The sequence below is a fragment of the Nipponia nippon genome, unplaced genomic scaffold, assembly GCF_047370975.1.
Source record: "Nipponia nippon isolate SJK-2023a ecotype South Korea unplaced genomic scaffold, ASM4737097v1 scaffold_5, whole genome shotgun sequence".
Lineage (NCBI taxonomy): Eukaryota > Metazoa > Chordata > Aves > Pelecaniformes > Threskiornithidae > Nipponia > Nipponia nippon.
In genome coordinates this window covers 48152689-48274584 of record NW_028262369.1, presented here as the reverse complement: position 1 = coordinate 48274584, position 121896 = coordinate 48152689, and the positions used below count along the sequence as shown (strand labels likewise).

Here is a 121896-nt window from a genome sequence, read left to right as displayed (position 1 = left end):
GGGGTGGGGGATCCCCATCGCCCGTCTGGGACCCAGTGCAGCTGCTGGTGAGGCCCTTGGCACAAACCCAGCTCTCGTTGCAAGCATTGTTTACCATCATTAATTAACGAGCTTAATATGCCAGCCTTTTTGCTAGCCTGTAGCAATCTCCTGCAGCAGGGAGTTTCCCTGATGGACCCCGACTGCCTGACCAACCTAGTGGCCTTCTATGATGGAGTAACTACATCAGTGGACGAGGGAAGAGCTACGGATGTCATCTATCTGGACTTCTGTAAGGCCTTTGACATCGTCCCCCACAATATCCTCCTCTCTAAATTGGAAGGATATGGATTTGATGGGTGGACTGTTTGGTGGATAAGGAATTGCCTGGATGGTTGCATCCAGAGGATAGTGGTCAACAGCACAATGTCTAGATGGAGAACAGTGACAAGTGGTGGCCCTCAGGGGTCCATTCTGGGGCCAGTGCTGTTCAATATCTTCATAAATGACACAGAGAGCGGGATCGAGTGCACCCTCAGCAAGCTTGCAGATGACACCAAGCTGAGTGGTGCAGTTGACACGCCTGAGGGATGGGATGCCATCCAGAGGGACCTGGACAGGCTGGAGAAGTGGGTCTGTGTGAGCCTCATGAGGGTCAACAAGGACAAGTGCAGAGTCCTGCACTTGGGTTGGGGCAATCCACGGTATCAGTACAGGCTGGGGGATGAAGGGATTGAGAGCAGCCCTGTGGAGAAGGACTTGGGGGTGCTGGTGGATGAAAAGCTGGATGTGAGCCAGCAATGTGCGCTTGCAGCCCAGAGGGCCAGCCGTATCCTGGGTCACATCAAGAGAAGCGTGGCCAGCAGGTTGAGGGAGGTGATTCTGCCCCTCTGCTCTCTCTGAGTGAGACCCCACCTGGAGTGCTGCGTCCAGCTCTGGGGTCCTCAGCACAGGAGGGACACGGACCTGTTGGAGCGGGTCCAGAGGAGGGCCACAAAAATGGGCTGGAACACCTCTGCTACGAGGAAAGGCTGAGAGCTGGGGTTGTTCAGCCTGGAGAAGAGAAGGCTGTGGGAATGACCTTATTGCAGCTTTTCAATATTTAAAGGGGTCTTATAAGAAAGATGGGGACAGACTTTTTGCAGGGCCAGTAGCGATAGGACAAGGGGTAATGGTTTTAAACTAAAAGAGGGCAGATTCAGACTGGATATAAGGAAGAAATTTTCTACGATGAGGGTGGTGAAACACTGGAAGAGGTTGCCCAGAGAGGTGGTAGATGTCCTATCCCTGGGAACATTCAAGGCCAGGCTGGATGGGGCTCTGAGCAACCTAATCTAGTTGTAGATGTCCCTGCTCATTGCAGGGGGGCTGGACTAGATGGTCTTTAAAGGTCCCTTCCATCCCAAACCATTCTATGATTCTATGACTGCACAGCCCGATTTTCCTCCCCCCCCACCCCACCTGCAGCTCAGCGGGGGTTTGCCCTCCCCAGCACCCACCTGGCCCCATGCTGTGCACCCAGCCTGGCCAGCAGCCCTAACAGCATCCTCACTGTGGGCTCTGGCCCTGGCCTCTCGATGCCGGGCCACGCAGCAGGCTCCCTCCCCAGCGCCTCCGGGAAGGATGCTCGCTGCAGCGGGAAGCCAGGCACACCCGGGGCCTTACCTGAGACCGAGAGCATGGCCAGGGTGGGATGGGAAGGATCTGATGCAGGACTGCTGGGACTAGTTAAGCCAGTGGTCTTGAGATAGGGAGGAAGGCGGTTTGGGGTGGCAGGGATGGGAGGGGATGCCCCAATGACTGGTACCTGGGTTGGTTCTGGGTGTGAAGGGATATAAGGCAGGGCATGTACAGCATCCTGGCTGCTGCCCGCTTCCAGGCGGCAGCCATCAAACACAGGATTTTATTTTGTTTTGGGGCTGGCTTTTTTTTTTTTCTTCTTTCTTTTTTTGCTTACATTTTCTTTTCCCCATGAGAGTTTTATTGGGGAATGCAATGAAATTAAAAATAGACAAAATTCAGCTCCGCTGCGCAAGGCGGTGCTGGGAAGCCTGCATCCGTCACAGCTTCCTGCTACCCCAAAGGGCACAACCCGGCTGCTCAGGATCTAGGTGGGTAATGTCTCTTTACTGTCCCTCCACCCTGATGTGGCAGGGGGGCTGGACACCCCTCGTGGCCCCCAGGTACAGCGGGTACCCGCAGGGTGGATGTTAAGATCAGGAAGCTGAAGGATGTAGCGGGGCTTTGGGATCCCACGTGGGGTTATCTGGGTGTGCACCGAGAGGTTAGGGCTGTCCCTGCACTGCCGGGTCGGTGTGGGGACCGGGGCACTGACACAGCAGAGTGGCACTTTGCTTGAGCAGAGAAGGCAGCTCTGGCCTCTAATCCTTGGTGCATTTTTTGTATTTATTTTTGGGAGGCCTATGGGAGCTGAAAATGCTCCTTTACTTGAGGCTTGGAAAACATCCTTCCCCTCAGGGATGTCAAATATTTTATTTTTTTTCAACTCGGGTTTGATAGTGGGATAAAAAAGTTGGAGGGCTTTGGTGATTACAGACATGGTCTCCAGGGTACAGAGGAAAATAGAGAACAAAGTAGATGCAGCTTTGCTTGGAAATCCCCCAAGCCCTGTGAACTTGTCCTGGGCAATTACCCTTGCCAGCTCCCAGCTTTCCTGGCAGCCAGCGGAGCTCAGCGGGGAGTTGTGCCTTGCAGCTCCTCGCTGGGCACAGGGCAGGCATCCCACCAGCTGCCATGGCGCACCGGTGGTCAACCTGTTTTGAGGACAGTCTGGGTGATGAGTGCCAGCCCGGGTATCCCCGAGCTGCGGGAGGAGCAGGGTTGTCACCTAGTGGTGTTTCTCAACAGAAGGCTGAGGGTGCCCATGCCACGAGAAACGGGGCTGCATCGCTCACGCTGTGGGCAGTGACCCAGAAAAGGGACTGGTGAGTGTACACAGGCTGGTCCCAGAGGGGCACAGCAGGCTGCACACATGGAAAACACCAGGGAGGGACTTGGTGGGGGTAGGAATGACGAGGGCAGCCCTGTGCTACAACATCTGAGCTAGTCCGTGCAGCGATGGGAGATGCAACCATTGCGGTGTGGAGGGGCTCCCAAAATGCGGGGAGATGGCAGGAGAGCACGGCTGTGGCTGGCAGCACGGCTCTGCCATGGCAGGGGCTGGAGCAGCACAGCTGGGCGGTGAAGCAGGACAGAGTTAAAGCATTTGCTGGGAAGTCAATAAATAGGAGCCAAAAGGGACGAAGTGCTGGAAGATGTGATTTAAGAAGGGGTATTAAAAGCAACCCAGTAAGCACAGCTTGCTTCCATGAGGGCCAAGAACTGGCTCCGATACTTCCTGAAGTCAGTGGTGTGGCTCTCCCTGGCTTGGACAGGCTTTGGCTCAGCCCCAGGGGGAGGTTAAAGTACTGCCTGTAAATACTGGAGAGGGTGTAGGAGAGCAGGCAGGGATGAAGAAGGAGGAACAGCGTGAAACCAAGGAGAGGAGGATTTGGGCTGTAAATCCCCCTGCCAGTGCAGTGCACTGGGCTGTGACGCAGGGAGAGCTGCTGGTGCAGGCTCCGGCCATGGCACTGCCGAGGAAGGTGCTGGCTCCGTCCCTCAGCGGTTTGGTGCTGCCTGGGGGCATCCACAAGGGAGTTTCCCCCCAGGATGCAGGCTGGGCCCTGCAGCAGCCTTTCTATCACCAGCCAGTTTCCCAGTGGGGTGAGCAGCCGGGGGACCACCCTGGGGCTCGGGGGGGCTCCTGGAGTGCTCTGGGGCTGCTTGCTGGGGGAGGAATAGCTGTGCTGGTGGGATGGAGGCATGCACACTGCTAATGGCTGTGCCAGCCTGTGGCTTCTCTTGCTCTGTCCTGACCCTCCGTCTTACTTGGGAAAGGCAGAGTGGAGCAGCTATATCCCTCTCCCCTCCCTGTGCCACCACCATGGCGTGACCATGCCGAGCAGAGTGCTGACAGAGAGAGCAAACACCTCTGCCCCCCTTCACCTCACCTCCAGTGAATTTTTAACCAGGAATAAAAGGTTTGGCATCAACAGCCTGGACCCAGCCCAGGCAAACGGTGCCACCAGGCGAGTGCCCCACACCAGGGCAGGGATGGGGAGGTGGTCCCTGGCGTTGGTCCCCTGCGAGCAGCCTTTGAGCTGTGTCCACGCTCCCCGCCAGCCCCCAGCATGGATCTGCATCTCTCTGGCAGGCAGAGGCGATGCCTCACGGGTGTTGGGCAGCTTCCCAAAGCAGCGGGCGTTGCTTCCTCGATGATCCTGGCTGGATTTGATAGCCACAACAGAAACAGCCGGAGCTGTGCCAGGAAAATGCACCAAACCCAACCCTGGCAGGATGTAGCCAGGAGGTTTCCTTGGGCTGCTACTAATGGAAAGCTTGCAGAAAAGAGCAGATGGTAGTGGAGACTTTGGCCAGACTGTACTCAGGGAGACTGAGGGAATGGTGTCTGGATGAAATCAGAGGAGATTTTCCATGTAGCTCGGACTTGGAGGGGTTGGAGAGGCGGGTGAGAGCTACTGCACTCTTCTGTCCCACAGATGGAAATCCCAGCTGCATCCCCGGCGTGGCCCTGTGCAGGCAGCCCCACGCTCTCCTGGCAGCAGGGCTCAGCCCGTGCCCACCGAGTCCCTGTGCCACGCGGCAGCGCCTCGCCGGGCCGGGAGCTGCCCCAGGGCTCCCGTGTTTATTATTGTTCACGCAGTGTAATATTAACTGCGTGATAATCATTCACACCCTGGCTCTTGAGGTTGACAAGTGACTGCTGTGGGCAGCCAGCTGCCTTAACCGGGCTGGAAATGTTTTTACAGTTTCTGCAAAACAGCCACGCGATTGCCCGTGCTCACGGCAGAACGGACTCTGCACCACGTCCAGGAGGACAGCGAGCACAGATTTCGGCACGGCAGTGAGTGTGTTTCACAGGCTCAAACCCTTTGGGGTTTTACAGCACCAGCAGCAGCGTGCCGGTGAGTGTGCTGGGCTGTCCTGCCAGCGTCCTCCAGGGTGGCCCTTTTGAGCCCCTTCCCCAAGCCCCAGCTCCTGCACTGCCTTTCCCGCTGCTGTCCTGTTCCCAATTACGCCCAGCCATTGGCCGCCTGTCAGCTTTATGAAGACGTACCCCAGAGTTTTTCCTTAGGGTGTAATTTGCCCTGACAGCTGTCTTCGTGCTGTTGTTTTCCCGGCCGGCGGTAATGGGATTAGCCACGTGCAAATCCGGAGGTGACTGAAGGCAAGTGGGTGGCGGGGCACGCCGGCCCCCTGCCGCGGGGTACCCTGTGCTGCTTCGCAGGGCTGCGGCGCCAGCATCTTGCGGGCCTTTTGATGGGATCATGTGTCTGGCAGCTCCCCCCAGCCTCTGCTGGGCTTTTTTCGAGCCACCCTATAATTTTCTTGTCTAATTAGAGCCCCGTGCTGGGCTGGGTAGAGCATATTTTACAACAAATTGTCTTGGCTGAGCAGGCCCTTGACTTGCACAAGTGTGGGCTGAAATACAGCCAGGGAGGGAGATTTTGCAGGATTTGCAGTTGTGTGAGCACTGGGAAAACACCGGCTGTGGCTCCAGCCGCTTCTGCCCCATGTGCCCCACCAGCACATCACCCTGCTGCCGCGCCGGGATTTTCCTTAGTCACATTTTCCACAGTGGGCGACCCAGCTCGGGAGGATCCAGAGCTGGGGAAGAAATTAGATGAGGTGTTCTAACCCTAGGACTGGGGTGCTGCCTGCCTCTGAGTTGCGCCTTCACTGGTGCATCAGCTCCCCCCCGTGCAAGCGTGCTTGGGGGGCCGTGATGTGAGAAGCGTGGGAGCCCCTGCCCCGCTCCAGTGAGAGCTGGGACCTGCCACCCTGGCAGATGGGCTGGTTTCCTACACGGAAATAGCTGTTTTTTCTTGCTATGTTAGCAAAACAGATCAGCTTATGTTACCTGCCCTGCCTGCTAAAATGCCGGTCATTGCTCCAGTAACCACCAGGGGCCAAGTTGCTCGAGGGGGATATTTGGGCAGGCAGCGTGTGCCCACAGCTCCGGCGTGCCCGGGCACTCTCGCCTTGCAACCCTGCCCTAAGAGCTCGGGAAAGTCTTGGGGGGCCCTTGAGGGCCGTGAGGATCTTGCACCAAATGTGCTGCAGATGGACCTGGGGAGCTGGTGCTCGCTCTTGCTGGTGCTCGCTAAGGGACCAGGGAGGGGAGCCTGGCCATAACAACGCCACCCAAACAAACAAATGGGACAGCCTGGGTTTTTCCGAGGGCTGTTGCTATGCCATTGCGGCGTGCTGGCGCCTGATGCTCCGGGATGGAGCCTCACCCACAGATTCCTATCAGAGGGCACAGACAGCTGAGGCGTGCTCTGCTCTAATGGTTAAATTAGCTGAAACAAGGTCTACAGATAAGATAATGCTGTGGTTTGCTGAGGCGGCTGTTCGCCATTGGCATTGGCTGGGTTGTTTCCCTGGCAGGCTGTGAACCTTGCTTTGAAGCGGTGCTTGGGCTGGGACCTGGCTTTGCTTTGACACCACCCCTGCCCCTCTCCTGCTGCTCCCTGGAGCCGTCTCTGCCCAGCACCAGAGCTTGCCTGCTGTCCGCCCTTGCCTGTGTCGTTGGGCATGGCACCGTGGGCAGCGTCCTGCTGCAGAGGGACGAGCTGGCCGCTGCTCACTGCCTCTCCGAAACAGTTTGCAGACAGTCATGGCATGGTTTTGGCTCCCAGGGGGACCCTGGATATCAGAAGGAGTGGTGACCCCAAGCGTTGGGCTGCCACAGCATTTCCAGCCAGCTCCCTCCAGCACGGGCTGGTGGGGACTCGGTTTACCATTTCCCCCCCATGGCCTGCTGATGGGTTTCACACACCAGCATTAGGAGTGTTTATGGACTCACTCCCTGTAAAACGAAAAAGAGGCTGCATCCCACAGGCTCCCGAGGTGCTGCCGTGCTCCGGGAGTGCCTGCAGCCCTTCCTCCCTCCCCTCCGGGGGCCCTCCGCTGACGGCTCTGCTGTGCTGCCCTGCTGCCATGCATGCCCACTGATTGATGGGATGAGAGCAGGGCAGTGGTGATGAGTGGGATACATGCACAGCCCTGGCGGGGGCATAGAAACTGGGGCTACTGACCCATGGCAACCTTCACCCCAATATTGGCTTGCTGTAATTCCCATAGGTTTGCACAGCGCACCATGCGCTGACACCATGCTTCGGCTCACCCCTTCGGGAAGCAGGCTGGGGGTAGCCCAAGGTGTGCACATCCCCGCAGCAGGGCTGGCCAGGCTAAACCAGGGGGGCCAGGGGGTGGCTGCCAGGCGTAAAGCCCCGTGCGGGCAGGCCTGGCAGAGAGCAGCGTGCGGCTCGGCGGCGCCCGCTTTGTGAGAGCTGCCGCCGGTTTTGTGCCTGCTCCGTTGTGCGAACAGTCTCCAGTAAGTGTGTGGAGGAACCGAGGGGAGGGGACAGCTGGGCTCTGCTTCAGCCGGGTCAGTCGGTGTGCAGTGCCATGCGGGAGCATGGGCTGCTGTGGCTGGGAAAGGAGTGTTCCTGCTGCAGGCTGAGCGGTCCATGGGGACCGGCTGCAGCGCTGGCCCAGCAAGAGGAGACCTGCGAGAGCCCAGTTTTCAGCTGCCTGCTGGCACAAAACCTGCCTTAAAAGGGAGCACAGCTGAAGACGGCTGTCCTAGCCGGGCAGTGGCCTCAAAGCAGCCTGGCACCATGTGGGAGGGGAAGCAGGGCCACCGGAGAGGGGAGAGGACGTGCCCTGTCCCCTGTATTTCATCATGGTGCCAGCTGCACCCTGAGTGCTGCAGGGAGGGGTCCTGGCCCGGGCAGCGCAGCTGGGTCCTCACAGGGTGCTGCGGCTTGGTGCAGGGGGACGTGGATGAAATGCAGTGCTTGCATGTGCGTGGTGCCTTGAGGTGGGAAGGATGAAGAGGCAGGGTGGAGGCAGCAGCCCTTGCAGGACATCTCTCTCCTCCCATACTGTAAGACACTGTCTCAGCATGACTCATGACTTAGCTGGGAGCGGGCTTCCCAGCGATGTCCCTGCCAGTGCGGGCTGCTGACCACCCTGCTGAGCCCAGCGGTGCCCTCGCAGCAGCGTGCCGGAGGGGCTCCCCAGCCTGCCATGGGGCTGCCAGCAGGTGGGGCGAGCCAGGGACCAAGGGCAGCAGCGGGGAGTGCCAGCGGGGATGAGGGCTCCCGCTGGGAATGGAGGCTGGAGCCAGGCTGGATCATATAGCAATCCCAGCTGCGCCTCCAGGCACAGCTCGCCACCTCTCCTCCTGCACCCAGGGGTGGGCTCTGGTGTCAACAGGGCCCTGTTTGTGCTGGCGGGAGGGCGAGGGGTGCCCTGCATTTCGGGAGGCAGACACTAGGCATCCTGGCGCTGGGTTTCACAAGCCCTCGTGACCTTTGCAGCACAGCAACGTGCCCTGGGGAGGATTGTTTCATACAAAACAGACCTTTGGATAGGCTTTTCATTTCCTTTGCAGCCAAGCACAAAGGAACAGCAAGTCCTCACTCCTAATAAAATGACAACAGTCAGCGACGCAGATGGGCTGGCTCTCCTCAGTGAGCAGAGCCATGTCCTGCACCCACACCATTCCCAAGGTCCTGCACGAGACGGGTTACAGCCCTACAGCTCCCTCCTGCTTCATCTCGTACCCCAAACTTCCCCACGGGCAGGAGACGCTGCCCGAGGGTCAACTTTTACGCTTCCTTGGCAGAAACAGATCTGTGCTCAGAGGGGGTGAGCCCTGGTGGTCAGCGCCCCATGAATCTTTATCTGGGAGCGTGGTTAATTGACAGATGCCAATCACACCTCCAGCCCCACTCAGAAAGGGGCTCTTGGCCACTTGAACAGCACAAGCGCGGGCAGGGAGGAGGCAGGGAGCCAGGGTGCAGCAGCTCGGGGTGCAGAGGGGGCAGGGCTGCAGAGTGTGGGGTGCAGTGGATGCAGGGGTGCAAGGGGTACAGGGTGCAAGCGTGCAACTGGTGTAGGGCTGCAGGATGCAAAGGGTGAAAGGGGTGCAGGGGGAGCAGATGGAGGGATTGCAGGGGGCAAAGGGTGCAGGGGGATAGGGCTGCAAGGGGTGCAGGATGCAAGGGTGCAGGGCCCCGCCCTGGGAGCCCCTGCAGGGCTGTGCCCCGGGCTGCTGCCTCCAGCTGCGGGCGGGGCCGCACATCTGGGCGGGGCGGGGCGGGGCGGCCGCGCAGTGACTCCGGCGGGGCGGGCGCGGAGCATCCCACAGCCGGTGCGAGCGGCGACCCGAGGCCAGGCGAGGCGAGCCGACAGCATGCCCAAGTGCCCCCGCTGCCAGAAGGAGGTCTACTTCGGTAAGGGCTTCCTGCTCCCTCCCCGGCCGCCTCCACCCCGCGGGGACCGCAGGGCTGTCGGGCTGCTTAAGCCGGGGTCTCCCGATGCTGCACCCCGCCGGGCTTCGGGTCCCCGGGGTGTCCCGGTGCTGCATACCCCGATGCTGTGGGTCCCCGGGGCACCCTGGTGCTTACAGGTCCCTGTGCACCCCAGCGCTGCGGGTCCTGGGCGCCCCAATGTTGTTCGTCCCAGCATTGCAAATTCTTGGGGTGCCCCAAAGTTACGTACCCCTGCCGCTGTGGGCCCCCGGGGATCCCCAGGTGGGTGGCCCTGCAAATCCACCCAAGGAGGAGGTGCCTCGTTGCACGGTGTGGGGTGCAGTGGGTACCCCCAGCCTGCAGACGGGGCTGCGGCACGGCATGGGAGCTCAGCCCTGTTTCCTTCCCAGCATCGCCCGCAGCCCCGTGCTGAGGCAGGCAGCTGGGCCAGCCCTGAAGACTGCTCAGTTTGGAGCCCAAAGGCCCAGCTGGCGCAGCCCCCTGCTCTGAAAGCCTGGGCAGGTGAGCCAGCACCTGCCCAAGGGCAAATCCTGCCCTCGGGCACGTTCCTGGGTCAGTGGGTTGCCCACATGTTGTCCTGTGTGGTTTATCAGAGCGAGATGAGAGCCCTGGGGTGTTATTTTTAAGCCACTGTTGCAGGCTAGCCGCGAGCCTTGTTGGGCTTCTGCCTGCTGTTGGGCTTCAGGCAGATGTCCTCCCTCCAAACTGGAGCCCCAAAGCTCCACGCTGCTGCCCCTTCTGGTGCCATGGTCCTGCTGTCTTGCCCAAGGATATTTGGGGTGTTTGAGCCTCTCGCCCTGCTGGCGGCAGCTGCTGGAACAGGCAGGCTCTGTCTGCCAGACCTCCCCTCTTCCCTGGTTTGGCTGAACTTGAGGGGGTTTGCTGGGAGCAGCTTGTACACACTCCCTGCTTTCTAATTTACTAGAGATGAGGGATCTGTGATCCGAGTGCCGTCCCCGACTTCTGCTCTCTCTGCCTTATTTCTGCTCTGCGTGTTCATGGGCCCCATCTTCCACTTCTGCTCTGCCAAAGAATTTGGAGGCTCAAACACAGGGGCTGCTCTCCCTGCCAAACAGCCCTGTCCATCAGTGATGCCCACCCTGGCGCTTGTGCCGGGGCTGGCGTGGGCGCTGCCTGGAGGGCTGCTGGCGACGTGGCTCCCGTGGTCGGGGAACAGCTCTGCCTAAACTGGAACTCACCCCTTGCAGCCAGGCTTTGAGGTTGGGTTTCAGCAGGGTACAGTTCATGGCTCCCTCCCACGACCAAGGGGCCTGGGGCACCTCATTTACCCACGTGGCTTGATGACAGGAGCTACCAAGGTGCTGGTGTCAGTGTCTGCCTTTCCCGTGTCCCTGTGGATCTGCTTTGATCCCAGTCCAGGAGAACTGGGTTTGCCGCGCCTGCAGGTGCGGCCACGGAGGTGCCAGGATGGGGCTGTTTGACCAAGGAGGGGTTTGGCCCCGCACTTATCAGGCTGCTCTTACAAAACTATCTCTCTTGACGCAGAGGCTGAGAAGGGTTCAAAAGTGGCTGGAGAACTGAGCTTGCCGCCTGATTTCTGTGCCTGCAGATAAGGAGTGCTGGTAGAGGAGGCAGAGCAAGCCCTGCTCCGGGGTACCCTGGGGCATGCCTTGGACTGCGTTTGGACAAATTGTGTCTGTAGAGAAGAGGGATGAGGGGGAGATGATGCTGAGAAGACTGGGGATGGGGTTTGCAGGGCCACCACCAGCTTTCCAGGGGAATCTTGCCTGCATGGCTGAGAGCCGAGGGGGAGCCCGCTGCAGCGAGCCTTGGCAGAGCTCCTGCCTGAGCATTGGTGCAAATGCTTGTGTGAGAGATGGGGAGGCTGAGCTCCGTCCAGAAACGCTGTGATGGGAGAGCCCTGCCTTGGGCCAGGCTCGGGCTCCTGGGGCTGCCAGAGGGAGAATGCTGCGGCCCCCGCCGGGCTGCGGGCACAGGAGGCTCTTTGTGCTGCTGGGGGATGGCAGCAGGGCTGCCTCGTGATATTTGGGCACTGCCTCCGCTCCCACCTCTGCAGCCGCCAGCTTGGTCCTTGTGTAAGTTGTTGTGGGCATATTTGGACTCCAAAGAAGAGGTGCTTCAGGCTGCTGAGGGACCCCCAGGGCGCTTGCGGCCATCAGCGGCTTGATCCCATTGCTCGACTTCCTTTTGCAGGCATGGGGAGAGTGCTCGGACCTGGCTCTGACGGGGTTCCTGTGTAAAGCTCTGCTTTATTGCTTAATAAATCCCCAGGAGCACAGCTGGCAATAGGATGAGCACATGTGTCTGCAGAAAATACCCTCCTCCCCTGCTGTGCCACAATTAAAAGCCACCCTGTGTTCCCTGCTCTCTCCATAAATGCGCCTGGCCCCAGCAAACAGCACGTTGTCCCCCCCGCAGCCACCTGACCCTCGGCCAAGCTCCAGCCCCGCTCTGGTTTGCCACAGTGTGTTCAAAATCAGAGCTGTGGCCAGAGCGCCAGCGGCTGGAGGGGACTGGTTTGTGTCAGGGCAGGGCATGGCGATGGCTTTGCCTCCCTGATCCTCGTCAGCATCCCCGCTTCGCCCCTGCCAACTCTCGTGATTGCTTGGGCTCCAGCTGGCTGGGGAGAAATTCGTCCCCTTGCAGGCTGATGTTGGAAGGTGGGAGGTCCCCAAATCTTTGGAAGATAGATGGAAGTTGGTCTGTCCACATAGATGCGGTGGCATTCACCCTGGGCACGGCACTGCGGTTTCGGATCTGGACGCCTGGATGTGCACGGTGATGTACGTGCACAGCGAGCACTTGGGTTTGAAACATGGTGCCCTCTGTCTTGGACAGATAGACTTGAGAAAATGCCCAAAAATGTCCTCCCTAGGGTTGGTGGCAGGGAGGCCAACCTGCCAAAACTGATCAGTGCCTCAACTAACCCATCTCCTTTCCGTGGCAGCCGAGAAGGTGACTTCTCTGGGGAAGGACTGGCACCGGCCCTGCTTGAGATGCGAGAAGTGTAACAAGACCCTGACATCTGGAGGCCATGCAGAGGTGAGGAGCAGCCCAGGAGGTCCCTGTCCCCCGCAGCTAGGGGCTGCAGGAGGGGTGGGGTGGGCAGAGATGGAGCTGAAGGGCGGTCGGGGCTGATGCTCTTTCTCTCTCCCTGCAGCATGATGGCAAGCCGTACTGCAACCACCCCTGCTATGCTGCCTTGTTCGGGCCCAAAGGTAGGGTCGCTGTGGCTGGGGCTGTGGGAGGGAGGGGAAGGGGGCTCAGGGCTTCCGTCTCTTGGTGAGGTGCATCCCTCGGTGCGCTCGCTGTCCCGTGGCGAGGCTGACCCTGCTCTGGCTCTCTTCCAGGGTTCGGCCGGGGAGGAGCCGAGAGCCACACGTTCAAGTAAACTTCAGGTTGGTGACTCCCCTTGGAGCTCCTCTCCTGCCTCTGGCTGGGCGGGCTGGCCGGGGCTGTCCCCCTCCCAGGCAAGCGGGGAAGGCAGGCACGCCGCGGCATCTCTCTGGGCTGGCTGTGACTCCCAGCCTTTGCGCCGGTGCTCGTGAGCAACCTACTGGGTGCCAGCCTCTCCTCTCCGCCAGCCCCAAGTGACTGTCGGCACCCGCTTAGCTCTGGCAGTGGACACCAAAGGCTTTTGCTTTGTGGCCTGTCGGCAAAGCTGGGGTCTGTCCTGGAGCACCGTTGTCCCTGGGATGTCTCTGCTCCCAGCCCAGCCTGACTTCATCCGCCGCTCTCTTCCATCCCTCTCCAGGTCTGACGGCCAGGGTTCCCAGCGCAGCCCGAAGACAGCACAAATGCACCGCGACAGACATGCATTTTTGTTTTTAATTCACTTTTTACTAGACTAGCATGTTAAAAGCAATAAGTAACCAAGGCTGGGGCTGGTGCGGAGAGGGGCTCCCCTCCAGATGGAGTGCTGCCGGGGTGGGGGCGTTGGGACGCCCTGCTGGATAGGAAATTTGGCCGGTATTGCTGAAGGCTGCCTGGAGAGGAGACCGCACCCTTCCAGCCAAAACCCAGCCCTGCTTCTGGCACCCAGCTTTCATGGCTGGGCCCACAGTTGTATTCTCAGTCTTTAATAAACCCAGACCGAAAGATGCTTCCCCCATGTAGCAGCTGTGCTCTCTGTAACGGGGGGGGTCCCATGGGACTCGCTTGCGAGGCGCTTGCTGCTTGCTTAAGGATCCCATGTAGCCTCTGGATCGAGCCGCACGCCGTGTGGTTGTTCCATGTGCTTTTGCTCCTGGTGTGCTTGGGGTCCTGCCCTTGGCTGCCCACCCCAGGCCTCAGCCTTGGGGGTGAAAGCAGCCCCTGGGAGGGCTGGTGGTGGGTGTCGTGCCAGTGCTTGTCTGCGGTTGGGATCTCCCTGGGCTCAGGGCAAAGGTCCTACCCCACCCATGGCCTCACTGAGTCTGTGGGGTGACATTTGCAGAAGTCCAAAGCGTGGTGGCTCCCGCCGTGAGCCACCTCTTGCTGCCTGTGGCTGTCACGGGGTTATAGCAGAGGTACACGGTGCTGCTGGACGGGGGCCTGAGACTGCTGACCCAGGGTCTCTCTGTCACTCAGCAGCCTCCTGGCCATGTCCCAGCCCCTGGCAGTGCCCGCTGGAAAGCCATGCCCGTGGGCAGACCCCTTTGCTCCTGGATCTGAGATGGCACTTTGCAGCCCTCAGTTGGGGCAGGGAAGTGTCTTGCTGGGAGGTGCTTAACTCAGGCAACATCAGGCAAACCTGGTGTTTGCTGCTTTTGCTCTGAGCAGCCGTACGAAAAGGCCACGTGAGGCAGGAGGTTACCTGCGAGGCAGAGCCAGCCTCCCTCGGTAGGGAAAGCAAAGGTGCAGTATTACAAAGGGAGAGCTGGCTTGCAAGTGCTTTGCTCTTTTGTGTTTCAACCTCTTTGCCCTGCTGGAAGAACAACACTGACAGATGTAAAAGATGTCGACTTGAAGGATGTTTCTAAAATGGTTTATTTCCCTAACCTGAACCACTCCATTTACATATTCACAGATACTTGACAACACACTGGGATATTTTTGTCTATGGTTTATGCATGCATTTCCTTAGAGACTGCTTTGCGTCTTACCGTCACGCTGGCCTTACTGGGACTTGGCCAAAAGCCTCAGGGGTCAGAGGTACATGTCTAGTGTCAAAAGCAGCCTGATCTGATAAGTATCTTAAAACTTGCCATGTGCTTGATGCCAAAAGACTCTGCACCCACTAGGCACACTTCAGCGGGACAAACTTGACCAGCCGGCGCTGCCTTGCCTCCCACCCAGTCAGCACAACAAACGCAGGCGTCTGTGTCAAAGGCAAACCCCGGCTATCGCTGTGTGGCCACCACCGCGCCTCCCAGCCAGCCAGGTCTCATAGGGCCCCCTGCCCTCCTGCTCCCACCGCTGCCCTCGCCAGCAGCCTCCTGGGGCTGCCAGCACCCACAGCTCCCGGCAAGTGAGACACGGTCCTGCTCTGCACCTCCGCTGGCACCCAGCCTGCCCCTGCGGCACTGGGGAGATGGCTTTCCTCTGCAAACAGGACTTCAAAGCAAATTAGTGATATAATCTCAGCAGCTTTGAGCATGCCAGTGAGATCGTGTTTACCCTCAGCATTAAAAATAATGGGAAACACAAGCCCTGTCATCCTCTGGGCTTGCATAAGTGTGTCCAGCTGGGAAAGGGACCTGTGAATTGGGCTCCTGGTCTTTCCCAACAGGGCCTGGCACCAAAACTTTTCAGGAGCAGGTAATTCCAGGTGCAAGGGGCCAAGCTAGAAAGGACAAGCAGAGAACCAGCAAGAGAGAGGGAAGAGCAAGCACTGCTTGGGGAGAGGCTGGGGTGATCCAGCACCTCAGCTGGAAGCCCTTTCTGGGCAGTGGCCGCAGCTGGGGCAGGAGGCAGTGTGTTGCCATTTGCAGTGTGCTGCCTGGGGCTGCTGTTTGCTTCGGCCCCTGCCACTGATGTGCAGTGTAGGGGTGGTGGCTGGGGGTGGCTTTTCCCGCCTTGGGTGCGTGGAGGGATGTAGGAACTGTGCAAGGTCTGTGCAGCCTCAGGAAACCTGCAAAGAAGCTAAACCCGATCCTGCAGCCGCCTCTCTGGAGGCGGGGGGGGGGGGGGGGGGAAGAAGAGGCAAAAACTGGGGGTCCCTCCAGCAGGCTCTGGGAATAAGCCCTTGGGTATCGATTCCCAGTGCAAAAAGCTCCTTCAGGCTGTCCTATTTCTTTGCCCACCCTGCAACAGGCACTCCCACTGAGATGGCATTTAGCCCCAGGACTTGCTGTCAGGATACTCCCCTGCCAGTGCTGTGCTTGTACAAGTCACGCTCTCTGCCTGCTCCAGCCTTGATGCCATGAGGTTGGGCAGTTCAAGAGCGGGTCACATTTGCAAGGAGCCTTGGTCAAAGAAAATACATGATAAACTGATTTTTTAAAACTCGCTTCAGTCTTTGGAGAGGAAGCAGAAACAGCTGTATCACATTTGGATAGGAAATCTGCGCCCGAGCCAGGTGCTCCCCTCCGATGCGCAGTGAGGCTCGGCAGCGGCTGGCGCGCCAGGGAGGTGGGCTGTCAGTAGACACAATCTTTTCTCCATTGAACAGTAAATCTCTGTGGCCTGGAGCATGAGCTGTGCAGACAGGCAGCAGCGTGGCTTCCAGCACAGCTTGTCTGTGATGCTGTCGGCTCTGAGCCCCGGCAGGGGCAGGCAGGGATGGTCCCTTTGCTCCCAGTGTGGCAATGCCCTGGCTGTGCTGCTCCTGCAACAGGGGAGATGGTGAGAGCAGGATGCTCAGGGCAAATCCCAGCTTTTTTGGGGGGGAGCAGCCAAGGGATGCTGGCTCGGTGTGCCCTACCAGCTGCTCCCACTGCTCGAGGCAGAGAGGAGACCTTCAGGAGGTGGCTGACAGCCCCCACGTCCCGCCTGATCACCAGCCAGCAGCCACGGGGATATCGCTGCCATTGCAGGTGGGGTCAGGGCACAGCCCCAGCCCCAGGGTGCCCATCTGGGACACCAAAAGGTGTCAGATGATTTCCAGCACGGTGATGCCCAGCACAAAGGTTCCTTCCTTCGGTGACTTGAAACACCACCGTTGCTGACCCCAGAGGAAGGGGCTGTGCTTCCTCTGCCATTATTTCGGAAGCTTGGACTGAGATCAGTGAAGTTTGTGGTTTGCTGAGCCTTGGTTGCTATAAACACTTCATCGCTGTGACAAAGAAAACAAACATTGCCCATTCCTCTTACAGCTGGGTGCGGGCGAGCCCCAACGCCCTGGATAGGGAAGTAGAAGAGGTTTTGGCAAAGGAGAGGAAACAGGATGGGTTCAGAAACTAAACTGCTGCTGTTCCCCGCCCCGGCTCTGCGGCTTTCTGTACAGAAGAAAAAAGGAGAGGAGGGCAGAAAGGGGGCTGGGGGGTCCTTTAGCTGATCTATAAGAGATGAGGGTGTTGCTTCAGCCCCCGGTGGAGCCAGAGTGCAGGCAGGAGGGGCTGGTGTGGGTTGCCTGGCCCTGCATCTTCCTTCCAGTGCAGATGGGACAGACCTGAATCCGAAGCAGGAGACAGATGTGTCCTTGAGCCCACAGCTGGTAAGGGGGACAGCTTAGGCTGGAAGCCTTACAGCAGGGCGCTGCCCTCAGCATTGCTCCCTAGGGCTGTCCTTAGCGAAAGCAGCAGCCTGGGGACAGGGCCGTGTCCTGCCAGTGGGGCCATGGGACTGGGCTACAGCTCACATCTGGGCTAACACATGCTGGGGAGCCGGGGAGTCTGGTTCAACGCTGCCCCGCTGAGATACCAGTGGGGCCACCGAGCCTCCCCTGCCAGCTCTGATGGGCACACTGATGTGACACCTCTGGCACTTCCCTTGTGGTGATTTTGCGTCTCCTCCGTGCAGGCTCTGGCACCTCGGGGCCAGGGCAGCCCTTGCACCTGCCATGGGGCGAGCAGTTTGTTTCCCTGCCAGTGTGTTTCTGCAAATAAAGTTGTGTCCCCTTCAGGGACAGGCAGAGTGCAGGCAGGGTGCAGGCAGGGCTGGGGGAGTGTGGCATGGGGGCTGCGGCTGCAGGGGTTCCTGCTCTTTTCTGCATGGGGCTCATGGGGACAAAGCTGGTCTGCAACTGGGTGGTACCCAGCTCACCACCGCTTTGGGTATTTATAAGGCTGATTTGTGTTAAGTTCAAAAAGCTCTGATATCTTGTGTGAGAGCAGTCGAGAAAATGTCTGCCCATCTCCTAATGCCTCAGAAATCTTTCTTCTTATCTGGGCAATGGTAAGAGGGACCGTGCAGCTGATGTCAGGCAGCAGGAGCTCTGCAAGCTCACAGGGTGAGCTGGGACTTCCCAGCCCAGCTCTGCAAAGCAACGGGTTGGGGAAGCCCCGTCACACTAGCAGAAACAGCTTTGCAGAGGTGGCAAAGAGGGGATCAAACCTCGTTCCTGATGGGCAACAACATCCCCAGCAAATAATGAAGCAGCTGAAGATACTGAAGGCAGAGGGTCTCTGGGTAGGGGAGACAGACGGCCAGGGGTGTAACGAGAGGCGGACGAGACCCTGAATCGTGGTACTGGAGACTGAGGTCTAATCAGGGAGCAAGGAGAGGAGGGCACGGGCTGTTCCTCTATCACCCCATCCCTGGTGCTGATGATCCAGTGTTAGAGAGGAGCTGGGTGCGAAGAGCACTGGGGACGTTTGCCAGGTCCTGGGTGGCTTTCCCCAGCAAGGAGCCCGAGAAAAGTTGGCATCAGGCACTAGAGCTGTGTTTTACTTTCACACACCTCTTGTGTTATTTTCAAGGAAACAGGGAGAGTTTCCAAGGGGGAAGGTACAAGCTTCACGGCAAAGCCTCTGTCTTTCTTTGGTGAGTCTTGGGTTAAAGGCCCAGGGGAAAGAAGGCAGAGGGAGTTTCCCTCCATGCAGAGGAATGTCAGTTTGGCTATCTAAGTAAAAAGGAAAGGGTGAAACTCCTGAGAACAGAGAATTGCGAGATCTCAGATCTTTTTTTTTTCTAATCCTTCCCAATTCACTCATTGTACTGAAAGTGCAGACCCTGCATCAAAGGGCCTGAAACGCCAACGCCTACAGTAAGCACCCAACTGCTGGGAGCTGACCTTGAATTTTGGCCCCACAGCCCACCCACACGCCTGTTGCAGACTGATTCACTGTGTCCAGGAAAACCTGCACTAGAGTGTTTGTGTAGCTGTTACGGTCCCTCGTGGGGACCCACTGATCTGTAACTGTTACGTGATGCGATTCAGCGTGCTAAATGTGTGCTGGCCAGCCCAGTAATATCGGCACCCCCTGCACCCACCAGCAAGGACGGTGCCAGGAGGCAGCTCATTGCTTTCTGGCAAGGAGACGTCTATTTGCAACCTGACGTGGCTGCTCTGAGCATGCTGACGGCTGGACTACAACAGCAGAGATCCCAAGGTGGCCGGTCTGGAAGGCACCATCCTCTCCCCTGCCAGGGAGGGCTGCTCGGCTGATGGAGACACGAGCCCACAAAGGATCAGCCGCAGCAGATGCTGGGGCTGCTCCACGCCCGGTGGGAGCTGTGATCCCTGAGCCTTCCCCAGGCAGTGTGGGGCCCAGCATCGCTGCAGGCCTGCCCCGCTACGCAGGCGCTCTGTGTTCACAGCCCCTGTGCTGCTCTGCTCCTTCCTGAGGGGATGATGTTCGCCCTGCTGCCAGGCTGTGACTTTTCCTGCTCGGGTTAACCCAGTGTCCCAGCGAGGGGAGAGAGTGCGTGTATAAAAGAGCCGGGAGGGCATTGGGAAGGAGCTGGAAACATTTGCAATAGGAAGCGGTGCAGCCTGCCTGATCTGCTCAGGGTGTGAAATGCTATGGCCACCCATAGCCTCCCTTGCATGGGCAGGGAGAGCAGCTGTGCTCTGCTCTGATGTCTGTTCAGCCGCTGCTGCTGCTGCGGGGAGGAGAGAGGAGAGGAGAGGAGTGAGGAGCTCTGGCTGTCCTGAGCTGGCGGTGGAGCATGGGAAGCATCGATGCATGGCTGGGGGCCTAGCCAGGAGACAGGCTGGCTCCTGCCTGCGCCTTCATGGGGATAAAAGCATTAAAAAAAATAATAAAAATAAAAAAGCAAAGGGGTTGTTTTCCCAGGAGGAGAGCTCACACCTTGCCCTTGGCAGGGCTGGGCTGAGGTGACACCAGGAAGCCGTGCTGCTGCTGGAGTGAGCAGAGATCGCCGTTATCGCATACAATCTGCATGAGGCAATGGGATGTGGCTGTCATCTCTGGCAACGGCTGCAAACAGTGGGGCCGTCTGCGGTGGTGGGTTGCCATGGCGCGGGTGCAAACAGGCACCCTCGGTCCTGGCTGAGTCACCCGAGGCGGAAATTACCCCAGCTGACACATCGCACCAAAAATGGCTGGCTGCATGGCTGTGCGGCTGCGCGGCACCACGTGAGCCCCGGGAACTGCGAGAGGGTGAGGCCCAGTGACCTCTCCCCAGGAGGAGCATCCCTGGCCTCTCAGTACGTGCCCAGGCCTTCCCTTCCCATTGTGGCCCCCACTGCCGTGCTTGCTGCTGGGGCAACCTGCAGCTCGGCTCCTCCCGAAACTGCCTTGGTGCCGGGGCAGAGCTGGGGGGCCTAGAGGAGCGGCTGGGCAGGTCGAGCCAATGAGCCAGCTCCGTCCTGCTTCCCCCTGCCATACAGAGGATCCTGGAGGCTTCCGCTGATCTCCTGTGACCTCACAGGTGCACACGGTGACATCAGAGTGGTGTGCTGACATCAGCCAGTCATTGCTCGTTTGCATCTGTCTGTCCCCGTGGGACTGGGGCTCAGGACAGGGGAGGTGAGGGTGGCCTGGATGCAGTGGGGCAGGGGCCCTGCTGCCGGTGGGGTGGCATCGCCGTCCCTGCTGGGACAGCACACCAGGGGCTGTCACACCGTCACCTCCTTCCTCTGTCCACAGCACAAGGTCCATCTCTGCAGCAGGAAACCATCGCCTTCCCATCGGCTTCTCCGACCCTGGGAAAACCGCCCAGGCAGCCGGCAGAGCAGACAAGTGGGGCCTCACGTGCCGGGACCAAACCCCCGCCGTGCCGTGCTGGAGAGGCTGGGATTTGCCTCCTGGTGTCCGACTCACCCATGGCCAGGTGCCAACCCTCCGCAGCGCCAGGCGTCTTGTGTCAGCTACGCCCACGCAGCTGCGTGCTGGGGGAGCCACGGGGCCGGGGACCAGGGGACATTGGCTGGGAGGGCAGCCAGCCTGGCTCCGGGGCGCCGCGGGGCTGGTCCAGCCAGTGGGATGGAAAGGCGGCACGGGATCTCTTGGCATGCCGGGATGGCGTGCATCCTAGCTGCCGCTCCTGTGCCGAGTGATGCTCACCGGCCGGGGGACTGGTGCGTTGGCTGGGGGACAGGAGCCCAGAGTGGGGGTGATGGGCAGGACCACCCACTGGTGCGTGCGCTGGGTGCTGCAGGAGAGCCCTTGTCTCGGCAGTGGCAAAGCAGGCAGCTGCCCCGGGGAGGAAAGGCCTAGACAGAGGAATGTGTGTGGGGACAGGGATGGCTTTGAGCAGGGTTTATGGAGTGGTCAAGAAAACACAGGAAATTGGCTCCAGCTGAAGGTCCTCCTGCCCGGAGACTGCAGCGGGGATGGGGAAATAGACAAGCGATGTGTCATGGAGGGACCAGACAGCACCCGATAGCAGCAAGGTATGGAAAGCCAAGAAGCATGCCAAAGACAGCAGAGGATTATCCAGGTCCGATAAGGCTCCGCGCAATAGAAAAGGACTTTATGGGCTGTTGGGAACCAAAGGCCAGGAACCGTATGGAAATGCCAAACCTGTTAGGAGGGAGAGCGAAGAAGTGGATAGAGATTGCTGAGCTAAAGCTGGACAAGGGATAAGGAAAATGCTTTCCAGGCCATTAGGAAAGAAGGAGGATGTGAGACAACAGCTGCTAGAGAAGATATTGTAAAAATCCTTAAGCCTGGATAACTCACACCCAAGGGTCCTTTCAGGGCCGGCTGGAGCAGCAGCCAGGATCCACAGAACTGGGACAGCACTAATGCGACATTCGGCGTCAGAAAGGGCTGTGCTCCCCGGCGCAGGGGTGGGAGGCAGGAGGGGCAGCGACCAGAGGGAAAGAGTGCAAACGCAGTTCATGTTAGCAAGCAGGCTTTGCTGAAGGTCTTGTCGGACCAATGCAATTTCTCTCCTCATTGCGAGCAGCCGTTTGGCTGCAAGAGGCCATTCCCTAGCTGGAAGGAATTTCACGTGTTATTTCATGGTGTTCAGATATTGGGAAAAAAACAAAGGAAAAGCATGGCGCTAGATCCGTAGATAGCACGTTAAATGGGTTATGAACTGGGTAATTGGCCAAGAAACCACCGGTGGGGGTTTCGAGCGGGTCTTACGCCTGGGCACGGGCAGGATCCCTGCCGTGCCGGTGGAGCAGACCGGTGTCCCTGGCACGCGCCCGCTGTGGTCCCCCTGTGAGGCCCGCAGCGGGAAGCCATCTCAGGGCCCGGTTTCGGCCATGTAAACCCCAGCCAAGAGGCGGGCTTTCCATCTCAGAGACTCGGGCTGTCTCCCAAACGGCAGGCCCGTTTCTCCCCACACCAAGGATTAATCCCGGGGATCGCTTCAGTTAAGAGCTTATACGCCCGGGGAGCCGCGCTGCCTGCGTCACACCCCGTTGAACTGAGAGGAAGGTGGGGGGCCGGGGAGCGGTGCCCAGCCCCTGCCGCCAAACCCGTGCGCTCTCCCATCGGCCGAGGAGCGCGTTCGTGGTCCGACAGCAGCGGAGTCGTATTTTTAGCAAAGCCGAAGCTGGGGGCCTGCGGTACCTCTCAGCCGGGAAGGGTGGGGGAAGCTCGCGGGGCTCGCTCGGGGTTTTTGGCGGGGCGGGCGAGGTGGCCGTGGCTGGGGGTGAGCCTGCCCTGCCTCGGGGGGGTGGCGAGAGGGGACCTGCACGTGCGCCGCCCCCCCGGGTGCTTCCCACTCAGGGCACCTCCCAGGGGAGGCGAGGAGCGAGGTCTCTGCCCTGAGGCACGAGCACAGGGAGCACCAATATCGGGAAGGCCGGCGGGCGACGAGAAGCCAGGGAGAAGCCCCGGGGCCGCCCAGCCCAGCCGGGCCGCGGCCCACGCGTGTCGCGGCCCACGCGTGTCGCCCGCCGGCGGCGCGGGGCGCGGCGGCGCAGCGCTCCTCCCAGCCGCCAGGGGGCGCCGCAGCGGGCGGGCTCAGCGGAAGGGAGGGGGCCGCCCCGCCGCGCTGCGCATGCGCCCGCCGCGCGCCGGCAGAGGGCGGGAAGCGGCGGCGGAGCGCGATGAGGCGGCGGCAGCGGGAGCAGCAGCCGCAGCAGCAGCGGCAGCAGCAGCGGCGGGGTCGGGCGCTGCCGGGCGCCGTCGGGGCGCTGTGCCGGGCCCTGCCGCCCAGTGCCCGGCCCGCCCCCGACACCCTCCGCCGCGCCAGGTTCGACCGGCCGCAGGCGGTGAGCGCGGGCCGCCCCGGGGCACCCTTCGCTGGCGGCTCCCGCTGTTGCCTACTGCCCCCCCCCCGCCCCCCAGGGGGGACAGGGACAGCCGCTCCGGGCGAGCCCCGGGTGGGGGACGTCTCTGGGGGGGACAGGGACAGCCGTATGGGGCCAGGGCCTGGATGGGGAGACTTCTGTGTGGGCCCCAGCCGGCACTGCGTTGTGCGACTCTGCAAACTCACTGCTCTTGAAAGGGTGTTATTTTCTGGTGGTTTTTAGCTTAAAGCTCGATATTTCACCGTGGTCTGTAACACCTTTTCTAGAGTCACCTGAGGTTTGCTTCCCTTTACTGTACACCGCCTTGGGTCTTTCTGCTTCAGGGGTTTACGTGACCCTCCACCTCACACGCAGGGTGCTCCACTTGCTTCGTTAGCTATTTTAAGCATTTCACGAGTGTTGACTGAAGTCCTAACTGTAAGAATCGCTGTTTCAGTTTGTCAGCGTGTTGTCCTTGTGTGGCCAAGAAATGACTTCCAGTTCCCACTCGTGTGCTGCCACTTGTTTGTGAGTTTTTAATACTATCACGGTCAGGTCTTTTTAGCATCTTCAGGTGCTTGTTTGACTACAGGCTAGTTGTGCCATATGCGGTTATATCAGAGCAGGTACTTTGGAAGCTGCACTCGTGTATGCCTGTGCCTGAAAGTAGAAGTGCTGGGTCTTGCTGTACAGTCAGTATTAGTAGCCCTTCTCTTTTTGAGTGCACCTTACTGTAGGTACTGTTCATAAGACAGCTAATACATGAACCTGCCTGATTCGGCAGTGTTGACAGAATGCAGGTGTGCTCTTCCATGTAACAACTGATGCTCAGATATGGGTTTAATTGCCTAATTAAGGCTAAATATGTGACAGATCTTTTGCCTGCTGATCTTCCCCCTACCCCTCTCTTTCTTTTGCAGAGCCTGGATTTCTGGAGGCTGCTCTATGCTCTTCTGAAACAAATCCACGGAGGCAAGTGGACCGAGTCTGATGCCATAGGTAACCTAGTCAGTCTGGCTGACTGTGCGATTTCTGTCTGTCCCAGGGAACTACTGGGACTGGCTTTGTAGCATCTTTTCTTTGGCTCATTGCTCCCTGTCAGAAATGCTCCATTTTGAATACCTTAGTTTATGCCACTGACTCTTACTGTTGCATTACGGGTGTGCAGGCAGGTTTACTCCTCTTTGGCTTGCTTTGCCCAGGAAACCGGGATGGTTTTGTGTCTGCTAGGCGCTCTTGCTTCCCTTGGGCGTTTCACTGCAGGTAAATCTCTGCGATGATCTTATGCATTCTCAGCATCTGCAGAGATAGCTACAGAAATAGATTTATTTTTCCTTTGATCCCTTCTTTCCCCATTCCAGATATGATGCGTGATTCTGTGGTTAATTTTCTTTCCTATGTCAGGGCCATGGATTATAGCATGTGACCCATAAAGGCAGTGTTTTGGATTGAAGTTCTAGACAAAACAAAGTGTGTGTGAATATTTTAGAGGGACCATGAATATCTCTATGGACAGGACCACTACTCCAGAGAGAAGCTGAATGCAGGCTGGCTTCTCACAATGACAGAGCACTATTTACTTCTTAAATGTATCTTATTCCAAGTACGATGCTACTCCCCAGACTTCTCTTGTGAAAGATGTCTGTGGTCAGAGGAAGTTTTGAGAATGGGATTGTCTGTGATGGACAGAGGTCTCCTCAAACTGAAACCACTTAAAATCCACTTTTGCCCTTGAAAGCAAAAAAAAAAAAACAAACCCTAAACAACATTGTTTAAGCCTCTGAAGAGCTGGGAGTCTGATGGCTCTGTAAATGGAGTTTAAAAAGGCTAAGCATTGTGGATGTTCTCTCTCAAGGAGTGTGGAGCAAAACCAGCATAGTTTTGCTTGTAGCTCAGCAGGAAATCAACATGGTTCTGTGTTACTCACAGGACTGCTATTTTTCATTTGGCTATTTTTGCTTTTCTACTCATCCACGATCTGCTGTGTATGGTAAGTCAATTTATTGGCTGTCTCCTGCAGCTTTGTGGAGGTGGTCCGACCCAAGTGCAGCCTCCTTGAATCCTAGCTGCTTCCATACTACTTGCTTGTAGCATTTAGAGATGGGATTTCCATGTGCATGTGGCAGGTTGTTGGTTCTAGAGAGAGCAAAGCCAGCCTCTGCTGGTAGATTGCAAGGTAGGAATGTGTGGTTCTGCTCAGAATTGCTGAGCTGACTTTTAAGAAACTTGTTTAGTCACAAATTGGTGATTAAAGCTGAAACTCAGGTTGGATAGCCATACTGTTTTTCAAATTACACTAATTACCTTTGTTTGGCCAAGTGAATGAGTTGTCTGCTGCGAACACAATCAATATTTTACTGCCTTTCTTCTCTGTCACTGCTCTGGAGCACTTGTGGCCTTTCATGTATTTATTTCAAGGAAATGAAGTGGAAGCCTTGGGCACAGGGACTAAATAACTTTCTCAGGTTTGCACAGGATCCTGTAGCACAACAAAGAATTGAAATGGATTCCTCTAATCCATGTCTAGTGCTTTAGTCCATGGATCAGGCATTCCTTTCTTTGCTGCTTTTGTAGAACCTCTTAATTATCTTGGCTAAAACAAGGAGAGCAGCAGTTGCCAGATCCCAGAGGAAGGCTCTGAAGTATGAGGGTGACTGTGTGCATGGGCATAGGAACAGCTTTCTGGAAAAGAGAAGCCATACTCCAATGGTCTTGTACCCTTTCCTTTTTTTAGGCTACAAGTTTTTTCCGAAGGAAACACTGAGCTTTGGCCTGTAGTCTGTGTGTATTGTTGGGGGTCACAGTGGTATTTCTCGCTACTCTGTAGAGCGAGACCTACATTTCAAAGACTGCATTCCAGATGTTGGGCCATTTGCAGTTGTGAGGTGCTAGAAGAAAGCAGTGCGTTGCAAGGACAGAATGTTCTTGCAGGTTTTGCCCATGGAAAAGGACAGATTTTTCCAGAAAATTTTTGCTTGTTCTGGGAATTCCTTTTTATCAAGTGACTTCTGAAGTGGCACCCCAGTGCGTATTTCTGTTTCAAGTTAGTAGGTTTCATTGGTCAGTTTTTGATCTGGTCCTGTCATGTAGGTGAATTTTAGAGGAGGTTAAAATTTGCTTTGAATAGAACAGCTACTAGCCATTCTCTTGTTATGGTTGTGATGTGAAATTGTTTAGAAAAACTTTCTGCGTCATGTTTTTAAATGGTTGATGTATTTTATAGCATAGCTAGGAGAAAATAAAATATTTCAAAAATCACATACAAAAAATCCACGCAGATTGGTGTTTTAAAATGTAGGAACTATTGCATTCTTGCAAAAAGAAATCAGAAACCCCACTGAAGCCTGCTAGTCAGTGGTTATAAAATTCTGCAAAGGTCTCTTGGTTTCCCATTTTGAAAAAAATTTTTTTTCTTCACACAGTAAAAAACACTTACTGGTAACTTTGGTGGGAAACCATTAATACGCTCTAGCCCCTTAAACATGTCAGAACAAGGGGCCTCTCGCCAGTGGAGTACGAGTCAAAGTAAGCTGTGTCATAGTACACTGGGCATAACCTTGCTGATGAAGTCATGATTAGCGGTTTCATGCTGCTCTTTCTTCACAGAGGCTGAGAGCTGACAGTCTTGGTTAACAACCACACTAGGTAGCAGTGCAATCTGTGTTTAGATAGAGGAAATGTTTCATTTCTCGAGTTGCAATTCATTTTTTTAATAGTATGGGAAAGAGGTCTGGAGCTGCAATATATTTTTCTTTGTTTGACAAATGAAGCAGAAAATGTTCTTCTGCAGCAGTAGTTTCCCATGATACCACTACCTATGCAGGTGTTTCTTGCCTGAGTGCATGAAGTAATGTATCTCTCTGTTCTTGTACTTGATTTAGTTCCTTTCCATCTTAGCCAGACTACCGCATAACCCTTATTTGAATATCATGTCGTAATTCACTGAAAATATTCTGCATGATTCATAAAGTGGAAGAGCATAGCTTGAGTATAGTTTTAAGAGAGCTGAACACTGAGGTTCATCCATAGCTTGATCTTACTGGCTGAACGTACTTTTATAAATAATGTGCATGTAGAAGGGGATTAGTTGGAAGGACTGTGCGGCTCTTTCTCTATAAATTGCCTAATCCTAATGAAATGCCGTAAGATGATGTTGTCAAAGAGGAGGAGTTTGAGTGATTGGTGTTATCTGCTATCTGAGTGATGTTTTTTTCTCTCTCTCTCGGCTGCACATTATGGAGGAATCTGTCGTGGTCTTGGGTACTTATATAGCCTCTACTGCCATTTATCTGAGCACCGTTTCCTTGTAAGCAGAGCACTGTAGAGATGAGGAAAACTAAGTGACTTCTTTAAGGTCATGGAAAGGCTCTTTCAGCCCCAGTCCCAGATCTATGCTTTGACCGCTCACCCACAGTTCCTGCCTGATGCACTAGTTGTACCCTCTCATGTGAGGGCAACGTTTTGCAGAGGGAGAGATGAAACAGGGGAAGATAAAGGACCAGAGAAACACAGAAATTCAGGTGGCGAATTACCTTGGTGAATCTGGTCCTGAGTGGTATATCAGAGCAGGGAAATGGTGATAAAGGAAAAAACCACCTGGCTTGCTCTCTATTCCTTCTCTTTCATATATGATTTCTTGGGCAGCTTCCTGAACTGCAGATGGCAGCATGTGATGCTTGTTTGCTTTGAAAAAGGAGGAAACTGTGTACTGATCTCCCTTTTGGAGTATTTCTGCCTTTACCTGTTATGGCAGTTCCTTTCTTGACAAATGCACAAAGAAAAGGAAAGGGCAATATGAAAACCTATCTCATGTGAGAATGTTCAAGAGTGATCAAAATAAAATCTAATATCTGAGTGCTCCCCCTGTGCGTGAGAGATTGGAGTGCCTATCTACAGCAAGATTTTTAGCAAACCATAGGCATTTCTGCCACCCTAGCATCGTGAAGGGAAGCTGCTTGTTTTTACATTCACAGGTTCTGTAAAAGGAGCAAACGGAGTGGTTTAGGTGCTTGGGTTTCCTTTTAGTGTCTGTAATGCAGAAACAAGCTAGGTTTAAAACCGATTGCCCAACTGTCATGTGTCCCTGTAGAAGCTCTGCTACGCAAAACACTAGTCCTGCAAAAAATTAGTAGCTCTGCACCACCGTGTCACCTGCTTAATCATGCTCCTCATCTTGTTTTTTTGTTCTTCAGTCATGGTTAATGTCTTTGTCAGGAATTCATTTGTAGCTTTCATGTGGCCAATCACGTATTCCCACTCCTACTGCTGAAGATGTGTAGTAAGTAATCTGTATAACAGTTACAGCTGTGTGTTTGGACTGAGGAGCACTCTGGAAGTAGACATCCCCTTAGGGATCTGCACTCTTGTTTCCCTAAATCTAAAGTTGCTCACAGTGCAAACAATATATCTTCTTCTGGTTTGTCAAGGCGCAAAGGGCTTGGTGGCTCTTTATGACTACCAGCTCCTTCCAGCCTCAGCAGAGCTGTAGCAATGTATTGCTCCTATAGGGTTACTATCATCGGTCAGCTTATAGCTCCTCCTTGTGTCTTGGCTTTGTATCTCTTTTGGTGGATAAGACTCCTTTAGCATTTTGCAAACCAAGATAAATCAACCACTCTTTACTGTGAGAGTCTCTTGTAATTAACAAGTTCCTTTTGAGAGCAACAGGATTTTTTTCTTGTTTTTTGTTTTGAAGTCGGTCATTATGTGGTTTTTGAGCTTCAGCAGTCGATGCCAGACAAAGAAAGATTACAATATGTGTCAACGCTAAGGGATGTTTTTACCACAAGTGGCAGGGAGCAGGCAAATGAATATGTAATGTGATGAATTGATGTGTTAATTAAGGACAGCAGTGACAATCCTTGATTGTGTAAGGTTTATACTTCCTGTTATTTTTGGGTGTGTGAGTGTGTACCTTTTTTATGAAACCCTACGGAGACACTGAAGCATTATACTGGAAAACGGGAGCAACTTTCTTCCTTGCTTCGTAAGAATGCCTAAACTGGATCAAACTGAAGGCTCCTCTAACTCCATGTAGCTGTGGCAGCCGTCAAAAGTGGATGCCCAGGGGAAAGAAAAGAGCAAATACAGAAGGATGCTTTCAAGGGGGGGGTATTCTTTCAGCCTCCAGTAATTTACATCTCAGACTTCCCAAACCAGAGAGGATATTTTTGTGTTTCATAAGCTTCCATGAACTCCTGTTCTGTAAATTCAGTTCCTCCTTGAGCCTGTGTAACTCTCAGTGTCCGTAGTGCCTCATGGCCAGGAATTTCCGAGCTTTGCTGTATGTGTGAAGGTCATCTCTTTAACTTGTTTTGACTCCCATGCTTTGGTGACTCACAGTTCTTGTATTGAATGTTGTGCAAACAAATTATTCCCTATCCACCCATTCCACAGCACTCACGGTTTTGAAGAGTTTTGTTGTATCCATTCTCAGTCATCTTCTTGGCTATGTCATCAGTTCTTACAATGAAGCTGTTCTGTACTTGTGATCGTACTTGTCCTTTCTCTTTGTTTTTTCCAAGTCTTCTGTAGCCTTTTCGGGACTGAAGAAATAAAATAACACTCTGAATTTGAGACGCGGAGTCATAGTGGGTATAGAGAACAATATAATGTTGTTCCCTGTGTTCTGTTTAGTTTCCTTTCTAGGTTTCTCACATTCAGTTTGCTTTTGGATGCATATGAGAACCAAGTGTGATATTGTAATGAAAAATCTTATCACCTAAGATTCTGTTCCTGAGTCCAGTGGTCAGCTCCAAGCCCGTTGCTATGTCAGTAAAGTTAGGATTGTTTTTTCCCTTGTGTGCATAATTTTTCATTTTTTCTAAAAAGAATTTGATCTGTCATTTTTAAGCTTGGGCTCATTAGGCTCTGCAATCCTTCACGATCTGCCTGCATTCCTTACTACTGAGTAATATCACATCAACACCAAACTTTGTCACTATCACATTGTCTGTGTGTCATTTTGAGTTGGTTGAACAGCAACTGTTTAGCACAGAGCTACCACTTGTTCCTGCCCTCTGGTTCTTGTCTGCTAGGCACTTGTCATTGATTCAAGGGCCTTCCCTCTCCCTCGACCACAGTGGCTTAGTTTCTTTGTGCTAGTTGAATCCCACTGGGAAGTCTAAATGTCCTGCATTCGTTGAATCTTCCTTAATTGCTTGCTTGTTGTTGCCTTTGGAGAACTCCAGTAGCTTTTTGAGCAGGACTTCCTTTTACAACAACTGTTGATTCTTCCCCAATATGTATTGTTTATCATTGTGCCCCCTAATTATGTTCTTTATTATAGTTTTATTTAGTACAGAGCTGAGGCTTACTGGTCAGAACCTTTTTTAATAATAATTTTCTCTGTTTCCTCCGTAGTTTACAGTTACGTAGTGCCTGTCTTGTAGCTGTTGGGTAACATTTGCTGGTGTGAAGGAATATGGATCAGAGCATTCCTGAGAATTAAATAGTGTATGTGGTTTGGCATGCTGTGTGGTGTGCTGCATTATCTCTGCCTGCTCACCGGTGCTCAGAGATTTGCTGTGAAACTCCTATCACTAAATTCCAGTTTTATTCAGGGGTAAATTGACTCAGAGTGTTTACTAATTCATAGCACGCTTGGTGGCTTGTAAAAAACGAATAGGTGAATTGGCGTCCTGTTATAGTGGGGATGGCTGTTTACCTTCTTGGTCTTTGTTAATCTCCAAGAGGCCATTACTGGCCTTGATCTCAACTTTGAATTTCTTCTTGTCCCTTAGCAGTAGTTCTGTAGATCGGAATGGGGCAGCATAAGAAATGCTTTTACCCTTTACCTCCTGTCCTTTATCAGTTGTTGGTAACGACTGTAGTCTCCACTGTCCTCCACTAATCTTAGGCTTGATTAAAAATCTTGGTCTCAGAGGCAGCAGCAGTTTCTGGAACTGAATGGGTAAATGCATTGAGTAGTGCAGTGTGTTATTCTTAATTGTTTTCTTCTTTTCAGATAACCAAATTAGGTTTGTAAAATCAGCGTTGTGGTACCACGGCTATGGCAGGCCAGAACTCTATCGGCTCCCCCCCGATGGCTCAGCGGGTAGTCGGGAGCTGCTGCTGGCATTTTCCTGGCTGCTGCACAGACTCAGCCTCTTGGAGCAGCTTTTGGCTCGGAACAGAGTAAAGACTGGGGATGAAACCTCTGTGTGCACGGTGAGCCTGTTTGTGTCCTTCCATCTTATCTGTCCATAAGTAATGTTCTGTGACAGCAGCCGTGTTATCACTAGTGTGTAATGTCTAGTATCTTGGTACCTTTACAAATAAATGCTTTACTCCAGCTTTAAAAAAAATTAAAGGGGCCAGCATCTGGAAGCTGTGTTCTTTCCCTTCTTTAAGCTTTCTGTGTACAGGTGGTCTGGGTTCCTTCTCTTTCTCAGACTCCCATCCCTGCTTGAATTCCCTGATTTTTGTTTCCAGAATAGGTGAGACCAGTGTGGAGGAGTGCAAGTAAGTGAATCATAGAATAGTTTGGGTTGGAAGGGACCTTTAAAGGCATTTAGTCCATCCCCCCTGCAATGAGCAGGGACATCTTCAACTAGATCAGGTTGCTCAGAGCCCCGTCCAACCTGACCTTGAATGTTTCCAGGGATGGGATCTACTACCTCTCTGGGCAACCTGTTCCAGTGTTTCACCACCCTCATCGTAGAAAATTTCCTCCTTATATCTAGTCTAGTCTAAATTTGCCCTCTTTTAGTTTAAAACCCCTTGTCCTATTGCAACAGGCCCTGCTAAAAAGTCTGTCCCCATCTTTCTTGTAGGCCCCCTTTAAGTATTGAAAGGCTGCAATAAGGTCTCCCCACAGCCTTCTCTTCTCCAGGCTGAACAACCCCAGCTCTCTCAGCCTTTCCTCATAGCAGAGGTGTTCCAGCCCTCTGATCATTTTTGTGGCCCTCCTCTGGACCCGCTCCAACAGGTCCCTGTCCTTCCTGTGCTGAGGGCCCCAGAGCTGGACGCAGCACTCCAGGTGGGGTCTCACCAGAGCAGAGCAGAGGGGCAGAATCACCTCCCTCGACCTGCTGGCCACGCTTCTCTTGATGCAGCCCAGGATACGGCTGGCCTTCTGGGCTGCGAGCGGACGTTGCTGGCTCATGTCCAGTTTTTCATCCACCAGCACCCCCAAGTCCTTCTCCATGGGGCTGCTCTCAATCCCTTCATCCCCCAGCCTGTACTGATACCAGGGGCTGCCCCGACCCAGGTGCAGGACCTTGCACTTGGCCTTGTTGAACCTCATGAGGTTCACATACACTCACTTCTCGAGCTTGTCCAGGTCCCTCTGAATGCCTTGAATGTCCCTCTGAAATGATCTCTGTGCTTCTGAGTTTTGTGCTTCCTGCCTGTAGCATCAGTGGTTCTACAGTGTAGGCAAACAGGTTAGCGATGAATGCTGGGTATGTTGGCATTGGGTAGAGCAAGTAATCCTAAGGCAAGTAGTACTTTTTAAAAACATCAAGATCTCAATGGCAGCTACTGCTCTTGGGATAACTAATGACCCTATAGCCTCCTTGAGACAACTGTGGGGTATATTGTGCTGTTTCCATCAACAAAAAGATGTTCAGACATAGAAAGCCTTCTCTGAAGTAAGCTAAGGATAGCTGTGTGTCTGCTTTAGCTGCAATATATGCAAGTGATCAAAAAAAGAAAGAAAGGCAAAAAAACCCCACGAAACCACAGTCTAATAATGTTTGGTAATACTGCTTTTAAAATCCATTCCTTGCGTTTAAGACCACATGCACTTGTTACTATATAGACAATTGCTCTGCTTGTTACTATATAGACAATTGCTCTGGAGCATAGAGTGAGAAGCTCAGGAGAGAAGATGATGTTTTTCTCATGCTTGTATCTAGTTTGCTGCAATTAAACTGGCCTTGCTCTTAACACAACAGATAACATAGGCTGAATTTAAACTGGTCAGTGCAATGGATTAGTGTGGCTGAAGTCTCTCTAGGTGGTTGTGAGTTTGTTCTAAGTCATCTTCATCTGGTCAGACATTAATTGCTGGTCGTCATGGTTCAAAATGACAGGCTCACAGAATTGTCTCGTGTTTTGGCAAAGGACACTGCTGATACCTTGTAATGTCTAAGACCTTGTGGTCTTCGTGATTCCATATACGTGCTCCCCTAGACTGTAGGCTGCCTGGTTTTCCAGCATCTTTTTAGGGGACAGCAAAGCGGGAAAGCAAGAGTTTGGAAAGCTATGATAGAGATACAGTGCCTTCAGAAGGAAAATGTTTGTAGAAACGGGAAACAGTTCAAAGGGAAGAGTCACCTTTGTAACAACATTATTAACAATATTTTGAGGAAACAGACGACTTGTGCTACACTACAATTGTTTGCTGCACAGAAGAGGGAGCACACGAAGCTGTGCTTGGTGCACTGGGTGTGAGTGGTGGTGCCCTCTGGTGATGTGTGCCGTGAGACTTTAGGGAAAACACACTTCTGGAGAACTTTTTTTACTTTAAACTTTTCTTATCTTTTTCTTGTTTTTCTTGTGTGGTAGCAGATTATTTTGTGTCCTTAATTTCTATTACAAAAGAGTGATGAGTGAAGTGTAGCAGCAACGTGAATTCAGGAAACGGGGCAGTGCCTATGTTATTTTCTCTGAAGGTCTTAAGTTTTGCATTTTCCAAAAAGACTTGCAAGAACTGTGGTAATACAATGTTATCTCTTACGGCCACACAGAGGCACACTGAGAAATTTATTGCTGTGCCTTTCACTGCAATTCTAACCTGCTCTACTTGTGTTTCTCAAAACACATGGAATACATATTTCATGTTTTTATCCAATAACTGTCTGAAACAGTGTTTGGAAAGGTTTACAGGTCTGGAAAGTTTTTTTCAACAGGCCAGACAAAAATTTTAGAGACTGGGAGTTGGAGTTAGCATGTGTATGTAAAGCGTGTTGTATTAATGGCAACATTTCTTGTATGGTGTTCATCTAGCAAGTTTTCATACTCCAATAAAAATAATATTCATAGGGGAAAAAATGATAGAATGTAGTTACAGTGGAGAATGTGTAAATAGTGTGTTTTGTGATTCTGCATCACAAGAAAGTTAAACAGAATTGTGAGGGACAGCTCTTATCTTTTATTTTATCAACGAGGCATTACAAAACCAATAAATTCAACCAGTAAGACCCAACCAAATTAAGATCTAGAAATGCACAGGTAAGGAGATAATGGTGAGTGTGAAGGAGAGGGTAGGTGGTTCACACCTCATTTTGATTAGTAAGTCAGTTTCTTGTAAACTACTCATGAAAGCCTGTTGTTTTTTGCATAGAAGTGTGATAGTTTTGTTATGGTTATATATTGTTATTTGATAGCTACTGTTATTTTATGGGGTACCTTCATGTGGCAAAGTACTCATCAGTCAGACGGTGTTCAACAATATAGGCTCTGAAATCATAGTAAAAAAGGAAAAAGGTGAGGTTGTCAGTTTTGATACCTGACATCTTGTGAGTTAAAGTACAACTTGAACAATTGAAGTGCTGGAATTTTGACGCTGGGAATGTTAAATACCCAGCATTTGTGATACTTAAGCGAAGTGTTGGAAGATGTGTAACAAATTGTGAAGGCGTTGCTAAACATGCCAGAGATGTAGTCTCTGCAGTTGTAACTCTCTTCTATTTAAGTAAATTGAAGGAAAAAGGTAAAAGAAGGGAAAAAAGCTTCACTAGAGAAAGATCTGTCTCAAAAAAGAAGAAAAGGAAATGCTCTTTAAAACAACTGAAATTCTCAGCTGAGAAAGAGCTTGAAAAATCTTCCACCGCATGGAGTCTTTTTTTAAAAATGATTATAAACAATTGAAAATATTTTCCTGAAATGAAAATGTTGCAAAACAAAAATCCATTAAATAGTATTTGGTTCGGTGCATTGCTGAGATCTCTGCCAAAATCAGCAAAGCATGAAAGCCAGTACTTACTGGCAAAGCACATCTGTTGGTCTACTAGTGAAAATAAACGTGGAGAAAATCCTTACCCTTTGTCTTAATCTAAAAAAATGGGAGTCTCAAGAACTGTAGGCATAGCTGTAGTTCAAACTGATATTCATGTGGTTTCCTTTTAAAATTTTGACTGAAAAGTGGACAGGATCTGTTGTGCGAAGAAGAGAGAATGCAGCTAATCCCTAAATTAAGGGTGCAGTTGTGTTCTGACTATTCTTTCAGCCTAAGTTTGAAACAAAGCCTACAGCCTGCTAAATTGCTGATAATATGCCAAATACCCAACATATCAAGAGCCAATTAAATTAATTCCTTTCATTTCATTTCAGATTACCACTCTCTGGCCTTTTCTTCTTTGCAGTTCCTTAGCAACACAGTTTTCTTCCCCTGCAAATTGAACACTTCCATCAGCTCTAAACGATTTCAGGTCGGTTATTTATAGAGGGACAAGGGTATTCATGACACATGATGGACATGGAGCTCAGCCGCTGCATAGAATTCATAATCTTAAGATCCTGAGCTGGGGAAGGCTTCCGCAAGCTTACTTTTACATTCAGTTACATCTTCAGAATCAAAGGTTAAGTTATTCCTAAAATTACAAACTAAACTATGGTGAAAGCATGATGAAAGGGTTAGGTTAAGGTGGCAGGAGGTAGTGCTTAATGTGGCTAATGTAATTAAAAATCTTGAGGTAGTTGTGGGTAAGGACAGGTATGGTTAGCAGCCTAGGATGATTGTATGGGTTGACTGCTTTTGTGTGTTAGGTAAGAAAATCCTTCAGGGCACCTTGTCTCACGCAGCCTCCAGCTCACATTTTTTGGAAGGGCAGCGCTGCAGTCTCTCCTGAGCCAGGGTACTGCCTGCCTGCTGCAGGATGCCTCAGTGAGCGGGACTGAAGGAGCCACTGCCCTCTCTAGCCATCCACCTGTGACTCTCTTCCAGTATGTGAAGTTTATAAACCGAGGGGGCTGACAGTTAAAAGAGCTGACTGGAGCCTGTGTGGCTGTGCAGGAGGAACAGGAGAGGGAAGAGGGGATCGGTGGTGCATGTCAGACTCTAGTACCTGGCTGCTCTAGCGCAAGTCTGTTCCCTGAATTTACTGTGCTGATCCGTCAGCAGGTTGGTGGCTCCAGAGGCAGTAAGTGAAAGTTCAAACCTTGCATTGGTCAACACCTTAAAAACAAACAAACAAACAAAAAAAACCCCAAAAACCCAAAACCCAACAAAATCACTAATTCTATTAGATCTATAAAGACTTAAGTACAATCTGAATTGGAGGTTCATATCGATTTACTGAAGTGTCTACTTGGGAATTCTCCCTGGTTGTTATTGCCTTAAAGCACTAGGCAATTAATTGATGGATGTTGTCTTCAAAGTCTTTTTACACCCCTTGTGGATTTCTGTCTCAAATATGCACTGCCGTGATGTCAGTCTTAACATCTTTTCTTGCTTTGGTGATCACATACATGCAGATTATTCTCAAGTGCCGTTCGTTGATTCCTATTTACACATGAAAATCTGAGAGTACAAAACACATCTGAAATCTGGTAGGTGAAACGCTGTCCTTCACTGAACCTGTAAGGCAGACCTGGGGAGTTTTCGTATTCTCTCTCTCTCTGAGAAGCAGATAATTGTTTGATATAAACCTGCCTTTTTAGCACATTCAGTATTTGACTAATTTTTTTTGCCTCACTTTTTAAATTCTAGTGATATCATCATAGCTTTCTCCAAATCTACGATGGTTCGTGAGATAATAGTGGTACTCTGTGAGCAGGTATTCCTTCTGTTTCCAGGGAGGAATACTGCCTGCACTGGTATTATTTCTACAGCTGAAATTAATCTGTGTGCCCCATAATTTATGCACGGAGGCTGTTGATTTTTTTTTTAGATGGGGTAATGATGTTATATCCCTCATTATCACCAGGATATGTTGTACAAACATAGGTTCTTGGTTCCACTAATTCCCTCTGCCTGCCTCTTGCCCTCGGAGTAAAATTGGATGCCCCTCCCCTTTTGTGAATTTATAGTAATCAACAAATAGAGCTATTATAGTTGGAATTCATGCGTGCGTCTCTAGCATGCCAAAGTGAACTCAGTTTAATTACTTCTGGTGGGGAAAAATGAAACTAAACATGCCTTGTGACTCTTAGGTTTGCAATTTGATTAATCTTTTGTTTGTCACGGTCTAGTTTGGCTCACCGGATATTTCCAATATAGTGTAAGGCTTATGCTTGGTCTAATCTTGTTGTTGAAATGCCTTTCTCTTATAGAAATCTTGACCGTCACTGCTGTTCCATAAACCATGTTATTAGAGGAAAGTGTTAACGTAGCAGCCAAGCTTGGTGTTCCCCTCAGCAGAAAACCAGAAAACCGTTGGCACTAGTGTCAGTAAATATAAATTTTCTGGTTTTTTTCCCCTCTTCACCTATTCCAGTGGGGACGGAGGAGGGAATTTTATTAACCTATTGATTCTGGCTCAGAAGCATAATTACTTTCCAGATCTTTATGGGCTATATTAGTCTGTCAGCTTTCATTTTTTGATTTCCCTCCCTTATTCCCTGTGCCTACACTTTATTCTCTTTGTCCTCCTGTCCTCCTAGTAACTCTTACCATGTATCTTTTTGCCCTTTTTTGTTACTATTGTTGCCGTATTCAGTAGCTGCTAAGGAACACTTTTTTAAAAGCCATCCCTGAAACCTAAACAGAGGGCACAGGATCCCTAAAGTTTCTCCTGCAGAATTTCCCTCACCTCACTTCTGCCAGGTAGCAGTGCTGCTTTGAATTTTGCTTTTCTGCCTTTTGTACTTTTTAAAGTCAGTTCCTGAATAGGTAACTATTGAACCCTGAAGTGCTAATTTTTATCTCCTTAGTTACTGATATTGCTTGTAGTCTGAAACATATTTTGTGGTCAGAGGTGATTAAATTAGGAATATGTTTTTGCCAATTGGAGCACATTTCAGTTTGAACTCTTGAAATGCACTTTTTTTGGTGTGTGTTAAAGCACAAGTTATAGGTGATAGCTGAAATTGTCTCCCTGTCATTCTGCATGTGCATATGTACATGCTGTTCCTTCTGATCTTTTGTGTTTTTTCAATTGCATGCTTCAGACTTGCCATGGAACCTTTTTCCCAGCGAAAAACAATTTCCTGTGATGCACTGGAAAATGCATGGTTAACAACATTTATTTTTGCCTGACACAGTGAATACGCTTTTAAGATTTTTTTTTTTTTTTTTTTATTTAGACAGCATGTCAAGGTAAAACACTCTAAAAGAGGAGTCTGAAATGATCAAAAAGGCTTATAATTTGTTGAATTTGCTGTTTCTCCGGGTAATGTCTGAATTTCAAATAAATGCAATATTTCTTGAACCTGACGTTACAGCTGATGTGTTCTGGATGGGGTTCTACCAGCAGGCACTGGAGTCACTTGCGCTTTCATGTGAGGAGAGGAAGATGAGGACTGGCGTGCTAATAGGAAGGCTTAGCATGCTCATACTGGTATTCCGTACTTCACTGAAATGCTGTGTACAGAGCGCCTTCCTTGCCTGTTGGAGAAGCCAAGTGATTTTAAGATGTTTTAGTGCCTCTCCTGCCCTCCAGTGGCGGGGAGCAGCCGGTCCTTTGGTACCTATCTGCTCTATGGCCTTTTGATTTAAATGGCAACATCCTTAGCTTTTGCTGTCCCACTTTTTAAGTGATCAGGGTTTAACTCTCATTGGAGGACCTTTTGAAATAAAGCACTTTTTCCTCAGGAGGACAAAAGGAACATGCAAAGAAGGGCATGGCAGGCCTTCTGTATACGGCAGAGCCCTGCCTCTCCTCTCCGGGAAGGCAGTTACTCTTTCTTCTCTTGTTGGCCTCTTGCGCCAGATTTACTGCTGATGTAGCATGCTGCATCTTTCTCCCTTCACTGGTTACCCCCTGTCCAGCAGCTTGCCACGGTGGAGCAAAACGGATGTGGGCAGGCAGCGCTGTGGCTGCCGGCAGAGGAAATGCAGTGCAAGGCGCATTATCTATATTGCATTTCCTGAGCCCTGCAAAGTGCGGTGAGTTAAGGTCTACCCTGCCATGTGTTTGTTTTAGTATATTTGGTTTCCATGTTTTGTCTGAACACATGTTGCAGGGAGCTTTGGGATTTAAATGTTATTTTAAAAGTAAGTGGTACCCTCGACCTTGCAGCTCCAAAGACTAGGCAATGCTGCTGTGCTCTGTTAAAGGCATAGTGCTTTTGCTCTGTTGCAGAGCTCTTAAGTAACCTCCTGAATGAGTGAGGAGGGATGGGATGAGGAACTGACTTGCTCCAGCGCCTCAGGCCTGTGGCTACTGCCAAACAGGCTTGTTTGAACACGGCAGGAATGGGTAGGAGCTGTGTTCACATCTTCTGTCTTCTCCCAGCACTTTCTCTTTTTCACTCTTTGCCATTCAGATACTAGCAGAGCTCTTAGGAGTGCTATTGTGAGTAGTAATTCTTACAAAAGGCATTGAAATTTACAAGCTAAAAAGCCTTATGTAAAATCCTGTGTTTCCACTATTTTTTTTTAATTGCTAAATACGCTATGAGCATAACTTCTGCATTGTGAGCACTTGGGTTTGTGGAAAACACTCTTCTGTGCAAATACCTGGATATTTAATTGGTATGTGCATTATGTGGGAGTGGGTTCTTACACCATCTATCATTCCATGCATACGTCTAATCTGGATCCTACTTGTCTAGGAGGAAATCCAATTAGTGTTGTTGATGGTGCTGTTAATGATGGTGTTGTCCCTTTCACGTTCATCTGTTCAAATTGTTCCTTTTCACATTTTCCCCTCCTGCAGATAGATATATAGCTGTATTAATTAGGAAAGCATGTCTGATACTGTTGTTTCTGGCTATGGTGTTTAATTTTTAAAAAAATTACATTCCGTTTAAAGATCTGTAATTACACAGGTTAACATATGTTATGCCACATCAAAACCGTTGTCTGAATTATGAGCAGTTCAGAATGAGCGCTCTGTAAAAGCTGCAGAAGCACTTTATTGGCTTGATTTATGTGCTTGCTTTGCCTTTCCCGAGTCCTGCAGCGAGGGATCTAGATACGCTCCTTCCCACCTTTGTGAAACCAGGCTGCATGCTTAGTGTAGTTAAGATCTGAGTAGTACCTGAGAGTAAAGTTTCTGTCTAGACCCAGATTAACTCAGGTGAAAGTGAGTCGTGGGGTGGGAGCATGGGTTAGTGGTTTTAACTGGCAGTTGCTTTATTTAGCTCTGTTCAAGGATTAATGTCAGGGAGTTGACTTAATGCATATATCCATGAGTTAAATACGTTATCCATGTCCCGGTAGGGCTGCTTCTCCACGGGAAAAACAGCAGGCTGTTTGCTGGCTGTCCAAATATGGAAGCAGAGAGCTGATCCTTGAAGGGATTTGGAAGATGTCCGGGGAAAAGCCACAGGACGCCGGGGATGAGCCGGTGGCGGCCGGGGCCCGTCCGTTACCGACAGGTGGCAGCTCGTAGTCAGAAAAGAGCATCTCTCGGGGAGCTAGCCCTGCCATAGCCTGGCTTTTACAGCAATGCAGGCAGCACAGGCCTTTTCATTTCCATTGTGTGTGCAGGGCATAGTAAATTTATTAAGGTAAGAACTTATAAGCATGAAGGTATCTCTATGAATTGGAAAAGTACAGAAAGTGTAGAAGTGTGATGAAGTTGCACGACAGAGGGTTTTCTTCGCAGTACTGCTTGTGGCCTATTGTAAGATCTCCACTGAATCTGCAAGGAATTTTGTCTTAAAACAATTTTTGGAGTTTGTTTAATTCGAAGTGTATGAACAGAGCAAGGTCAACCACATACCAGGTCACTAAAATGCTCAAATGGAGTGAGTAGTGCAAAAAATGCTCCCTTCTCACATGTCTACAAACACACTGATGCTTATATTCTTCTTTGATAAACTATTTCTATGATGAAGTACTTGTTTAATTTATCTCTATCCACTGTTAGTAGAACTGCTCCCCAGTTTCCAATACCATGGAATTGCTTTGTATTTCAAACCAAAAAGAAAAGCTTTATTTCTGCTACAAAAGCTGAAACTTCTTAATATTTAATTTCTTTGAAAGCAAGTTGCATACAAGTTTTTTGCTCAGATGTATGGAATGTGAATGAAAATTGATACATCCCCGTGTCTTTTTTTCACACCTTCCTTTCTCCCATGCGTTCTTCTTTTCATCTAAGTACTTTCATATCTGGTGGCTTTTTTAGTTCAGTGTGTTTTGTGAATCTGTCTTGACTGCTCAGAGCACTTGTGCCGTGAGGACTGTGTTGGCTGTTTTTGCACTTGCTGCATTGTCTAACGAGAAGTGCATTCACATGTTTTGAAGAATGATGTGGCATCTTTTTTTCATAACAATTGGACTTGAAATAGCCTGGGGAGGAATGTTTAGGGCAAAACTCATGTGGTGTTGGAGACTGAATTCTAGGCTGCTTTGCAAAAATTTTAAGTATATGCACTTAGGACATAAACCGCGTTTAGCTCTGACTAAGCCAGAGATGTATTTATGAGCTTAGGGTAGGTTTTGTAGTTTGTGAGCTACCTTAGTTGGGATGGTGATCCGTGGTGTCCTGGAATGTGTATTTCTTATGGGGCTTAGCTGGTTATTTGCCTGTATCTTTTACCACAGGAGAGCTGGGTTTAAGTTCTGCCTAAGTGTGGGCAGGGTGGTAGTTCAGGAGTTGGCTTGAAGAGAGTTCATGTAAATATACGCATGTCACCTTCATCAGGCTTGTGCTTGCTTTTCTGAGTCTTGCCAATAAATGGATATTGAAATCTTCTAACAGCAGTACCTTGAGCTGTTAGGACCAAAAAGCTTGTTTGGGGTGAGTTACAGTCGGAGTGGAATTGAGGGGCTTCATTCTAGCTTCTGCTTAAGTTACACTAATCACAGGTGCTCTGGCGAGTCCACATTGTCCAGTTTGACAAGACTAGCTCTGATATCACCAGCGTAATGGGAAAAGACTCTTGACGCTGCAATGAGGGTATCGATACGTGCTGATGTGGCTTTTGTACTGCAAGACTGTGGCACCATTCTGTAGCTGGAGTCCACGCGCTTCCCTTCTCTGAAACAGAATCAAAGAGAAATATTAACTGCAGCAAATAGTTTACAAGCAAAAAGCTTTTCTGGTAAGTGGCTATGAAATGATCTCTCCCAGAGCTGGTGTGGAGCATTCTAAGTGCAGGGAGGCCATTGAGAGCCCTGGGTAGTTGCCTTGGCTGCTCTCTTTATGACTTTGACTAAATAATATGCACTTCTGTATCTCAGAAGTGAATGTAGGTGTCTACCCGTATTGCTGCATAGATTAGATAAATTCACAGTGATATTTGAAGCAAAGGCTCTAGCTTGGGCTGGTATTTTAGTGATTTTTCTCCCACTGGGAGAGCAGTAAATAGTCTTAGATTGTAAAGATGGGACTAGAAATTGAGGTCACAGTATAATATGCAAGACCTTTTTTTTTTTTTACCTTGTTTACTTTATGCCAGGCTAAGTATTTCATAGCAAAAGTAAATTTTTTTGTGCAGTTTGTGAAATAAATAATAGAGAGATCCTGTTAAAAAATGCATTGGCTGGCTTCCTTATTTTAATATTAATAAGGCAGGTTGCTACAATAAAATTAGCTCTGCATGGTGTTTGTCACTGTACTCCCAAAGCAATCGAGTCTAATGCCATTCCTTCCTGAAATGAATCCCCAGGAGAGTGGTATTTGTGCTGTTCTGAAACCTCTAACCAGGGAATTTGGAGTTGAACTGTAAATTATGGAAAATGCGGATTTTAATCTGGGAATCCCAAGTCTGTCTTTGGCCTTGTGGCTTTCTGGCTGCTTATGTGAAGTGGTTTAATGTTGCTTGCACATGCGTTTTTTCTGCTGTAGTGACTAATATCTAATTGCTTGGCTCATCGTGTTTATGGACAACTTGGTAATCATATCTGTATGGTTTCATAGTCCAGAAACCTCTCCTGGTGGGGGCAAGACAACCTGAACCATGAAGGTACTTAGCTAGGACTGCAGTGCCCTAGGACACAGTGCCTTTTGATTTAGGGGCAAGGGGCTGAAGGCATCTGAGGAAAAAGAGTGACATTGCAGTTGGCACAAAGGAGATAGTCTTTTTTTTTTTTTTTTTTTTTTTTTTTTAAAGATGAATCTGTGCCTTTAAAAGGAAAAGCCCTTTACCAACCCTGTGCCCCTGTGATTTATAACATGCATTTATCTGAGCTACAGAGCAAAGGGAAAAAACCTGTAATCTTGATGCATTTTGTTATGTGACCAGAACAGCATTTTTGTGCTTATAAATAATATTAGAGGCCCTGTCAACTGAGGTGATATTTAGGTTAAAACAAGCATTAGGGGGGTTATTTGATCATGGTTATAGATACACTTCTGCTGAAATCTGCATTTAAGGCAGGATTAAACTCTCTTCATTTTACAGTTTGCATTTTTAGTTTAGGATCCAAATTGGAATTACATTCAAGCTTTGCCTGCCAACTGAATCTTTGTAAGATTTTATTGAACATGGAAGTCTGTGAAGCAGGGAAGCACATATGTTTAAATACCATCAAGGTCTATGGGTCCAAATATCTGCTTAAGTGTTTTCTTGAAAACAGTCATGTTTCAAGTAGGCTTTTTAGATTTTCACTTTAAAGAAATGTCTTTAGAATCCAACAACTGGGAGACACTTTCTTAGCTGGCGAACACCTGTTCTGAATAACCAGGCCATTGCAGTTCTATGTTATTTCTACTTATTGTGATATGCTGTAGTAAAAAATCTGGAATTATGGATTGTGTTTATTGTATGTACTTTCTACAGACTGGATGAAGTTGACAGCTTAGCCTTACTTTAAGTGGCATCCGAAGTAAGACCACCCATGTCTTCCTCCCTTTTTAATTTGCAATCTGCAGGAGTCTTAGCTGAAAACGGAGAGAGATCTGTTTGTAAATGTGAATGATCTCTTTGTGCAAGAGGCTGGGGGAGGTGGAATTCCTTCGATGTTCCTTGGGAAAGAGATACGACAGAAATGTTTTGCTTGCTTTATGCCGTTAGCCAAGGAGAAATTTCATCCAGGATATGAAGCTGGTGGTTGGTTCTTTTTTTTTTTTTTTTCTGCAGCAGAAGGAAAGTGGGATAAGATGAACCAAAGGAAACTCTTAGCTTCTCCCTTCTTTACAAATTACTTTAGAGGAAGGCAAAACAAGGCAAGTCAGGTCATGCAAGACTGGGAGTGCCTCCGTGGACTCCTGGCCAATGTCAGCTGGATGGTTGTTTCTTTTCCTCTATCCTGCAAGAAGGGAAATGCTGGATGGAGAAAAGAAACTAGCTGGATAAGCACAGGCCCACAATTTTGTCCCTATATAAGGCATTGATTTACAAAATGGGGTCACCGAATACAGCCTGCAGCACTTTTGGGAAGACACTGGAGGAGCTAAGTCTGTTTTTTATGTTCTTTGACTTATTAGAATCGAGTCAAAATGTGATTTTTCCCATCTGGGTAAAGAACATGCTTGCTGTCTCGGGAACAGTGTCTTCCTGGGTACAGAAAATGAAAGACGGGAGAGGAGACAGCTTACCACGTCATAGCTGAGAAGCTGATATTTATTCCAGACTTCAGTACTTGTTTAGGCTGTTCCCCAGTCCTGTATTCTGAAAGATTACAATTTCTCTCTACTGCTGGAACTTACTTCCTTTTTTGGGATTTTTTTTTCCTCTTTGGCCTGTTTGCCTTGTATGTTCTTCACTACTGAATGATTTGAAAGTGTTGAAGCTAACGTAAAACATTTTGGTATTCTCCTTTGCTTTTAGTGTGAAGATGATCTGCCTAACACCCAGAAAGGTACAACTGAAATAGCACCTGAATATGGGCTAGAAGACAGAGTAGATGTTCGATACCTTCAGTGGTTAAATGGGAGGCTGAGGTTCCAGTGGCGGAGTTTGCATGCTCAGCACCAAGAGCAATGCAAACTTTTGCACAAGGTAAATGGTTCTTCTAACTCACTGTGGCATTGTTTATTATTTAAAAGCCTTGTCAGCTAGTGCTAAATGTACAAATTATTCTTGTTTGCTAGTTCTGCATTTTCTGTAGGTAAGAGTGAATTACTCTAAATATAAATACCCCCACCTTTCCCTAGTGGGGCAGAACCATGAGAAAATGAAGTATGTACAGTGTTCGTAAGGTTACAATTGTTGTATAAAAGTCTCTCTTGCAGGTTGGCACATTATTCACTTCTGCAACCGTAGGTTGTCTCCATTTTTCTCAGAAAATGCCTGGTAGAAGCAAGACAGCATTCTGGTCCCACAGAAAAGAAGTAGTGATTCAGAACTATAAGTTCATTGGAAATGTGTATTCAAAATATTGAGCATGGATGTTGGAAGTAATAGCAGCAAAACAAAATGCAGTTTCCCTTTCTGAAGTACTAGGGAACATCTGAGCAGAACCCAAAATCTACCTGCTTTTAAGTCAGGAATCAATAGTGGTCTCTGCATTGCTAAGATTCCAGTTCTGTTCCTATTTATGAATAATGTTTATATGCCTGTCTGAAAGTCACAGACATCTGGGAGCATCATGTCTGCTTAGGATGGAAACGGCCTGCAGTCCCAAGGTTGACAGTGATGGTGACTGCAGAGACAAATTTTAAAAAAATGGTTATAAGATAGTCCTAAAAGTTATTCACTACTGTTTTCCCTAGGTCCCCTTTCTCCGTTCATATCTCTTCAGGTAACTTATGTGGAGCCACTTGGTATTGTACCCAGAACCTTCACAGAAAACCTTTTTGAGACTAGGAACAGTTTTGAGAAATTTCTCCTCAAAGAACAACATCTATCAGAAAGTTGTCAGAATCGGAACAAGAGGGTTTTGAATGAAGATGCCTTCTTGGTTTTAATCCCGTGTCTGACGGAGCAATGCCGAAAACTATAATGAGGTTACATTTTGTTCTTTACATGAATTGATTGCTAGGGAAGATGTCTGATTGACAGCCCTAGGGAAAGATCAGGTGCTGTGTGTGCAGCATCTAAAATAACCTTTTGCTTCTCATTGCCCACTGCGAATGTGCTTTCCTGATCTGGGAATGAAGATAGCAATTCACTGTAAGTGCAGGTGCAGTCCTTGGCTTTTGCACTGAGATTACAGACAGTGATGCTATTGGGAGAGGTGGCTTAGTGATATAAAACTCAAATGAAATGATTGGCACCTTCTCCCCTTGATAAGCTACCTCTATTTAAGGTATGCTGATTTTTTTTATAGTAGGTGAGGCAAATATATCCATAACTCATCATCAGTGCTCTGATTTATGTAGTACTTGGCAGTAACAAATCATTAGGCAGCTTCAAGACCTCAGCTTGCAGTTAATGAGACCAAGGAAGAATTAAGAGCAGGTTGAATCTGGGGCCTCGAGTACAAACCGAGGTACTCTCAATGGTCCAGATCAGGCACTGAAATGATCAAGAGATTTGCTGATTGGGCAACATGCTAAACTTGTTGACAGGGAAGATGATGACCTCCTGTGGGGATTGTACTTTGAAATAAACTTGGCCTTTTTTCCCCCTGTGGCTATCGAAGGAAAAATGTTTTCTAAAGTTAGGACTGTTACAGTCAGACAAATATAAAAGACAGGTTAGTTATGCTGCAGTTCCCTGGACCACGATTTCCAGAATCTGGAAGAATAAGCAAGAGGGATAATGTTTCTCTGTTCATGCAGTTTCCCAAAGGTGCCATTACTGTCTTCTCCAACAGTCATCACTGGACTAAACCGAAAGCACTAAGTCGTGCTGGTGATGATTCTTACGATCAGACTGTGCTCTGCAGTGTGTGTAGAGGGCTGCCATCGTGGATGTATGCATAGGAGGATAGATTGGAGCCCAGCTCCTTCATATGTGGTCACACACTGATATTATGCATGCTCAAATACGCATGTGCAACTGTGGGAGTTCTGTTCAGAGCTGTAATAAAATGCAGTGCTCTGATTTATATTTTAGTCTGAATTAAAAGCAGGAAAATTGAAAGGTAAAAGTGACTTTGGAAGGGACTTCATTACAGTGCCACATTAATGTTAACATTTACGGTAACATAAAATATAACATACTTATACAATTTAACAGCTGCATAAACAATAATTGATATTTCCTGACGCTTTATAGAGAAATTTTGGCTGTGCTACTGCAATAATTTCAAAACTTTTAAACTAGTCTGCTATGTGTTAGAAGACAGAGCTGACCCAATATGACCTCTGTATGAGCTGCTGCTTTTCTCATATAAACCACAAACACAGTATGCAAAAGGCTAATGAGTGTTATGCTTTTTAATTATGCTGACAGATTTACAGAGGGCTTTCTCTACAAAATGATAATTATGGCTTTTACTCGCTCTGTTTAATAACTTAACAGGTTATGTATCTCAACTGTGGAACAGTCTTATTTACTGCTGATCACGAGCTATAGTTTTTGCCAAGTAGTGGCGACACTTCCACAGATTTCCTTCTGTGACTCACATAGGCTCTAAAATACCATATTCGCTATTTGGGGCTTTCTGAGAAAAACACATCACACTTGGAAAATATGTTCTTATTCAGGAGATGACTGCTTTGCAACTCTGTACTTTTAAAGTATGGATATTGCTACTGGAAGTAAGAATTGTACATAGAGGATCCAGCAAGAGGCTACCAAGATAGTCAAGGACTAGCTAAGTGGGGCATGACCTCCAAGAAGAGGTTGAGGGAGTTGGGCTTGTTTGCTCTGGTGGAGAAGTCACTTGATAGCTGCCTTCAGCTATTTGATGGTGGTTCAGTTACAAGGATGGTAGTTACAAAGGTGGATCCGTGGTGTTCTCAGCAGTACCAGAAGACAAAGGGGAAGGGGCCACTGGTTATAGGTTGGAAGGTTCAGGGATATTAGAAGAAGCTTCTCTGGGATGATGGGCAGCATTGGGGCAGGTCACCAGAGATGCTGAATGGTCTCCATCCTTGGAGGTTTCCAAGACTCATAGACACAAAGCCACAAACTGATATTGGCAGTAGTCCTTGTTAGAGCAGGAGGTAGGACTAAAGACCTCCGAAGGTCTTTTCTGTTTCTATGATTTTGTGAAAAAATTCTGAATCGCTTGGGTGATCAGGGATGTGTATTTTCAGGTTAGAAGTGCTGACTCATGTCTTGATGAAATAGTACTGTACTGCCTGAAGAAAGGGCAAGGGAGCAGTTGGAGGGAAATATTGAGGGGGAAACAGGCAAAAATAAATGGCTGTTCTTTCTCTAAAGTACACAAATGATAACTGAAACTGATTGCTGGGGCCTCTATCTACTCTGTCTTGCCTGCAGTCACCTAAGGTTGATGGTATGAAGTTCTGTAGTAACCAGTGCAGGTTACTGAAGAGGGAAGCCTTCCTGGAGCTACAGCCGGTCATGTGTTGGGAATTGCTTGTTAGAGTCTGACTGGCTGTTCCTCTTTGCTAGTTCTTCTGATGAGCTGCTTTTCAGTGACTTTGCTCCCAGAAGGCATGTTGAAGCTTACAGACACACACATGTCCTGCTGTAGAAGGAAGAATTCCTCAGGGAAATCTTAACCTCCTTGTTGCTGAGTAATTTTGCAGCCTGAGGCTATGAGCTGTTGAATAACATTATAATGGCTTCTCAACACGGACAGGTTGGTCTGCTTTGAAAGTATAATATAGTAATACCATTATAATTCCCTCGAAATTCTCAGTGGTACATGTTTACCTGATATACCTTCAAATATATGGAAGCGTGAAGGATAAATTACTGTGTTAAGGCACGCCTCTTGGTTCCTTCTATTCTGTTTCTTCCTTGTTCTGTCAAGTGCCAGAGGAATATTTATCTGCCTGGTTTTTGATCCCTCTTGAATTCACAGGGGAGAGCAGCTGGTTTTAGTTAGGCTTTGAATTACCACTTTGCCTTAAAAAATGTGAATGAGAAGCTTTGCGTAGTTTCAGAAAAACAGGTAGGAACCTGTATAGTTTAAAACTGGCATTGTGTTAAATGCACTGTGCCACAATCAGCATGTGAAAAGAAATAGTGGAACAAGTGAGTGTCTGCAAAACTGATGAATTTCCTGTGGGTATTTTGAGCTGTCCTCCATCTGCTAAAGACTAGGGCAGAAATCACACCTGAAATAGGGAAGGTTAGATTGGGTTCAGAGGTGAATTTTCTTGAGGAGGTGAACATCTGATTGAGGACTACCAATGTAAGTTAGTAGGAATAAAATTATATTAAATGGGGTTCTTGATGATAGAAGAAGAGTTTAACGTAATTGGCAGTATCAGATCATGGTAAAATGACAGTAATGGTTGTAATACGCTTGGAAACTGTAAGAGCAAGAGTTGTATTCTGTCAGAATGCAGAGCAGCACTGGGAAATACCTCCTATGAATGGAGTGGTTTCTTGTGCCTCCTCTAAGATAAGCAATATAAAATAAGATGTATTACAGTGGATTGGATTGGTTGTATCTATATATCTGATGTTGTAGTAAAAGAGTAAAGGGACAAGGACAAAGTCTTAATCTCTGAATAAGAGAGAGCAGAGACTGGTGCTGGGTGATTACCTCATTGTCAGTAATTTGAGTGAGCTAAACTGCAATTATTAGATGCATCTGCATCTTGGCATGAAGAATCTACCATGTTACTCTGTAAATTACTGCATTGGTTAATTATATCTTTTTTTGTCTTGAGATATTTGGTTTGAAAATCTTTTGTTTTTTCCTAAAGTGAATTTGTCATTAGGTACGAATTGCACATTCTTTAATAGAGTAGAAGTTTTTCCTCTTGTGCAAAGGTGTGTGAACTGTGAACAAGCCCCCTTTTCATCTCCTCTTAGGTGAACTACACAAGCTGATCTTTCTGCAGGGTGTCTAAGCTCAAGGGCGTTTAGGAATTGGTACTGGAAACTCCCTAGAAGTGGTGCTCAGTGAGGGGCTGTGCCTGTACTCTCAAGCAAAAGTTAGTGTAAGGTTAAATCAGACCTGCCTCCACCTCCATCCATTCCAGTGCCATGCAGCAACAGCTACACATGCTCTGTCCCTCACCCTCTCACCTGCTTCTTTTACCTTGGTACCGTTTCCCTCTTTAAGCCTTGTTTCATCTTCAGTATGTTGTGGTTATCAGTAACAGATTGTAAAAATATAAATACTGAATTATTTCAGTTACAAATACTGGATTATTTCAGTATCCATTTAGTCTGGTCTCAGGGGAACACCTTATTCCTCTGTTGTTACAGATTTAGAGTATTTGTTTTGGGCTTTAGCCAGTGGTGCCGCTGCAATGTACTTTTGAAGAGGGGCTGAAATTCATCCCTGGTGCTGGAGGCCCAAAGGTTCTGCAGCCAGAGTTACGCAAGAATGCAGCAGGGAGAGGAGTGGCAAGTAGAAAGGAAGAACATTGTGTGGGGAGGTGCTCTTTTATTTTTAAACTCACATAGCTCTGCACATGTGACAGATGGTTGTCACCAGAAGTGAGTTTTGGGAAAGGAACGCTAAAATATTCTGAAGTTTCAGGGAAGGGTTGATAATTACCCAGTGCCTGTCAACTTTAAAATAGTTGTCAATACCCAAGTGTATGATAAAGTTCATATTAGAATAAAGGAAGAAAAGCAGGAAACATTCTCTGTCTTCTGGCAGAAATATTAATGAAATATGAGCGATTGTCTGACAAATGTGCGCTGCTATCTTGTTTGGCAGCTGCAGTTATTACAGTAACAAAGGGATCAGCTCTGAATAGGAGGAATTGCTTTTTATTGTTCCCTTGACTAACTTGGGAAGCTTCTTCGTCAAGTAATTGATGATACCATCACCAGTGCAGCTGGGACAAGGTCCCAGTAAGTGAAAGCCAACAATGTATAGCAGCAAAAGAGAAACTTACTGTAACTAGGTAGCATTTTCTGCTTTAAAGGAAGAAATAAAAAATTATTCTGAGGGAATCCTTTACCTCTGTTAAGACTTACACTATCTGTTTAAATGGTTTCTCCTTTCATGCTATGCGCAAGAGCGTGTGTTGTGTAAGGAAAAAGACTTTAAGACAGGATGAAAAGAGATATCTTTCAGGTTTGCTCTGGTGGCAGCAGTAGCAGTTCTTGCGTGTGGTTCTGGTAACAATACCAGATGGACCATTTTGTGAGATGATAGTGGTGCATGATCATCATTTCCTGCAGGCTGTTTTAAAAAGGTCTGTTGTATTGGTGGTAGTAGTTACATTTCTACTTGTCCATTAGGAATGGGCTTGTAACTACTGGGTCACATCACCGTTCCAATCCATGCAGCCATTAGATGGTAGCTAACGATGTTGTTAATGATCTGGTCCTTGCACTGACAAAATATCTTCTAATTTATTCCAGATCCATTTATTCACTAGTGGCTCCCATATGGACCAGATCCTTGGACATTTTTCTGTCACAGAAACAGATCTTGTTAGACAACCGGAGAACTACAAGCAGGTAATGCTTCTCCTGTAATTCTTGGATGCTTAGTATGGTTTACACAAACATTGTTCAGAAGACTGCACTCCTTATAGCATGTTTTTAACTTGGTTTCCAACAGAAATAAGGGCTTATCTATTGAATTGGCAGTTTCCTCATTTACAACTTGTATTCACCAAATGGTTTCTTCCAGTTTGATAGAACATAGACACAAAGGTATTGGGCTAAGTTTTGTAAAAACTGGTAGACAGGGAGTGGGGAGAGACCTGACTGAAAGTGCTGTTGAAGAAAAGGCTTGTAGGATAAAACATTCTAGATCAGTTGACTGACTGCTGTTGTATGCTACCAGTAACCACATCTGAGCCAGCCTGGCAGGGTGTCTGTCTGGGACCTTGCCTGAACGGATTGTCAGTGAGAACATGGAGAGATGTGATTTATCCCTCCAGGAAAGCTGAAGCACATCTGATGCTAGCATTCATTAGTTCCAGAAATTATACAAGCTGACTGCCTTTTTGGATGGTAGTAAGGGGCTTTATTTTGAGAAATATTTTAGAAGCACAGAATGGTTGAGGTTGGAAGGGACCTCTGGAGGTCACCTGGTCCAACCCCCCTGCTCAAGCAGAGTCACCTAGAGCAGGCTGCCCATGGCCACGTCTAGATAGCTTTTGAATACCTTCAAGGATGGAGACTCCACAGTTTCCCTCGGTGACCTGCTCCATGCTCAGTCATCCTCACAGTAAAAAAGTGTTTCCTTATGTGTTCAGACAGAATCTTCTAGGACAGCATCATTTTTCCTAGTGTACTGTTTTACCCTTAAGTATATATTTCTGCTGCTTTCAAATACTCAGTTATCGTAGATGTTTCAGTTTATTATTTGACGTAGTACAATTCACTTGTTTTAATACAGTATAATACATTTGTTTTACAAATCAGTTTGTAAAAGTTCGTTCTCTGTGAAACTGAAACGAGATTGAAATTTTAAGCTCAGCCCTAACAAAATTGCAGTCTGTCCGAATCTGTTTACTCAAAGAAGATATTCTTTCTGCTGCTACCTTAAGATCAGAAGTGGGCATTGCAAATACTGCGCACAAAGAAATTCAGAAAAGTAGATTTGAAGATGGGAGATAGTCTTATGTTCAAGCCCCCTCAATTAAAGTGCACGTTAATCTTTCATTACTGAGCATTCCTTGGATGAACCGTTCACATCCAGCCTCTTGATAAGGTTCAGCTGTTTAGAACATTTTCCTGGAAAATTACTGCTTTTCTAGAGCAAGTGGCTAAGTCAGCTTGAGATTTCTTTTTCATTTCTGCTTCACAGTCCCCCTCCTACGGTTTGCTCAGCAGCTCAGAACACACAGCAGCACAGTCCTCTGGAGCTTATACTTCATAGTTTTCCAGAGCTTAGCAAATGTCCAGAAAGGTCTGGTGGTCTGGTACTAGAAACTTCCAGGCTGTGTAGAAGGACTTCACAACTACGTTTTTCCAAAGCCTTACCCTGAATATGTCACTGATCTGTTACAGTAAAGCATAACGATTCTCTAATAAAGCCTATTTGGTTTTGACTGCGATGTTGATGAATCATTCCAGGAGTTTTCTTTATTGCATGCTGCTCCCCTTCCTGGATGTCTGCTTCAGGTGTGCTGTTGAGTGGAGGCTGTGAGGGTAAAATGGAAAGAATCTTTTTGTATTTTAAACACTATGGTTAGATAAAGTCAATGTTTAGTGGGCAGCTATGTTGCTTTGTTAATATCGGTAGAGGTTTCATTCCACCTTGCCTAGGCTTAAACAGCAAGTAAATAATATGACGGACATCCCTTCAAAACAAGGATGACCACTGAGAGGGACAGAGGCAGAGTGGCAGAAGATGTTTTCATCAAATAAGCTATGGGTGGTCACAGTCTCCATCTCCTGTTTCTGGTCCCTAACTGGTGCAATCCCAAACAGGCTCCAGCCCCAGTGCATGTGTGTTGGAAATTCTTTTCTTATGTCACTTACTGCTTGGACTGGTCCAAAATTGGAATTGTTTGTCAGCATAATCAGCTGTGAAATTGTTAACCTCTTGAAGCTCCTGAACCTGTTCAAGAAAAGGGGTTCCTCTAAGCGACTGTCTTGTGCCTGATTCTAAATTAAAAAGGAAAAATTTCAGGAAATTGTCACAACACTTCAGTATACATATTTTCGACTTAAAATTCTTATTGTCATCATTTGAGCAGTCTTTGTAGTTTTTGTCTCCCCTTACCCTTATTTCCCAAAAGCAGCTTCCAGAAGTCATATACTCAGTATGTATGAAGAGCCCACTATAACAGGGTGGTATGGACTTGAAAAGGCAAGGCTGTTTTCAAGTGTTAGTTTTCCAGATGGATATAATACTCAATATGCAAAGTGATGCTTCTTTGGAAAAATGTAATAAAAAGCCTCTAATTTTTAAATATCTTGATAAGATTAAGTAAATTATGCATATTTGAATAGCTTGGTTTTCAAATATTGGTGCAGATGGCAGCACTCTGCCAAATGTTTTTTCCAAAAACTGTGAAATAATTTTTTCTCTTTAATGTGACATTTCTGTTAATGTTACCTCAAATAACAACCTTCTGCATGGATCAATAAAAAGAGCAAGCATGTCAATATGTCTTACGGTAATGCACCCCTGTTGATGGATGGTGTTATGAATTCCTTCTCATGTTAGGCATCCTTCAAAGAATCGAAATGCAAAGTGGATCGAAGTGTCAGAAATTAGCTATCACAGACAAGACATTGGACTGGTTTTACTGAAGCCGAGTTCATTTTCATCAAAAATATCCCAAGAGATAAGTTGCTCTGACCTGTAATAAAACAAGAGATGTTTAGTCTGACGGGGAAAAGTGCAATAGGATACAGATGGCTGTGAAGTTAAAATTAAGTTTATGAGATGGGAAAGCCATGCTACTCCTTTTCTATAGAAGTTGCACAATAACTTGTTTAAAATGTTCTTCCCTTGGATTTCTGACTATAAAACTCTTTTAGTGTGCTTTTATGTACAGGGATTTTACTGGACATTATTATTCTTTTATCATCATAAATGTCTTTGTCAGATTCATAGAGCTGGAAGTTTTCCAAGCGTAATAGTTTTAATTATGTTTTTCTCTAGTGAGGCATGATCAAAATTCCAACTTTTCCTGCAGTTTGGCTTGGCTGTGGTTATATATGTGTGGCTGTGAGCCACAGGTCACCGCTGTGTTCAGTTCCTGTGCTGCCCAGGGGTGTCAGTGAAGGGGAGGCGTTGTTATTTCAGCTGGTGTTCAGTTTCCAGTTGAAGTACGTGTGCATGCTCATGTTAGCTCTTGACCTCTACATGCATGTCCTTTCTTTCCCGGGATGCTGTCGTGACTTTCTGAACAGCCTCTGGCTTGCACGGTATTGCATGAGAAATATGCTGATGGTCATTTTCTCAGCAGAAGCACCTGAAATATCTCAGGGCAGAAATAGAGTTCTGGTCTCTGGCACTGCAGCTAAAATAATTTGGAAGCGTACTGGGGAGAACATGTGGAGGATGTGGCTGAGGGTGGGCAACATCTGCCCCAAACTCTCCAGGGCAGCGTCGTCTATCTGTGGGGAGGCAGTCACATTCCTCTTGCAACTGTGAGGACAGTGGTTGTGATGTGGGACCGATTGGCTAGTTTTTCATCATTGTAAGCATAATATAATCCCATTCTTGTCTATGAAGCCCATTTACCTTAAATTCTGCATTGCAGTGTCACCAGTTCTGATGTTTTACCTTGAGCTCGAAAAAAGTATGTTGCACTTCGGAGTCATTACATTAACTTTCTCATCAAATGGTTACCCTATAGAGATCAATGAACTCTGAAGCAAAGCAGCCTAGTCCCTCAGTTTCTTCTGTCTCTTTTTGTACTGCTTTATATGTGGAATTCAGTCTTGCAGGTTTTGTGATTAGCAGAGATTAAAAGTTGTAGTCAGAACTCAGGTCATTGGTACAATGCTGGCAGTGCTGGAGTGATCACTGAAATTGTAATGAATAAAGATGACACTTTTAAATGCCAGTAGATCAATTTAATAAGTGTGACAGCAAATAAATAACGCAGCTGTCTGCCAGGTGGACATGCAGAGAAATGCAGAGAACTTGGGTGTGAATACCTAATAATTTTATTTCAGAATTTTATGAAAAATATTTATACTTGCTGATCATTACCACGTTTTAAAGGGAGTTTATTTGGCTTAAGGAACTAAGGTCCTTGGTAGCAAGTATATAGGAGCAAACAAATAGTCTGTTTGACTTCGCATATGTAATGTATGGTCAATTCCAGGCTCATAAAATAATTCGGGTGAGTTTTAGCTCTCCAAGCAGCAGGGATTGGGTGGGATACGATAGGATGGTATGGGCATAGCATTGATCTGCTTTCTGGACTGTTCGTGTATCAGGGAAGAAAGCCAATGTACAGTATATGTATTGCTTCCTTCAGTCAGATGGGACTCCATAATTTCTTACCGGGACATTCAAGGGGTAAATGATCAACTTGTAAGATAAGTTGATTGTGGAACCTAAATCTCGTGGCAGTTTCCATTTAAAACATCTGTCCCAGATGGCCATTACAGATGGGTGACACAACAGGTTTATTCTCTGTGAGTAATAGCCTATGGTTTGAATTCATGCAAAGCACTAAAGAGCTTCTGTTCTTTTTGGAACAAGTACATTCAGATTGGGAGCATTAGGAACTGATAGGCTTTGAATTTTCAAAAATGTTGAGCATGCATTTACTAGTTACTTTGCATGAAATTTGAGTTTTCAGTTTGCGTCATGTGCATGTATATGTGGGCTTGTGCACTTCTTGCATAAAGTCCTCCTAATCTGCTGAAATATTTTATCTGCATAGGCATGTTAAACGGTAAGCTCAACCAGGATGTCCAGAGCACAAACACCGCATGAGAGTTTTTGGTCCATTTCTGTCCGAGTGACAGCACCACCTCCTGGAACATACGTGAAGGCAGAGCAGCAAAAGTGAAGCCTGTTCTCTTAATACAAGTTGTTCAGCTGGTTGCTGAATAGTTGCTATGGTATTGCATTATCTCCAGAAATGGATGGTAAGTTGCTGACCATCTTGGATGAAAATGGAATAACTATGGCAGGGTAATTCCAGCTGCTGTGTGCTGGGCTGTATTTGGTGTCCTTGTGCTGGTTGTTTGGGACTTCATGGAATGTTCCTGCTGGTGACAGACGCTGCAGGCAGGCACTAAATGAAAACAAACAGTTAAAACCCTGCTGCTAAGCTCGACACTGTGTCACATTAGTGATTTGACACAGACCTGTGCTAGTATGTAGTATTTCTGTAATCGACCCTGTTGTGCTCTTGTATGGCAGGGGTGAAGGGTATGTAGCTTTATTTGAATTTCAAAGAGCCTGCTAGGGGACCATCTGATATTTTATGACGTCCTTCCATCTGTTGTACAAGAAGCAGTTGAACCAACACGTTTCTCAGCGTGTAGGTACCAATGGAAAAAAATGACATTCGTGCTGTAGTCCATGATGCTGCTGTGTAGAAGATTAAGTCAGGAAGCGAAGGCTTGTACTGCATGCAAATTCCAGAAAAAAGATTTGTTCTTTTCTGAAAAAATTACCGTGAGGTTCAAGGACAAGCTGCCTTCATTGGTATAAATTGTTGCAGATTCATTATCTCCTGTGATGCTCTGGCAACTAATTCTGTTCGATCTGGCCCTCAGCTTTTTTCATGTTTATGGCTTCATTCCTTTGGTAAAAGCTATAGTTCTGTCATTTCTATCATGGAACAGGATCAGTATTTCGTATTGTAACTACCATTCTAATTAAGGACAGCTTTGCCTATTTGTCATCATGTTTCAGTTTCTTGAAAAGAAAAAAAATGCTTGAAATTTCTCAAGTGGGCCCTGCATAAAAAATAATACAGTATAATGTTCAAGAGTAATTGCATTGGGGCTTGTGAGTATTTGTGAAAATGTGGGTTTTTTTGTTTTGTGGGTTTTTTGTTTTGTTTTTCCTGTGCATGTTCTGTCTGAAATCCCTCCTTGGCCAGTCTTGACTCCACAGAAGTCTTCATGGAGATTCATTTTGCTAGGTGTATGCCAGGCTCTGTGTGACCTCTTCATAGAAAGGTTGTAGCACAAACCAGTTTTCAAGGTGGGGAGAGACTGTGTTGCTGTGAATGAGATCGGAAAGGTGGAGAACAATCTTTCCCCAAGGAATACAAAGGTCTGTGACACAGTTTTTTGAGCAATAGGGTAGAAGAGACAGCCAAGCCCCAAAGGATCTAAACACAATGAGATTTTAGACTTACTCTACACACTGCCAGAATAAACTTAGTTTGAATCAGTAGTGACTCTGACCATTTACTAAATCTGCTTACGAGGCTTCAGATGACCAGAATCTTTGGATTCTGGCATTCTTGAATTTTCGGAACAGCAAGTAAGCTGGTAGATTCTGTAGCAAGAACAATTTTTTTTTTTCTTTTCCTTTTACAGAACTTTTTGAAGATACAGGGTTTTCTAACCCAATGCATCAAAATTTTTACCTGTTTTTAAGCAAGTTTGTTTTTCATTAATGATTGCTGCTGGGTGCATCTTAAACAAGTTCTTTAATGATGAAATGAGAAGAAGTTCTAGAACTGCTGACCTTTTAATAAATTTCAGGGTTCACCAATGAATTGTATGTTAGACCCATGGACACACATGTTTTGAAAAGGTCAATTATGACAAGTTTTTTGAATTTGCATAATTATGCTCGCCACAGCACCTTGAATAAAAATAGCAAATGCTTTGCCCTTTTAAAGTATTCAGGCTTTCCTCTCTTCCTGTCTTTAACTTGCTTTTACTAAACCATTCTAACATTATTCATTGAAGAACACAGGGAACATGGACTGACTGTATTAGGAACTGCAGCCTGGGAGCAGAAGTAGAGCTCTGGACAGGCAGAGGAAAGGGGTAGGATGGACAGTGAAGAGCCTCTTTGCTCTGGCTTTCGCTCAGTGAAGTCAGGAGCTGGAAGAGACCTCTGGACAAGAGGCCTGCATGAGGGCAGTGGGAAGGCAAGGTGGCTCTGATGTGAAAGAATTCAGAGTACCTGGGTGAAAAGAGACTGAGTGAGGCACTGAAGAGAGGCTGTGGCAGGAGGGGCTGAAGATAGACAGAAAGGTCAAGACTGGAGAGGAGAGTTAGGACAGGGAGCCATGAACGGGAAGATGAGTCTGTCTAGAGACTTGAATCACTGTCTTGCTCCTTGCGGGATTCCGAGAAATTTCCTACCTGCAGGAAAATGTCATCTCCCTCCAGATGGTCCTGTGGACAGCCTACTGCTGCTGCTAGTGAGTCTGTTGAGCCAAGAGTCTGGTCCTGCAGATAAGAAATGGGTATCTCTGCTGCTGCAGGAGGAATTTTCAAAAGTATCTTTTTAAAAAAACAAAGAAGTTAATAGTCTAAATTGGAGTAAGATGATGCAGTGTAACATTAGTAGCATTACTTTAAGCATGTTTATTAGGATATTTTATCCTAGAACTATTGTATCATTCAGAGGGCAGAGTGCCCTGTTTCTGAGTCACAGCTGTGGTAAAGAAAGTGGTTGATGATGGTGAAGAAGCAGCAGTAAGACTGGGAGAATTGTTGGAAGAGGAAGGAAGCCTTAATAGCCGAGGCAGTGGAGCTTTGTCCTGGAGAGCTGCAATACTTCTCTGCCTTTGGCTTCTCAAGTTCCCTGCGGCAAGTTACTTAAACTAGACTTTCCACGGTGGGCTGCCGATGGGATGTTCACATTTTTTGTGTGCCCAGTTTGATGCTCAGAGATCTGATTTCTGGAAATGCTGAATGTTCCTAGCTGCTGCTGAACTTGGTGGGACCTCTGCTGGGAGCCCCTCAAGACTTTCAGCAGTGCAGGCGGCATCATCTAGAAATGTCAGATTTAACCCCAGACGGTGTAGTAGGTCCTTGCACCACACTGCTCTGCCGAAGTATTAGGCTGGATGCTAGAGTCAGTAGAGTGGTGTGTGTTAATGCAACCTGGGCCAGCTGCCTGGTGTCTTCCACTAGAGCCGATCGGCCGAGGCAGCGTGCCATGGCTGTGTTGGCCCAGGAACTAACTCGATGAAAACTACCTAAAGCATCTTTGCAAGCTGTTGAGTTGCGCTGGGTAGATGTATCCATGAAGTGCTTTATAGTAATTTTTAAATTCTCTGAAAATCGGGTCTCAGAAGTCTCAGTTAAGGCATCCAAAAGAAATGGAAGCATTTTACTTTCATCTCTTTGTTTTCATTTCCCATTTGTAAAATGACAATAATACTATCATCTCATCTCACATGGGTCATTAGGAAAGATAACTTGTTTATGTGGAAGATAAAAATTCTGTCTTCAGAATGGGATTTGAATGATGTATGGCAAATAAGTCCATGGCTTCCCTCTGAAGAACAGACAGAATAATATGCAATTTAAAAGGAAAAGGACTGGCTTGTGGAGTGAGCACCAACCATTCTGTGCCCTTGGTGAGACAGATTATGAAGGGAAATATTTTGGTCACGTAATTCTAGACCTTATATACACATGGGATGGTCAAATTAGTGTTGTTTAGGCATCTTGAATTCTGGCGCTTTTTAACTTCGAATGCATCAGTTTCCAACCTTAGCAGTTATCTTGCTGGATTGTGCATTAAAAGCGTAAAACATACTTACTGCCATGTGCTCTGAACAACACTGCCAGTCAAAGCCAATGCTTTTTCTACCCCTGTTAAATTACTTAATGTTTTGTGTTGTTGTTCCAACCACAGTTACTTTAGACGTTTTACATGCACGGTAGTCAGATTGGTGAGAACTAACATGGGAGCTGACATATTAATATTGCAGAGGAGAGCAGATCTGATAACATATTGAATTATATATGGGGCTCCAGCACCTAAATGCAGGAGGCCTGGAGGCTCACACAAGAAAGCTCGAGGGAGCTGAATGCTCCAGAGTACTCGATTTTTTTTTTTTTTTTTTTTTTTTTCATGGTGGGTGTTCAAATAAGGAGGAGTGGAGGCTGTAAGGATGGTTTTAATATGAAGGTCACCTGCAGGCTCAAACGAAATATAGCCTCTGTGCTGCTGTATGATGAGCAGGGTCAGGAGCCATGTCAGTGAGACTCGGCTGGTCTGAGTTGGCTTTCTGACCCTGTCCGAGAGTCCTGCCCTGTCCTAAACTACTGCTTTCCGCTCGGTGCCCTGATATCGGTAAGCTGAACGATGGAGCAAGAACTGGCTTTAAACCCCTGTGGGTTATGTTGGTTGAAAGATTTATTTTTTCTCTCTAGATATCTCTAGTTTGATCTTCTGGTGGTGTAATGTCAGGAGCAAAGCGCCTGCCGCAGTGCTGTGCACAGTGAAATATGCTGCACTGGGATGGGTAGAGTTTCGGAGCCTGCAGGGAGGATGAGCTGTATTGGGAAACCCACATTTTCCTTGTGCGTGAGGATGTTCAGCACAATACATTAAAGCGTTTTGGTCCTCTTAGTGGGACTGCCTAGATCACCTTTAAAATCCAGAATACTTACTACTTATTGTTGTTTTTCTGGGCAAAGGCTCTGTTGGTTTGAAGCTTGGTACATTGAAGGTTATTGAAATTGGAAACACACTGTTGTATTTTGTTTCTTCTGGCTTGTGTACATGGGAACCCCTCCTTACAATTACTGGAGCAGCAGTGGATACTGTCTTACAAATGGGGTGATTTGGTTGTTGTTATGTATTTCCCGTAGAGTAGGAGAGAGGCTACTGAGAAAACAATTTAAAAATGAAATAAAAAAAAATCTTGGTGATTCAGATATCATTTTTCCGTCTCGCATTTCATCACAAGGAAAGAATAAGCACTAAGAAAGCAAAGAAACTGTCATTGACAGCATGTGCTGCCCACCCCGTGCTGCGTGGCAGGAACAAAGAATTTTATTCCTGCCTTTTTTTTAATGATTCACTCTACAGAATGAGAGGGGGTAGGCTGCCATGTCATTTTCCTTCCAAAAAAACTGTAGGCAAGCAATTGGTTTTCAGTTCATTTGCTGACATTTATCACATAAAACATGGTTTGCTGTGGTAGTTATTAAAACCTGTTGGAAACAGTGGATCAGGTACTCATTTGCAAAAATGAGGCAGAGCAGATGCAACCCTTGTCATCAGTGTAAAATTGGGAAGAATTACAGAGGTCAAATGGTTTCAAAGCTGCTTTTAAACAGTGTCTACTTGTAGCTGGGTTCCTGATCCTTCTTAAGAAAGTGAAAGACTCTGGCCAGCTGGGCACTGTAGAAGCAAGAGCAATCAAATTGTGCAAGATAATGTGTATTGATATTTCTAAGGCAGATTCAAGTCAATTTTAGAAGGGGTGACTTTGGAAAAAAAAAGTTAAATATACATTACTTGCCTTTGGATGCTTTGTGTGGTCTCCTGTTGGGGCAGACAGCAGCCTGGTTGTCTTGGGTGAGGAATTCCTCTCCCAACCTGCTTCCCTGGTCATCTCCTCCAGAAGCAGTGCGGCTTGCCTTCCAGATCCTGCCTGGAAGATGGGCAAGGACTATCCAGAGCCAGGAAGCAGCTGGAGGCTGGGGTGAAAGTTTGGGGTTGGTGACGGGAGAAGGAATTGAATGGGTACCTGTGGGAGAGTTAATTTAGGGAGGCTGGAGAGGCTAGAAAGGTATGGAGTGACTCTTCTTCATGCTATAGAAAGAAAGAAGCAAGCCTCTGCAGGAGCTAAACTGCTTTAAATCTCAAAGAATGCATATGATCAAAACAATCTCCTCTGTTTCTCCTTCCCTGCAACGGTCTGCAGCGTCAGATGGTTTTCTGCTCATCTGATGCCTGCTGTTACCGGCTGGTTCAGTTCCGCCTGCTCTGGGACAGGCACTTTCCACCACCGCAGTCGCCTCAGATCCTGCTGGTGGTTGCCTTTCAAAGCAGTGTGGAGTATCCCATCCCAGAAGGAGGCAGAGACATGTAATTAAAGAGCTTTGAGAAAGGCAGATAGGGACAGAGAATGTGCCTGTGTTTATGTATTACTAAAGGAAAATCTGTGTTATATCCTATATAAGCCAAGTTGGTTAGAGATAGGCTGGATAAGTGAGTGATAATGTGAGTGGAAAATTGTTTGGGCCACTGAACTCAAATTGGTGTCTGGTTGTTAGTGGTGTACCACTGGGATCAGCTTTTGGGCCAGTACTGTTTAACGTCTTATTCATGGCTTGAATGATGGGATGGAGCACATCACCAGCAAGGGCGCGGACAATACCAAATTGGGCATACCAGTGAATACACTGGAGGGCAGCGCTGCCGTTCAGGGGGACCGAGACGGGCTGGAGAGATGAGCTGAGAGGAGCCTCAGGAAGCTCAGTAAAGGCTAGTGCAAAGGCCTGCATCTGGGGTGGAATAAGCCCTTGCAATAGTACATGCTGGGAGCTGACTGCTTAATAAGCAGCTTTGCAAAAAAGACCAACCCCTGGGGGTCCACGTGGACAAGAAGTTGCCCAGGAGCCAGCAGCGTGCCCAGGCAGCAAAGGCTGACTGCATCCCGGGCTGTGTTAGCAGGAGAGCAGCCGGCAGGGCAGAGGGAGGGATCCTGTCCCTCTGCACAGTGCTCGTGAGACTGAGCGCTAGGTGTCCAGTTTGGGCTCCCCAGTACAAGGACAGTGGCATACAGGAGCAGGTCCAGTAAGGCCACTGAGGTGGCTGGGGCTGGAGCATGGATCAGGCTCTTCTCAGAGGTGCACGGGGACAGGAGAAGGGGCAACAGACACAAGTTGGAACATGAGAAATTCTGCCCAGATATAAGGGGAAAAAATTGCCATGAGGGTGGTCAAACTCTGGAACCAGATCCTGGAGAAGGGGTGACATCTCCATTGTTGATGTTCAGGACTTGCTGGACAGAGCCCTGAGCACCTTGCTTTCAGCAGGAGATTGGATTAGAGACCTCCAGAGGTCCCTTCCCACCTACGTGGTTCTGCTTGGCAGCTGACGGTGTTAGCATGAGACCAGCTTCTTCAGCTGACAAGCACTAGCTCGTCACCCAGCCATGAATCATTTAGTTGTTGAACTCCGTACCTGATTTCACTTTCCCAGTGCCCCTTCTTGGGAAGGATGCTTTATTTTTTTATTACTCCAGACAGTTTTAGTGCTAAAATATTTCTTTAGATATTTTTTAAGCAAGGTGGCCTCTGGCTGCAATTAGTGTCCCGTTGGAAGAACTGGCAGCATTATATGGCAACACTAAAGCAAATCATTCTACCTCATGGTATTATTACCTTGATCTGAAAATTTCCCCAGGCTGCGATTTGTCACTAATATTGCCTTCAGCTAAACTTATCCATACAAAAAAAAAAGGAGTTAATAGAGCTGCAGTTCTGGAGTTGCCATCACCATTTTTTTGGGATGAGTTATTACTTAGTGCGTTTTATTGACCAAGCATGTAGAGTTCTTGGTCCTTGAAAAATGATGCAGTGGTTCATCACGGACTCCATAAATTGTTGGACTGTGTAGCAGCAATATCTTAGTCTCCTGCCCCATAAGAAAGGAAGGTATCTCTGAAACACAGTAGATATGTACTGCATTGAAGTAGGAACTGCACTGTGTGACTTGACTGATACGAACACTTGGTTGTGATTGCCAGTGACAGAAAAACTGATAGGATGATACAGAGTTTCGCTACTGCTTTTGTGCTTTTGCTTGTTTTATGCCTTACTTAACATAATTTGAATGCTGTGACAGTGACAATGACAGTGACATACTATAATATAATTCCACCTGAGACAATGCAGCTGGAATTAATAAGCTGGAGAGACAAGGCTGAGGTGCTTTGTCATCAGTTGGCATTGGATCATTTTTTTTGGTGGAAGTGCTAACAAAGCTAGTGGTGGGAGCAAGCTGTCCCAGCTCAGGTGATGCTTCGGGCCAGCACAGGGAGGCCAGGCAGGCTCTGTGGTCCTATACAGTACTATGGAAAAGGTTGTACCAGCATCATAGCTGGTATCTGTAAGCTGAATGATGAAATTCCCATTTATCAGCTGGGCCAGCTGAGGCTGATGTGCAGGGGCATATGTGGTGAGAGGTGTGTCTTGTCTCCACAGTCATATCAAAATACCCTGGTCATGCTGCCCCTTAACCTTCCTTGGTAGGAGACTTCAGAGTAAGAGTTGTTTACTTGCTGCCATTCTTTGGTGATGGAGTCTGAAAGGGTCTCATTGGTCCAGCCTAGTGGATCTTAACTGGGATATTGGGCCCTGAAGGAACAAATTAAATTTCAGGAAAAAAAATGTTAAGGTGAGGAGCCTTAGAACTCATAGCCCATCTCTTGAATTGTGCCTTGAAGCTAACAGTAGCCACTAGAGAGTGCAGAGCATCTTTGCTTGTGGAGTCTTTACTGTAGTTCTCATCCAAAAGAGAAATCGGTTGTCCGCTTCTAATAGAAAAGGGACTTCAGGCTTGGCACTCTTCTCTTGTGCCAAAATACGGCTATTGATGAAGGCTGATCCTGAAGTGCCCCAGAGCTATAATGATCTTGTGATCCCTCGCTGGGACCTCTGTTGTCCTACATCCACCACTGCGTCAAAAAGACACTTAACCCATCCAGAAAGTCAAGCAAAACAGGACCACTGCATTCTCCAGCCTCATGCTAGTTAAAAAAGCAAACTACAGTTACATTCGTATATTGCAATGAAAGCCAAACTGAACTGAACTCTGTTTTTTAGAGGTGACAATGCAGCTCAGATTGGGAGGAGACTGGTAGAGCTTTTTTTATAGCCTTGTAAAATTAAACTTTGCGTGCAATTTGCCCATAATGTTAGCTCGGCTCCACTGGCAGGTATTTTTGTTTTTTTAAATAGCCAAGGAAATAGAGTTATAAAATCAGCTGTTACTCATGCTTTGCAAGTAGTTTTGGATTTGTGGTTCTTTTTAAATATGTTTGTCGCTTAATTTAGACTGTGGTAAGAGACTAGCAAGAGAAATGAATTGACATAAGGGAGACTGTAGCCGACTTTAAATTAGTAGTTTCTCTAGTCAATAATGCATATTTTAAAATGTGTGAAAATACCTGCATGCATGATAGGCTATGATGGCTTGTCAAAGAAGAGCTAGGCTGGGAGAAACTGTATTCATATCAAGTTGTCAAGCTTAGATAATCCACATATCAAACAACTTTTTAAATTCATTGTTTAACTAACATGAACATCTGTGATAATTCTGTGTGCTGTTGGGTCTCCAACGGTAGAAGCCATTCTTCTTTAGGTTTATTTTTCTGTCTTTGCGTGAGAGCTAAATTTTAGTTAACATTTATATTTGTTAGTGTTTAGAGGTTGGGTTTCTGTTGCTGTGGATGCTGTACAAGCCAGTCCTAGTCACGATGGACATCTGATGGTGCTCCGGGAGTGCAAGTGGAGCCATGCAGCTCTGTCCCCGACGAGCTGTCCCTTGAAGCAGAACTGGGGAGGCTCTGGATGTCACTGCTCATCCAGTCCTTGGTTAGGGACCACTGGTCCTTACAGGCTGGTAGGCAAAGAAGGTGGCAGGGAGCTGGTAGGCACCTGTGGGAAGGTCTGTGCCAGGGAGGCACTCCACTTGTGCCTCCGAGCCCCTGTTCTTGCAGGGAGCAGACAGGGAGGGAAAAGGAGGCTTGGGAGCCTCACCGGGGCCTTTGGGACTGGCAGCCTGTGGTGTACTCAGTTGAGAATAGATGAACCCATATGGAAGAGCCCCCATGGGAGGGCAAGTTGTCACTTGTGCACAACTTGTGCTGCATAGCCCTTTATTTTGAAGAGAAAGTACTAAAGCTCAAGGGAAGGAAAAAAGCCAATCCCTTGGCTTAGTAGGTGTTTGCAATACACACTGATGTAAAAAAAAAAAAAAAAAAAAAAAAAAAAGGCATTTCTTTGGCTTTGTATAAGGATAGTGTTTTTGTCTATTCACTGCCAAATGCAGGATAAGGCTGTCAAGGAAGGACACAGTAGGTGGATATAATAAGCTGGTGGCAAGGATGGATGGGATAATAAAGGGGGAGGGTAAAACCTAAAGGGCTAGTTCTCCTGCTAACACACAGAAAGGAAGGGAAATGCTCCTCTGATGACTACCACTTCTTCATGGTGTAGTAACATCCAGTGTGGAAACATACAGAAACCAGGATATTGGTACTGTTCGGAAGTGTTGCATCAGTTCTGAATTCAGATGAGTTTAAAAAGCAAATTAGAAATTGCTTGTTCCGGTTGATTTCTATGTGCGTTTTTGTGGTCTGTTAAAAATATAGGAAAATGGGCAAGGGGGGGAGAAAAAAATGAGTATGGATAATGCTTTGTTCTGTCTACGGAAACAGTCTGAATAAAAGCAGATGAATAATGGTCTTTTTTTGACATCAGCTACATGGGGGTTCTGGTTGGCAGTACAATATGAACAGCTGTCAGGCAGTACTGTGATACAACTTGGTGCTTTTCTTTGAAATTCTCTGGCTGAAGTAAATTGTGATTTTTGGTACCTCCCAGATGTGCTTTAACTGAGCCTATATTCAGCTAAAAGTACTTAGTACTGCCTGAAAATTTGGCTCTTGAGGTATGCCAAGTTAGGCACCCAAAATCAGTGGTACCGTTAGGGAAGAAAATTTGTACCTTTTCCATTCTCGTTCATCTTGATCTTGCCTGTTAAAGTATAAAACTTGCACTTCAGTCTTTTTCCTGATCTTTTTTCTCTGTTTCAGTATGTGCCATTTCCACAGGGAAAAATGCAAAGTAGTCCATTCATTGACCTGTTCCTCTGCAAATGAATGTCGTTGTTAGTACATCCCAGTTCATTGCCTATCAATGTGAAAGCTGTAGCACAATTTTTATGTGCCAAGTGTCTCATTTTGTTTGCTTTAAATTCCATTTTCTTTCGGTTTCATTTTAAACAGCTGTTTTCTAAATCCCTCCACAAATAGCAATTATGTTTTATAATTATGATCTTTGTCACTTAAGATTTTAACTAGTGGTTTGATTCCCTTCTCTCAGCAATGTAAAACTGAGATAGCTTGACTGAAGTTTGAGCTGCGGTGGTATAAAACTGGTGTTGGCGAGTGGAAAAGTCACATGTTTTGTTTTAGGTTGTTTGTTGGAGGTTTTGCACACATCCAAGCATCTGGAATTACACTCCTCCACCCAAAGCTGCTCTGTTTTCTATTTTATGCATTTTATCTTCTGCAAAAAAAAATCCAAGTCCTGTTTTCCCTTACAGTCTGCACCACAAAAAAAAAATACCATTACAATTCCAAAAGAGACGGTGCTCAGCAGACAGAAGTACCTGCTTATGGAGCCACAGAGGGCCTTTCCCCACCCCTGCTAGTGTTTCGGCCAAGGTCTCTGTGGGGTCCATAGCTGGCAGTGGGAGAAGTTCTCATCCACTTTTCTTATCCAGGAGCCTTTCTGATCCACCTGCGTTGTGTTGGTTGGGCTGCAGTGTTTCTGCTGCGCTGTCTCAACCATCAGCGATATTTCTCAGGCAGAGAAATGACGTGAGTAGATCTTTATTTGCCTTGTGGCTAGAGGCTGCTTATTGCTCTGTTGGTTTTTGCTCTTCAGCTGCTTGTGCTTCACACTACTCCAGTGTGACTTTCTAGTTTTCAGGCCTATTTATTTTCACTTCAGCCTTCAAGGGATATATGAGAATGTCTTAAACCAGCTTTGCTTCTGGAGAAATCACAATGTGGAACTGAATCTTGCAGCACTGAGTGTGTCCACTTACAGCATTGTTTTTTGTCCCAGCCTCAGATGTTTATGATATCAAGATTTTTCTCTGTTTTTTGAAGCGGTCTCAAAACTTAGCCCTGCTAATGTGCAATTTGGGCAATATGTGCCATTTTAAAGCAAATGTCATCCACCTAACAGTCTGCCTGCCGAGAGGCTCTCATTTGTCAAGGTGTGCTTGTTTTTGTGATAAGAGAGTTTTGTATTGGTAGCAGAGATGAAGCTGTGTTGTAATTTGTTTATTTCATCTGGCACTTGGTTAGGTCTCCAAAGCCTTAATCCCAGTTATGATTTACTTCTGGTAATGTAAAATGTGTAGCTTTTTTCATGAGTGTTTACCCCTTTCTTTGCATTTTTTGGAAGGAACTTCTCTGCTTTTTTCTCTCCTGCAGTTCTTAGATATTCAGAACTAGTATTCAGATTACCAAAATTCAAGTTGAATAAAGCCATTTCCTATTAAACAAATAAAAGTATGAAATAGTCTTTTGATATTTTCCCCATATAAGCTTTCATACTGAGCCAACCCTGTCTGACCCTGTCCCAAGCCTTGATTCATACTTCAGAGATGTTGGCATTTGGAGTGAGGTTTGTAGTGATCTGGAGTCCAGTGCGAGGTTTCTATCTACAGTCATGCGTGAATAGGTGATGAATCAGCAGTATTTTGTCTCTGAGCCAAGAAACATAATTTATTACTGAAAGACCATTTTTTGTCTATCTAACAACCGAATGATCTTCTGAATATTTAGGCAGAACAATTTTTGATTAAAAGTACTTTTGCCACTGATATGGTAGTTGAATTACGATCTGTGGACATCAGAGATTAAATAGATGTTGCGCTGAGCTCTCTGGAACTGAGCCTATGAAAAGGATGCATTATGCCGCAAATTATTAAATATTGATTTCTGTAACAGTCTGCAGGCATCAATGAATTTAGCAATATGCTAGTAAATAATATGAAAAAGATTAATATCTCAACTGAAAAAGTAATTACAAATATGTTTAATGATTTTGGTGTATATTAGATATGTGAATACCAAAGAGGACTCAACTTTGGCCTCTTGTTGAATATCCAAACGCACCTAGAAGATGTCACTTAGGACTTTTGCAGCTGAAGTTCCCAAAGTTTTCTGAGCTCCGTGAGCCGCGTTGGGTGCTGGATGTTTGGCTTTGGAGATCGCAGCCGCGCGTCAGAGGAGGCGAGGCTTGTTCTTTACAGAGTTCGCATTCTTCTGCATCACTCTGAGGTTTCCTGGCAGCCTGCTCTGAGACAGCTCAGTTAAGCACAGTTTAGCCTCTATAGCAAAGCTGTTGCTTGCAAGTCATTTGCACCGGTGATGGTTTCTTTACAATGGTTTAGAGAAGTTGTTACTGCAAAGTGTTTGCTCTCAGCATTCATTATGGGATTACTTCTCCACAGAGATTAGCAATTTGAATTTGTCATTACTTTTTCTCTCAGTGTAAGTATTTTAGAGCAATAACTTCCTCCAGAAGAATGAAGGAAATGGATTTCGTTGTCTTAATTTTGTGTGGAGGAAAAGACAATTTTCATACGTTATCCCAGAGCATCACTTAGATATCCACGTGAGGCACATTTTTGACTTGCTGCTTCACTCTGTTCATGAGACAAAATTAATGCTCTTCTGCAGATGTTAGTCTTGAAATTTCATTAGGAGGCATGACAACATCTGGGTCCTTAGGTCAATGAAAATGAGAAGGCAGCTTTAGTTGCAGCTTGCGAATTTGTCTTACATTTTGAGAGGTTTATGTAGCAGCAGAAGTGGAACTGCTCATCGCAAATAAGGGCATCTCTGTGTGAACTGTTGTTGGTACTAAATGAATAAGAAAAGGTACTGTATTTGGGGAAAATGCAGAGGTACAGTTTGGGCTTCGGTTTCCACAATTGCAAATAGAGCTGAAATACCAGCTGTGGCGTGACTGTGATGAGTGACCTAAGAAAATGTATGCCATTGACCTCAAAGTCACAAAATGCGTGGTTTAGTTAAAGAACAATAAATGCTCATGAGAAGCTTGAGTAAAGGATGAGGTTGGGGGAAAGAAGCTGGCTAATACAGGTAGCTGTTCTTTTGCGAAGCGCAGGTGTGTCTGAGTGAAAGCCTGTCGCCCCTGGGTTGTGGGGAGACTGTCCTTGCGGCCAAATTCACGGCATGCAGACATACAACCCGTTGTCCCGTCCCCACCTTGAACGTTTATTTGTTTTTATGTTTTTTTTCTAAGGTATCTCAAGGATATTTGTAGTACATTAGTTTTTATTGTGTTCTGCTTTATTCTCCGTGCTGCAATAACATCAGAGTCTTGCAAGGCCCATATTAAAGGATGGCAGAGGATATTGGCATCCAGGAACAGTGCCTTCAGTCCCTCGGGGCAGAAACTCAAATGTTGGCTGTTGCGAGCTGCCTAATGCTGTCACAGCACATTCCAGCTAGGTTGAAAACTGTTCTCCTAGGATGGGCGGTGTAGTCATCCCATTACTGATTTATGGCTGAAACAATCTAGCACACAGTTGCTGGCCTGATATTTCCAAGGGTGGTAATACCTTAGTGAAAGGTGAGGATGCCGTAAGTAGGTGAGTCAGATGAATGCTTTTAAATGAGCTGTTCAAGTTTTGCGTGACTAATGGAGCAGTTTTAAAAAAAAAAAAAAAAAAAAGGCAACAAAAAAAAATCCTGAAAGGCTTGAGGTAAGAGGCGTCTGCTCAGAAAGCTTTGATTGTTGTTTAGGTCTGTTAACTGCAACAGATCATTTACAGGTTTGGTGAAGTTTCAGAACCGTATTCTTTCAGTTGTGGTGTGAAAGCAAGTGGCATATGGCTTTTTTAACGTTCAGGAGCTCCTCTAGTGAGACTAAAACTAAAGATGATGACTATGTTTTTACTAAGATTATTTTTTTGAAGGCTTAAAATGAAAAGCTTCCCATTCCAACCTTCAGCCCTCTTTAGCTGTCACAAGACGTGTTCATACTGCAATCATACGCAGCTCATGACCACATTACAAAGCTACTTTAAAATCAAGTAACTTAGCTGTTGCCTGAATATTTAATCAACTTTTTGGCTGGGTTTTATTGCCAGCATCAGATCCCATAATGTAAGCCGTTTGTGCTGTTGATATACCTATGAAAAAAAGGAGAAAAGAAAAAAGGAGACAGAAACCCATTCTTCCACCTTTCGTATACCAGCTGAGCTTGAAACTAGCAAAGTCGTTAGGCGTAATGCCAAGTGTCAGTTGTGCAAACAAATGTGTAATAATTGTATTTTGGATCCAGCAGTGTTTTAGAGCAAAGTGCTCATAATTTCCAGCAGTTACTCTTGCAAAGTGCATTCCTTTCTTTGATTTCTTTATCCTCAAGTTGTATCTGCGGAATAAAATTGCAAAGGCAACTCATGCTTTGCAGTTATTTAAATTGTATGTTATGTAGTAAGTAACTAAACCCAACAAAGCTAGCAGAAGATAGTTGGCTGTATCAGGTGGGTTTAACTGGTACTGATCTGTTCTTTATCATTCTCTTCAAGACCATGTACTGTTTGTGTGTCATCTTAGAAAGTTGCCTTTGGCGTCAGACGGGTGTTAAAATTGTTCATTTCAAATATATGGCCAGTACTGAAATTGCTAAAGCTGGTAAGCTCTGATTTATACCTAATTTGTTCCTCTATCATTCTTTCCAAGAACTTTTGTTTTACTGGTATATAAATATTTAGTCTTGGAATGTCTCTTTCTCCATATACATGTGTGCATACATGTGTGTTAGTTATATATTTATGAAAAATTTATAATTCATATAGCTAGAACAGAACCTCTCTCCTTCAGGTGCTCTCAGATAAAGGGAGGGATTCCTCATGCAGCAGATCAGACAATTTATAAAATACATAACATTTTCAGACGGAGTTCTTCCATGCTATTTTGGAGCATCAGAGACCACCTCGGTTTGACTGACCTGAATAAGGGATGAAAGGTTTTGGGGGAGGAGGCAGAGAGGAATGGAGATACTGGAATTCTGAGTTTTCTTCAGATGTGGGAGCAGCATGGGAAGGAGATACACTGGACTAGCGGAGGTACCTGTATATTGCATTTGGGGGCATTACTGTTGAATATGAGGAGACCCAGTCAAAGACCAACTGCGTAAGTTTTACCTAAGAGAAGGCTGAACATGGCCTGGAAGAGAAGCAGGTGTTCAGACCTTACAGCCTTGATAAATGTGAGTGAATGGATAGGTGAAAAAAATACTCTTGGAGAAACGTAACTTATTTTGGTAGTCAAGAAGCATAGAAGATTTGAAGATGGTCATGCATCTAGGCCTTAATATATCATAATTATGGCTCTTTGATCCCTCAAAACAATACAGAAATTTACATTTATGTATGTAAAAGCTGGTGGTGTTTGTACATTTGGGGTGAGGAATAAATTGGTGATGCTGGGAAAAGTGTTTCACATCATATGTCCGCAGCTGCTTTTACAATGTTCTTGTAAAGTAACCCAATGTTGTCCCGTGCACCACTGACACTCTTTTTGTAATTTAGACCAAATGCACATTTCATTTCGTTGACAAGTGATGAATGTTACCTGATTTTCTTTCTTTTGTCTCCTTTCCTTCAGCTGTTACAGCTTCTGGAGTCTGAAACCAGACAACTAGAAGCCTTTCTGGAGTGGAAGCAACTGGAACCAGTTTATTGGCAGTGGATGGTAATGAATCAAACTAATTTCAAAGGGCGCAGCTTTCTTGACTCTTAACAAATAGCTGACCACTTCCAAAGGCCCCTTCCCACAAAAATAATAATGCTGCAAACCAACTGTTCAATAGCACTTGAGAAGAAGGGAAAAATGCCTTTGGTAAAGTAAGGAGTGTTTTCTTAGTTCTCCTTCATCCCTCTGTTTTCTTGAGTAAGACTCACCCAGCTAAGCTGAGGAATTACAGGGCAGAGTGGCAGAATTTCATACAGTTAACAAAAATGAAAATGTCTGATCTTCATCTCTTTAATGTTTTTTAAACATAGCAATTGTACATTTTGTTAAAATTAAATGGCTTTTCAGAAGAGGGCCTCTAAGCTTTATTGCAGACTTGAGAACAACTAAATTTGCAAGCAGCTGATATTGAGAACAACTTCATTTTTCCCAGCCAAATAATGTGTTAAAATTGCCGATTTCCCCTTGAACTGTGTTGAATGATCATAAGAAAATCAATAAGCCTTTCTCTGTGCATCTTACGACTTCTCAAGTGAGTGTAAACGGTACCATCCATCTCACTCCTCTCTACAACTTTTGCCTATTCACAGTTGCTGAAAATAATTCTTTAAAGCCCTGCCTTAGCTATATGAATTTACAAAATTTTGAGCATCAGTGAGCTGACTGTTAATTGCCCATATGCCTTGTTCTACCCTAAAAGCAAGGCACAGGAGTGTAAAATTACCTCACCTGTCTTGAAGAGTACTTCCAATGCAGAGCCATTCAAATTGCCATTAGTTATATAATGGCTTTTCCTTCACACGTCTACCATCTTATGGTTATTTGGAAAGCCTCAACACTAGCATAAGCCTGGCTCCAAACAGGCAAAATATAACTGCAAGTGTTACGGCATTTCAGTGTATCCACCAACACATTTGCCTCGGACATGTTGAACAGCGTGCGGAGTATTGGGAGTGTTAGTGTGCGTGTGCACTTCCTAGAGTTAAGTCCTAAATAAATACTTGCAAAAAAACCTGACCAGCGCATCTTTTAAAATTGTTCAACAGGCTGGATGGCAAATTTGCCTTTTTCTTTTGTTTTGCTGCTGATGGTGGTTGTTCCCAGATGCTGTAGGATGTATGGGAATGAGATGTGCTTTGAGGATACAGTAGTTTTCTCTTTCCACTTAACCCGTGTTTTGCATTGCTGATCTGATGGATGGGATGATTCTGGCATAGCTACTGCCAGGTCTTCCTGATGGTTGTGGGCAGGAGCATGACGTAACTACAGGAATTGGAGTGACTGAAGTGATGTTACTTTAAAATTCTGTCATTTAGTAAATTTCAAATTAAAAAACAAACAAACAAACAACAAAAAAACCCCAACAAAACCAGAAAAGCTTTGTCTTATTTCCATGCAGTCTGTTAGCCTGTGGGTGCCCAGAACATGTCTGCGTTGTCAAGAGCTGGGCCTTTGGTCAGCATGAGCTGTTGGCCTCAGTGCTGCTTTGTGCTAATTTGAAGTGCTGGTGCTTGCTGAGAAAGGTTTTGTAGGGTGTCTTTTGCCATTCTTAGCTATCTTACGATGTTTTTTCTTGTATGAGCCTAGAAATCTCTTGCTGTGATTCAAGCCAGAGTTTTTAACCTACCTGCGGAGAAGAGAGAGAAAGAAGGGGAAAAAAAAAATACTCCCATCCTCTTTATCTTTTATGTAAGTGAAGGCTGTTAGCATGTCACTGCCTTCCCAGTCCCTATTGCTAGGCTTAACAAAATTGGTTCTCTTAATGTTTCCTTGTAGGCCATTCCTTCAAACTTCTGATGGTTGTTGCTGCTGTCATATGGGACTTTCCTTCCCATTTGTCTGTGTTTAACTTCAGGTGCCTCACCCGTGCATCAGTGTTACAGTCAGTGCTCTTCTATCACAGAGACTTGTGTTTATACTTTCTTAAATGGTACTTGACTTTAACAGTGTGACATCGGTGACTTCTGGTTTCCTGACATCTCTTCCAGCAGTGTTGCTGCTGAGCCAGTAATTATGCATCTGGGTTTTCCTTGCCCGTGTGTAGACCATGCTGCTCAACTGCTGAATTTCCTCTCACTGTTTTCAAATTACTTCTCCAATTTCTAAAGATAATTTTGAATGCAAATTATGTCCTTAAAAGACATTATGACTTCTCCTATTTAATGTCTTCTTGATAACAATATGGAAATAAATATTTAATACTCTCTGAGTGAGGAGGCCTGGGTCCTTTATTTATGCTCTGCTACCCTGGCTTGAAAACTGTTTCTACATAATCTGTGCTCCATGGTGTATAGATACATGCATTTCAAGGACTCTGAAGTTATTTGGGGGTTTTTTGAGTATTTCAAGTAATGCTTGCTACCTCTGAAGGCAGTTGCAGAATTAATTATAGAACCAGCTAGGTGGTCATGGTCAAGTGGAGCTGACAGAGCTCCTGACCAGCCTAGAGCAAGGACCTCTTGGGGTTCCTCAACTTGTAGAGTTCTACATGGGCACAAGTGATCCTGTGGGTGTTACAGCTGACTGTGCCACATAGCAGATGGGGCTCTCCTGAACAGTGCAAGCATGTATCTGCGTCCTGGTCATCACTTCGTTACAAAAAGCCATAGAAGTGCATCCAGGCTCAGGGTCTGAAGGGAAGGGGCATATCTAGAGCTTCTGCAGTACTGGTGATCTCTCTGCCATGAGTGTAACTTTATGCTTTAGTGCAGTGGAGAGTAGTTCACAGTATGCAGTGCTTTCTAAAATAAGCTAGATAAGCAACATAAGTTTTCTGTTAACTTAGAAATATGTTATAGTGAATTGAGGAGGTTATCTCTTAAAATAACTCTGAAATTGTGGAGCAACTGTATACTGAGATGGTAGCAGTGAATTCATAGTTATGAATTACCAGGAAGATGGGGGGGACGACGACCATTTTAGCTCCTGCTGAAAAGTAACTTCTATTGTTTTTCCTTTAGGAAACTGTGTTAGATAATATGGCTGAAGAGGGAAATACGTGCGAGTCCCAGGATGCTCATGTGGAGAAAAGCAGGCTGCCAAAAGCGACCTCGTGCTGCCCCTGGGCTGACAGTCTGACTGGGCAAATTGACAGATTATCCAAGGATCTAATGACTCTCCGTGACCAACTGCATGAGCGTGTAACTCACCGAAAGGCTGTGTGGTGTGAGAAGGTAAGGCTTTGGGTGGCATTCTTGATCATTAGTGACTTTTAAGATCCTATATTTTTCAGCTGTCTTACTATGGCCAATCCTAGGGCAGCCTCCCTGTTGCTGCTCTGTGTCAGCCTTGCTGCAATCTCGATGTCAGATCTACAGTTACTTGTCTGTTTATGCCCACAGCATGCCAGGTGCTCTTTCAAGCACAAAGTAGGCATCTATCCCGGAGAGGCAGCATGCTGAAACAAAGTAAGTGTTCTTTTGGAAGGGAAGGCATCAAAGGATAGGGGTTGCAGAGGAGAGAAGAGAAGAGGAGGAAATCATGGCAGCCCCCGGAGGGACAGAGGCAGCAGGTTGAAAGCATCAGTAACGGTTATAGTGAGAAAAATAAAGATAGGTATTTGCAGGGAAAGGAGGGTGGGAGAGTCCAGAGCTTGTCATCTTTCACTGAGTTAGTAGTCTTTGAAATGTCTGATGAGGGAAGGAATAAGAAGGATTTGAAACCTGTGAAGTGAGAGAAGGGACTAAGCACAAGATTTGGTGGAAGAACAGACTGGCTGTGGGAGGCTGGCTGCGGATGAAAGCAGGTGATATGAAGGAAGTGTACATGGTATTCGCTGACATAGTGATGGGGAGACACTGGGAAGCACCCAGAGGGGGTGGTGGGCATAAATAAAGGAGCTGTTAATGTAAATGTAGAAGGTGAATCTGAATATTAACATGCTGGCACAAGGAGAAGATATGATGAAGATGCAGGCATAAAAATGAGTAATTTTTTTCAGACGTCAAGAGGAAAGAAGGATACCAGGGAATCTGTGAAACCCGTGGATGGAGGAGAAAGTGAAAGAAACAGTTGGGGCAGATAGAGCAGTAACAAAAACGCTGTATCACTATTCTGTGTCTGCGTCAACTCGGGAGAGGTTTTTTTTTTTTGCTTTTTTGTTTGTTTGCTTTTGTTTTTTTTAGATTGAAGTGTTGGTAGACAGGATTATAGATCAGCTGACAAAATGAAAAGTGGCAGATTGTCAGATCAAGAGGTATTTGCCCAAGAGTTCAAAAGGGTCTGGCATGGAAAAAGTGTCTGGAGAGCTGATCACTCTCTCTTTCACTGTAAGGATAAGGACCTAGTTAGGATCAGTGGGATAGAGACAGGCACAAGGAGCTGCTGCTTCAGAGTATGGAACTTCTTCCCACAGAACACTGTGGATATAAGCAGTGTACATGGATTTGTTGGACAAAGTGTGTCTGTTGGACACATTCTTGGAAGAAGAAATCCATCAAAGACTATTAAATATACAGATAGGAATTACAAGCTTAGAAAGTTGCGGGAGTACAAATTGTTGCAGGCTGGAGTAATAGAAGTATCTCCATATATTTGCCTTTGTCTTATAGTCTTCTCTAGGTACTTCCTGTCGATCACTGTCAGTGATGGGGTACTGGACTAGGCAGGTCTCTAGTGTCATCAGATTTGGTTGATTTTATGGCAAACCAGACATGATTGTTGCAGGACAAATCAGCTTGAGGTCTAAACATAACATTTCCAATGCATGATTTCCAAAGCAAGATATGCTCTGATTCCTCTTACGTATAACAATATATATGCTGTTAAATACTATAGAATCATAGAATCATTAAGGCTGGAAAAGACCTTTGAAATCATCAAGTCCAACCGTTAACCTGGCACTGCCATGTCCACCACTAAACCATATCCCTAAGCACCACACCTACACATTTCTTAAATACCTCCCTGGGCAGCCTGTTCCAGTGCCTGACTACCCTTTCAGTGAAAAAATTTTTCCTAATATCCAATCTAAACCTCTCCTGGCACAACTTGAGGCCATTTCCTCTCGTCCTATCACTTGTTACTTGGAGGAGAGGAGAGAGGAGAGACCGACCCCCACCTCGCTACAACCTCCTTTCAAGTAGCTGTAGAGAGTGATAAGGTCTCCCCTCAGCCTCCTCTTCTCCAAACTAAACCACCCCAGCTCCCTCAGCCGCTCCTCATCAGACTTGTGCTCTAGACCCTCCACCAGCTTTGTTGCCCTTCTCTGGACACACTCTAGCACCTCAATGTCCTTCTTGTAGTGAGGGGCCCAAAACTGAACACAGTACTCGAGGTGCGGCCTCACCAGTGCCGAGTACAGGGGCACTATCACCTCCCTGGTCCTGCTGGTCACACTATTCTTGATGCAAGCCAGGATGCCATTGGCCCTCTTGGCCACCCGGGCACACTGCTGGCTCATGTTCAGGTGGCTGTCAACCAACACCCCCTGGTCCTTTTCTGCCAGGCAGCTCTCCAGCCACTCCTCCCCATGCCTGTAGCATTGCATGGGGTTGTTGTGACCCAAGTGCAGGACCCGGCACTGAGCCCTGTTGAATCTCATGCAGTTGGCCCCGGCCCATGGATCCAGCCTGTCCAGGTCCCTCTGTAGGGCCTTCCTACCCTCCAGCAGATCAACACTCCCACCCAACTTGGTGTCATCTGCAAACTTACTGAGGGTGCACTCGATTCCCTTGTCCAGATCATTGATAAAGGTATTAAACAGGACTGGCCCCAACACTGAGCCCTGGGGAACACCACTCGTGACCAGTTGCCAGCTGGATTTAACTCTGTTCACCACAACTCTCTGGGCTCAGCCATCCAGCCAGTTTTTTACCCAGCAAAGCATACGCCCGTCCAAGCCATGAGCAGCCAGCTTCTCTAGGAGAATGCTGTGGGAGAGTGTCAAAGGCCTTACTAAAGTCCAGGTGGACAACATCCAGAGCCTTCCCCTCATCCACTAAGCGGGTTACCTTGTCATAGAAGGAGATCAGGTTGGTCAAGCAGGACCTCCCTTTCATAAACCCATGCTGGCTGGGCCCGATCCCCTGGTTGTCCCGTATGTGCCATGTGATGGCACTCAGGATGATCTGCTCCATGGCCTTCCCTGGCACTGAGGTCAGGCTGACAGGCCTGTAGTTCCCTGGATCCTCCTTCTGGCCCTTCTTGTATAGATGGGCGTCACATTTGCTAACCTCCAGCCAACTGGGACCTCCCCGGTTAGCCAGGACTGCTGGTAAGTGATGGAGAGCGGCTTGGTGAACACTTCTGCCAGCTCCCTCAGTGCTCTTGGGTGGATCCCATCTGGCCCCATAGACCTGTGTGTGTCTACGTGGTGTAGCAGGTTGCTAACCATTTCCCCTTGGGTTCTGGGGGCTTCATTCTGCTTCCCGTGACTGTGTTCCAGCTCAGGGGGCTGGGTACCCCGAGAACAACTCGTCTTACTACTAAAGACTGAGGCAAACAAGGCATTAGGTACCTCAGCCTTTTCCTCATCCTTGGTCACTGTTTCCCCCCACATCCAATAAAGGATGGAGATTCTTCTTAGTCTTCCTTTTGTTGCTAATGTATTTATAGAAGCATTTTTTTATTGTCTTTTATGGCAGTACCCGGATTAAGTTCGGCTTTGGCCCTTCTAATTCTCTCCATGCATAACCTCATGACATCCTTATAGTCCTCCTGAGTTGCCTGCCCCTTCTTCCAAAGGTCATAAACGCTCCTTTTATGCTGTTTTTTATGTTAAATATTATATAATAATCACACTGAAATTTTTTTTATGCTTAAATTTGGAAATGAAGTCCAAAAAGATTAACTGATGAATTCTTCATTGTACTTTGAAATATTCAAATTGGATTTGAATGACGGTTGGTCAAGTTCCAGTGTTTCTGAGATTCAGTGAATGTCATATGAGTTTATGACTGTGGGAAACAAATGGAGTGCATCTTAGCGTGGTGTTAAAAGGATGGTTTATCGCAAGTGTCTCCTCTTGTACGTGCCCTGGAACAGAATCGTTTTGTAATGCTACACGACAGCGTTTTTTGGAATGCTGGGGGTCAGATGACTCTCCATCAATCCTCTTTATATCAGCCCTTCCTTTGAATAGTGTTGCTGCTTATGTGATGCTTTCTGCCTGTAGGCTGTCTTTTTTCCCCGCAGTCAGGATGCTTGCTGAACGCAGGCTCCTCTATCAATCGTATGTTTCTGCCCCCTTCAGTCTTTTCCCTGGAGAAATAAGCTTATCAAATCTTTCCTTCTATATTTTTTTTTTAGTCAAACAAAGAGAAGATATAGCAGTAGCTAAAGTGGTCATTATCTCTGACTTTGTATCTTGCAATACTGAGACATCTGGAAATTATCTTGGCTCTCACAAGCATGCCCGGCTGCAGGACAGTACAGTTTATTATAGCTCTTGTGCCCACTACCTTGTACTTCACAAAAACCGTGATAATCCACAGAGTAATTATGTCTGTTGTTACCACGAGGCCTGATGTCTGTGCCAGGCAACTGAGTAGAAACTGTTCTGAAGAAAAGAATTGAGGGCACATGATGAAACGTGATATACTGGGGAAGAGACAGCACAGGTTTTGCAGAGAGGAATCATGAATCTAAAATCTGTCGGAGCTCTTTGAAGGGACCAATGAGCGTGTGGACAAAGGAGGTTGGATTGACGTCGTTTAATTGCATTTACAAATGGCACTTGATAAAGTCCCTGAAAAGCTTCTCAACAAAAATAACCTGCCCACGTGGCTGTCTTTCCTCTTCCCCTTGAGCAAACGGCAGAGCAGGAAGCGGAGAGGAGGCAGCCGTGACCAGTTTGCAGAGGCGGTCGCCAGTGGAGCCCCACAGGCCTGTGCCGCTCAGCGTGTGTGTAACTGCTCTGGGCAAGGAGGTGGATAGCGAGGTGCCCAGGTTGAGATGAGACTAAACCCCTGAGAGCACATGTGAAGGACAACAGCAAAGGATTGTTGAGGGCCCTTGTACTGAGTAGTGAAGTGGTAAAACGTCAGATAAAATTGGATGGAGATAAATCTAACAAAAAGCACCTGAAGGGAGAATCACAATGTGTTTTTTCTGTCACCTGAATGAGCTCTTAGGGTTATAACAATAGTTTTGTGGCAATGTCAGTGGTCAAAAAAAGCAAACTGAATCCTAAGAATTGTTAAGAAAGCAGAAGAAAGCAAAGCTTAAAATATTCCTGGAGCGCTGTGTGCAGTTCTAGTCCCAGTCCTAACTCAAAAAAAAGATGTGGTTGAGCTGAAAAGCACAGGGAGGGGAAGCTATGATGATCCAAGGTGTGAAAGTGTGTTTCTGCAAGGGAAATTTAGCTAGGTTAGGGCTCCTTGTACTAGAAGAGGAGAGAATGAAGAGGGGTATTGCACTGGAGCAGGAGGAAACATTTTTTACTGTTCTTCTGGTGCTCCTTAGTTCTCCAGATGGGTGAACCTAGAGGGAATTATTGGACAAATTAGTGAAGAAAAAAATCATTGTTAAGGAAGAAATACGGAGAGTATTCTCTGGTCAGGAAAGTCTTTCAGCCACAAACTACTGGAGTTTGGGAAGTTGTATCTTCCAGTGAGGTATTGTTATGTATTTGTCTAGTCCTAAACTTATTCTCTAGCTGTTTACTGTTGAAGACTTATTGGGACAGTGCTGGGTTAGATGGAGCTTTGATATAACAAGGTACAGTTGCACTTTCTTTACATCCAGTTTTGAGCATCACAATTCAGGAGAGAAACTGGGGAGAGTCCAGAAGACAAAAATGATAACCATTGTAAGTCTGAAACGTAAGGTCTTTGAAGGTCTTGAAATGGAAAGACTAAGGTGAGGTATATGATTCTTTGAGTATGAAGCAGTTTTCTATGGAGGAAAAATTTTGATTTTTATTTTTTTGCCCATGTCCTCAGTGAATGGGACAAGAATGTGTGTAAATTGCCACCACAGAGATTCTAATTGGGTACTAAGGAAAAACTTCCTAATGCCCAGGGCAGAGAAATGTTGGAGTAGGCTTTCTGGTGAGCTGTGAAGTTTACATTTTTGGACCCTGCACAAACCAGGTTATGCAAGTATCTGTCAGGGATTGCTGAAGCGCAGTTGGACCTGCTCTAAGACTGTGGATTGGGCTTGAAAACGTGTTAAAAGTCTCTTTCACTTAAGCAAGCCTGTGATTGATTGATTTATTTATTTTGGACTACGTAGAGGTATTTCAGGTGTGTTAAAGTCATTGCTATGCCATGATGTCTGGTTTGCACCACTAAACACAACTGCTTATTATTCAGGATGTGGTCTCAGGGGCAATGTGTCTGTCTCTTTCAAGTTTGATCATTTGCTCACTGTGATTCTGGTAGTTAAAACTATCAATGTTAAATCTTTTAAGGAACTTATTTTCCTTATTTTCTTTTGTTTGTTTCTGCCTGCCCCCACCTCTTTCTTTGGTTATGTGCTTGGAATGACTCTGAAACCATTTCCCCTTTCAGGGACATTCACTAGAAGACATCTGAATGTTGCCATGGGATTTGGGTGATTTGTGAAACCCTGATTAATATGACATTTTAACTGATATCCATCTCTAGGCAGCAATGTGTTCAGCATCTTGGAGGAGAAAAGGCATATGACAGAGGCGTGATCTGAATACGGGGCTTTCTTATTGTTAGCTTTGTTCTTTTCCATGCAGTACTGGGCAAATAATCGTCATTTCTTTGGTGACATTTTGGGGATTTGTAAATGATCAAAAAGTTGAGTGAAATGGTTAAGCTTTAGAAATGTTTCTCTTCTTAGAAACAAACTTAACTGTAAAAGATGAAAAATTCCCAAAGAGAACTTGTTTGTTTGCTTTTTCCTTTCTGAATATTTCATGTTATCTACTCCTCTGTTTGAGAGGGGGATTTGATTTCAGGCTGTGTTAAACATTTGGCATCCACAAGCTGGAATGCAGGGTATTTGACTCCAAATGGTGATCATTTCAGTTTTCATCACATGAATGCTCACACCATACTGAGCTTTTGTTGAAACTTGGGATATTGTATCTTGGGATCCTCTGTGTTCACTAGCATTTAAAAGCAAGCCAGACTCCTTTGAGATGGCAATATGATGGGATGGAGCTTGCTCATGCATATGCCTCTGAAGCATGGCCCGAAAAGACTTAGAGCCATTAATCTGAGCTGAACATGTTCCCTCCACACTAGAGTCCTCTCCAGAAATACTGGTGGCTGTGCTTCCATGCTTGGCTCGCATTGTACCTGAGTACCCAGAGCTGAGACTTAAGAGGTTGTAATCCCCGGCCCTTATCAGACTTCCTTAATGACAGTGGAAGACCACACTGAAACCTGCATTTTGTCTTTGTTTCTGTATTTTTCTCCTGATCGGTCACCTCCCCTTCAATTCAGTAACCCCTAACCTTCCCAGGCTGTTGTACCCGCAGCCTTGATAGGGGTGGCAGGATGCAGGGCTGCCCGCTTCAGAAGATGGGACACCCTTTGGATTCATAGTGTGTTGGGGAGGGGCTATATGGGAGAGGGATGTTTTGTTGTCTCTTGCTGGGGAGGGGAGAGGTGCAGGGGTGGTCAGCGGTGGCGGCAGGAATGACCTGGGACACCCCATCAAGTGGGGATGGTGGGGGCTGAAACACAGAGAGGCTTTTGCTCCATCCCAAGAGTCCTGTCATTCACTCAAACTTTTTGCCACCGCCAGCTCATCACAGCACACTGCTTCAGACCTTGTAGATTCTAATAAAAAGAAATTTTTTTCTCAGGATCTTACATTAATAAAAGACTGAATGGGTTTTGTTTCGCTTTGATTTAAGGCTTCACTATTTGAAGTAGAGAAGCAACTCCAGAGTCTGATGCTGAAACATAGTCCTACATCCTTCTGGTTTTGCTTGGGTTTTTCTTACCAAGATTGAGTTGAGTTTTATCTACTCAAACAAGTGCACTTGCCAAGTTTTTCTGTAAGCCTTGTAATGAATTGGAGGGGGGAGCGAGGAGCTGTGGGTACCCTAGTAGCCACTGCTAGCGCTTGGTGGCTGTGCTGTGCGCGCGCCGAACCTGCGTGAAGATAACGGCATGCGCAGTGTATGTATGTGGGTGAGGGAAAGGGAGAGTCTCATTATTTTCTCCACTGTGTGAATGGCGAGGGGTGACAGCGGGGATTGGACTGGCTCCTGGTGTGCTGCCTTCCCTCCTCTACCATTGCGGGGCCAGCTTGTGTTTCTGCTGCCTTAAGCCCGGGACTTGTGGCAAAGAAACAGTTGAGCTCTTGCTAGAGAACTCTCTGAGGGCTTGTCAAAAGCTTTTTTTTTTTTTTTTTTTTTTAAAGCAAATTGTTCACATTGCTTCTTTGCTATTTCTGCGGCTTATTCTAGTTCTCTGGGCTTTCTGCTCATATGAAGATGTTAGTGTAGCAAGTAGTTAATTATCCAGGCTGTCTGGGGTGCAGGAAGTGGAGGAGTGGTAGGGAATGGTTCAGTGTCATGCATTTCCTCAGTCAGCACATTCCCTTCCCCTGCCCCTTCCCCGCTCCCAGAGTGTTTCTGTGTTCCACTTTGTATTTGCAAACCTCCATCTGGAGCACCAAGCAGCTGTCAGCGGAGCTTTTCATGCAAAAAGAAATTGAAGAACTAGCAAGGCCACAAAAGCAGCTTTTGGAAATTCATGGTTGGCTAGGCCCAGATGCCTGGGTAGGGGGAGGAAACCCAGAGAGATCAACAGAAACGTCCATCAAAGGGAGCAATGGAGGACATGGACAGGAGGATGGCAAGGAGGAACAAGGCTAATGGCTTTTATGTGTAGTTCTTATTTAGTTAAATGTAGGATTAAATTTGGTGCTGATGGAATTGCCGTGGTATTAGCAGACTTAGGTTATTAGAAAGCATGGATCTGCTGTAAACAGTAGGAATTAAGATCCTAATGTTTGTATTCACTTTTTGCCTATGTATTTTCTTGCATTGGTTTATTTGTCACTCATCAATATTCCTAGCAGGGGATCTGAGGCTGCTTGCTTCTAGTAAGTGCCCGTGGAGACTGCAGTGGAGATCCAAGTGATTGGTCTTGGAGGGCAGTGTGCTCTCTCTTGTGTTGGAAGGAGGAAAGAAGCCATCTCCGTGCATCGGTTCTCCTCTTAACAGCAGGATCAAACATTTGCATTAGACCTGAAGCCCCTAGTTAGCCTGGCTTAAGGCTGGCATGCACATGGAAAATTACTGCAGATAAGCAGCGCTAGGTGATTTTTGAAAGAATCTTGCTCGCTTCCGAGAACTCTGTGCAGGTTGGTCAGACTTGAATAGTCAATGTTAAGCTTGCAGCGTACAAAGAGATGAAAAAGATAAGTATTTATTCTTTGTTTGCAGATGCAACTTGCTGTGCAGATTGCTGAATGAGTGCTGAACTGTGTGAGAGACAGAGAGACTCTATGTACCAGTTGCTAAATCAGCAAACCGATTTCAAACACACACAAAAACTGTAACTGAAAATAAATTACCCAGCCTGACATTTTTCATGGGGCTTATATATTCCAAAAGACTACAGCTCCTTAGGGAAGAGAGAAACATTAAAAACTTGAGTGCTGTCTCCTCTTTTGTGTGCAGAACTCTGGGGTTTGAAGTAAGCGTGGGTGAAAGTTTTTCTTGCTTCCCAAGAGATGCTGTTTTCCCTTCCTTTGCCGAAATGCAGAATGTTTGCTCAGGTGACAGGATCAGTTAAAGTATAATCAATGACCAGTGTTAATATTTTACTCGCATTATTTTCCAAGATGTTGGATACCAACCAAGGCAGTGAAACATGTAGTAAATGCAGCTGAAGAATTATACTCCAATAAATTTTAGATGAGCTTTATTTAACAATAAACTGTAAAAAAACCCATTCCAATGAGAGAATGTGTTTTGTAGCCACTGTAAATGTTTTAGTGCATTTTTAAGAAGTAAGTGTAGTACTTATGTTCTCGCAGGTAAAACACAATAAAACAAAGACTAGGAACGCCTGTAGGGCTCAGATGCGCAAAGTATATGAGATTGCAGCTCCCAGCACCACCTCTGTCTTTTGAACGTGAAAAGCTTGGAAGCTGATGGGTGGAATTTGAGGTACCCATGACCACAAGGTTGCTGGATTTCAAGACTCTCTTGCAAGTGGTGAGCCACTGCAAAAAATGTTGTCCTCCACAGAGGCAGTATCTTGGGGACATAGCTAATTCTGGCTGACAGAGGCCATATTAAACACCATAGCCAGTGGCTGTATTTTAGAGCAGCTCTACCTGAAACACTATTAGTGTGTTTTACTGAACCTTTCAGAGTGGGTTTTGGGGACAATAACTTCCAGGAGGTATCTGGCTTGCTTTACAGCTCTGGGCAGACTGTTGGGATGGGTTCCTCCTCTGCCAGCTGGAGTTACAAGCGTTGTGTACTTTGCAGTACTGCTTCGTTTTTAGGTGAGTTAATAGAGGTGCTTTTGGAAACACTGTTTGCATTCATGCATTCAAAGCTTAAATTTAAGTTTCCTTTTTTCTTAAAACCTTAGCTTTGTTCTCTCAGTCATTTGCCCTGACATCGAGGGTACTTGATCATAAGAGGAAAAAAAAGTATACAACTCATTTCTGTGTCTTTGTCCCTTGTGCTTGTAGAAGAGCTGACATAAATCTGTAACTTAACGTTGTCACATCTCTTCTTCCCAGCCAGAAATGCATCTAAATAAAGCTTTAGTACACTTCTGAGCTCAGAACTCGCTACTTTTAACTCTTCATCTTATCCAAAACCATAAGAGAGCTGTTTGATTTTTTTCCCTTTGCAGGTTAGCTGAGGGATTCAGCCTTTGACTAGTGCAAAAGTCATGATGGCCATTCAGGCAGCTTCACATCCACCTGCAGCTGCTACTCACCATCAAAACTGTGAGCTAATAAGAGGAACTGTGCTTGCAGAGTAGTGGCTTTAGAAACTGTCTGCTTTTTCACTGAAACTCTGAAAATGTTTTATGTAGACAAGTCTTCACCTGGGAGTTAAAGTTCACTTGTCTCATGCCATAGCTGGGGATAGGCTGGGTTGCTGGAGTGACCTTTGCTGCTCTGGATGCACTGCCCCTGCCGCCCCCAAAAGCAGAGAGAAGAGCTGCAGGGCTGGGTGCTGGTGGAGGTTCCGCAGCAGTCATCCAAAGCCCCTGGAGGGTACAAGGGAGTATTTTCTAACTGAAAACCAAACCAGTTTGGGGGTGAAGAAACTCCCTAAAAGTCATGGGGTTTTGTTTGTTTTGTTTGGTGGTGGTTTTTTTTTTATTTCCCTTGTAATTTTTGCATAAGACAGACCCTTTTCTGAAAATTTGTATGACTAGGTGGTAATACCTTCCTCTCATCTCTGTATTTGAGGAGTGGTTTGTAGAAGCATTCCTTTTTTTGGCTGTATGTATAGGGGCTACATTGCTTGAATGTTTCACATCCCGTTCTCCCAAGGCAAGATAATATAGAGAAGTACAAACCACAAGCAGCACTCTGTTTCTAAAGTGGCTACTTTCATGTTGCACAGTGATAAAGCTGTACTTATAACAAAGTGGGGTCCTCCAAGCCTCTGCAAGTCACTTAGATCTGAGATGATATCTCATATCATCAGTGTTTGTCTCTGCTGCCCAAGAAAAAAGTTTGGAAGAACAAATTGAAAAATAAGTGAGCAATTTATTATACGAAGCAATACTTGTCTGTTGCCTTCCTTTGTGATTTGTAGTTGTCAGGGTCTTTTTCAAAGTAGCACTGCAGCCTTTTTGCAAGTGTCTAAATTACTTACACTGACATACTCCGATTTTCATATCATTTATTTTCAGTATGTGCCTATTACTACATTAATTTGTGTGATCTTCTAATTGAATTAAAGGATTTTGAAAAGTCTAGAGATAAAACTGTAGTTAAGAAGAAATGCATTCTACAAGGCCGGGCTGTTAGAATGGATTTTTTTTTTTTTTATTACTGTAAAATGCTGAAGATTTATAATTTGGAGAAGGAAATAGGTGTTTATCTCTTATTGCCTGTGGTGCACATTCAAAATTGTGTGGCATATGGGACTTTCACAAGTATCTCCTTGTAGTCGATGGTGAAGAATCTGCAAGTTTGACGTTCCTGCCTGGAGCTGTCCCACCTTCCTGAGAGCAGCGGGGCCGTACCAGGTGGCGGGCTTGCCTGTCTTCTCGGGAAGCAGCTGAAGACGTTTAGATGAGCTCCTGGCTCCAGAGCACGGTGGTTCTGGCCATCTTCTTGTATGCTCTTGCTGATGCTTCACGTCTGCTCTTTTTGTGCTGGCATCGCTGGCATCCTCTTTAGCTGTCAGAGGTGATGCAGAAATTGCCAATTTCTTTGAAGACCATTTATTATTTTAAGATTTGTCCCTGGCTGGTTCTGCCCACAGAGTTGCTGCAATAGAATAATCACATTACATTTTTGATTCCCATTTTTTTTTTTTCTTTGAGTTCAGTTGTTCTCAAAAGTTAACCACTGGAGAAGCGAATTACTCATGCCAAAAACTCAGGAACAGAGAGTTCAGAAAATATCCATACAATAGTAAAGTTTTTTGTAGCTTTATGGCAGAGGGATGTATCTCATGAGGGTTTCAGCCTTCTTTCTGGGCTGTTTGCCTCAGGTATGTCCTTTAGCAATCCAACCCAAAGGCTGTCCTTGAAGCAACTGCCTCTTTGTGCATCTTTTCACGGGTGGGATCCTGTGCAGCTCCGTCGCAGGAGGAGAGCTGGGTGAAGCCCTTACTGTAAGCAAGTCTGCTCGCACGGGCTCACTGCACAACAGTCACAGAGTTCAGTTGCTTTTAGGCCTGAGAGGATTAATTTCCCATTTGCTTTGCCTGTGTGGTAGGTATTTGTAGTCTCAGCAAACAGGGAATGCTTTTATCAGTTGTGTGCTTTTGTGTTTTGTCTTGATATTTAGAGGTATACTTTGCATTTTTCTGGTAAAGACCCTGAAAAATCTTAATGTTGTTCTTTTCCTGTTTTCTTAATCCTATATCCTTTTCCTTTATCTTAATCTAAATTTAGTTTTCTGACTCCTATCAATGTAGTATTTAGATATGTGAGTCTAAATACAGACCCATTTGATTATCTTAAAAAACAAACAAACAAACCAACCCCCAAAAAACCCACAAAAAAACCCCACCAAAAACACCAAAGCAAAAAAAAACCCAACCCAAACCAAACCAACAAAAAAATGTTATCCATTCAGACAAGATCAGGTCACTCCTCTTTATGAAATTATCTCATTCAAATGCTTTAATTCTAACTTTCCATTACTGTGCTTCCTCACCATCTAAAAGCTTTCCATTGGAGAACAGCGTGGATGTTGTTCTGAAGGCTTACGAAGTGCTTTGCAGCATTCAATGTATAATAAAAGGAAGCACAGAGCAGCAGTGCCCTGCCAGGCTGTGGTAGCTGTTCTCGTCAGATGCAGCTATGTGCGTTCCTGGTATTAAAACTATATTTTTAGTTTCTCGTCAGAGGACTCCTCCCCCAGTTAAAAGACGGCCTTCTATTCCTAGATAAAATAGGTACTGTTGCCTCTCTGTGGCTTCCCTGTCAATTTGTTGTGGAATGACAATAGGTGCGCCTGGGGGAGCTAACATTTGAATAGTGAATGTCTTGCTTAAAATGCATAAGATGGAGATGCATACATTCCTCTCTAATTGCAGGAAATTGCAAATCCGGGCAAAATTTGGAATGCAGCTGCTTGTATAATTACCTCTTCTGTCAGTTGCTATAGCTCAGCTTTACAACCATTCTCAAATGTCTTCATAGTTTATGGTACAAATAATGCCCCCATTAATATTACTTTGGGATCACCCCTTTCATTTATTTGCCACCAATTCCAAAGGCCTAAGATTTTTCCTCTTGCTGAACTAATAACGAGTGTTAGAAATCAGTCATTATATTAAGGTGAAATTTTGCTTTAGCTGTTATAATTATTGTTAAGCCAAAATTTGAGTTTCTTACTGTTGCTGGTGTTAGAGTTTAGTAAGAAATACCCATGCATGTACCTCAAACCAGTTTGATCTGCCTACAGCATCAGGTTTTGAATATGGGCAAACCTTTCCTTTTCATGGCCTTATGAAATAGAAGGTAATGGTAATGGGTCATGGAAAAGTTGTTAGGTTATTAGCAGCTAAGTGTTGCTATCTGCTACAGTCATTAAGTGACGGATAAGATACAGATCACAATTCAGAGCTTAATGAAATGTGTTGGCCCCACTTATACCACCATCACAACTGGAAAATGGTTGAAAGGCTGGAAAGGATTAAAGGAGGAGGGGTAATAAAAGAATTATTTGGTCTGTCTTTTGAGAGGTGAGAAAAGTGTAATTTAACCAAGGCAAAGTTATAGCTGGATCATGTTCTGCAAGTTCTTAGACAGAAGTGGAGTTTTGAGGGTATAAGACTTCAGATGAAAGATGGTATAAGAAGACCTAGTGGCTGAGGCAGAACTCACTGAAAAGGGGCAAATTTTTAACCATAAATGTATTTCACTGCTGAGATAACACAGGGATAGGGTAGTTTCTTGATCTGCTGGAGCCTGTGTTTAAAAAACCAAAAGTATATGTTTCTAGAAGAGACCCTGTAGCTTACCAAAATGTAGTAGAGCATTGCAGAAATTACTAGGTGAGATACTGTTTGCCTGTGCTTTGTGGTAGGTTAGACTAATCAAACAGTTTATTGTGACTTTAAATCCATAAATGCATGAACATCGGTATTAAATGGGCTATTTCAGAAGAACATCAAGTCTTTTTTGTGTACAACCAAGGATCTCACAAGAAGAAAGAAACCTCATTTAGGCAGGACAGTGTGGGAAGTGTTCAGCTATTAAAATAGAAAATGATGGTTTCCAGCATTTTTAACTGGTTACTCTTCAGTGTGTAGAAATTGCTGCAGAAAATTAAAAACCTTGAAAGCTTACAGCAAAGAAGCTTGATTCAATGAGACAAGTTTTATAGAGCTGCAGTACTAACTCTATAACTTTCTTAGAGGTTTGAAATTACACTTGGGCAAGTTACTATAAGACATGAATTTGAAATTAGAGTAAGGTGGTTGGTTTTTTTTTTTTCAGTAAAACACCTGCTTACTCAGTGTTGTAGTGTTCCCAGAACAGCTGATTGCAGATATTACTTTTGCTTTAACTCATGGGGTTTTTTTGTATAAGCAGCATATGTCTTTAGATGTTTTTCTGAAGGTTGGGGCTCTGATCTTCTTGGAAGTCACCGTTCAGCAAATGTTTGCACTTCATAGGCTCTGCAGGGTCCTGTCCCCCCCGCTCCGTAATTTTTCCCAGAAGTAGGAGCTGCAGGATTTGATTTTCCATCACTTATGCATTCACAGGATCCCTTGAAATGGTGCTTTTCTCTGCTTCTCTGAGGCTGAATGGGTCACTGTCTATAGCTAAGGAAGGAAAGCATTTGTCATCCACTTAAACATGATTGTTAAACAAAAAACAAAAACAAGCAAACATTTTTGTTAAAAGAAACCGGCCCACTAGATAAATTATTATTTGTTTATTGTTAAAAAAGTGTAAAGCCCTCACCCTACTTATGTGTGAAACAGTTTTTATTTTTATGCCTTTGGGGACACACAAGCACACAAAACACTTGGGTTATTCATATTTGTTCTGTACAGAAAACTGACAAATGTGGAGAGCAACGGTGTTGGCTTGTTCAGTTCTTGCTATCTCTAATGATGTTTGAGACGAGCTCTGCTTGGAAATCTGTCGCAGACAGACCATGGTGCATGCTTTTCAGCGCTGCTCCGCGTGGAGCAAGGTGCAGAATGCGTATCGTATAGCCAGGAACTTCTTGTATAGGAGGACAGAGAGGTTGTGGGTGGGAATTGTGGGATCCCTGTATCTATTTTTATCGTATTCCACTTTTATTTAATACTTACAGGTCTTTGTTACGCTTGTAGTGGACTCTGCTCTTCCCCCTTCTATGTTATTGATACTTTTGCTTATTATTTCCTTTTGCTCTCTTTCCTTTTGTACTTGGTGCTGTTTTTTCGGTGCTAACAAGGAGGGCTTTCTTAAAAGTAGTCTGCAAATCCTTCTCTATCCTGTTTTCTGTATCCCAGATAGACTGTCAGCTGGGGTTGCAGTTCTGCAAGATTTTTCTTGGGGGTGGTAGGGGGTGGTGGTGGAATAAACACTAGATATAAACTGTAAGACAGCAAAAGGTATAAATAATGATCCTTTATAAAGTGTTATTCAGGCTAGTACTGATTAAAGACAAGTGTTTGCAAGATTTCAGCCCCTGGACTGATCTGGATTCCAGTCTGGAAACTGAAAACTCCTAAGCTAGCCTTAATTTGCCACTCCTGGTTTCCAGCGCTCAGCTGTCAGGATTTCTGCGCGGCATCCATGCTGGCAGTCTCTGAGCGATGCCGGTATCTCCGTGCTTATCCCGCTTTCATTTTTTACTTGTAGATCTTTATCTATAATTGATTCTTGTCTGTTGAATGAGAGTCTGCTCAGTATACATGGAGACTGAGAGCTCTGGGCAGCTCCTCTAACCTGGGGAACGCCTCTCAGTGCCCGTGCTTGGGACATGGCGATGTGCTGGGGAGCCGTTCGGAGCCAGGCAGGTGAGTGCACTGGCTGGCCTGGCAGGTCTTTTCTATTTCTGCAGCCTGGCCCCTCATTAATCATAAATTTCCAAGCGTGTAATATTTCACTTCACCCTTTTCAACTCCCCAGGTACAGGGGGCCATCTTAGACGTGATACCTTTAAAATAAAGCCCGGAAATGAGCTTCCTTTAGGAATAAAAAATTCTGCAAGTCAAATGCTGTTTGGTGTTTTCAGAGGAACTAGATGAGTTTATGAAAGGTGTTGGGTGATAATGCCCTGATAGCAAAGGCAGTATGACTTGGTGGCTTGGATATTGCATCCATTCATATTTCCTAATTTCCTTTCACTCTGCAACCCAAAAAGACAAGATCTGAGATTTTTCTGTTCGTTCCTTGTGATTCGGAGCACAAAGGAGCAGGTTGCACTCTGTTTTCCAGCAAAGGCAGGCATCACAGTTTGTAGTATCTGTACAGAATAGCAAGAATAATTTGTATTTCATGCTGTATGCATATGGGGTCTTCTCCCTATTCATAAGAGAAATACAAGAGAGAATGAGTGGACAGATAGGACTGGAGGCAGAAAATGTGCCATTTCTAGAGTTGTGCAGTTTGTTTTTCTGAACAATACCGTTACTATAGCCATTTCTGCAAAACTCCTAGAATAATTTGAAGAGACTGCGATTTAAAAATAATGACATGGTTCTGGTCGTTATCATCCACTTCAAAAGGAGCTCCATCAATTTGGTTTGCTGCTCCTTCCTCGAAGCTGGCAACAACGCCATCACAAAATGGAAATGCTCCTATTCCTCCCCCCACTCTTTCTCAAAATAGGTGTTTGGACCTTTCATTGCTGCTGCATTTTAAACGTCATCTCTAGCTAGCGGCTTCATTTAAGTATGTAACTGAGAGGCAGAACATTCATTTGCTTTCTGAGGCTTTCATGTTGCCATGTGAAGTTTTAACAAGCTGAAACGTTGACTTCCAGCATTTGGAAGATTGTCATTTTTGTTAGGTCATTACTGGAAATGATTTAGATAACGTGATTTGGTTATCTAGATCTCTTAGCATCTCTTTGGGATGTCTTGCGTGTTGGTAAAATTCTCTCCAAAGAAGTTCACATCCAGCTTGCTTCTTAGCAGAAAAAGAACCATTTTGTGCATAATTTTTACTGCACTTTTCATTAGTGAGCTGTTAAAACTCTGAGACAGATCAGCCTCGCGGGGATGTTTCTGAGCCACATGGAATGAGACACAAAGCTCTGGAAGCTCGTTACCAGCAAGGTGCAGGCACGTGTGAGGGATTCGAGGAAACCACAGCAGTATTTGTGAAGGGCTGGAAGGTCTCCTTTGAGGAGAGATCAAATGAGCTAAATGCGTAGGTCATCTAAGCAGTTGATAGAAGTAGCCCTCCACAAGATGGGCAGCAGAAAGAGTGGGACTGTCCACATGACAAATCAGCACACATCCAGAGGAGGTGAATTTGGGTAGAACTGTTCTGGCCTCAGAACAGTCGAACATGCAAAGAAACTGGAAGGCAGCTCATTTAAAATGTGCAACACATTACCTTGTCCATGATTTGCCTGCTGAACTCATCACTACAAAATTTATTCAAAGCTGAAAGATTCCCAGGACTGAAAATAGCTGAGATAGCTGTCTGGATGAAAAGGACAGCCAGTGGTACCTTAGGCTAGAAGAAATTTCAGAGAAGGTAGGGGTGAGGAAGTGCTGGCGAAGTTAATGGTGTGTGTAGGTGTTTGCAGGCTTGAGGCCTCTCCTGTGCATCAGTGCGTAAGTTAAGCCACCATGGCGGGGACTGAGCCAAGCTGCCTGCGCAGCCTGTTTTTTGGATGTGCCTCACCTCCCTGCCCCTTTCCAGCTGTGGACTGGGCCCACCCTTTTCTGTTGTGGCTTGGCCATTTGCCTCCATCAGACCTCAGCCTGAAGATTTTGGGAAATGCAGCATCAGTCATGGTGCTGTCCCTGGGGAGATGGGAAATCCTTTCCACACTAGGTGGATGTCCCACCTGGCTTAATTCCACCACGTCAGGAACTGGAGGCTGCCCGTCTCTGCCCACCCTCTGGCTGATGTTGCAGAGATCTGTTTTATTCTAGTGTTTATTCCTTTGCATGTTCCCGTGTGTGAACCTGCCAGCAGTGTCTGTGAACATGGCAACCCTTTGCACTGTGCCAGGTTTGGGAAGGGCAGCACAGGCCGTCTGTCCCTTCAGTCCCTTTTCAGTCTATATCATCTAAGATGCAATACTCATATCTGCAACTATACTAGCTCACTGGCTTCTTCTTAGAACATGAAAATTGTTAGAGTTTTCCCTTTAGCTTTTAATACATTTTGAAAACCTGTGGTTGCCTTTTGGAAGGCTTAAGTTATTTTGAAGGAAACCATCTAGGAGCACTCGAGGCAGTTTGGCCGCTATCCTATCCCAAACAGTGGTCGGTGGCATGGTGAGGCGACGAGATAGAAGGAACCCAACAGGAGTGCTTGCCTCGGTGTATGCTCATGACATCTGTCCATCTGCAGCCCTCACAGGGCTGGTGAGGACACTTGCGTGCCATGGGAGGTTCCTGCTAGCTTGGTCTATCATGATCTTGGGAGCACGAAACCTGGTAGGGTACGTTGACCCTGGAGGGCACAGAGGGAGAGCATACTTCCATGGGCTCAGTTACAGTGTCTGTCAGTGACTGCTCTCTTGTGCTGTTGTGAACAGCTAACCAGATCAGTACTTGCTGCAGAGTGGGATATGCGTCAGTTCGAAGCTACTGATTCCTCATCAGCTGATTCCCTCTACGTTTGGCGTGGCTTTTCTCAAAATGCACCAGGTGCCTTTGGGATGAGGTTGGTTCTGTAGAAGTGGAAATGATTATTATCATGTTGTTGTATTTATTCGGAGAGGATGTGCAGCAGTTGTCAGACAGTACTACGTACCTAATTGGGAATTCAACTTCCAGCTGGTAGATTGAGACTGAAAGGCAGAGCTGTGGGATAGAGACGGGCAGACACAAAGTGCTGAGGCTCCTAATCTTTTACAATATGTTTGTTTAATACAAAGTGGTCTGCTGAGATTGTTTTGCAGTGTAGAATAATCATTGTGTGCTGACTAATGGGAGACGGCAAGCTGTTAAAATGCATCAATTAACCATACAGGAGGAGGTTATCAAGTATTTTCACAAGCATTCAGGATGGGAAAAGTAAAGAATATTACTTGAAGGTAACCCTTAGAGGATTTTTAGCTATTGAAATCCACAAACCGCAACAAGAGTATTTGTGGACATACATATGGTTGCAGAGCTTACCAGGAAGAACAGTGCAAAAAAAGAACTTGAGCTAGCTTACCGGCTCCAGATTGTGCTGAGATGAAATAAATAGTGCTTTGCTAAACTTGTTCTCTTATTTCATATTCATTATTTTGAAAATTTCCCCTGTTAAATTTATCTACTGTTGTCCCAGGAAATACTGGTCGTCCTTACAGAAGATAATATGTGCAGTGCCCTTCTGATACTCGGATGTCAGAATGTGTTCTGCTTCCCTGACTGCCTAACTGTAAGGCTGCTGTCCTTGTTCTTACAGCTGCTCCTGCTTCAGTGCAGTAATTCCTGTTCCTATTCTAACTATTGCTATGAGTTAGAACTCAGTGCGCTTAGTGCCGAGAGGAGCATGCTCTTCCGTCGTGTGCCTTGCACAATGGATAATAAAATTCTCCAATTTTGGCCGGTGGAGAGTTTGAAAACCTATGTTTCATTAGGAATCCTTTTATACAGCGCTACTAGTATTCTGCCCGAGTTTAATGCAAAAAATAAATAACATTTTGTGGGCTCTGTTTGCTGAGTGATTTTGTTCTTTTTAAGTAACAGGAAATTTTTCCCATCCTGGATTCCAGTGTTAAATCCACTCTGTGCAAACATCGTTTTCCATTTATTCATTGGCAGCGGGGAGACCAGATAACATTGAATTTATTTTTTCAGTTTTGTTTCTTCTAAAGTGGTGTTAGAGAATTGGACTTCAGATATTCTTTTAGCCAACAGCAAGAGATGTCCTGGGATTCCTTGGGGATTGTGATAAAGAGGGATCTTTGGTTCTTGGACAAGGGCAAAGATAGACTCCTCTCGGCTTCAACTCTCTATTCAAATGCCTTAATCAACAGAGGTCTCCTTTAACAGATGGTTCTGCATCGATAAAGCCTTTAACGTGTTAGGAAAAATACAGAGAAATTTACTCCTTTTCTGATTTGATTGATTTTCTTAATCTTTTCTGAGTGGGGGCAGGGGGGAAGAATAACGCATCAGAAGACTATGGAGAGGATTAATTATTTGGCTGCAAAACTCATGAAGATATTCTGATGAAAGATGTGGGATGAGTGAAGCCCTGGTGAAGTTGGTGTCAGTGGGGAAATTCAACTGTGACCGCGGCGCTCACGCCTGCAGTGTTTCGCACCGTGAGAGAACGTAGCCTGACCCCCTGTATGTCATAAGCATCTGAATTTCTGTCGGTGGTGAAACCCTCCCTCCTGATCTATGGAAAAAATCCTTTTGTCTGCAGATACAGCAGCTGGTTTGACCCCGAGCAGCTGTAGCTTGGCAGAGGCAGGGGGGGCTTTGCTACCTTAGGACTCTTGTCCCTCCAGCTCTGACCTCTGTCTGGTGCTTCAGAGAGATGCCAAAATGTCCCTGACTTTACAGGGAACTTGTCAAAGCCCTAATACGTGAGATACCAATATCTTAATGCAGATCTGCAGATTTAAAACCCTAAGGAGCTGTTCAGCTTCACCCGTGGCCAGGGGAGGGAGAGGTTGCAGAGCAGCTTCAAGGCTGGAAGGGGGTATTGTTAGCACTGAGCTTGACCTAAGCTGAGCTTTAGCCAAAGGATTCATCCCTGGAGCAGCAATGAAGCATTTCATGGTTCATTATCCTCACAGTAGGAAACAATGTATTATTCTGAAACTGAATATCTAACTCAAATTTTCATCCATTTGATCTTCTGATAGCTTTGTCAGCAAAGTCTGGTCTCTCACCACTTTCTTTTAGGATCTAAAACAAATTATGTATCTGTCTCCATGAATGGAATAGTTTGAGCTCTCGGAAGTTTCATACTATAAGGCTTGTTTTCTGGGCTGCGAGTCATTGGGTGACCTGTCTTTGAATCCTGCTCTGTTTCCCTGTGTTTTTTTTTTGAAGCATGAACTCCAGAACTGCGCACAAGTTCCAGGAGAGCTCTGGGGCTTGTGCAGATTGCAGAGGCAGCATCGCTTTTCCGAAACTTTGCTGCTTTTTGGCTGAGCTGATTTGGCAGCTTATTGCCCTAGCAGAGACAGAAAACGCCATCGGACCGAGAACAGATTCCCTGAAGGCCTTAGCGCAGGGTACCTCTTTTTACGGATGTTTCCCCACTGACAACTACACTTTGAGATGAGTCACTGAATTCATGTTTAATCCACTAGTGAAATTGGCAAGGCAATTACCATCTTGCAAGTTCTTCAAATCAAATTGTTAGAGAACATTAAATCAAATGCTTTGGAGTAATCCCAGTATGTACAATTGCTTTTATCATCCAGACTGTGATTCTGTCACAAAAAAAGCTTTGTTTTATAGGGCCTATTTTCAGGGAAAGTGTGCTGCCTGGTATTCATTTTGGTCTTAGCCTCGACTTTTTTTGTCTCCGCTCCATTATTTTCCTTTTCCCATTTGTTACCCCATAATGAGAATTGAGAATTAAGGAATTCCTAGCTTACAGTTATCATCCTTACTTTTTAGCATTGCCAAGTACAGAAAGCATTGCACACTGAATTAATACTGTTAGTCATGAGGCAATTAATCTGTTATGACAACATGGTGGCTTAAAGCACAACGGTGATGAAGGTCACTCTGCTGGGTCTCCTTTTTTGCTCCGTGTGTTTTACTCTGAAGGCAAACCACGCACTCCTCGGCAAGAGGGAAGCGTGCAGAGCCCCTGTGTATTAGTCATCAGTGGAGGGGCTGGTAGACTGTGAATCTGCAAACAAATTACTGCAGGCAGGTTTTTGGTCACCGAGGCTGCTACCTGATAGAAAGCACATGTTAGCATAATTCAATTTTCACTGCCACACACTTAGCTTTACACTCACAGCTGGCTCTCTTCTCTTTGGTACATCCTAGTCCAAACATGACATTTTATGTTGTTCCGTGGTGGGAGGATTTTTTCACAGAAATCTACCATACTCCTTTCCCCGCCCCCCCCCCCCCCCTTTTTTTTTTTCCTTCTCTCTACAGGTGAAAACAAGAGAGGACGAACTACAGAAGGAGTGGTTGTCTGCCACTGCTAGAAAGATAGAGGAAAGTGTTGAACTAAAACTGCTAGATCTTGCATACCTTTGTGCTCCAAAAAAAAATAAAATGCATGGTTCATGCCGGCTGGTGTTCAGAAGCAAACATCCTGCCAGCGAAACGGGCTTCAGTAGGTTTGTATCCAAGGAGCCTGTTTCAGCTGTCAGTGCTACGGAGGTGATCAGAGACCTGCAGATGAGAGAGGCCAGCCTGGAGAGAGAGCTGAAGCAGCTACGGGAAGAGTGCAGGCAGAGGCTGGCTGAAATTGCAGAAGGGTTGGATGGAGTGATTTGTATCTCCCCTTGAAGAGAGAAAGCTGGACTAAGAAGAGCAAAGGAATAGACTGACTTGATCAGAACGCATTGTGCAGCTTGGCATGGGGGAGTGCGAGGTGAGGAACCAAATGTGATTTCTAGTTCTTAAGCCTGGGAATCATAACTTGTTACTGCTTGTGACTTGCACTGGGGCCATAACCTTGGTGGTTCTCTCTGCAGCCCCTTTATTGCTAACGTTGCCAATTAAATTCTGCAGCAGGCCTTGGTGGGAGTGTGCGTAAATCTCCCTTTTATCTTTCGGATTTCTGGCTCTTCTGCCAAGCACTGGGCTCTTTTACAGTGCTCAGCTGCTAGGCACGGCATACTTTGAGGCTGCGCATTGAAGTACTAATTGCGTTCAATATTTTCCAGCAAATGGAAGAGTTCATTAGTCAGAAAAATCCAGGTATTGGAGAACATGTAAAGTACCAAGGCTTAGAGAGATTGGAAATGTTCAAGAAAGTGTGCTGTTTTAATTCAGCTGGTTTGCATATTTGTGGCAGCTATAATGCAGTCACCATAAGGAAAAACAAAAGCCTAATAAATAAAGCAGCACACTGATTTCATTTACTGGTATGATGCACTTGAAGTAATTGGGTTCTCAAAGAGAGCAAACTAGAGTTATGAGTCACAATGAGGTAACTTATGGATCTGCTATAGGAAATCTCTGTAAAATAGAAATATGACCTTAACTTCCAAGCTTGAGGAGTCTCCAAGCTCTGTCTCTGCAGGCTTCTTTCCCTGGAACATGCAAATGTTTTTCACTTGGCATTCATGTCCTACCCTTTTCTGTTTTGCTTTCACCAAGGAATATTTTTATATTCTAGTTGTACACTTTCAGGAATAAATGCATTTTAAAAAAACAGTTTGCTTTTCGTTTGTGAATTACTATGAGCAATGGGCTTTCCTCAATCTGGATTTCTGTCTACTACCCCAGCTTGGTGGTGTTGCTGATCACCAGCCGCTCTTGGCTCACTCGGCAGCCAAATGTGAGGAACCTTTAAGGACCTCTCTCCATGCATCAGGACGGTTGCTGCTTTGCAGGGAGGCCACGTGCAGGTGGGAGTGGGTGGACAAGGCTCAGGTCTCCTGGTTTCTGCTGCACCGAGTAAACTTCAGATGCTTCCAGACCCTGCTCCTCTGCACCACCTGTATTGGTTCTCATCCAGTTTTTGCAGAAGTGAGTGGCGATGCAAATGTCACTGGAGAGCCACATGGGGAGGGCTGGTTTGCCCTGGTTTCACCCTGCTGAACGCACCATTGCCGGTAAGCCAGCAGTATACAAGCTCAATTTAATACGGGCCAAGTTTCAGACAGCCTTTCCTCTGCGTGGACCCAGTGGCTTCTCCAAGGACCGAGCTTGAGCAAGGCTGGTGGGAAGTGCAATTCTCAGCCAGTGACCTCAACTCCAGTCAGCCCTACGCGGATGGGGCAGCCCCCGGGAGCGGGATGTTTGCGTGTGCTGACCGAGGCAGTCAGTCACAACCAGTGTGCCTGCTGGCAGCTGGCACCGGGGGTGACAGACGTAGTCCTGGAGCAGAAAACCCCAGTGGGCTAGTGAGATCCACCTCTGGGGCAGGTGGCTCCAGGCTGCTGCTCCTGGAGGAATAGCCCTGGCCTTAAGAAGCCAATCCTTACCGCTCTTGCTTTTCAAACCGTCTCAGTAAGTGCAGGGTACCAAGCACTGAACTGTTTCAAGCTGGTCCAACTCGGGAAGGGTGTTGGCTCCAGGGCTGCTGAAATGCAGCGCACAAGAGGACTTATTCAGACACAGGTTTCACAGAAAATTATTCATTAATGGAAAACAGTATATCTAGAACTAACAAGAGTGGCAGCGCCGGTCTGTCTCTCTGAGCATTTTATATCCTCCTTCAGCTTTTATACAATGGAGTTTTCATACCGCATTGCATTTAGGTTTAAAACATTGCTCTCAGAAAATCCTTTGTTCTCCTGGGATTTTCAGCAGAGTGGGCAAATATTCTTGAGCGTGGCGAGAGCACTCAGATTCAAGTGCAGGTCTAGCTCATGCCTTGCTGTGGCTTGTCAGGGTTGGCTTAATGCTGGATGCCACTATGTATTACGCTGCTGTCCACTTCAACTGACAGTAGCCACTGATGGGATGACGTATTTCCTAGTATCAAATATTTGTCACCGCACAGCGCTTAGTGCAGTGTGCTTCAGTGTCCATCCAAGGATCCTGTTTCAGCAGAGATCGCAACCGGCAGCGCCTTTCCTCTGCTTGACCCTGAAGAACAATTTTTCTCTCTGGTGAAATGTAAAAGTGATGGCCCTCAGTGTGTCTGTATATATATGCGTGTGTGTGAAGTATAGAAGTGCTTACAGTGAATTGCAGACAGCTGCAGCTACCACGCGGCAGAAATCACTGTACCGAGGTGGCTGCGTTATGAAAGGGAAGGTGTCAGGAGAGCCAGCGGGTTGGAGCTGGAGCTGCCTGTCCTGGCGCGTACATCGAGAGGGGCTGCAGCTGAAGGCAGCTGAAAAGAAGATCGCCTTTCCAGCCGTGGTGCCGTGCTGGCGTTGTGCACTTCAGACACCTCGTGTGAAGACCACAGGCAAGCATAGTTCTTATTTTCTGGCACCAATTTCCCACCGCCTTTTGTTTCGGGTACCAATTAGCAGTTTAAACCAGAGCAGATATTCTGCAGCTCTCGTGGAAGGTGAGCAAGGTGTTTTGAGCCGGCAGCGTTTTTAAGACCAATACCTCTTCTCAGCACCAGCACAGAGAGCACAAAGCAGGAGGTACTTTAAGGGCCTGATGCGCTCACAGACCAAATTTTGGAGGGTGGTTTTCCTGTGAAGGCTGCCTTTTAAAAATCACAGCACCTCCACAGGAGCCAGACACAGAGGGACTGAGCTGTGGTCATGCCTCGGTGACTGGTCGCAGCTTTTGATGGCTTTTGAGGCATACTGACGTGTCTGAAATACAAATGCTTTGTGGTCCTCGTGAGCCTGGCAAGACATCAGCTGTCTCTCCAGTCCTGCTGGGAGATGCTGTGTGATGAACACCACTTAAAAGCTTAAGAAAATTATCCCTTGGTTAACACCAGCTGCAGTGAGGGCAGGAAAGTGACGTGAGTGACCGCAGTCACACTTAATGGGATATAACCTAGGAACAAATAGATGTTTGTCACCTCATCCCATTCCTGTGGCATTTGAAGTGTTTTCCTTTCCTTGTTTAGGCTGACTTCTCTCACCCACCATCATAGCCCACTGGTTTTAAAGGCCGCAATGACCTTCTTGGTCACCGGGCTTGGCCCCGTGTCAGCAGTTGAAGATGGGGGAATGGCTGTTCTGGGAGACGTGTGGCAACCAGCAACCAAATGACTGGTTGGTCTCTGGCAGATGCTGCGACAGGCGGAAGATGACTCAAGCGGTACGTTTCATCCATGGGCTCAAGCATCCTTGGTAAATGTTAAGTATTACTTCACAGGAATTGGAGAGTGTTGTAAACAACCCACTACAGACTGAAAAGCAAAGATACAAGCTGTTAAGTGGTTTGTCCTTTGCTGTATCACCACGCTGGTTGTACATTTCCTTGTGAAAGCAGGAATCTGCCCTAAAATTGTTGATGGAGTTCAACAGAGAAGGGTGGTTATCGGCTCGAGAAGCTGGGAGAGAGCAAGTCACACGCGTAGACCTGGTTGCTACACTCAGGTGTGGGGGGGAGGCTGGTGGCGATGCTGCCCTAACATCTGGAATAGGCAGCAGGGTTTCGTTTGTGTTGTTTTTTGAAGAGCAACAGCAACTGCAACAGCAGTTCTCCCCGTTGGTGCATCCTAAAGGGAGTTAGTTTGGGTTGGGTTTGGATCCATGGTTTCTAAGTGATCTCGGGAAGACAGGAGCGTATTAGAGGTGATGGCCCATGCTGGAAAAGCAGGAAACCAGGGTTAAATGAGCACCTGCCAGAGATGCTGCACGTGGTTGCAGGGTACACCTGGCAAGGGTCAGGCAGCAAAGAGCTGTTCCAGACATTCACTGCGTGATGGCTTACAGCAAAGCCTGTAAGGAAGCCCCCAGAGCAGGTAACCCTCCGTGCGGGGCTGGGAGCGTATGGCCTTTTGCTTCACGCTCTGGTAATGCTTCCCTGAAGACAGGTGGTGTTTAAACCACACTCTGTGGTGATGGATTGCTTCCAAGCGTATCCTTAAGAGAAGCTTTTACAGGACTTCCGCGTGCGTAGTTTCTGGTGGGCCAGCAGGGAGGTGTTCATAGAAGAGCAAGTTTAGCCCATTTCTCTGGTGTAACTGGTGCTTGCTTTCCAAACACCTTGCAAGGAAAATGGAATTGGCCATAAATACTTAATTGGCTGATAACTCTGGCTTGCGCTGTGTAGCTAGAAATATTCCTCCCCAAATAACTGAGCATCAATCAGCTTGCAGTCAAAACAGGAGGTTTACTTTGCAAAAGGCAAGTGAGGCATCTTCAGTCACTGCTCCTGACAACATTGCGCCTGCTGGTAAATAAGGGCTGCAACCTGTGTTTAAAAATAAGAGCTGCTGGGAGTAGTGATTTCCAGCATAGAGTGTTTTGGGTTCCCTGTGGGATTCCTCCACCAGCTCCTGCGGGAGGATGAGCTGGTAGCAGTTGGTGTGAGCATGTGTGTGTGGCAGCGTGGTGCGTGCTCGGTGGGAGTTAACACATGCCTGAAGATCGCGCTCCCTCTCCTCTGCCCCTCAGCCACTTGCAGCCGGAGTCTCGGGTCTTTCACCCTCGCCCTTCGCCTCCCGGAGCCAGCAGCTTGCGTGAAGCAGTCTGCCGGTACCTGCTGCTCCTCGACTGACAGCCCAAGTCCTCGCGGCCGGTGTCCTGTAGCCTCCAGGCTGGGAAGCTTCTTGTCCTCCCAGCCCCTCTGTACCTGCCCGGTGTCCCAGCTGCCAGGCCGTGGCCAGAGTCCTATCCTTATCCCTATCCAAGGGTTTTTGTTCCCCAGCTGCTCTGAAATGGGTGACAAGGAAAACAGAGGTGTGCAGCCCATGGGGACTGTGCAAGCACCCGGTCTCGTGTAGCGCAGGCTCCAGGCCCGGGCTGGTGGTGCCTGTCCCAGCCCCAGCTTCTGGGGCCGATGGGCTTTGTGCATACGAACGGCTCTGCCAGTCTTGCACCGTCACCCCCCAGTGACAACATAGCCCTGCCACTGCTAAGCCAGGGAGCTCTAGCAGCCAGCTGCCTTCACTGTTAACTGTGCCACCGTACTGCCCAGCGTGAATCTTAGGGCCGGCATCCAGTCCTTCTGGTTTGCTTTCTTCTGCGGGGCTGGAGAGCCCTTTACTCACCAAGAAATACTCCTCGTGCAGGTCCATCTAGACGCTGAACATGAATAAAGGGAGGGCAAGCACTTTGCAAGCCTGTAAGTCAGGCAGGTTACTCGGCGTCTGACCTTTCCTTGCCTCTTGGCTCTCATTTGTTTCACCCTTTTAAAGTGGGAGGCAGAGGGCTGGCCTCTCTTCAGTCCGGCAGGAGCCCCGGGTAGATGGCCGTGCCTCGGGCAGCCCCCAGCAGCAGGGGAAAGCAACCCCCTGCAGCTCCCGGGGGTGGGCTGGGAGCCGGGGGCTGATATGGGCAGCAGGGAGGGAGGGCAGGGGCGCAGCCCCAGCTGCCGGGCTGGTCTGGGTGGGCAGCGCGGGCTGGCAGGGAGCCATGTTCCCTTGGTGCCTTGTGCTTTGATTTAGCATTAAGTACAGCTAAGAAATGTTTGAGCGTTAGCTTTCTAGCGTGGCTGACTGCCTCAAAGACAAGCAAACAAGGAATTCGCTAGGGTAGCCGTCAAAGCAGGCTCTTAGCTCCCACTAATGCTCTCCTTCTCCCATCTGACCTTATTAACGCAGCCTGGTTGTTTTGCAAGATGCCTCCTTTGCCTTGCAGCAGCCCACGGCTGCTCTGGAGGGAGCAGAGCTGCAAAACCTCTGGAAGGACTGAACGGATCAGTGGAGCACGACTGGAGCGCCAGGAGGGACCGGGATGCAGGGGTGAGCCAGCGCAGCAGGACCGTGCCTGCCCTTGGGCTTGTCTTGCAGGAGCCACCGAATGCCCTTTGTGTTACAAATACAAATCCAAGGTAAAAAGCTCATATTTGCTGCTATTCCAACCGCTCAGCTGGCAAAATGTTCCCCAGCACCTGGGGGGGCAAGTAAAGGATTTTGCTTGATCATGCCTGCTTTTTGTCTTTCCCGTGGGGTTTGCAGCTTCCCTGGGCTGTCCACTGATGGGTGCCAGGGCTGTGGTAACAGCCGGGTCCCAGCCCCGGGAGGAGGGTGCAGGGCACGAGGGATCTGGCCACGGAAAGGGGGCAGGCAGAGATTTCCTCAGGGTGTTTTTACATGAAGGCTCCCTGTTGCCACGGGTTGGCCATGCAGTGTAGCAGGGGAGCTGGTGGGTCCCCCGGCCGCTGTTCTCCTGCCGCTGCAGCCCCCTTGCATCCTTGGCTGGCGAGGGATGAAAGGAGGCTGAAAGCCTGTGTGTTTTCTGTAAGCACAGAAATCACTGCCTCTTGCGCTCGCCCAGCCCCATCACTCGACAGCGTCAGGCCCCTGTAATGAGTTGGCTTCTCCAGGTTGCACCGTTAATGCCGTAAAACGCCCACTCCTGCCGCGGGCTCAGCAGGGAGCTGGAAGGCGGCTTAGGCTGATGGTGAGCTCTGAAGTGCAGTTCATCCCGTGTTTGGCACGAGATGGTTTGTGACTCCTGGAACAGGATTAGCCCCTGATCTGAGCTGGGAGGAGAGGGTCCTGGGCGGGGTGTGGGAAGAGCCCAGATGCATGAGCCACGAGCCTGGGGAAGTTCACTCTGTGCAAATGATTCGTGGCCCTGAGATGTAATATTAATTCATTTTGGTCCTCTAAGTAAATGAGCTTTCTAATTAGCGTTTTTTGCAGGCTTTTTCTTGCTTATACTGATTAATATTAAAAATGCTAATATGTATTTTATAATGCTAACCACCCGCGAGGAGACCAAGCTATCACCCTTGATTAATGCCAGCTTTCATAGTGCTGACATAACGTCTTCTCTCTTTAGAAACCCCTTTTAAAAATGAAAATACACTGTAAAGCCCATGGCTGAGGGTCCGGGCTGCCTGCGGGGCTGGGGGAGATGTCCTGGCCAAGGCCGCCTGCCCATCCCTCTGCCTGCTGGGTACCACTGCGGGGGACAGGGCAGCGTGGCCGGGCTGCGCTGTGCATGGTGACGTCCCCTATTAGTCCCCAGCTCCCCGCAGTTTCAGGGCGCACGTTTATTTCAGGCTCTTACAGGTTTCCATTTGTATTCTCCCTTTTTCATTGCCACCCTCTGAAGGCCAAGACCAGCAACAAAAGGCATCATAACAATAAAGCTCAATTGCAAGTTATTTACTTGGCATCGTTGCGTCTGCCAAACAACGGTATTAATTTTGTCTCTCAATGAAGGGAATATTCTGCTGATTAGCCATGGGGACAGCATTTGTTCTAGAAAGCAGCCTTTAACAGGCTTTTATATCATGCTGTAATCCATATCACTAAGTCAAGAAGAGCTTTTCATTGACGTGCTCGGGGTCTGCACTCCCTGGCTCTGTTGCGTGGCCATGGCCAGGTGGGGGGACGGTGGCTCATGGGACAGGACGGGCACAAACCGGCATTGCCGCAGAAGGTCAGACAGCCACAGTTTGAGCTGTAAGTGCTGTGGGGAAGGAGGGGGCTGCAGGATGGGATGGGCAGGACTGCAGCGGGGAGGGACGGCATCACCCCGAGCTGCCATCCCCGCAAGGGTGCCACGGGGACATGCCCTGCGGCCAGCCCAGCCGTGGGGGTGCGCAGCTCTGCCGCTCCCCTGGGAGCTGCGATGGGGATGGGGTGGGCTCACAGGGCTCTGAAACTTCCCTGGGAGACAATCGCAGAGCCCAGGGGGTTGGAGAGCATGCTTTCTGCACGCCTCTGCCCACTGGCCACAGCCACACTCCAGCCTCTGTGGCTGGCGGGGATAAGAAAGCGAGTGATTTACGGTCTCACTGCTCAGCGGGGATTTTTCACTTGCCTGTGTTTAACTTTGTTTGAAGATGATGGTGCATTTTAAAAAAAAAATCTCTCTCTCGCACACTTGAAGAGAAGACCCAGCACTGAAGTTTCCAAGTGCTGCCCTGGCGGTGCTTAGCACAGTCATGCTGCGAGTAGTTAATGTGGGGTGCGCTGAGTCTGCACCGAGGAGCTGGTAGGGATTTTCCCTCCCGTTTCAGCTGTGACTCAGCATTACTGCCTATGGTGCCGCTGCTCTCGAACGTGAACCCTGGCTAGACATGCGCTTGGCCCTGGGGTGCATCGCCAAGGGCAGCGCTGGTGGGTCTGGAGCCCCCTCCGGCAGCTCCTCCCTGCCAGCAGTGCTGCACATCATTGCTCCCATCTCTCTGCACCATTTTCCCAAGCGCAGCAACGTAGCCCTTGGCTTTGAGCTCCATTTTTCTGGTGGGGACCCTATGGAGCGCCGTGGTGCCGCCTTCCCGGGGATCCCCCCCAGGAGCGCTCTGAGGTGGCAGCCTGGGGGTCCCGACAGGCGCGGACGGGAGCTGGCTTTCCTCCGCCGGCTGCTTCGAGGGAGGCAAATGCCCCGGGCAATGCTGAGGGAGTGGATGGGATTGAATTTCTAAGGGCAAAGATGCTTTTTAAAATACTTTTTTGCATCAATTGCTCAGAAATTGTTTGTCTCAGAAGAAATGGGTTAGAACAGAGGAAGAAACAGGGATTTTGCTGTTTTGGCTGCAGGGGCTCTGTATGCTAATAAATTATCAAAAGGGCCTCAGTCCCCCTAAGAGCCCCGCTGTAAGAGATGCTCCGTCTGCTGCTCATCCCCTCCATTGCCACCTCTGGGTGTGGGGACGGGGGCTCTCCCCATTTCCCCGTCTCAAGGAGCAACCCCAGTGAGAAAAAGCAAGGAGGATGTCACCAGGCTGTATCTCCTCTCCTTCCACATGTTGCTTGGGGATGGAAATCGAGGTGTGTGCTGCTGTCCTGGACAATGGGAGCAAGGTGAGGCTGGGCAGACTTGGGTGCTCTGGCAATGGGACTATGTGTCCAGGGGAGGATGGTGCAGGGTGCTCCAGGGCTGCCTCTACCTGCTTCGTGCCCTACCAGCCCGACCCAGCAAGGACCGAGCTGCTGCCCAGCCCGGCTGCAGCCGGCTCAACCCCTGTCCTGGCAGGGAGCAGCCAGCAGCGACCCTTTGGGGTGAGCTTGCAGAGGTTTTGGTGCCAGCGCATGGCCTGGAAGGCTTGCTGGCACATGGGGCTGCTCCCAAATAACCCTCAGACACCCAGGGAGAAGGCTACTTTCGGGTAGGAGCTTGCTAAACCTGTGGTTGAAACATTTCAGCTTTGCTCAGTGCGAGCATTTCATTGAGATGTAGGTATTTTCCCTGGCTATTGCTGAAGAACTGCCACGACCTAGTCCTTGAGATAAATATTATATTCACAAAAGTATTGTTTCATAAAATATTTCTTTAATAGTATGAAGGGTTAATGCAGTTTCAAGTGTATTTCTGTGCGGGAAGTCCACATATTCAGGAATGCTTATTTGATAACTTAAGACCTGCTCATCTGATAACTTAAGACCCTTCCACATGCACAAAATCCCCACAGCTGTGTACAGTTCCCAGGCGGAGTCACGCATCCTCACGTTCATTTGTTTTGAAGAGGTGATACAGAATCTGTACGGAAAATTAAGCGGTGTCAGCCTATCTGCCTAATGCATTGGTGCAAGTTTAGCTTGCTGGTTTATCAGCCTCCTGAACGATCTGTATTTCATTCTGCATCCCGCCTCTCTGCTGACCTTTGAGACCATCTCACGTGGCTACCAATCAAAGGAAGAAAGAAATTAGAAATTATTTCAGATGGGGCTGAGGTATTTAGTCATGTCAGTTGCCAAAATATTCAGTGGAGGGTCTTCTAGTTAACAGCCCCAAAATACGGTCCAGTAATATGTAATCAAATAATGGAGTGGCTTTTCAGGGCTTTTTTTTGTGAGTGTCTGTATTGCTGCTGTCTGTGCATCGCTCCCGATCTTACACTCTGCATGGTGACACACACACAAAGGGAAAATCCACGGCATCTCTGCCAGAGCTGCATGTCCCCAGCACCCTTTGGCTTTAGAAATAAACTAATAAAGGAGTAAAAGGAAATTACGAACCTAAGGAAAAGGATTATTTTTCCACAGGACAGGCCGCTCGCGGTCGTTCCCATTACACAGAGCATCTCTGAGCCTCACTAAGTGTCAAATGAAATGGGCTAATGAAATGGATTAAGATCTTAATAGCACATTTGATTAGTGAAGCGCTCACCTCCGGGCACTCTCTCATGTGTGTTAATGGGCGCTGCGGGGGACGGCTGCCTAAATGAGCCTATTAATGGGGAAGAGCTGATGCAGGCTCCCCGCCACTGTCAGCTGTAGCAGAGCAGTTCGCCTGGGCTGCAGCCCGAGCCCCCGGCAGCCCGTGGGGAAACCAGTCCAGCGTGGGAAAGTGCACTTTTGTGCAGAAAAGAAAATGAAAAAAAAAAACAAAAGGAGAAATAATATTTTTTTTATTTGTTAGTGAAAAACATGACCGGTCTGTCCTTAACTTCAAGGACTTCATTCTGGGAGGGACTAACATTTTGTGTTGGATGGGGATTTATGAGTAGAGCTGCTGTGCTAAATGTCTTCGTGGAGCCCTGTAAGAGTGTACCGCAATAATTCCTTAATACTGGCGCGCCACCCGTCCTTCCCAGTGCCTGGACGTCCCCAACATCTCGGGCACAGGGAGAAATGCCTCTGTGTTAGTGCTGCCTTCTGCTGTAATTAATGCTTCCTAGAGCGGCGCAAGGGTGAAATCAGTGTCTTTCACTAATTAACGTGCTTGCGCACAGTCAGTGCCAGCTCCTGCCGTCCTCAAGGGCCTGGAGGAGGATGCGATGAGTGGGGGCTGCGGGGAAGAAGAGACCGCTGCTGCCCTGCCTGCAGGTTGGGCGACGGAGGGTTAAATACGTTAGAGGGATGTGAACACCGGTGCGTTTCAGGCTGCATCCGGGGTGCCCGAATAATTCCTTAACATGTTTTCATAATGTTTCTTATTTCAGTGTCAGGCAGTAAATAATACAGAGCTGTAAACAGCTAGGATGCTGTAGGGAGTCAGGAGTTATAAATTGCTGTTGCAATAAGCTATCATGTTATCTTAAGGAAGAGATTTAAAATATATAAATGAATAAACAAACAGAGCTGGCCTGCTTTTTTTCAGATGGCTCCAGGATCCAGCAGATTACTGAGAAAAGGAGCTCGCAAACAGCCAGCCCTGCACACGGCTGCTGTCTGCTGAGAGCAAGAGTTCATCGTCCCGTCCCATGAGTTGCCTCTGACTGGGGCCCTTTTTATGGTATTTGTCATTTAAAGGCAAAATAGTTGAATAGCTAACCCCCTGACTGCCTTTTACATCAGCCGTTGTGGCAAAGTGCCTTCTCCCCAGAGTTTTTCCCTGTTCTGAAGTCTGATGAGATCTCTGAAATCATGTACTGAGGGAGGATAACCGGCATCCCCTGGCCTGGACACTCACTGTGCAGTAGGATGGCTCCAGGTACGATGCTCTTCCCTGCTGTGCCAACAGGGTGGAAGGTACCCAGGCTGCCCTTGAAGGTTTTGGACAAATTGCTAAATTTAACAAAGTTGGGGGGAATAAAGCCTGGCTCTGTTTTTGCAGAGGCAGATGCCACCAGTCCGTGGTCATGGTCACCCTCTCTGGGCGTCCGGGCTCCTGTCCTGGCTGTGCAGCGTCTCCTCCTGCATAGTGTGCGGCAATGGTGCCACCAGCCTTGCTGCAGCAAGGTGCCAGCAAGAGCAGCCCTTGAGGCGCTACCCAGGCAGCTTAAACAGGTACAAGACAGCTCTCGAGGAGACTCAGAAAACTGGGATTCAAAGTGAAAGTGGGTTGGAGCCCAAACAGCCCCTCTGTGCCCCACATCCGAGCCTGGGTGAGGGTCCCCAGCTGTGCCCGTCCGGCCCTGCCTGGCATCCCTGCAGGTGAAGGACACGTTTTGGCATCTGCCTGGGATGGTGGTACAGATCTCCAGGGCCTAGGAGCTGTTTCAGTAATTTGGCTCGCTGTTCGTAACGCAATTAGTCATTGGAGTAACGTTAGCAGTGCCTGATGTCACCGCTGTTTCCATGGCAATGGGCAGATTCCCGAGGCAGGCGGGAGGCGTGTGTGTGCGTGTGTGTGTGTGTGTGCATGCGTGTGCGCGCACGCGTGGGGAGCTGTGGCATGGGGAGCGCAGGAGAGCAATCAGCCCCAGGCCAGAGCCCGGAGGTTTCCGAGCCATGGCACCAGCAGTGCCGCCGCCACCGGTGCTGCAGCCCTCGCGCCCCGGTGCTCCCCTTTGCACGGCTCTTCTGCAGCAAAGCCCAGGGTGGCTCAGCTCGAGGCGGCGGTGTTCCCGCTCCATCACCTCTGGTGCTGTCTGTGGAGAAGCTTTTAGTCCCGTTACTAAGGAGCCCCATGCTTGCTGGCCCAGATGTGGTGGCATAGGGCCATCCCAAAGCAGAAGGGTCCCGGTCCCTTCGGTCCTGTGTCCCTTGCTGCACGCTAAACATTGCATGGGAAAACTATGGCGGGAGAGGGAATAAACCCAGAGCAGTGGCTTTGCGGCCAGCCCACTGAAGGGGAGCGTCTCCCAGGTGTACATGCCTGCAGGAGGGACTCCCCGTGCTCTGCAGCGGCAGCCCAAGAGCAGAGGGAAGCGACGAGCTGCTTGTTAATCACAAATGCCATTAGAAATGATGTGAAATACAAGGTCAGGTGAGTTATGGCCTAACCTGTATCATATTTACAGTGTGCCAGCTACATAAGACTATTTATTCTGCTTTTCACCCTAAGTGCTAGGCTAGCACAGAAGCAACACCATGCTGTCCGGAGCTTGCAAGACTCCAGGCATCCCCTGGGTACCTGGAAACCTGCTGGGATGGAAGCAGAGCCAGGCTGAGCCTCAGGATGCAGAAACAGCACCAAAAGCCCCAGCTGGGAGCCGAGAGTGAGCAAAGGAGCGTGGCTGCACCCCGGCTTCGCAGAGAAGGTCTGCCTGGTCTCTCTCTTTCCTAAATTAACCCCCTGGTGAAGCTGGAAGAGGCCCTCTGCCCAGCCTGGTCGGCTCCTGGTCCCGTGCTGCCAGCCTGCGTTAGGGGTTCGGGAAACCCGTGAGAGCCTGTTCGCATCCTAGGAAGGTATGACAGGCAGGACGGCCCCTTTTCCACCGCCTGAGCATTGAGATCTAATTCGTGTTGAGGGCAAACTTAGCGAGCTGGTGGAGAGCGTCTGTCGGTGAGGTACAATGAAGAGAAGGAGTGTAATGCAATTGCTTCATTTGAAGCAATTAGAGCGGAGCAAAAACATGTTTTTATAAACGGACTCGATATTGGTAAGTGATGCATGGCTGCTTTTTTGTTAGCGCAGAGTCGAAAAGCAATTTTCCTGCGCGTTAGGGGCAGCGCAGAGGTCTAACTCGTTTGCGGTGTGGGCCGCAGTGGGAATTTTCGGTCTGCATTGGAACGAGCCGCTCCGTTTCCCGGTGAATTTAGAAACAGGCTGTGTGTGGGGAGGGGGGGCAGCGGGCAGCTCCCAGCGATTGCCAGGCTCTTGATGGCACTTGACACGGCTTGGGTCGCAGCAATCCTGCCTCGGCAGCATTTGTGTCATCGGGTTTTGGACCATCCTGGCCTCCTGGGGCATCTTCTTGCCTGGAAAGTGCTGCCAGGGAAGGATGCAAGGGCACGCCGCTGCCTGCCGGGATGCTGAGGGATGTCACTGCGCATTACTTAAGTCAGCTCTTGGGAGAAAGGTTGAAAAGAAAGCTGAAAGTTAATCCCATTAATCTGTCCTTGGGATCAAGGCTAGGAGAAGACAGTGCAATGTATTCAATCTGTGGATCAGGAGATAGCAGCAAGAACAAAACAGCATGAAAGCACTGCTGTTTCTTCTGGCGCTTCAGAGGTGGGGGCCAAGGAAATTGGTACCCAGACGAGGACTTTTGCCTGGCAAAGATTAAGCGTAGGAGTTGGAGAGGATTTAAGCTGTTGCCACAACAGCGCCTGATAGCCTGAGGTGCTTCTATACCTGGAGAGAAGAGAATAAGAATAAGAATAAGAATAAGAATAAGAATAAGAATAAGAATAAGAATAAAAGAATAAGGAAGAATAAGGATAAAAATGAGGAACAAGGTAATTAACACTCTAAAATGGACTGAAAGTCTGATCCGATCATTTGTGTGGGAAGTGCGGGGATGGTTTGTACCTGGTAAGGTCACAGACATGTCCAGCTGCCTGCAAAGCCATCATTGCCGCCTTCTGCCCACACCTCCCTAAAGCACAGCCAACAGGGCAGTGTGAGCTGCACCCCTAAATCCATGTTGGGGGGCAGATGTGTGATGGAGACCCGGCCTTGGAGAGCTGCAGCTGCCGTGGCCAGCGGCGTGGTGGGCTTGGTCAGTGGGGCTGAGCCGCATGGTGGTGGCTGCCCTTTCACAGGCGCATGCAGAGTTATTTTGCAAGGGGCGTTGGTGTTTGCAGCCGATGGAGGGCTGGGGTAAGGAGCTCGCTGTGCACAAATCGCCCAGCCACAGGCTTCTCTGTGGTGAAAACAAGAGGCGATTTTCTGGAGAGCATCAGTAGCGAAGGAGGGAGGCGGTCACACAGCAAGATCATTAGCTAGAAAAGAAAATGGGAAGCCAAGTGCTTCTTTTTTTGGGGCCTTTTCTGTGCTGGCTGCAGGCTGTGGGCACCCTACGTGGGACAGCAGCTTTGACCGACAGCGCCGGTGCCTCTGTGGCACGGCGTGGTACAGCACAGTATGGCCCAGCTCGGCTCGCACCCAGCTGGGTGGCTGCACTGTGCCAGGCGAGTTCGGAGCTGATTTGGGTCAGGGACACTGTCCCCATCCCATCAGCTGTGTCCATGCCAGCTGTGCACAAAGGGACGTGGAGCCAGGGCTGAGCTCGGGGCAGCCCATGGACACCCGGCTGGCTACGCCGTCCTCGGGGCTGGTGGGCAGACCGGGGCACGGTGCAAGGCACCAGGCAGAGGCTTGATGTCTCTGCTCTGGGACAGCAGCATCTTATGATATTTATCCAGTCTCTCCTGCTTGCATCCCAAAGGGCCTACGCTGACAGCCCTGGTTTAAAAGTCACAGGCTGTGAGATTAATTGGGCTGTCAATTCTTTCTCCAGCAAATGAACTATCCAGAGAGTCTTTTTCCAAGGTCCTATTTTCAGTGGGCAGAAATGTCATTTTAATATTTGGGGAGAAATATAGATGGAGCTTTTTGAAACAGAATTTATATCTTACTTGCTCTGTTTTAAAGCTGAAGCTAATTGGAGCAAGCCTTAATGGCCAAGGAGCCGATGTGTTTGATCGATTTGAGTTACTCCATAGCTGTAGGGTGAGCTGAGCCCTAATCGAGGCAAGGATTTTCCTGTGGGATGGGGGAAAGAGTGAGACCTCCCACCTAGAAGGAGAAGTGGGCTCTTTGGTGTCTAAAATACTTTAAATTCAGGTCAAAACTTTTCCTGACTCTGGGGTGTAAATACACCAGCCAGCCCTTCCTTAACGCCTGCTTTCATGATCCTGCTGTTATTCACCCCCGAAACATGCTTGCTGTGCACCCAGGGCCTCAGAAACATTTGGGGGTGAGTGGCCTGGTGGGGACACATGGCCAGTGGGAGTCTGTGCTGAAAGGGGGGCTCTGGCTCCCCTCCCTCCCCATCACCGCCGCAGCATCTTCCTGCCTGCGTCGGTACCTCAGCCCAGCAGTCGGCATGGCTCATCACATTCAGTCTGTTAATATCTAACTAGAAATTAAGCTTTATTAGCCTAAATGCAGTTGCGTTTTTCAAGAGCCCACTAACCTTTTCCTCTTGAATCTTTGCTTATGTCTTAAAAATCCACTTTTGCTATAAGACTGTCAGATTTAATCCTTTTTAAATATCCTTTTCCCTGGTGAGGCAGCAAGATTTCCCAGGCAGCCCTGAAACTTGCAGATAAGATTTTACTGGAATAAGACATCCAGATGAAATGAAGTCTCTATTTAAAGCAGCCTTTTGGGGGGTATCCCACTTTGCCCATGTTTGTCTATAACTTTTAAGCATCTGTTTCCTCGCAGGACAGCTCATTTAAACTTGGCTGAACAAAAATAAAAGCTCTTTCTGCTTTACAGTTGAGAGTCCTGAACTCTGGTTGTAAGGTGGGCTGGGAAGCCGCTGGGTCTCTGGCAGCCATCCATCCCTGTGGGGAGGCTTTGTGCCCATCACACAGCTCCAAAGGGCTCTGCTGGGATCTCCCGGGCTTTTCCTTGTTGACGAAGACCACAAGGAGCCAGAGGAAGGGACTTGCGGCACGGTTGCACCAGAAGCCTCTCTTGGTGAATGAGCACGTGCTGGTCACCATCATCTTCTTCCCCAGCCCCACCAGGTGAGCTATGCTGGTCCTACTTTTTTTAATCACCATGCAGCACGTTCCATTACTATTAAGGTCTGGAGCATGTGTTCATCCCAAGTGCTAGGACTGATAATTGCTGTGAACATCTGTGAGCGCGTTGGAGGGACTGCACACAGCGTGGTGGGACAGCTCGGTCACAAGCACAAGAAGAGGAGCAGTTTGGTCAGGCTAGGCTGCTCTGCGCTAATTAGAGAGAGCAGAGTGCCATACCCTGATGGGCTTCCCCCGCCCAATGTACACCCTGCAGAGCGGCTCCGGCCCTGTGCTGGGGCCAGGACTTGGGGAGGGCGCCGAGTCGGGGGCCGGGGGGGGGGCATCTCTGTCCCACGTGGCCTTGGGCAATGGGGCCTCGACAGCAGAAAACCAGGCAGAGGCAGCCAGCTGCAAATGGCTCTCACGGTCGGCAGAACTGTGAGCTGGGGGGTTATTTTTCAAGGATGGATAGGTTTGCTTTTGGGTGGAGTTTTTATTTATTTTTTTTTAAAATGAATTTTATGGCCACATAAGTGTGTAACTACCTGCTTCTGGTTCACTAAAAATAGCCGTAAACACAACGCTAAACAAGCAGTGAGCAGGTATGTGGATGTATGCCTGTATTTCAGGGATGGCATCGCCATTAGAAATACAAACCACGGTTAGATTAAAGGCTTAATGGCTGCAATTAAACTTCCTGCAGGAATGATTTCCTTGCTGAGCTTTACCCAGCAGCAAACTCGGCAGTGCCAGCATTTCTATAGCAGTAATGAGGTGCAAAGGCAAAGCCAAGCATAAGCCCAGCCAGAGGTGGGACCTCTTGCCTTTTGGCCACTTGACAGGATTAAACAAAGACCCTTTGCAGCTATTTCGATGGGGATTTCTGGTGCATCTCAGAGCTTGCTCAGATATTTTTTCACTGCAGAAAGGGTGTAAGGAAGGTGTGAGGAAAAAAAAAAAAAAACACAAAACAGTGGGTAGGTGGCAGGGTGCCATCAGACAGCGCTCAGCTTCCAGCAGCGCTTAGGAAAACCACCCAACTAAAACGAGCACAGAGTTCAGCTCAGAAACAGGGAGAAAGTGCCCGATAGCCACAGGGCAGGCAGCAGACAACAAGCTTTCTCTCTCCAGCAGGCAGCCAGGCAGTTGGTGTCACTGCTTTGCAGGCACCACGCACCCTGTGCAGCCGCTTAGCCAAGCTGTGGGGTGAGGAGGGTCCCTCTGTCCCCCGTGGGACCCCACACCTACATGCAGAAGGAGGAGCCGGTGGGCAGCATTGCAGGGCTGTGTCCCACCTGTGTTTCCCCAGGCATCAGCCCTTCAAAGGCACCTGCATTTTGCAGCCTGCATTTTTGGGGTGAAGAACAGCCACTCCTGGGGCAATGGAGACCTCCCAGCGGTGGGTCCTTTAACTCAGCCTGCACAGCAAGTGTTTTAGCCCAATTAGTCCTCATCCCTGGGGACGCAAAGACAAGAAATAGTGTCTCCAGAATGACTAACGTGAGACACCAAGGTTTATTTAATAAATCACATTCACCCACAGAGACAAAACATGCTGGGGTGTTGCACAGGGAACAGCAGCAAGGCCCCACAGCACCCCATGCCCCTGCAAAACAAAGTCCTACTGAGCAGGAGGTTGCAGTTTTACCTCCCATTTCGGCCCCCCCTCAGCAGGTTAATGCTGCCCCATTCAGTACTGGGAGAAGTGTTTTGCTTTCAGACATGATAGCAGTGAAGGGATGCCCAACCTGGGGATTAAACAAGTCTCAGGTGTCCATGCCAGTCCCGGTACTTGCTTTTGCAGGATGCATCATCTTTATGCATAGGGCAGCTCTGATGAGTTCGGGGACATCCAGGATGCATTTGTGCTGTCACCTGGATTTGTCCTGTCCCAGGCCAAGGTTTAGCTCAGCCCGTACCGTGGTGCTCAGCCACCCAGGTGTGGCCACAGGACCAGGGACATGTTTCTGTGGGGTAGCAAGACCTCAGCTCCAGCCATATCTGCAGCATGAGGATGAGCCAACAGGGCGCAAAAGCCAAGCAGCTGCATTACCCACCCTCAGACTAAAGCCAACTCTCTATATTCAATGGGAAGAAAAAAAAAAAAAAAAGGATTCAGCTAATCAGGCAAGAGCAAACCTCTTCTTGGCCTCGGTACTGGACCTCACAGGTCCCATGGGGCAGTCACTGCGAATATCTTTGCTCAGCCAGGTGGGCACGGGCATGTCCTGGGGGAGCAGGAGAGCCAGTGAGTCTTAGATTAACAAGCTGGTTTTGGGTAGAGGAACACAGCAAAGAAAGCAAAAGCCATATTTCTGCTCACCTTTAAGGAAAGGGCTGCTGACAGTGGACTCGTCTGTAAAGCACTTTGCTGTCCAAGGATGAAAATTGCTCGATGAAAGCTTTGTATATTATTTTTGCTTCAAGTACAACTGTTATCATTTAAAGTTATCTTTAGTGCCTGCTTTTGACATCTTCTTTTCAACCTTGCAGACTTATTTTCATTGGCCTGAAGAGTAAATCTGGCCATTTCTGAGCCGAAACAATTTTCTGATAGAAATTGCGGCAAGGTCAAAATTAAGGCTAATACAAAATTGTTTGCAACTGTTATATGGAAATGGTGTTCAGATGAAAACAAACGTAATGAGGGCCCAAGAAAACAGCCAGAAAGTTACAGCACCAAACTGCTATATTTTTTCATTACACCAGCAGTGTTCCCTTGGAGCTGGCCATAAATTTAGAAGTCTTTAGAAAGAGGAAGCAAGAACAAGGCAAAAAAAAAGGATCAATAAAGACAAGGGTATGAAAAGCAGTGAGAGCAGGCTAGTATTTAGATTAATGCCCAGCTCGAGATAATTACACCTTCATCACTGTGGCACTGGCAGGGTTCAGGAAAAGAAACACTACTCATTAACTCCCAGCTGCTCTCCTTGGGATCAAAATGGAAAGATTTAAACCTAAAGTAAAATGTGATCAAGTCATTTTAGTTTGACAGCAGAGCAGGCAACCCAAGAGGTGACCCTGCTGCAATTAGGAGGTGATGTCCTCAGCCATGCCGGCAGGTCTGCCAGTTGTGCGCTGGCTAGGCAGCGGATCTGCTTTTTGATGCTTAGCTGAACCTGAAAATCAGAGCAGAGGGTTTCTGTAGTGCTTTCTTACAGAAAGCTTCCACAGGGGAAAGGGCAGTGAAATACTGAGCAGTCACTTACCAGAACAGTGGCTTCCCGCAGATGAGCAAAGCTGTGTGGAGAAGGGTGGGCGAGCAGCGATGCTCCTGAAACAGCCCATCCACAGCAGCTCCTGCCGCTCCAGGCAGGGATGCTGCTGCTCAGCTGAACCGGCTGGCCTTTCCCCAAGGGGACATTGCCTATTGCACCCAGTGTCAATAGACCTGAAAGCCTTCTTCACTTACCCTTGAAGCAGAAGTTGAGCTCAGGTCCAGCAAGTCAATGTCAAGGCCATACCTGGTGCCTAAAAGCTGGCACACCAAGGCTGGGGTGGTCTTCTCAGCTCCCAGCTGGACACGCTGCTCTTGGCCCCTTCCTGCCCAGTCTGCGGGCACTGGGTCATGGTGGGCACACAGCTGCTCTCGTCACTACCAGGTGTCCTCCCAGGAGATCAGCCCTGCAAAAGCTGTGGGGAGCAGGGGGCAGGAGGGTGGTGGCATCACCATGGCTTGGGCACAGTCCCCATCCATCCCTGGGTGGTGTCCACGGCCCCACGGGTTCCATCTATTTTCACAGCCAGGGGAAGGCGGCTCTGTTCTGGTTCAGCTGCTAACCATGGAGCAGGAGTCACCCAGGCAATGCTACAGACTCCGGAGAGGCAGCTAGGTAGGTCAGCCAATTTTAAAATATGCCTCTTTAGTGCAAATAGAAGAGAGAGCATCCATCATCTTCAGCTGGTATAAACATACGCCCTCCTTCTTTCAATCACACCTGCCTGCCCCTTCCAAATTGCAAGCCTTTCCTGCCCACAGGAGGATCCGCTTTCTCTTTTTTAACTCTGTTTAAATTCTTCTCCTTGGAACATCTGTACCAACACCGAAAATATTCTTATTACTTTGCTTCTCATCCCAATTTCCTGTGCTTCTCATAGCATCTTCTTTACAGACACTTTTCCCTTCCTTGTTTTCCAGCTATTGTCTTATTTTTAACAGCTGTCAGGCTAAACTTCTGGCAAAATTGTTTCCTTCGCTGTTTCTTAAACACTTCTTAAAGAGCTCTTTAACTTTCTGTTCCCAATCATTTAATTATTGTTTTTTCCACCCAGTCAGTTCTGCTGGTAATTCCCTCTGATTTATGGTAGCCCTTTTGAAACACCTAGTAGCTGTATTACTGGCTGGGGCTGCCCCCTGTTTGCTCGCACAGACTATAATCAGATCCTGGTCACTACTCCCTAAGCAATTACCACTTCTTCAGCAATTAAATCATTGCAGCAATACCGCATCCTCTTGCGTCCAGCTTAACAGTTTCTATATCAGCAAATGTCCGCCTGAACCCTTTGGAAACTCTCCTGACACTCACCCTGGTCACCCACATCCCCGGTGGAGGTTTCACAGCATCACCATCCAGACCCCATGGGAGAGAGGTTGCCGGGAGCCGGTGCCAATCTCTACTTTAACTCAGCAGACTTTACTTTTCTTCTTTCTTTTTAGTTGCAAAAAAAAAAAAAATCCTAAATTGCCTGATGATGCCATGTGAATGAATGATCAAAAGGTTTTTATTACAACACCCTTCTCCCAGGGTGCCCCCAGCACATCGTCCTTGAGGCTTTCAGGCACATCTAATGCTGATTGCACCATCTTCATGGCATAACCCGGTAACACAGCAGGGCAGGAAATATTTCCCGGCTGCTGTATCATTCTCCTACAACTATAAAACAGGCGGCTAGGTCCCGTTTGCCCGTTTACCCTAGATCAGCTGCAATCCCCAGCACAAGCTCCTGCACTGATATTGCACAGAATGGCTGTTAAGTATTTTTGCTGCAAGATTGCAAGAAGAGTGATTTATAGCTCAGGGATTTAGTGACATCTTTTTCTTGTTAAATCATCTCTTTCTCACCCAAGGTGTAGGACTTGGTGTCTTTCTGACAAGAAGAAAAATTAGCTTTTTGTCTTTATTCCAATGTCATCTTACAAGGCTCTTTTTCCTATTGCATCTTCAGTACAGACTTCTGCTGCGCTGAGCAGCCCAGGAGGACCTGCTCCGCAGAGCCAAGGGGGAAAGAAAGTCTGGTACCTTCAGACTACTTTGCCAACATGCTTAGCCCACTTCAAGGCTGGGGATGGGGAGGAAGGACCCAAATTACCTTCGTTTTTTAGAGCATTTCTTCTCCTTTCACAGCGGCTGCCCTGGCCAGATCCACCAGCTCACGTGGAAACATACAGCAGCATCGGGGCTTGGCCACGATGGTTGGGGTTCACCCAGATCCCATCTGTGGCACCTTGAGAGGTGAAGTAAAGCCTCGCTGTCCCAGCTCTGCTTTGGGCAAACCCCCGGGCAGAGGGAGCCCCAGCCTCAGCCCTGCTCCCTTTATAGCCGGAGGCGGCCTCAGCTGGCCCCGGGGATGCTCCCCTGATGTGTAACGAGCTGAGCCTGGCTCCTGCCGCTGCAGCCCTTCCCTGCAAAAAAGTCTGCACACAAAAGAAGGCTTTTCAGGGAAAAGAAATTAATTAAATAAAGTCTGTCTTTGCCTTTCTGTCCCAATTGTGAGCAAGCTTTAGTGCCAAGTATAATAATAAACCTGTATTTTTTCCCCAGGAAAGGCTTTCTGCCTTGCCCTGGTACCAGTCCCAGTCCAGCCAGTTTTAGCCCCAACCCTTTGCCGTGGTTCCCCTGGTCCTGCCACCTGTATGTGCCCTGTGGAGGTCTCACAGAGCCCGGCACACGGGACCGGCTTTGCAGCCCTGCGCGGGTGTAGGGTGGTTACTGCCGCTTCTCTCTGTGGTGTGATGGCCGGGAGGATTGCCGTCATATTTTACACACAGCTCAGTCTGTACTTGCCGGGTTTTGCACTATATATTTTCATTACTGGAAAGAGCTGAGGGCTAAGGATACTTAAACTGTAATAAATACATAAATTGTTGCTGAAGACTCCCAAACACCGTGGTGGAGGCCTGGGGAAGACACAATTACCTTGCAGTGTAATTGGAGCCCTTGGAGAGGTCACTTTATTTCCGTAGCCCTTAATTTTTTATGAAGAATGTTTCCTAATATGTGCCTGACAAAGATGCTCATATAGTGTTGCTAAGTGAGAATATGAGAAAAGGGAGGGAATGCGATTACGGTGCTGCAGAGAGCAACAGTCCGTCTTTCACAGCACCGCCACTGATGCCCCCCCCATGCCCGATGCATGTCGGAGCCGAAATGGGCAAGGGGCAGGCTGGCTATGGGGAGCCATAGCCCCCCTGTGCAAAAGGATGCCAGCAGTGTGACCGCACCTTGCACACCCTATTTTGGGGACCCTAAACCTTTCCTCAAGGCCTGCCGGGGCTGTAAGGAAGAGGGGGTGGACCTTCTGCCTTGGGCAGGTGCCCCACAGAGGACACCAGTGGGCAGTGGGTGCCTGCAGGGTGGCTGTGGGGCAGCTGCCAGGCGGCGGTGGGGAGGCAGCCTGCCAGAGCCAGCTCCCGGCAGCAGCATATGCTCGCCCAAACTGTCCCTTGAAATCTTCCAAACAAC

At 47.3% G+C, this 121896-nt stretch overlaps 2 protein-coding genes across 5 annotated transcripts; both read left to right on the top strand.

Moving 5' to 3' along the window:
• Positions 1-9180: 9180 nt before the first annotated feature.
• On the top strand, positions 9181-13438 carry CRIP1 (cysteine rich protein 1). Its single transcript, XM_009462519.2, has 5 exons — positions 9181-9311; positions 12280-12374; positions 12493-12550; positions 12683-12730; positions 13087-13438. Exons 1-4 carry the CDS (start codon positions 9272-9274, stop codon positions 12721-12723), a joined length of 234 nt encoding a protein of 77 aa, XP_009460794.1. The 5' UTR covers positions 9181-9271; the 3' UTR covers positions 12724-12730; positions 13087-13438.
• Positions 13439-22562: 9124 nt separating this feature from the next.
• TEDC1 (tubulin epsilon and delta complex 1) lies at positions 22563-99621 on the top strand. 4 transcript variants are annotated; one of them, XM_087732534.1, is made up of 9 exons: positions 22587-22776; positions 23715-23793; positions 30761-30963; positions 44566-44736; positions 51097-51195; positions 72504-72590; positions 74178-74279; positions 75551-75763; positions 98389-99621. In XM_087732534.1, the coding sequence occupies exons 1-9, from the start codon at positions 22612-22614 to the stop codon at positions 98746-98748; spliced, it is 1479 nt and encodes a 492-aa protein (XP_087588660.1). In that variant the 5' UTR covers positions 22587-22611; the 3' UTR covers positions 98749-99621. The 4 variants fall into 4 exon arrangements, with proteins under 4 accessions (XP_087588661.1, XP_087588660.1, XP_087588663.1 ...); XM_087732535.1 differs by lacking the exon at positions 74178-74279 and having other exon boundaries at positions 22563-22757; XM_087732537.1 differs by lacking the exon at positions 44566-44736.
• Positions 99622-121896: the final 22275 nt, after the last annotated feature.

Coding starts and splice junctions, on each gene's coding strand:
- TEDC1 (XM_087732534.1), top strand. CDS start 22,612: ATGAGGCGGCGGCAGCGGGAGCAGCAGCCGCAGCAGCAGCGGCAGCAG. Junction 23,794..30,760: donor GACCGAGTCTGATGCCATAG/GTAACCTAGTCA, acceptor TCTTCTTTTCAG/ATAACCAAATTAGGTTTGTA. Junction 44,737..51,096: donor AATGCAAACTTTTGCACAAG/GTAAATGGTTCT, acceptor AATTTATTCCAG/ATCCATTTATTCACTAGTGG.
- CRIP1 (XM_009462519.2), top strand. CDS start 9,272: ATGCCCAAGTGCCCCCGCTGCCAGAAGGAGGTCTACTTCG. Junction 9,312..12,279: donor CCAGAAGGAGGTCTACTTCG/GTAAGGGCTTCC, acceptor TTTCCGTGGCAG/CCGAGAAGGTGACTTCTCTG. Junction 12,551..12,682: donor TGCCTTGTTCGGGCCCAAAG/GTAGGGTCGCTG, acceptor GCTCTCTTCCAG/GGTTCGGCCGGGGAGGAGCC.